General features: G+C 40.5%; 2 protein-coding genes and 1 pseudogene across 2 annotated transcripts; 1 reads left to right on the plus strand and 2 right to left on the minus strand.

Moving 5' to 3' along the window:
* Nucleotides 1-34276: 34276 nt before the first annotated feature.
* LOC131218064 (uncharacterized mitochondrial protein AtMg00810-like) lies at nt 34277-35728 on the minus strand (annotated as a pseudogene).
* A 4477-nt stretch (nt 35729-40205) lies between these two features.
* LOC131218961 (calcium-transporting ATPase 10, plasma membrane-type-like) lies at nt 40206-90320 on the plus strand. Its single transcript, XM_058213878.1, has 7 exons — nt 40206-40845; nt 43484-43538; nt 43670-45618; nt 45760-45918; nt 69298-69469; nt 69977-70275; nt 89559-90320. The coding sequence occupies exons 1-7, from the start codon at nt 40669-40671 to the stop codon at nt 89805-89807; spliced, it is 3060 nt and encodes a 1019-aa protein (XP_058069861.1). The 5' UTR covers nt 40206-40668; the 3' UTR covers nt 89808-90320.
* A 3979-nt stretch (nt 90321-94299) lies between these two features.
* On the minus strand, nt 94300-95410 carry LOC131218065 (carotenoid 9,10(9',10')-cleavage dioxygenase-like). The gene is made up of 3 exons (XM_058212749.1): nt 95328-95410; nt 95137-95224; nt 94300-94548 (listed from the first exon to the last, which is right to left on the minus strand). Exons 1-3 carry the CDS (start codon nt 95408-95410, stop codon nt 94300-94302), a joined length of 420 nt encoding a protein of 139 aa, XP_058068732.1.
* Nucleotides 95411-144179: the final 48769 nt, after the last annotated feature.

Raw genomic sequence — 144179 nt, forward strand, 5'->3', positions numbered from 1 at the left:
GCTACTTGGAAACAGAGGCCAAGCTCCATAAGAACTACCCTCAGATTTTCGAGTAGTACAAAAAGGAACTAATTTTGAGGATGAAATTTTTCTTTAAGGGGGGTTAGATTGTAACGTCTCTAAAAAATTCGTACAAAGACCCGAGTACCACCTCAGGAAGAAATCACTAAGGGTCGAATTCTGTAAAAATTAGACAAAAATTAATTAAGTACTAAACTGAATTAATCGATAAATTAGATTCAACTACTTTCTATACGAACTACAAGACCCAAAACCATTAGAATCGCTAATGCAGCATTACCTAAAAACCTAGGATCAATCTCAAAATCCAGTTGCTGTCGGGAGCACATTGAAACTCCGTATCGAGCCTAAACCGTGCGTCAAAAGTCCGATAACCGTGAAACTATATAGTTATGACCACCTTACTGGGCTTGACAACCAAGTATCCAGAAACGCACAACTTGAGCTTGGAGCGAAGTGTGTGAGAAACGAGAATATCTTTAGAATATGGACTCAACTTAAGTGATTTGGGCCGTTCACTTACAGGCCAAATTTAAGGTTTATGACCATCAGAATCTGACCCAACTACAACCTTGGATCAAGTAAATTTTCATACATAGGTCAGTGTACTTGTGGCCCTGATCGAGTGACAATGACCGTTGAACTGAAACAGGTCATCCGCGGTCCATCCATAAATCTGATCGGACCAAAATCTTAGCCTAGCATGGATCCATCGCCAGGGAACTTCTTCCAGACCGTATGCAAGTAATGGGCCTCCAGATGAGCTCTGTTGGCCTGAAACAACTGATTTTTGGCTATAACCTAAGTATACCATGGCCTTGGGGCCATTAACATCACTTATGGGCCTATAAAATGCCCTAAACCCACCCCTCTCTCATTCCATACGAATTTCCTAAAACCCTAGGAGAGAGAAGAGAGAAAAGAAGAGAAAAGTGTGAGGAGAAGAGTGAAAGTCAGGGAGATCGAGTCGGTGTTTCTCTCGTGCGTCTATACGCACTAGATCGCCTCTTTGCTACGCTACTCAATTCGTTTCGACTGTGATTTGGGTAAGGAATCATAACCCTAATCTCGTTTTGGAAGTCCAAATAGAGGAATCGACGAAATAGCTAACCTATTCCGTGATTTAGGTAGTTGTTGTAATGTAGACAAAGATGTAGTGTTCGAATTGAGTTCGATATGAGTTTACCGACGAAAGGTACAGACTATAAACGTTTAGGTTATGGTTTTCAAGGCTTTTAATGTCAGCAATGATTTATGTCTGACTTGATTGCTGCCATATGATCTTAATTACGATGTATTTGATAGATTATATATGTGTATGAACTATGTGTTTATATAATGCATTTCATGTGCTTGTTGAAATGTTTGAATGAATATGAAATTATGATTTGTGCTTGTTATGACTATTAACTGAAAATACATGTTTGTTGTAGGTATGACAACTACCTTGTGAAAGGATTTGCCATAATATATGTTATAACTAACTTAGTTCATGTTTGTAGTCTAAGTGTTTGACAAAATCTTTGAATGAGAAATTGTTTGACAAATTGTATTTAATAAGGGTCTTGAGATAGGATTCTCAACTACCTTACAAATATCTATAATTCCCTTCATGTAATCTGTATTGCTACTATGTGATTTTTGTAGAAGATGCATATGTATATTAACATGTTCTATGTGTTTGATAAAATGCTCAAATGATTATTGTATTTGTATTTATTGTTAAATTGATGTTATGATTATCACATGTGAATATCAACTACTTTTGCTTATGATCGAGACTACTACGTAGTCTAGGCAATCGGTAACAGTTTTCGATCTAGTGGCCGAATTAGTTTCACCATAACAGATACGTTCAATGAATCTGAGTTGTATGATGATTATCGATAGTGGTTAGGCCACGAAGAGTGCGTATGCGCTCCATTTCGATTAATTTAGTGTGTCTCGTACTAATCGGACTTGTCAAGTAACCCGATTGGCCTAATGTGTGTTTACCATGTATGGACCCTACTACTTGAATCTAAGGTACCATGTACCAATGCAAAGTCAGTTTAACATTGGTACCACAATCCGCTATGACTCATTAGCCGGGCATGGCGGTGTATGGGACACTGTGGTCCAGCTGTCGGCCTTCGCTGGGGTGACGAGCCTCCCCGTAGTGACCATTGAGCAATACAAACTCGTGAGCTGAATATGGTGGTGTATGGGACACCGTATTCGACCTGTCGGCCTACGCTAAGGTGACGAGCCTTTTCATAGTGACCTTGAGTTAAACTAAGGCTTACGCTGAGGTGACGAGCCTCTTCATGGTGACCTGAACTTGCTTATCCACTATTTTCAAATCAGGGGTGATGTTGCCCTATAACTTGCCTATCGTATGTGATTAACTAGGATTGACGACCCTAGATGGATCATCGTTTGGGTAAATGATATAAAGGGAGGTACCTTAGCTTCCCGAATCTGCTGTATGAATAGGTCTAATTAAGGACTCGGGTAACACGACCATGCACCGCATTGCATGTGCCTTTGGCGTGGGAGTTGAGCACAGTGGGAGTTTAACATGCGCGACAGTGAGATGATGTCGCAGAGTAGTTAGGGAATGCTTATTGTAATGCTTTATCATTACTGCTTGACTGAATTAATAACATGTTAATCTTTGCCTTATAGTACCACTGAGTTGATCACTCACTCCCACTTTGGGACGGTGTTTTAAAACACCAACCAGACCCTATTTTAGTTTCAGTTAAGGGTGAGGCTTACGAGGTGGAGCCCAAGTTTTATGATAATGAGGAGTTCTCTTACATATAACTCTCTAGCGGGTCTATGTAGACCTAGAGTTGCGTCGCCGGGGCTACAGGGATACGGATTAGATGTCATCACATCCTGTTACTTTGTAAATTTTGGAACTATACATATAATTATTTAACCTGATGACATGTTCATACTCTGGGACTTACAACCACTTATATGCTTTATATATACCTATCAAAGTCTTCCGCTTGCGTAATCCAATTACCTCTGCAGTATGATATGATGTTTTAGTATAATCCCATTCATATTTAATGCACTAATACAGACAACATTTAATCATCATTATCTATGCTGCATAAGTGATGCATTAGAACTTGAGAGCTGAGCTTCTGCTCGACCCCCAATTTTCTAAGCATTACAAGTTGGTATCAGAGCATGATTTAGATTAAACTAGACCTGAGTTATGGTAACACGATGCACACTGACGTACTTTGATTTAGGAGAGAGCGGTAAAACGTAGAAACAGTCGTAGGATTCCCAGTTTCGCCAACAGGCGAAACTAATCATGAAATATGACCCGTAAGCATCTGTGATCATGTCAGATGATCCCAACACTTTTATAGACTGTCAGTCGATGAGTGTAGATGTTGATTCGGCATATTCCACACTCAAATAACCTGGAAAGCGTTAATATACGCGAGTTGGAACCTGAAACCGCACCAAACGGGCTCGGGGGCCTAAACTACATAAAACAATGAGACCCGAGGTGGGTCCCACACATTTCTGGCACCCCAGGAGGGGGATGCCATCGACCCTGGGGCGATCCATCACCCAGAGGTCCAGCGAACCGCGATGGCATCGCCCCTACCACGTTGCATCACGGTCCACGGTCAGTGGGCCAGTCAGGCCGCAGCAGGCCGGGCGGGCCGATCAATGTACACGCGTGTGGGACCCACGAAATCATGTGGGACCCCTTAAATCTTTCCCATCTACTTCATTTCTTCCATTCTCACCCCTCCAAGCTTTCCAAACTTCTAAAAATCTCATTTTTCTCTCAAATCCCCCCTCTAATCTCATCTTCTTCTTTTTCTTGCACCCTCCTCCACCATTCTCTCAAACCCATCTTCTACAACCACCTATCTCCCTTAATCCCTCTCATTTGAGCACACCAAACCACCTTTGTGTCTCATACATCTTCAAATCTACCAACCCATTCCATCTCTCAAGCTCCCTTAGCTTCATGGCTCTTTTTGAGCTTGTGGCTGCGATCTTCTCCCTCTCCACACTTCTTTCCCTAATGGGAAAGAAGAGGGCTTCCACAGATGAAGCTGGGCCTAGCCGTCTAACCCGTCTGAGGAAGAAATTAGGTGTTGAAGCAAGTACAAGCGTCGCACGAGAGCAGGAACGAAGTGGGACCTCGATCCCCAAATTCTGCTCAAAAGGGGCCTACCACCGGGCATCACACATGATAGGTTCCAGGGTCATAGAGTTCTCTGCAAAGTTCACATGGACGAGAAGCTATTTGGGCTTTATCCAGTGATGGGCCTCCTGGTGGACGTCGGATGGGGTCCCATATTTGAGGGCAAGTCACGTGCGTATGAGAGCACTGTCCAAGCCTTCTACGCCCGTATACGGGACCCATCGCTGGAGCCTCTACAGTTCATTATTCACGTGGGAAGGCAGGAAGCCATAATTGATGTTGGTGTGTTAGCTCAGATCATGGGGATGGAACGCAGTGAGGTTCATGCTAGCGAGAAGAACCTCAGGAGTGCGCGTGAAAGAAATCGCCGCACGCAATTTCTTTGCAGCCGACTGATCCATTGGAGTCGTGACAACTACCTCTCAGTGACAAAGATGACTCCTGACTTCCGCCTACTCCACCACATATTCACATACAATGTGTATCCCAGGTGGAGCAATCACACCGAATGCACACGTTTGATGGTGGACTTCCTATACAGAGCGGGGCAAGGAGACAAGCTGTGCCTGCCTACATTTGTCCTACCCCAGATGGTTCAAACTGCACGCTCTCCTAGGACTGACATTTCACTCCCATTCGGTCGACTTATATGCAAGCTTGCTCGAGAGTTCGGTTACCGACTTGACACGAATCTTGTGCTGATTCACTTTATCAATGATTATATGCTCAACAACATGGGTATTGGGCCACGACCATACTAAGCCCATCGTGATGAGTAGGGTGATGAGATAGAGAAAGAAAGTGAAGAGGAAGAGGGAAGCGAGGAAGAGGAAGGTGAGGAAGGAATCGACAAAAAGGAAGCGCAAGAAGAGGAAGAAGAGGAGGCCCAAGACTCTGATGGGGGCTCTCCACCTGCTACACATGAGCGCCACCAATATCAGGCTACTTTAGAAGCCTGCTTGGCCTAGATCGAGGAGGGCCAAGTCGCCCTGTGACAGAAGGTTAGAGAGACCCGAGCCGAACTTAAGGAGAATAGGGCCTTCATGAAACAGAAATTTAAGAAGGTGTCTCGCACCTTGAAGGCTCTCCTGTGCTGTCTGCAGGATAAGGGTGCTCCTCCACCATCTCCAGATTCGGACGACTAGTCATCAGTTGTAGTCGTCTTTGGGTTTTCTTTGTTTTCTTACTTTCTATGTTACAGCCTTGATAGGCTTAGTAGTAGGGTAGAGTTGTTGGTGTGTTTTGGTGTTTAAAGCTTTGTTTAAATTAGCTCGCATTCATCTTCTGTCATGATCCATGTAAGACTACATCTCATGTATTGTGACAATTTTGGTTAAATGAAATGCATGAAGCTTCTTTTGTCATGAAATGTGTAGAATGCTTGACAAGTTGAGTATTGTTATGCTAATCTTACACATGTTGCACCCTATGTTGTGTATAGAGAATGCCTCTGAAAGCTGCTCGGAACACTACACGTCTAGCACTTGGTGAATTGTTTGATAGGGCACCTCCCCTAAGCGATAGCCACACGGACCCTAGCTTAGATCCTGACAGTGACATGATGCTGGATTCACAACTGACCACTGGCCCCACCAATGGGCCAACACCTTCTGCACCACCAATTCCCAAGCAAAACCGTGTGTCTACCTTGACACTACACATGCCTCAGGCGGCTTCTCCTTCTGATAGGTTGGAGCAGATGATGCTCCTTATGCAGCAGCAGCAGCAGATTTGGACCACCATAGCAAGGGCCCTTGCCCAGAACATGAATGTGGTTCCACCTGCACTACCTATGCACCCTACTAGAAATATGAGTGCCAGCGGCTTATTTGAGCGATTTCAGCGCTTTCAACCTCCTACTTTTGTGGGTACTCACAGACCCAAGGAAGCCGAGTATTGGCTTGACTGCGTCTTTAAGATGTTGAAACTGCTGCACTGCACTGAGGCAGAGCAGGTTGAGTTGGTCACCAATATATTCAAGAAGGAAGCCAGTCTCTGGTAGGATAGCATCTTTCAGACCGTTGCTCCTGGTTACGTGTGGACATGGGAGGCTTTTGAGACACGCTTCTAAGGGAAGTTTTTCACTCTCACCTACTGCAATGACAATGAGGGAGAGTTCCTTCGCCTCCGACAAGAAGGAACAGAATACAAGAATAGGTTCACGAAGCTGGCCAGGTATGCTCCCTTGATATTAGCAGACGAGCCGATGCGAATGTGGCGATTTTCTAAGGGTCTGCGACCTGAGATACGCTCGAAGATGTGTTGCGCCAGCATACCCAACTATGCTGAGCTAGTGAACATGTCTCTGCAATCTGAGTAGGACGGGGATAGGCTATCCCATACACGAGCCCATGGGTCCTAGGCCTCGACCAGATTTTTCAAGCAGACTATTCCTCGGCAAGAGGCTGCGTGCAGATTCTCCTCCTCGGCTTACGGCTCCACTGACACAACTGTATGGTGCACCTACTGCAAGAGGTCGGGCCATACAGATACTTACTACTTCACCAAGATGAGGGATAATGGCTTCTCACCACCTTAGAAGATCAATTGCCAGCTTCCTCAGGTTATCTCGGCTCCACCCCTACGTTCAGTACCACCAACACAGCCTTTCTATAGGCCTAATGTACCTCTTGTTGGCCGCCTCAACGACCTATGATACTGTAGCCGAATCGACCTCAACAAGCTCGTGTGCACTCACTTACAGCTGGAGCATCTGAGACAGCAGTTACAACACTGATGGCTTTTGAGGTCACAGCACATGTTCAAGGTACACTAGTCTTCTTATTGGTGGACATTAGGTCCACTATCTCTATAATATCATGCGCAACAGTCAAGCGACTGGGGTTGGAAACTAGTCCTATGGTCGGGTTGAGACTCCTTACCACAGGGACTTTCTCAGACACTACCAAGATGTGTAAGGGTTGTTCGATAGATTTAGGGAGCAGAAAAGTACTCGTCGACCTGATTATTGTCCCGCTATGTCATTACGATGTGATCCTCGGTATGGATTGTCTCACCGAGATGAAGGCAGAGGTCGATTGTGATACTAGGGTGGTGACAGCCCATGGACCTGAGGGCACGACCTTTACATTCCCGGTTCAGGTCAGTTGGCACTACCGCATTAGTTGTTATGCTACTTTGCTAGAGAATGTTGGTGTTCCGACACTTGGGAACACGCCAGTAGTTCAAGATTTTGCGGACGTGTTCAGGAAGATACCTGCATTACCTCCTCCACGCGAGATCAATTTTACCATCGACCTAGTGCCTGGTGCAACACCTATATCTCTATTAACGTATCGCATGCCTCCATATGAGATAGAGGAACTAAGGAGATAGATCAATGATTTGTTGGATGCAAGCTTCATACGATTGAGCGTATCTCCTTGGGGAGCGCCCGTGTTGTTCGTGAAGAAGAAGGATGGATCACTGTGATTGTATATTGATTATCGCAAGTTGAACCAATTGATGGTGAAGAACAAGTATCCTTTGCCCAGGATAGACGAACTGTTCGATCAGTTGAAAGGGGCGCAGTATTTCACTAAGATCGACTTGCAGTCAGGGTATCACCAGTTGTGCTTCAGAGATGAGGACGTGTAAAAGACAGTGTTCAGAACCAGCTTTAGGCACTACGAGTTCCTTATAATGTCATTTGGACTCACAAACGTACCGGCCGTGTTCATGGACCTGATGAACAGGGTGTTTCGGTCGTATCTATACCGATTCGTCATTGCATTTATAAATGACATCCTAATATACTCCAAGAGTCGGAAGGATCTCGAGGAGCACCTGCGAGCAGTCTTTGATATGCTCAAGGAGAACCAGTTGTTTGCCCAGTACAAGAAATGTGACTTATGGAAAGAAGAAGTCAAGTTCCTGGGACATGTGATCTCTAATGAATGAATAGTTGTAGACCTTGCTAAGGTGACCGCAGTTCAGGACTAGGAGCAACCAGGTTCAGTTACAAAAGTGAAGAGTTTTCTAGGACTTGCTGGCTACTATTGCCGATTCATTAGGGACTTTTCCAAGATAGCTAGGTCATTGTCTCAACTCACTCGGAAGGATCTTAAGTTTGCATGGAATGAGAAGGCAAAAGTAGCCTTTCAGGAATTAGTATTACCAGAGCAAGGGGTCAAGTATACCATATACACCAACGTGTCTCATATTGGTTTAGGTTGTGTTCTTATGCAGAAGGATAGGGTGATTGCCTATGCATCACGACAATTGAGGAAGCACGAGGAAAACTATCTTACGCACGACCTAGAGTTAGCGGCCGTCATCTTTACATTAAAGCTCTAGAGACATTACCGCTACGGAGAGGAGTTCGAGCTCTTTTGTGACCACAAGAACCTCATGTACATATTCACACAGAGAGACTTGAATATGAGGCAACAACGATGAATGAAAACCTTGAAAGACTTCAAGTTTGGAGTCTCCTACCATCCTGGCAAGGCCAATCTTGTGGCAAACACGTTGAGCCGCAAGAAAATGATAGCATTTGCAGCTCCGCTGATGATCGAGGAATGGAACATGGTAGAATTTTTGCGAGACTTTGAGCAAAAGCTTACAGTAGAGGAGTTGTTCAAGAGCGTCGCACACATTCGTGTGCAGCCACTTATCGATGACCGAATCATTGTGGCTTAGGGGGAGGCTGAATGGTTGCTGAAGATAAGAAAACAAGCTAGCGACGATAAAGACTCTGAATGGAGAGTTGGTACAGATAGGGGTTTATGTTATCATGACTGCCTATGCGTCCCAAATCTCCATGACTTGAGAAGGGAAGTTCTCGAAGCTGTGCATAATTCGAAGATGGCGATTCATCCTAGTAGTACGAAGATGTATCGAGATATGAAGAGCTCATACTGGTGGAACGACATGAAGGCCCACATAGTAGATTACATGTCACCTTGTCTCACGTGCCAGTAGGTCAAGACCGAGCATCGCCGACCTCCTGGTTTGCTTCAGCCCATGCCCATAGCTGAGTGGAAATGGGATTTCATCTCTATGGATTTCATTTTAGGGTTACCAAAGACGAGGAAGGGACATGACTCCATTTGGGCGATTGTGGACCGATTGACGAAATCCGCTCATTTCCTCCCTGTTAGAGTCTCAAACTCAGCAGACGATTTATCCTCCCAATTAGAGTCTCAAACTCAGCAGAGGATTTGGTCAGGTTGTACATCAAGGAGATAGTACGTTTGCATGGAGTGCCTATGGAGATTGTGTCAGATCGAGACACACGATTCACATCTATCTTCTGGACTCGCATCTATGAAGTAATGGATGTGAAACTAAAGTTCAGTACCGCGTTCCACCCACAGACGATGGGCAGACGGAACATGTGAATCAGGTGTTAGAGGATATATTGCAAGCTTATGTGCTTGATTTCAAGGACAGTTAGGATGACTGTCTTCCCTATGCTGAGTTCGCTTATAACAATAGCTTTCAGGCGAGCATTGACATGGCTCCCTACGAAGCATTGTATGGGCGTCCATGTAGAGCACCGCATTGCTGGGTAGAGGTTAGCGAGAAGAGTTTGATTGGCCCAAATCTGGTATAGGTGACCTCAGAGAAGATCGACATTATCAGGCGTCGACTACTTGCAGATCAGAGCAGACAGAAGAGTTACGCTGATACGAGACGACGACAGCTAGAGTTTGAGGTCGAGGACCATGTGTTTCTTAAAGTTTCTCCTATGAAGGGAGTCCTTTGATTTAACAAGAAGGGGAAGCTCACGTCATGATTTATTGGACCGTTCCAGATCTAGACCGAGTGGGTGTGGTAGCGTACCGCCTTGCTTTGCCCACACCACTCGTAGGCGTGCACAACGTATTTCATGTATCGATGCTGAAGAAATACATTCCTGATCCTTCCCATATTATCAAATGGGAGCAGGTACAGTTGAGTGAAGATGTTACTTATGTACTGCGACCGACACGTATTCTAGACAGGAAAGAGCAAGTGTTGCATAGTAAAGTTATCCCGCTTGTGAAGGTACTGTGGATGCATCACACTGAGGAAGAGGCTACTTGGGAAACAGAGGCCAAGGTCCGTAAGAACTACCCTCAAATTCTCGAGGAGTACGAAAAGGTACTAATTTTAAGGATGAAATTTTTCTTTAAGGATGGTAGATTGTAACGTCTCAAAACAATTCGTACATAGACCCGAGTACCACCTCAGGCAGAAATCACTAAAGGTCGAATTCTGTAAAAATTAGACAAAAATTAATTAACTACTAAACTGAATTAATTAGTAAATTAGTTTGAACTACTTTCTATACGAACTGCAAAACCCAAAACCATTAGAATCGCTAACGCAACATTACCTAGAAACCTAGGATCAATCTCAAAACCCAATTGCTCTTGGGAGCACATTGAAACTCCATATCCGGCCTGGACCATGCGTTAAAAGTCCGATAACCGTGAAACTATACGGTTATGACCACCTAGTGGGCTTGACAACCAATGCGGGAATCAAGTCCAAATAATGTCCAGAAATGCACAACTTGAGCTTGGAGCGAAGTGTGTGAGAAACGCGAATATCTTTAGAATATGGACTCAACTTAAGTGATTTGGGGCGTTCACTTACAGGCCAAATTTAAGGTTTATGATCATCAGAATCTGACCCAACTACACCCTTAGATCAGAGAAATTTTCATACACAGGTCAGTTTACTTGTGGCCTTAATCGAGTGACGATGACCGTTGAACTGAAACAGGTCCTCCGCGGTCGATCCATAAATCAGATCGAACTGAAATCTTAGCCTAGCATGGATCCATCGTCAGGGAACTTCCTCCAGATCGTAAGCAGGTAATGGGCCTCTAGATGAGCTCCGTTGGCCCGAAACAGCTGCTTTTTGGCTATAACCTAAGTATACCATGGCCCTAGGGCCATTGACATCACTTCTAGGCCTATACAATGCCCTAAACCCACCATCTCTCATTCCATACGAATTTCCTAAAACCCTAGGAGAGAGAAGGGAGAAAAGAAGAGAAAAGTGTGAGGAGAAGAGTGAAATTCAGGGAGATCGAGGCGGTGTTTCTCTCGTGCGACTACACGTACTAAATCGCCTCTTTGCTATGCTACTCAATTCGTTTCGACTGTGATTTGGGTTAGGAATCATAACCCTAATCTCGTTTTGGAAGTCCAAATAGAGGAATCGACGAAATATCTAACCTATTCCGTGATTCAGGTAGTCGTTGTGCCGTAAACAAAGACGTAGTGTTTGAACTGAGTTCGATACGAGTTTACCGACGGAAGGTGTAGACTATAAACATTTAGGTTATAGTTTTCAAGGCTTTCAATGTCAGCAATGATTTATGTCTGACTTGATTGCTGCCATATAATCTTAGTTACGATGTATTCGATAGATTATATATGTGTATGAACTGTGTTTATATAATGCATTCCATGTGTTTGTTAAAATGTTTGAATGAATATGAAATTATGATTTGTACTTGCTATGACTATTAAGTAAAAAAAAAACATGTTTGTTATAGGTATGACAACTCCCCTGTGAAAGGATTTGCCATAATATATGCTATAACTAACTTAGTTTATATATGCAGTAAAGTGTAGTCTAAGTGTTTGACAAAATGTTTGAATGAGAAATTGTTTGACAAATTACATTTAATAAGGGTGTTGAGATAGGATTCTCAACTACCTTTTGAATATCTATAGTTCCCTTCATGTAATCTATATTGCTACTACTTGATTTTTGTAGAAGATGCATATGTATATTAACATGTTCTATGTGTTTGATAAAATGCTCAAATGATTATTGTATTTGTATTTGTTATTAAATTGATGTTATGATTATCACATGTGAATATCAACTGCTTTTGAGTATGATCGAGACTACTACATAGTCCAGGTAATCGGTAACAGTTTCTGATCTAGTGGCCGAATTAGTTTCGCCACAATGGATACGTTCGATGAATCCGAGTCATACGGTGATTATCGACAATGGTTAGGCCACGAGGAGTGCGTATGCGCTCCATGTCGATTAATTTAGCGTGCGCTCGTACCAATCAGACTTGTCAATTAACCCGATTGGCCTAATGTGTGTTTACCATGTATGGACGCTACTGCTTGAATATAAGGTACCACTTACCAATGCAAAGCCCGTTTAACCTTGGTGCTACGATCCACCAAGACACATGAGCCGGGCATGGTGGTGTATGGGAGACTGTGGTCGAGCTGTCGGCCTACGCTGGGGTGACGAGCCTTCCCGTAGTGACCAGTGAGCAATACAAACTCGTGAACCGAATATGGTGGTGTATGAGTGATGTTTTATTTAAACCAACATGATTTAAATGATTTTTAAACTCGCAAGTATACGAATCAGATGTAGATACGGTACGTATTACGAGATCGTTCCCACGAGGACTGGTCGTCACAATTCAAATCTATGATTCTCCTTAACTAATCCAACAAATAATGGAATGAATTACTAAGCACAATTTTATGAAAAATAATTAATTAAGAACAGGGAAGAAAATTCAATCAGAGAGAGAGCACTAGGACTTTCGAATCCACCCCTAATTATCCTAACCCTTGTTTTGTCTGTTGATTCACCTTGATCTAGATTGATACCACTTAAATAGAGAAAGCACAATCTGTGTCCTTAATCGGGCATACAGACTGTCTAATTCCTTTAAGCAATGCCATGAATGACATATCCCATATCCTTGGTCGGGCATAAGGGATGTACAATTCATTAAAGCATCCTGTTTCTTCCTCTATAGGAAACCTGTTCCTGATCAGACACAAGCACCTATAATAAGCATCCAAACAACATCCATATATATACTTTGGTCAAGTTCATAGATGGAGAAGTATAGAATTTAAACCCATAAAGCCCACTTAAAGAAAGAAACAAATTAATTGAAATTCAAAGTAAATCAACCAATACAAGAGATAATCAAATTAGGGGCTTCATCTCAGCCCTAGCTGAGAGATTAGTGACCCATAAAATCCATGAAAAATATTAAATAAAATTCATAAAAATTAAACACCAAACCAATCGATCTCTCTCTTCTTTCTTCTCTTTCTTCTCTTCCTTGCTCCAGATCTGGAATCCCCTGGTTCTGAATGGTTCTCCCACGTCCAAAACTCCCATTTTATAGCTGCTGGATGGCTGAGGTCGGTGGCAGAGTCGTAGAAGGACTCGGAGTACAAATTTTTACAGCCGTGATCGGTGGGCCCCACAGAGGCATTTTCTGGAAAATCTACCCCGTCCATTGGATTCAGGACGAAATTTCAGTCAAGAATGGGTAGTTTTGAAGGTCCATTAGCGCGGCCCACAGAAGAAATCTCAAAAAAACAGTTTTGAACGTCACAAGACGGCCTGTTTGTGGCCTCTGTACCGCACACGTGTGTACGCATGGGCGAAGAATATCAACATGGTTTTGAAGCTCTCGAAGCCCTCTACACGATGGACGGGTCAGATCGGCCGTACGCGTGACGTACGGGGCCCACAAACCTTCGCAAAAACGGCCAGCGGAAGACGCTACGCGGACGCCAAACCGACGCTGCGATGATGGTGGGGCCCATTCCTGGACTTTTCACAGGAATCCACGTCGTCCATTGGTTTCAGCTCGAAAAATCAGTAGGAATTGACTGGTTTTGGGGTGGATTCGGTGCAACCCACGGAGTTTTGAACTCACCGTCCATTTTACGTTTTTTCAGCGATCAACGTCCGTACATATGTATGGAACCAAACGGACATCTAGGCGATGACGATATCGACCTCAGGAAGCGGATGGACGGTTTGGATTGTCCATTTGGACAATAGGTGGGCCCCACAACCGACGACAACGGTCGGCCGCCGCGGACGCTGGAAACGGAGGTTTCCTTTTCAAAGACGTAGTCGGGTCAGCGCTGCTGACCCGACGCAAGCCCGTTCGGTGCTCGGTCAGTGCACATGTGCACCATGCACATGTCACTCAATGTGGGGTCCACTGTGATGATTTCGAGAAATCCAATCCGTCCATCTTCTTTGTCATATAATTTCAACCGTCAACACCAAGTTTGAAGCAGTTCCAAATATCAGGTGGGCCCCAAATTGGAGATTAACGGGCTGATTTGTCAGTTGGCTCACTTCCCGAGATCTTTAATGGCTGAAATTTAATATGTACGGTTAATTTACGGCCCTCATCCCATGTATTAAGTTTCGAACTGATCGGATAGCGGGAACCATGTGATCTTGCATTCTGGACCCTTTTCGGGCCCCTTTGGCTTGCTTTCCTCAGATCCCAGGCATGTAAAATCTTCATTATTGGTTCTCTGGAGTCCATCCTGTGCCCTGGAGACTTTGGATCATGAAATCCAGCCTTTAACATCAATTTTCAATTAACGCTCCTCACTTCATCCTGTAACAAAAATACAATTAAAATATGGCATTAAACCTTATCATGTACGTAAAATCAGGCAATTACTGGGGTCTGATATGCAATATTTGACCCTGATCAATGAGACACCATATTCGAGCTGTCAGCCTATGCTAAGGTGACGAGCCTTTCCGTAGTGACATCGAGTATAAACTAAGGCCTACGCTGAAGTGACGAGCCTCTTCGTAGTGACCTGAACTTGCCTATCCACTGTTTTTAAATCAGGGGTGATGTTGCTCTATAACTTGTATATCGTATGTGATTAATTAGGATTTACGACCCTAGATGGATCATCATTTGGGTAAATGATATAAAGGGAGGTACCTTAGCTTCCCGAATCTGCTGTATGAATAGGTCTAATTAAGGACTTGACTAACATGACCATACACCGCATTGCATGTGTCTTTGGCGTGAGAGTTGAGCACAGTGAGAGTTTAGCATGTGCAACCGTGAGATGATGTCGCAGAGAGAGTGCAGGCGAGAGCATGCATCATCAATACATATCATCCTTGCATTAACCAAAGTAGTTAGGGAATGCTTGTTGTAATGCTTTATCATTACTGTTTGACTGAATTGATAACATGTTAACCTTTGCCTTATAGTACTACTGAGTTGATCACTCAATCTCACTCTAGGACGGTGTTTTAAAACACCAACCAGATCCTGTTTTAGTTTCAGATGAGGGCGAGGCTTAGGAGGCGGAGCCCGACTTTTATAATGATGATGAGGAGTTCTCCTACATGCAACTCTCTGGCAGGTCTATGTAGACCTGGAGTTGCGTCGCCAAGGCTACAGGGATACAGATTAGATGCAATCACATCTTGTTATTTTGTAAATTTTGGAACTATACATGTAATTATTTAACATGGTGACATGTTCATATTCTAGAGACTTACAACCACTTATATATATATATATATATATATATAGATATAGATATATATATATATATATATATATATATATATATATATATATATATATATATATATATATATATATATATATCACAGTTTTCCACTTACATAATCCAATTGCCTCTGAAATATGATATGTTATTTTAGTGTAATCTCATTCATGTTTAATACACTAATACAGACAATATTTAATCATCCTTATCTATGTTGCATAAGTGATGCATTGGAACTCGGGAGCTGAGCTTCTGCTCGACCCCCGATTTTTAGGGCGTTACAATATTCATTAATGTTAGGGCTCGTTTGGCATCTTTACTCTAATCCAATAAGAGATTTTCTAATAAGAGTTACTCTAATAAAATCTTTTTGTTCTAACTCTTGTTTTAAATAAGTTTGCTTAGTAAAATCACTTTTTCAAATTTAATCATTTTGAAATAAGCACATTTGGTAATATGTTCAAATAAGAGCTTTTTTTAGGGATAATCAATGTTATTTGTAAAGATTACAACTCTATTATAAGAGCAAACCAAACGCTTGTTTTTAAAGGTAGTTGATGTCAAGCATTAGATGTGGATTGTCCATCATATGGAACCCACCTTTTGATGTGGATCATCCATCATGTGAGCCAAACCTACAAAGTGAGTCATCCATCAAGTGAGGCCCATCTTATTTCAAAATCTTTTTGTTCTAACTCTTGTTTTAAATAAGTTTGCTTGGTAAAATCACTTTTTCAAATTTAATCATTTTGAAATAAGCACATTTGGTAATATGTTCAAATAAGAGCTTTTTTTAGGGATAATTAATATTATTTGTAAAGATTACAACTCTATTATAAGAGCAAACCAAACGCTTGTTTTTAAAGGTAGTTGATGTCAGGCATTAGATGTGGATTGTCCATCATATGGAGCCCACCTTTTGATGTGGATCATCCATCATGTGAGCCAAACCTACAAAGTGAGTCATCCATCAAGTGAGGCCCATCTTAAATGTGGACCATTCATCATTAGGGGCTGACCTTTGACGTGGACCATCCATTACATGGGGCCCACCATCAATGCTAATTGTCCTTTATGTGGGGGGCCTTAATTTCCACTACCCATCACTTGGAGTTCACATTTAATGAGTTCATCATGTTGGCCCCGCCTTTTAAGTGGGTTGTCTATCATGTGGGGCCCACTTTAGATGTCCGTTATCTATCATGTGGGGCATAACTTCTAAGTGGATCATCCATCATGCTAGGCCACTTCGAATATGGGTCGTCCATCATGTGAGACCTTGTATGTGGACCATCCATTAGGTGGGGCTCACTTGATGTGGATTGTCCATCACGAGGGACCACACTTTGATGTGGACCAACAATCATGTGAGGCACACTTTGTCCATTATGTGGGCTCACTTGATGTGGACCATTCATTATGTGGGCCCTACCTTCAATATGGGTCGTTCATCATGTAGGTCCACCTTTAATGTCAATTGTCATGCGTCCATCATGTGGGCCCACCTTCAATGTCCATCATCTATCATGTGGGTCCCACCTTTGATGTTGACCATCCATCAAGTGGGCCCACTTGATATGGATGGTCCATCATGCTGGGCCACACTTTGAAGTGGCCACATGGGGCACACCTTTGGTGTGAACTATGAATTATGTGAGCCCACCTTAATGTGAACCATTTATCATGAGGGGCCCACCTTCAATATGGGTCATTTATCATGCGGGCCCACCTTTGATGTCCACCACCCATCATGTGGGTCCCACCTTTTCTATGGATCATCCATCGTGGTGGCCCACTTGATGTGGATAGTCCATCATGTAAGGCCACATTTTGATGTGGATCATCCTTCATTTAGGACCCACATTTGATGTCCACCATCAATCATGTGGGTCCCATCTTTGATGTGAACCGTCCATTAAGTGGTGGCCGCTTGATGTGGATCATCCATCACATGGGGCCACACTTTGATGTGGTCCATCTATCATGTGGGGGCCACATTGAATATGACTATACATTATGTGGGCCCACCTTGATGTGGAACATTGGACGTGGATTAGCTACTGATAGGCTGAGTAGCAAGACTCACTACTGAAGTGATGTCACCAAGTTCTGTGGGACCCACCATGATGTATGCGTTGTATCAACACCGTCCATCCATTTGGAGATATCATTTTAGGGAATGAGACAAAGAATGAGTCAGATCTAAAGCTCGAGTGGACCCCACCACAAAAAACAGTGGAGAGAGTGACACCCACCATTAAAAATTTCTAATGGCCACAAAAGTTTTCGATCAAGCTGAAACTTGTTTTTTCCCTTATTTAATCTGTCTTAACTTATAAACAAGTTGGATCTCAGATAAGCATCATATTGGACCTTAGGAAGGTTTCAATGGTAGGCGTCACTCTACCATCCGTTTTCTATGGTGGGGTCCACTCCAGATTTGGATCTGACTCATTCTTTGTCTCATAGCCTAAAATGATCTCTTCAAATGGATGGACGGTGTAGATACAACACATATATCATGGTGGGTCCTATAGAACTTGGTGACGTCACTTAGTAGCCAATCTTGCAACTCAACCGGTCACGCCCTGGAACATTCATCATGTGGGGCACCACCTTCAATATGAGTTGTTTCATAGTGTCCACCTTAGAGAGATTATAAAGAGAATAAGAGATGGCAAGATGAGTATTATTTAACAAGTTTACGAACGGACTTGAAAAGAATAAAAATATTTAAAATTAAAATTTTGAAAAAAAAAAAAAAAAAAGCAAAAATGTCAACCGACTTAAGCCAAATAAGTAGGGATGTCAATGGGTTAGGCTCAAGCCTGCAAAATCAAAGTTTCGAACAAGGCTGGCCCGATGGCCCGGCTCAAAACAGTTCAAAATCCGCACCAAGACCAGTCCGCCTAGCCTGTTGACTACCCTACAACTAAGCTTTTAAAAATTATATATAAAAAAAAAAAAAAAAACATTAGCCACACAATTACTTTTTATAAGAGCTTTTTTACTAGCTTCTGCGAAGTTAAGTGATAAAATTAAAACTTTGATAAATAGTCTGTTTTTAAAATAAGCGCTTACTTTTTTAAAAATAAGCAAACAGGTTCTTATCATTGTAGATGCCAACGGCCCGTTGGACCCCGCCAGACCATAGGCAAGATAGCAGTGGATCACATGAGCCCACGTGGCGCTTGGTTAGCGGGCGCGGATTAGCTACTGGCAGGTTGAGTAGCGAAACTGGCTACTGAAGTGACGTCACCTAGTTCCGTTGGCCCCACCATTATGTATGTTCTGTATCCATGCCTTCGGTCCATTTGTAGAGATCATTCTAGGGCCAGAACCCCAGCATACAGAAAACAGTGGGACAGTGATGCCTACCAATAAAAACTTTTAAGAGCTATAAAAGTTTTACATCAACTGATATTTGTTTTTTCCCTTCTTTCTTATCTTTTTTAACTTTTGAACAGGTTGGATTTCAAATAAATACTATGGTGGGCCTTAGGATAGTTTCAATGGTGGGAATCACTCTCCTCACTTTTTTCTGTGGTGGGGTCGACTACAGATTTTATCTCCCTCCTTCTTTAGCTCATGCCGTAAAATGATATCTCAAAATGGATGAACAGTGTAGATACAACACATACATCATAGTGGAGCCCCCAGAACTTGGTGACGTCACTTCAATAGCGGACTCGCTACGCAACCTGTCAGTATCTAATCCGCGTCCTTGGTTAGCTGTATGCGCACGTCCAGGTCAAGCTGATGGAATCTAATTTCAAAAGTTAAAACCCATTTCCACACTGACGTAAGACCGGCCAAGAACTTCGGGCTCAAGCCATCCTATCCTAATCAAGGTTTAAAATTAGTTCATCGACTATAGTAAGCTTTACCACAAATGCCGCCCTGTATCTCCCCATGTCGCCCTCTATCTAGAGCTATGTCAGGCTGATACAGATGGATTTAGATGTATCGTTTCTAGATAATATTAGTACGCAAGGAAGGATAGATATTTGTTTCGACGATACTTGAAACCTTGTCCTGATTAAATCCTGCCAAGTTTTTTTTTTTTTTTTTTTTTTTTCCACACACTCACACGACGCACACTCACACACCCATGCCACATGCACACTTGATCTCATGATCTCAACGTTAAAACAATGTCTGTCGTACTAAGCCATCGAGCCAGAACCAAAGATGGTAGGCACCGGTCCCAAAATGAAAATCTTGTGGCAAAAAAAATCAGGCTGTTCTTCTCTATCTGTCAAACTTGAGCCTACTCGTCGGTTAGGTAGGAAATGGGCGTGATGTATATGGTAGGCACCGGCCCATCATGAAAATCATGTGGCAGAAAAATCAGGCTGGTCTTCTCTATCAGGTGGGCCATGATGTTGGAAATCAATGGAAAAAACAGGTGTGAACCACTCAATAAGCTGACCTACCTCATATTTGTAACCGCGTGATTTTCACGTAGGGATTGTGGTTTGCATAACCCAACCTCCGTACAAAAGGGACACGGATCATCGCAAGACACGGGCCAAAAAATCAGGTATATTCAAAAACTCAAGTGAGCCAGTGCCTACTGTTGAAACGTGGGAGACAAAATGCCTACCATTGAAACCTCCTTACATCAAATGCAATGTTTATATGCCACATATATATATAGAGAGAGAGAGAGTGTCCCAGTCTCCTGGGCACCATGCCGCACGGAGCTTAAATACGAGCTCATATAAGAGCCGTTAGATTCCCTTCATCGGCTGGGATTCAGCATTCCTGCACAGGAGAGAATCTCCGTAGAGATGACTCGCGCGCCAGTATTTCGGACCCACACGAGCTCCTCCTGAAGTGACGTCTCCAAGTTCTGTGGGCCACACCGTGATGTATGTTTTGTATTTACACCGTCCATCCATTTGGAGAGACCATATTAGGGCATGATCCAAAAAATGAATCAGATCCAAAGTACGAGAGGACCCCACCACAAAAAACAGAGGGGAGAGTGACGCCCACCGTTAAAAAGTTCTGAGGGTCACGACAGTTTTCGTTCGGGCAAATATTTGTGATTTAAGTTTATCTTAGTAGGAATGACATTATGAACGGTATGGATGAGATATAAACATTATGGTCGACCCATAGCATTCATTTCCCATTCAACTGTTCATAAGGTCACAAGGACCTGATCAGGGAGGGAAAGATAAGTAAATATTATATTGATTCAAAACTTTGTAACCCAAAGGGGTTCCAGTGGTAGAAGTTCAACACCACAGTTTTCTGCAATGTGGTCCACATGATAACTGGATCTGTCTCATTTCCGGTCTTGGGACGAACCAGCCATATGGATGGACGGCTAGATGCTCATTTCCGGTCTTGGGACGAACCAGCCATATGGATGGACGGCTGGATGCAGTAAATCCATCATGCAGTGGGTCCCTTATAATGGATGGACAGTAGGGATACAACTCATGTATCAGGGTAGGGACCCACGTACGTGGAGGAATCACACACGTCATAGCTGGCTCCCTCAGATGAACGGTTGGGATCTAACACATCCCTCATGATCAGGCCCACTGTGCCAAACAAATGGACGGTAGGGATATAACACAGGCATCATGGTGGGCCATACATGGCATCCATGCCGCTGGACTACTGGGCTAACAGCCCAGTGTCCAATAGATGGACGGTATGGATACTGCACATGTATCATGGTGGGGATCCACAGATCTTGGTGACGTCACTGCATCCCACCATCCAGATGGACGGTGGGGATGAAACACATAAACGACGGGGTCCACAGAGCTTGGTGACGTTAACACAACAGCTGATTAGCTGCAGTGTGTCACACCAGCCAATCCACGCCCCATTACAAATGGGTCCCACGTGAGAGGGTGGCCCACCTATCATGTATATGCCATCAAAACCATTCGTCAGGTGGGTCTCACCAGATAGGTGGACGTCGTGGATACACAATACATCTAAAAAGTTCACATGAGTTTCGTGCGAACTGGTGTGTAACTGAGCATTCTATATATATATATATATATATATATATATATATATATATATATATATATATATATATATATAAATATTTTTTTTGTAAAACAAAAAGGTCTAACGTCCAGATTGCTGCACGCTGGGCAGACGCCGGCCTTTAAACAATACACCGTCCAGGGATATGGACGATCATAGGACCATGGCATCAAGGTGGGTCCACGTGGTGTGGCCCACCCGCTCTAGATCCATCTGATATTTGTGTTTTCCTTCATTCACGTCTGTCACATGGCAGCAAGGTGCAGATACCATGCATCCAACACGGTGAATCCCACCATTTGAACAGCGTGTGGATCATTCATCAATGTGGGCATCACACACACACCTAGTGGGCCACACACCTTACCATCATCAACACCAAAAAAGAAAATGAAAGAGAGATAGAGAAGGAGAGAGGGAGAAAGAGAGATAGAGAGACGGTGATAGAGGGACCCCACCACTATGGGCCCCCTTAAGGTTACATCACATACATCAAAATGGGTCCCACCAATAAGTGGTCCCTAAAAAAATAAAGATCAATGGTAAATCACCCATTTGTATCACTCCTTCTTTAGCTCCTTGGACTTGTATGCTCCTTGCCTTCAAGTTTGATGGAGCTTGATGTTGATTGGAAGGTTGAGATGGGAGATGAGAAGGTGGGCCACACTTAGTTTTTGGGAGAAAGCTTGGTTGTTGGATATTTCTCATGGGATTTGGGAAGTTGCTAGAGAATGAGAGAGAGATAGAAATAATGGATGAAGGGATGGATGGAGTGGTGGTTGTAAGGAAAGGAGATGGAGAGGTAAGGTTTTGTTTGAAATTTGTAAAAGAGGGATAGGTAGGGGAGAGAGAGAGTTGACTTGTGGAAAAAGGAGGGATGGATGCTTGTACTTGAAGTATGGGGTGTACTTGACTTGATTGATTGATGAGACATGTTGTAGAGATTCTCTCAAAATTCATAACGCGCGGCGTTTTCCTCGAAATGAACGCTGGTCCACAACTCCTAGCCTGGGTATCGGATCGGTGCGCAAGTCGCGGCGTTCACCGCGGTCGCTAAGATACAAGTTTCGAGTCGAATCGACTTTGATATGTGGGACTCGGCTTAGGATCATGCGTAAACGTCAGATACGGGTCGAGGGTTGCCGGAATTCGACCAGAAATACCGTGGAAGCCTACGGAACGGTACGGACTAGGATACGGGTCTTACAAGCGTCCCCCTAATTCCAAGTAGTTAAACACCACCAACACTCACACTATAGTGGGATGTCACCACGTATATGGGCCCACTTGATGGATGGCATGGGTGGTCCACTGAATGGACAGCGTGGATCAAATACATATGTCAAGGATGGGCCATCAATAGGGAAAGAGAGAGATAGAGAGGAAGAGAGGAAAACGAGTGATGGAAGGCTCTGCCACTATGAGCCCTCCTAGCATTTACAATATATACATCAAGATGGGTCCCAAATGGGATCCATACCATCAATCGGTAGGCCCCCACTTGGTTCATCATAAAATTATAATCTAAACATACAAAACACCCACCTTTGATTATGGACTTCTCCTTCCACCGATGCGTTTTAGAGCTCCAAGGGATGCATTTCAAAGGTTGGGATGATCTTTAGAGGGTGGGATTGGATGGTAGGAAGGTGAGCCACACTAGCTCTCCCATGGAGCTTAGACGTTTCTCTTGGGAGCTTACTTGAAAATGGAGAAATGAGAGAGAGAGTGGATGGGATGTAAAGAGAGAGAGGGGGATGGGTGTGAGTAATGGAGTGATGGGGAGGGTGTACTTGACATGTATGGGTTGTAAGAGAGAGTTGACTTTGGGGATGGTGTTGTACTTGACATTTGATGGTTATGTGTACTTGATTAATGGGATATATTCTCTTGAGATTTGCAACACGCGGCATTTTTCTCAAACTGAACGCGGGCCCACATCTCCTGACCCGGGTATCGCCTCAACATGCCAGATGCGGCGACGGCGCGGTCGCAATGATGCAAGTCTCGAGTCGAGCCGACTCTAGAATACGGGATACGACTTGGGATCGTGCGCAAACACCAGTTACAAATCGCGGGTCGCCAAAATTTGACCGGGAGGACTGCAGAAGCCTACAAAATGGTATGGGGTAGGACACAGGTCTCACAGGGGGGCCTATGACTATGTCAATACCCACCAGGCACGTCGGTAACGGACCCATTTCGGGGGTTGGTCAAACTCAACCACATTCGCTCCAACTCTTCAGCTAAGCATGGTTAAACCTCTTCTCACCCAACCACGTTGACGGGATTCAGGCCTACTATGGTCTTCGGCACCAAGTGACCCATGACATCCGCTCGGTCTTGACGATGAGGCTCGAGGGTAGCACTTGAGGTTTAGGAAATTTCACCCAAGGGTCTGGAACTTAGTATAAGAAACCCAAATTTTCGGTGTCTATAAATACCAACCACGATGCCACTGTGGTGTTCTCATCAGTATAACAACGATGTTGCTATGGTGTTCAATCCATCTCATAAGGATGCTATGCAAAATGTAATGATAATCCACAAGCACACTATGCAGTATAATTGCACTCAAACAATGCTTTACATGTAAGCCACATATGCATACGAGGCAACCTTAATACCAATTGGGTTCCTCTACCAACCGCATCCGATCTATAATCCATGCTCATCATGGAAAGGATATACATATAATTTCAGCATCTATATAAACATAAATTACAATGTAGCATTAAGTAAGCTTCAGGGACTTCAACCCAGGGACCGTGCCCGATATATTTTCTTAGGGACTTCAACCCAGGGACCAAGCCTGCGGTCTCTCAAACTAGATAACATTCACACATACTCCATTATATGCACCTTGCACCAACATCCTCTACCACATACATATGATTATGATCTCCGTATGATCAAACTATGCACACCATGCACTCCTCATCCAAGATGCATGTACATGTATGTGTGTGTGCAGATGCAATATATACAAACATCATCAGACCAATCAATGTGCACTCTCCCCCATGATCATGGGACTATGCGAGTGTCCACATCTTCTACATCACAAGTGTGCGCCAACCACATAATAGCATAATTAGGATCAATCCATCATTCGGCACCAATCGCATGGTCGAAACCTCATACAGTGGCACCAGAACAAGTTGTATATCAAACACATGCAAGTGATGCACACATACCATAACATGTCTCAATTCCGCATGTAAAGATCCATAACTATTCAAAAGCTAGTTTATATCACCAACATACTCATTCACGGTTAAGAGTTAAGTGGTTGATCACCTCATCAGTTCCGTAGGAAGTGGGTGCTTAAGTGTCACGTTATTATACAGTACTAGGTGCACTATATATGACTCGAGGTAATACATATGATGGTTCACTTAGTCCTTACATCCAATTAAACATCATCCAAGCATATAAACATAAATTAGCATTACCATACAAAACAATCATCGCATCTAACCATACACGCATCATCATCATCACAAGTATCACATTACACAATCACCGCACATGTGCCATCACCATATTCATAATTCGATTTCAATCCAACATCTTAACAAGTCTAGCTATCATCTCAAGTGGACTAAGGCCCAGTTCATTGCCATACTTGAATGGGCCAGTTAGTAGGTCACTACATCCTAATCTTCTGGCTTATTGGGTGGTCCATTTGATTACTACAAACAGTTCATTCAAGGACTCAATCATGTCTCATTCACAAAGTCCAAATGGGACTTAGCATAAATACATCACAAGGAGTCTCATGCACTTACCAAGAAGCCCAAACATACACTCAATATGCACTTCTCATGGAGTCTTACGTTCTTAGTAAGAGAAAGTAACCTATAGGCCTGATAGGTTTACCGCTAATGGGCCCACAAGGCGTCCACTCAAGGTGGGCTTTAAGGCTAATAGGCCCACCACTCTAATGCCATTGTGAACATATTAGTTGAGTCCACAAATCAAGCCCAATACTATTAATAAGATGGGTCCAACAATCAATTTAATTCACGTCCTAAGTTCACATACCTAAGAGGTCATACCATTAGTATAGTTCACAAGTCTAACTACAGAATTCTCATATTCCCACATGGTCTTATGGCCACCTCGTTATCAGAAGTTCATATGGTTAAGAGGTCACACAAATGTCACTCTACTTATCATAATAAATGACTTAAGGTTAGATGGTTACGTACTTTCATTACATCATAGCTCACATAATGGGGCAACCGCTTTATTGAACTTTCACATGGTTAGGCGGTAAGTACCATAATATCACATAGTTTAGTATGCATACGATTACTATCATGATCTAGTATCCATGCATATTTCAAAATATCTAAACATAGTTGAACAATCACAATCGTACCCACCATTAATGGCTACACTAAGTCTTATACTACAACCACTTCACACCGCTAATAATCCGGGTTTAGTGTCACATGGTGAACGGACCAAGGGCCACATTTAATCACATCACATATAGTTTAGCAGTCCTTACTTCCGCTTTACTAATGAGTTGAATGTAGGGATCATATTTGTGTCGCATAATACCAAGTTGAGGACCACTCTATTATCAAGTTGTATAATCCAACGTATATCATAATTCTCATGACTAAGAAAATCTGCACATACGACCTGATTGTTCATGGGTTAGGTGACCATGACTATGCCCATAAGCATGTGGTCATATCATTGGGGTGGCCACCAATGCCACCCGATTTCATGTAGTTGGTTGGCCTTGTGTGCATTTCACATTTATATAGTTAGATGACTACACATACTCCACCATTGCCTATGATTAGGTAGCCAAACATACATCAAATACCCACATGATTAATGGGCTAAACAGGTATATCACACCCTCACACCACTAGAGTATACATATTTGTTATAATTGAACATGTATAAGGATTTAAACACAAGTCACACGATCCTATTACTTGGGGCTGCACTCCAACCAAAGTGCCAAGTGGGTAAGGGTTGTCCACTCATTATATAATTATCTAATCTAGGGCAGTAACCCAATCCCACATGATCTAGGGTAGCAGCCCAATCTCACATGAATTAGGGTAGATAGCACATCACATGATCATGTGGTGGTAAACCACTCATGCCGAACAATTTCATGTGGTTTAAGATATCATATACATTACAAGTTCATATGGCTTAGAGGTTGCCCGAGCATCACTGGATTTCATGATTAGGGACTGTAAGTGCACATGTTAGTGATCACCTAAGCACCACATAATCATAGGATTTGGGTTATGCATTCATCATATTTATATCAATTTCAAGCTATCCACGCACTACATAGTCACATAATTGTGCAACATCAATATATAGTAGTTTTAACAAAGATTTGGACCATTCACATATCACATTTGTAAACAATCTAATTTTACATAATTGATGGGCCAACAATCCATGGTGGGCCTAGGGCTTAAAATCAAGTCAATTTGTGGCTTGTGTGGGCCACACCACACACAAAAGTTGAGAAGGTTACCCTCCATTAAAACATTCATAATTATTTGCTAGGCCACCGGGACGTGGCTCACAAATCCAGCCCGTCCATTATGTGTGTTCCACTTGGTTAAGGGGTTAGACCAAGTTTCAAATGCATCCAAAATTCAGGTGGGCCCCAACAAGTGCTTTTATACATTATAGCCATGTCTTCACATGATTGTAGATGGTGTGGGCCACCTAAGTCCCGTGTACGGCTAATTTTTGGGGTATCCCATTTTCTAAAGGGGACCCATCAAATGCACAGTGTTGATGCTCGACATACATCACGGTGGGGCCTATGGTGGGACCCACGGTCCCTGCCCTCAACAAGCAGTAGGACATTGCTTGCTACAGTGTCCTTTGGACACTGATAGCAAGGGGTGTCCAGCCCTTTGTGTTGTATTTTTTTTGTTTCTAAGGTTTTTCATAGGTGGGGCCCACATTAGGGCGATCCACTCCATCTGCTAGGTTCTCTGACTCGTGACAGGTCCAATGAACCCAATATTTAATACATTTAGGCGTACAGAAACATCACAGTGGGCCCTAACAGATTTTTAATGGTAATTGTCACTTATCCCTATTATTTTCAATGGTGTGGCCTATCAGAGATTTGGATTGGCTTCATTTTTTAGCTCAATGCCTAAAATGATCTGGGAAATCAGATGGACGGTCTGGATCAAATACATACATCATGGGGGGGGGGGGGGGTTTCATAGCCCCTCCCTTTTCTTTCAAGCAGTAGGGACGCTGCTTGCGGACGTTGGCAGCAACAGCGTCCAGTCCTCCTCTTTTTCTTTTTTTCTTTTTTCAATGTGTGTGCACGTGTGTGCATGGGTGTGTGTGTGTGTAGGTTTACACCTTAGTGGCGTCCCAACTATGGACGATTTGGATTTTATACAAAATAACAATGGGCCCATGGTGGAGCCGACCACATTCTAATCAAGCTGATATCTGTGTGATCTCCCATCCAGTTCTTTGTGACCTTATGAACAGATTGGATGGCTGACCAACATCGTGGTAGGGCCATGATCAATGGTCCCACACAACTTCCAAATTGTGTTGTTATTTATGTTCTTAAGCCATCTATACCATTGGATGGCTCATCATCTTCACTTAGGGGTTTATTCTTTGTGGGTCCTTACACCTACACCACATGGGAAAGAAATCAAGGAAACAAGAGAAGAAAAATGTGAGAGGGTGTACTCACCTTGATGGATTAGATGGATGGTTAAGATGGATGGAAGAGATGAAATTGATGGCCTACCAAGATCACTCATCTCTCTCTCTCTCTCATGGTAGGAAAATGGTGAAAATGTTGAGGATTGAAGGGGTATTTGTAGAGAATTTACTAAAATTGTGGTTAGGTTAAATTAATGTAGTTATGATTAGCTTAGGCAAGGATTATGGTAAGTAATGCATGATTAGAACTTAATGTTGGATTAAATGAGACATGGGGTGGCATGACATGATGACATCATGCATAAGGTGTTGTATGGAGAAGGGTTGACTTTAGATATACATGAGAGAGGCGTGGTATGGGTGTGTGACATCACACACATGGGTAGATATTCTCTCACCCATATATGGTATGATGCATATGTGCATAGCATGTGTTGTACATACGTGTGGAATGGAATATATGGCGCCATGCGCACATGATACACCAACGATTCTTTGCGGCGTATCTCACTAACGGAGCGTCGTATAGATGCACGGTTGGTACCTCCACAATCGTGACGATGGAGCGGTCGATATGAAATAGGTTTCGAGGCCTTGGGTTTCCGGTCAGTCGGGTGTGCACTATGCACGGCTAGTTCAGGTCTTGCCATGGGTGTCGATCATCGTGCTCATAGGCATAGAAAATAGTACAGAATGGACGGGGTCTTACAGGAGCTAACATATGCATTTGGCCTCATACCAAAATGGGAAAGTTTTTTTTTTTCAAGTTAGCATGGAACCTTTGCAAGGAAGGGAGTACACACATGAGCTCAACTGGATGGATTTGGCATTCTAAATTACCTCTAAAAATCTCAATTTATGTGTGGAAGGCCTTGCATATGGTGATCCCAGTGAATGAAAGAGTGCAAGCGAAAGGGGTTTCCCTAGCCTCCAGATGCTCCTGCGACATAGCGGAAAATGGTGCAGCTAATAAAATTGAATCTTGGACCATATATTTGTGGCTGGAACTCTGACATCTAAGGTTTGGTCATTTTACAACAATTTGTTTGATGTAGCTTTCATTGAAAGACAAACACTCCTTACCAAAACTAATCAATGGTGGGAGTTGGCTTCCTTGAGCAACCACTTTTCACAGTTATGGGGGGCTACTTCCCTATTTCATTCTATGGGAGATCTGACGAGAAAGGAATAGAAGCCACTTTGAAGATGTTCTGGTTAAGGCAGACAAGGTTATCTGGAAAGTCCAATTTTGGTTAAGGAGGACTCCCTCATCTCTTGATCTTCCAAGGCCCCTAGATGCGGTAGTTGGTGCTTAACTCTAGAATTGTTGTGTCTTCCTATAAGACTAATTCAGTGTCAGTGATGTGAGAAACCAAAAGATCAATGGATCAAAATAAACGTGGATGGGTCGGCAAGAAGCAATCCGGGTTTATCTGGTGGAGGGGGTAGGGTCGAGAGGGGAATTCATTTTTTGCATTAGTGAGCGGCTACGAGATTGACTCTAATGTGAGGGTGGAAGCGTATGCAATTGTTGAAAGCCTTGCCCTATGTGTTGAAAAAGGCTACCATAAAATAGTGGCTGAAAGCAATTTAAAAGTTATTGTCAACATATTTAGCAACGAGAGTGACCCCTCCTGGATTGTATAGTATTGGAAGGCTTGGTTCTCCTTGATTAAGAGAAGAGCTAAAGTGAAGATCTAGTTTATCCCAAGGAAAGGTAGTAGAGTAGTTGATGGTCTCGCAAGAATGGAGACTAGTCATTAAGTGAAGCAAATTTTTTTCCTCTTCTCATACTTCTACATGGAATTAAGAGGTACGTTGCTCCTCAATAGAGTTGGGTTAGGGTGTTTTCGATTGGGCAAAAGAGGAGTCTTCTAAAACCTTGGGCTTTGCAGTTGTGAGGTTATACGATAGATGGTGCTAGGCCTATTTTAGTTGTTCCTAGGACTGTCCAAAAATTGTAAACAACTCAATTCTGTTATATGAATAAGAGGTTATGCAATGTATTCTCCAGACTACCACATTCGAGCTCATTTTGTCAACACTTAGAGGTTGTTTGGCACCATAGATTTGGGGGGATTTACGTGGATTTCAACTCTCCTTGTTGTTTGGCACGATAAAGTAATCGGGGGTTTCAAAACCCCTCAAAAAGAGGGTTTGAAATCCACAGTGAGAGCTTGGATTATGTCTAAAATACTTCAAATAGTTGCATGTGTAGTATGTGTGTCACTAGGCTATTAAACTATTGGGCACATGGCCCACTAAAAATATCCCGAAACAACTAGATTATCAATTGTATCACTATAATTACTTTAATATGATGATCAGCATTGTCCAACATTATCCATTTAAATCAATGATTAAAACTTATTGGTTAGTCACTCGGACATCCGAGACTTGGAATTTCATCATTTTTGGGCAAAGTATATATTCTAGCAGGCTTATTATAACCATTGTGTCAAACATTACATACCATCACTCATTACAGATATTAAAGTTGATTTAGTAATTAAATTCAAACCCTTGTAAATATAGCACGCATAGCTACTTTTGGATTAAAGTTGATTCCTAGTCCAGGTGCCAAACACAATAAGAGGATATCAAATTCAGGGGGTTCTGAATCCAGGTGGTTCGGAATCCAGGCTCCCAAACGAGCCCTTAGACTTTGGGAGAGTAGTAAAACTTGCCGATACTTGAAAATTAATAATGGCACATGTAGTAGATATGAGCCACTTGATGAAAGATAGGGTCCAGTTAATATGATGATGGTAGCGTGTCACATGAGGGTGATTAACGGCTTGGTAGGACAATGCCTTTCGTAAGGACCAAAATGATGGGCTTTAGTAGGTAGGCACAGCTGCTTTATGCATTATGGTACTAAGGTACTTGGCACGGATACTTACAGCTTACTTTCATTAACATGGGAAAACAACTTTACATACATGAAATCTGTACTGTCCATTATGAGCACCATCATTTTTCGGCCCTAATTTCAAAATTTAGGATGATTTAACACTAAAGTGGGCCATTGTAAAAAAATTATACCCAAAACCTCTAAATTCACATGATATGACCATCTTAAGTTTAATAATACTTTGATTTTTGGGCAATTCTTTCAGCTTGGCGAGGCACATTAGGTGAATGGTCTGGCTAATGTGTAAGCATTACATTGGATCCTTGGTTTTCAATTATTTATGGTGGTGTAGCCATCTTTGCTTTGGATGATTGTGATTTTTTAGGTTCAACACCGTACCTACTAGTGGGTTGGATGTCATGAAAAATCCATCCACATGGCTCCAGTTCCAGGGCATCTCATTCACCATCCCTAAAAAAAATTGGCACGAAGTGGAGACGGCAAATCGACAGACGTGCTTGCCCATAATGGAAACGGATCGGCTACTCACCCTGTGGGCCTCACCGTAACGTATGTGTTTCATCCATGCCGTCCAAACATTCTTTCAGATCATTTTATGGTATGATCCCAAAAATGAGGTTGATCCAAATCTCAAGTGGACCGCACAGTGTTGATTGAACGCCCATTGTTAAAAAATTCTCGGGGGACCACAAGTTTTGGATCAAGCTTATATGTATATATATTTTCCCTTCATTCAAGTCTGCATGACCTAATAAACAGGTTATATATCAAATAACTATCACAGTGGGCCCTATGAGGTTTTTAACGGTGGACATTCAATTACTACTGTTTTCCCATGGTGTGGTCCATATGAGATTTATATCTACCTCATTTTTGGATTAAGACCTAAAACTATCTTTAAAAATGGATGAACGGCGTGGATAAAACACACATCATGTTAGGGTCCACGGGTCCACGTAGCACCGGCCACTAGCCACCTGGCTGACGTCAGCATCACTAGCCAAACCGGCGTATTACTGTTTTTCGGGCCAGGACTGTAGATGCGGGACAACTGGTCATATTTCAGTAATCTAAACCGTTTGTACGATGGGAATCACCAGGGATGGGACAACGCCGAAAGGATTTTAGGGTTGGAATATGCTATCTGTGGTCCACAAAATAAGGTCAAAAGACACGGTCCATGTCCAAAGAAGACAATTTTTAATTGATGTGAAAAGTTGAAATATTCAAATATGGCGGTTTGTATCTGGACCGTCCTGCATCCAAAGGAAGATCATATTAACAGTTTGGATGACTGATACTTTACCCAGACAAGCCATAGCTCTGACCCGAGCAAAACCAGTGGGGGTTGGGTGATCCATCGAAGTGAGTGGGATCCTGACCATGGGGCCACATTGATGTATGTGTCTTATATCCACACCGTCCATCCCTTTTGAAAACTCATATTAGGGCATGATCCCAAAAAATGAAGCAGATCCACACCATAATACAGGAAACAGTGGTAGTCTACCATTAAAAACTTCTTGTGGGCTGCAAAAGTTTTTGATCAAGCCGATATTTGTGTGGTCTCTTCATCCAGGTATTTGTGACCTTATCAACAGGTTAGAGATAGAAAATAAACATTCCGGTGGCAACCATGAAGTTTTTAATGGAAGGGATTCGATCACAACGGTTTCTTATGGTATGTTCCATCTAAGAATTGGATCTACTTCATTTCTGGTTCATGTCGAAAATGAGCTTTCAAAATGATCGTCAGTGTAGATGTAAGGCATATGTATATCTCACTGTGGGCCCTCCGGTTAGGATCCACCCAAAACATGTCCGAGAAAAGCATCCCGTTAGCAAACCTCCTTTATTCCTGAGGTTTGTTACGATAATTCCTCACGTATGGTGATAACTAGGGGTGTGGACGAACGGGGCTAGCCCGGTTAACTCACTCAACTTGGCTCAAAAAAGTGTATATATATATATATATATATATATATATATATATATATATATATATATATATATATATATATATAATGGAAGCATCGGAATTTATGAAAATTTAATGGAAATTAAACTCTGCAGATAATACTAACATCTAATTAATGGAAATTTATTTATTGAATTTACTAAATCCAGTAGATGTTCATCAATATATTCAGTTATGATTATATTTCAAGGTAACTATTGATTTATAAACCATCTAAAATGGGTCCATTAATTTGGATGGTCTAATTAGTTACACGTCAGCTTCTTCTTTAGTATTTAAGTTCATTTATATGAATAGTCCTTCGCTGGCAGAGTACCAGAATTTTTTTCTTGGGCTTTTATGTTTCAGGCTTGGAACTTGGACTGTTATCGTCCATTTACACATAGAAGTGAATGCACGAGATTACCCTTTTCTTTCCTACAAAATACGATGGAACAAAGAGTGATAATTCCATACGCCCATACGCAAGCGCCAAACATAAATGCGCGCCACATGTGCCAACATGAGATGTCTGATGAGATCCGAGACGTTCATCAGATTTTCCTTTGACTAAATTTGTATTCTTCCAAAATTTAAACTGTCCATTGATTAGGTTAGTAATATCTGAGCATTAGATTCAGACCAACGGTTTTCATTTCTTAGCTATATATTTATTAACTGTGGCCCACCTGATGAGTGAATGAGATGGGCTCTTGTGGAAATCAAGTATGAACGATCCAAATCGTGAGTTCCTTTTTAAATGGAGCAGGTCCGAAACTAGCCCGAACTCACCCGATTGTTAATCGGGCCGAGTTCGGGCCGGACATGTTGGCCCTGTGACCAGTTCGGGCTGGGTTTGACAGGTGACCGAGCCGGGCCGGGTTGAGCCCAGTTCAACTTGGTTCAGCCCGATGTACACCCCTAGACTGATAACCTCCACTTTATTCTTTGTGAAGAAATAAAGAGAAAGAGAGAGATTGTCGTAGAAATTTTGTATTTCAATGTGTATTGTATTGGAGGAAGAACACCCTCTTTAGTATGATTACAACCTATTGATAGTAAATATGCATAATTGTAAGAAAGATCCTAGGTATTAAATATAGGATATTACATACCTAGAGAGAATATTACATAGCTGGAGATTTACAATCTAATATAACAAGATCACACAAAGTATGGTAACAAGATTACACAATATTCTAACATCCCCCCTCAAACTCGAGATGATGAAGTTAACTTGAGTTTAGAAACAAGATCACAAAGTCGACCAATAGGATAAGACTTCGTGAAAATATCGGCAAGTTGATCCTCAGAGGAGATGGATTGAAGATGTAGTGTATCCTGAGGTGGTGCCAAATGAAGTGACAGTCAATCTCGATATGCTTGGTCCGCTCATGAAAAACATCATTGTAAGCAATCTGAATGACGCTTCGATTATCACAATAAAGAGGGGAACTAGTCGACTGAGAAGCACCCATGTCTATCAAAAGTCATCGTAGCCACAAAAGTTCAGCTGTAGTATCAGAAAGTACAGGTACTCAGCCTCAGTACTGGATCGGGCAACAACAATCTGTTTCTTACTGTGCCAAGAAATGAGAAAAGTACCAAGTAAGAAACAATAACTTGTAGTGGAGCGACGATCGGTAGGATCACCGGCCCAGTCAACATCAGAATAAAAGCGGACCTCCAGAGATGAGTGCGATGAAAAGTGAAGACCATGAAACAAAGTCCCCTTAACATATCGCAAGATACGAAGAACGACAGCATAGTGAGTAGAGCGTGGTGTACTCATAAACTGGCTAACCAAGTGAATAGCGTAAGAAATGTCTGGGCGAGTAACTGTGAGGTAGATGAGACTAATGACCAATTGCCTATACAGAGTAGCATCTGGAAGAGATTCATCGTCAGTAGCGAGAAGCTTAACATTATATTCAAGAGGAGAAGTGCACGTTTTGTTGTTAGTCAATCTTGCTTTGGAAAGCAAGTCAGAAGCATACTTAGCCTGAGATGGATAATAACCATCTGAACCGAAAGTCACCTCAAGACTAATGAAGTAGTTAAGCTACCCTAAGTCCTTCATCTCAAAATTCTGACTCAAAAACTGTTGAAGATCTCGAATACCAGAGAGTCATTCCCTGTAATGATCATGTCATCAACATAAAGAAGGATAAGAATAGTACCAGCACCAGTAGTCTACAAAAACAATGCAGAGTCATATGCACTAGGGACAAAGCCCTGTTAAGCAACAACAAAACTAAATTTGGCAAACTAGGCTCAAGGGGCCTGTTAAAACCATAAAGAGCACGATGAAGACGGCAGACTTTGTGAGAAGGATGATCATAGCTAGGTGGAGGATGCATATAGACTTCCTCAACAAGATTGACATTCAAGAAGGCATTTTTGACATCCATCTGAAAAAGTTCCCAATGACGCACAGCAGCTATTGCAAGCAAAGATCTAACAGAGGTAAGTCGAGCAACAGGAGCAAAAGTCTCCTCATAGTCAATACCATACTCCTGAAAGAAACCCTTCGCAACAAGGCGAGCTTTGTATCGTTCTACTGATCCATCTGCCCGAGTCTTGATTTTGTAAACCCACTTACAACCAACTACAGACTTTCCAGAAGGCAAATCCACCAGGTCCCAAGTATAAGTTTTGGTAAGAGCATCTAGTTCATCAGACATAACTTTTTGCCAAAGAGGATCAGTACTAGCCTCATAATAAGTATGTGGTTCGTGAAGAGTGGCAAGGGCATAAAAACAATGATAGTCTTGAAGATGAGAAGGATGAGCTCTTACTCTAGTGGAGTGACGAAGTGCAGGTACCTAGACAGACTCAGAGGCAGTTGATGTAACAGGAGGATTAGCAAATGTGTCAGTTGGATCAAGAGCAGTCGTAGAATGAACGTCTGAGGAGCTTATCATCTCTGCAGAGGGGTAATGTACTAAAGCAATAGATGGATCAGTAAAAATAGGAGTATATATGGAAGAGGACTGTGGAAAAGGAGAAAGACTCGTAAACATCTTATGCTCCCAAAACTCCATATGACGAGAAATACGAAGACATTTGGCGATGGAATCATAGCAACGATAACCTTTCTGAGTGAGACCATAACTAGAAGGCAATAGAGTCTGGATTATGGTTCTAGTTTAGTGCGTTCATGTGTAGGAAGAGTGACAAAACAGACACAACCAAAAACTCGAAGCAAGGAATAGTTAGGGATTGTACCATGGAGAAGCTCAAAAGGAGTTTTATTATGGATGTTAGGTGAGGGAACACGATTAATAGTGTAGACAGCAGTGAGAACAGCTTCACCCTAAAAGCGTTCTGAAAGAGAAGTAGAGATGAGAAGTGCTCTTATCGTATCTAAAATATAATGATGTTTACGTTCTGCTCGACCATTCTGTTGAGAAGTGTATGGACAAGAATGATAAGAGACTGTTCCATTTTTTTGTAAAAGGGTAAGAAAAAATTTATCTTTTTATTCCATAGTATTATCCGAACGAAAAGTTTTAATGGTACAAGAAAATTGATTATGTACCATTTTGTGAAAATTATGGTAAACATTTGTGAGTTCAGACCGATGTCATAAAAGATAAATATAAGTATAACAACTGTAATCATCTACAAAGATAATAAAATACCGAGATCCCCCCTCAGTCGGAATCGAGGCGGGACTCCAAATATCAGAATGGACTAAGTCAAAAGGTGTAGAAGAAAAAGATTCACTTTTGTTAAAGGACAAATGTATCGATTTTCCAAGATGACATGAAATACAATCAAATGATTGAAAATTAACTGATCCTAGATTACCTTAAGAGGCCAAGAACTGGACACGTGGAAGCGAGGCATGACCCAATCGGGCATGCCATAAATTAGAAGTGACAGTGACAGCAGCCATGGAAGTGGTTGTTGAAGAAGGAAGCTGCAGATATGAGAGCTCAAAAAGACGTCTAACTTTACAACCTGTCCCAAGTAGTTGACCTGTCTGTGAATCCTGTACATCAACACCCTTATTAGAGAATTTCAGTTCAAGACCTAACTCACATAGTTGCCTAACGGGAAGAAGGTTTAAAGATAACTTAGGAATAAGGTAAGTATCACCAACAGATAAATTAGAGGTAGAAATAGACCCTATATGAGTAACAGACATATGGGAACCATTGACAGTATATATGACAGGATTGGGAGAGATAGTTGTTTTATGGGAGAAGATGGTGGAATCAGATGTCATGTGATTATAATAGGCAGAGTCTATAAACCACTGGGATTTACCTGGGGTGACGGACATGGCAGTTGGGAATTGGGACAAAACCTAGTGAATTAAGTCATTCACGTCAGCTGCTATAAGAGAAGTGGACTGAGGTAGAGTCTCAAGTATAGGAGGATCAGATGAAGCAATCACAGCTGTCTGTTGGGAAGCTCTTTTCTGCTTAGAATACTGGAACTTGCGGCATTCATCAATGGTATGACTAGTTCGTTTACATCACTTGCAAAAACCGGGCTTGGAGGTGGATTAAGAGGAAGAACGTCCAGCAGAAGACTGAGAAGCACTATGAGAAGCGGTGGCCATAACCATGTCAGAAGATTGCATTTGCATAGTGGAACATCGAGTTTCTTCAGATATGAGTTCAACAACTGCAGCATCTAATGTTGGAAGTGGCTGACGGTGAAGAAGAGAAGCTCGAGTAGATTCAAAATCATCTTGAAGAGCCATCATAAAGTGCATAAACTTCCATCGATCAAGCCAAGTGGCAAACGTTTGAATGTCTTTAGAACATTCCAACTTAGGGTCTGCGGCAGATAATTGTTCGCAAAGATGATTAGTTTGAGAATAAAAATCAGTAATAGACTGACCTCGGTCTTGACGCATCTGATAGAGTTTAGCTTCTAGTTAAAACTTCAATGAAGCATCATAGGTACAATTGTACCTTTTTGCTAGAAAGTCCCAAGTAACTTTAGCATTCCTAAGTCGTGGAAAAAGACTATTGATGGATGGAACGGAAGTTTTGATGAACCAAGATAGAATTTTGTAGTGAATACTGTCCCACTCTTTTAGATGAGATGCAAAGGCATCGTCTTTCTCACTGTCTCCCGGTGTAAGTTAAGGGACTGCTCCAGTCATATAACGTTATAGCCGACGTCATTTTAAAAATACTTCCATATTCTGGGCCCACAGACTATAATTGGATCCATCCAATGTAAGATCAATAGGACGGACAATTGAATCAAGACTTGAGGGAGATAGAAACATATTAAGATGACGAAAAAGAACTCCAAACAACCGCTATATAAATTTTTTTTATAGGCCACAAGAGTGTGGCTCTGATACCATGAAGAAATAAAGAGAAAGAGAGAGATTGTTGTAGAAATTCTGTATTTCAATGTGTATTGTATTGGAGGAAGAACACCCTCTTTATAGTATGATTACAACCTATTGATAATAAATACGCATAGTTGTAAGAAAGATCCTACGTGCTAAATATAAGATATTACATAGCTAGAGAGAATATTACATAGCTGGAGATTTATAATCTAATATAACAATATCACACAAAGTATGGTAACAAAATCACATAATATTCTAACACTTTTGAATTTGGGCCATCGTTCAATGATCCAAACGGTTTATCTCTTGAATGATTTCACCCCCTTGATAATTAAGTCTTTTGCTTTGAACATGAACGGTCACCAAGAACCTTCATATAATCAAGGGGATGAGATATTCCATCCGAGTGTTTTTCCTGGAATGCTCGATCAAGTGAGATATACCTTTGATTTAACTTGACACTAATAGTAAGGAAAAGTTCAAAAATTTGCAAGGCACACCATGATATATATGTGTCATATCGAAGCCATCCTTTCATTTTAATAGCTCGTTTTAATACATAAAATGAAAATTCAGACAAATCTAAAGAGCAAGTGGACCACAGCATAAGAAAAACGGGGATTAAATACCCACCATTGAAAATGTCTCATGGGGCATAGGAGTTTTGTATCAAGCTGATATTTATGTTTTCACTTCATCTGTGTCGTGTGATTATATGAACAGGTTGGATCAAAGATACATGTCAGTAGGATGGTTACACATTTCAACAATGGACGTAAATATCCCATTATTTTCTACATCGGGGTTCACTTGAGCTTATAATTTGCCTATGTTTCTGGTACAAGCCGGCATAGATTGATCACATGCGTCGTGGTGGGATCCCCAAATTTCACTCCATCCCGACCCGTTTGCATCCCCACCCGTTTTACCAAAAAGGTATATTCCGAAAATCGTTCCATTAATATTCCCTCCTCCGGACAAAGGGAATAGTTTATATACATATTTACCACAGTTCACATACGGTAAATAGGAAATCAAACACACCCAGGTCTTCTGTCTTCTTGAAGAGTTGACTTTTTGTTTTAACGGTAGGACGCTACCTGTGTGTTTTAATCACTCTATCCAAAGCTTCACCTCTCAATTTAGTACATGAGCCATGGCCATCAACATGAGCCATGTAAAGTAATCCAAAATTCAAGTCAGCCATGCAACAGGAAACAGCGTCGAGGGTAACTTCCACCGTTAAAACCTTCCTTCAACCAACCGTGATGGGACAAAGCTTTGGTGAATCCTGGATCTGTGGGCCGACTGTGATGTATGTGTATTACATCCACGCCGTCCATCCATTTCGATAGATAATTTTATGACATGATTCCGAAAATGAACCAGATCCAAATTTCAGGTGGACTATACCACAAAAAAGTGGCAATTGACCCTTAAAAATTTTTCGTAGCCCAGAAAGTTTTGGATCAAGCTTATATTTGTGTGGTCCTTTCGTCCAAGTATCTGTGACCTCACCAACAGGTTGGATGGGAAATAAAAATTCTGATGGTCTGCAAGAAGTTTTTAACGGTGCGTATCCAATCACCACTGTTTCCTGTGGTGTGGTCCACCTGAAACTTAGATCTGCTTCATTTTTTGGATATGCCCTAAAATGATCTGTAGAAACGGATGGACTGCGTGAATGTAACACATGTACATCCCGGTGGGCCCTACAGCCAGGGATCGGCTGATTCACGGAAGCCGCGTCCATCGCGATGTTTGTTTGCCTTCCAAAATGTTTATAAATTCACACAGAGAGGAAGGCAACTCCCGTGACCCCAAGCAGGTTTCAAGGATTAAGCCTTCAATTCCCCACTGGGAGTTGATTTAACACAAACACAACGGTGGGCCCCAAAGAACTTGGGGTTACAGGGATTCCCCGGTTACAGCAAGTAGCGTCCAATTTCTGGCCCCCTCCTCTCTGAAAAGTCTCGTTCAGGGCTTCTTCTCGGAGTAAAAATCCGAAGCGAATTCACCTCAAATCAAATACCAGCGTAGAGAGCCAACCCAAATTAGATTCTTTCTCCTTTCTCTCTGAAAAGTCTCGTACTCCAATGAAAACCTTGGTTGCATCTTCTTTTGAAACTGTAAAATAAGGCCCACATCTAGAAATCAAAAGAAAGGCTAGTTCTGGGTAGCTCTTAGGAGCTGTTGAACTGTCTTTTCAAATTCAAACTTGGGTCTTTTGGCCATTTTGGCGGTAATTTTGGGTATAAAGATTCCAAAATCGGTTTTTGTGTTGAATAAGGAGAGATGGAGAGCTATCTAAATGAGAATTTTGGGGGCGTGAAATCAAAGAATTCGTCGGAGGAGGCACTGCGACGATGGCGGAAGCTGTGTGGGGTTGTGAAGAACCCGAAGAGGCGGTTCCGGTTCACTGCCAATCTGTCAAAGCGGTCAGAAGCAGAGGCTATGCGACGGACAAATCAGGTTTATATAGTTTTCTTTCAAATTTTTTTTTTTTTAAAATTTTTTTTTTTAATTTTAAACCTTTTAAATATGATTTCTGTTTTCTGTTGTTGTTCTTGTTGATTTTTTCCCTCCTGATTCGATTTAATGGGAGTTTTGGGTTTGTTTGGTACTCTGATGTATAAGATCTGATATGTTGTATCCATCTAAAAAAAAAGAAAAAAAAGAAAAGAAAGATCTGATATGCTTTGTTATTTTTTTCGTTGGTTTTTATTCTTGCTATGTGTTTGGGGATTCAAATAACAACTGATGTCGTTTCATTTCGTACTGGAAATGTCATGACTAGCGATTTGTGTGGGAAAGTGCCTTTTGGTTTCAGTTTTGGAAAACGTGTGCTACCTGCAGATTCCTTATTTCAAGTTTGAATTTATAGGAGGCCCGATTTGAGCTAACATCCAAACCCGTCCCATGAATCAAAATTCTGTTGGGGTTTGAGCAAGAGAAATCACTAGGAGAGATTGAACAGATGATTTGGCACTCATGGGCCAGTAGCAAATTTGTAGAGATCCGGACCAGTCATCGCATGGGGCACTGTAAACATGCCCTAGCCCCAAAAATTATGCAGGTCTCGTCAGGTTGGTTGCATGTCTATGAGAAAATGGACGGTTAGAAAAAAGATGTATGGTGGCCGGTATACAGCATACAAAGGTTGACCTCCCAATGAGCAAAGCGTCTTGATTTTTTGGCAGTAAATGGTCATGATTGCCATTCCTAATGAACATTGCGGATCCTGCACACATGTGCCACATTGGCACATATGCTTCAAGTCTCCTGTTCAATCTTTCCTCGTGCAAATTACCCCAGCACTCTGTTTGAACAAGTACTTCAAATTCATTAAATTTTGAGAAACTGGAACCGATCTCCTTTTGAAGTATTTTCTTTCTTTCGATTGATATTGGTTAAGATTTTATTTCCACGATTGCCTATGAGTATAAGTATGATACAAGAGATCTTAAGCATTTTTTATATCATATATTTCTTACTAACACTAAAGGAGGGATATGATGTTAATACATTTCAGTGGTTGAATGCAAGGAACTTGTGTTATTGGATGCCTCTTTGCATTGAGGCATGCATGCCTTGTCCACGAATTGGGGTCTGAATGTTATCGGGCAGCAGCAGTAGTCAGGCCAATGCTTGGCCAGTGATTCATTCATCTTCATTCCGGATCAGCTTGTCAATGCAAGACATCTAGAGAGATTTTTTTTTTTTTTTCTAGATTTTTTTTTTGTCTCCTCATTTTCCCTTTCTTCTATTTAAACCATTGCGTAGAATCTGGATGTAGCTTTCACTAGCTTGGAACAATATATCATCCAATACTAATCAGATTGAATTTCCAAACAGGCAATAGGAAAAATGATTGTCCATTGCCAATATATTTTATATGATTGTTTGATCAATGTTACCTAACTTGCCAACCCCCCATGTTATTGGGCAGCAGCGATAGCCGGGCCAGTGATTCATTCATCTTCATTCTGGATCAGCTTGTCAATGCCAGAGATCTAGAGTGTCTTTTTTGTTTTTCCTTACTCCTCACTTTCCCTTTCTTCTATTTAAACCATTGCGTAGAATTTGGATGTAGCTTTCATTAGCTTGGAACAATATATCATCCAATACTAATCAGATTGAATTTCCGAACAAGCAATAAGTAAAATGATTGTCCATTGCCAATATATTTATTTGATTGTTTGATCAATGTTACCTAAATTCCCAACCCCCCTATGCCTTCCATTACAAATCTGGCTATCCAGATTACAGGTCATTTGTGATCTGGATTCGCCATTTTTACTGATCCAAAATTATGATTCTATAATCCTACTGTAGATTAACTTGCAATGTCTACTATATTCATAACATATAGATTTATACCTTGATCTCATGCAAGAACTTGCATATATGAATTATTGTGCATGGGTTCCTATAAAAGATAATATGCATCATTTCATATCTAAATTACAATGTCATTTCTCATATAAAACTACACTACATACTTATATGTATTGGAGTGATCCTCATGATACCACCCCTAATGTACCACATGATACTACCCCGGGGTACCATGCATTTGAGGAAGTAGTGCACCACATACCCATTCCTGTGCCATGTACTGGAGTGGTCCACGATCCAGGTAACCTTGGTTGAAACTCTAAATCTGGCTAAAGGGTTTTGAACTCAATACCTACCAATCATTTAGATTTATGGTCCACTGTGCCAATTGGGCCACACAGAAATATTTCGATGTGATTATGCTTACTTCTCTCCAATCCTTGTTATACCCATATCCTATAAAATTTATTATGTTGTGGTCAACCATACCTGACCCTGGCATACTTGATACCCGTAACCAGAGTCAGGTAGATATGAGGGGTTCAATGTGATTATCAATGCTATTATGGTTTGTAGGATGCCCTTAAGATTAGTGCCTTGGACAGCTTTTACTTGAGTATTTCCATGCAATAATATGCAAGAATAGCAAGATAAAAATGTATGTGAAATTGCTGATAAAAAAGAAATATATGTGAAATTTCTTTTATTATAGGCAAATTTCGCATGTGATTTATACTACTAACCCTGCTCTTCGATATTTCGTGTCTTGCAGGAGAAGTTGAGGGTTGCTGTTTTGGTTTCAAAAGCTGCTCTTCAATTTATCCATGGTAAGGTTCATGTCATTTCAATCAATGCTAAATTATGACCAAATCAAGATTCCACACCTTATGAATCAATTTGCTTAATGCTGCATTGTTTTGGTGCTAATTCCGATTTGGTCCTTTCTGAACATGTTCAGCTATTGTACCAAGTCCATACACTGTACCTGAGGAAGTCAAAGCGGCAGGCTTTGAGATTTGTGCCGATGAGTTGGGTTCCATTGTTGAAGGCCACGATGTAAAGAAGTTGAAAATACATGGGGGCATACAGGGTATCATGAATAAACTTTCCACATCAACTGTCAGCGGGATTACCAAAAATGAGGATCAGTTGAAGAGGAGGCAAGAGATCTATGGAATCAATAAATTCACTGAAAGCCAGGTGCGGAGTTATTGGGTTTTTGTATGGGAAGCGCTTCATGACATGACTCTTATCATCCTGGCAGTATGTGCTTTTGTATCTCTGATTGTAGGAATTGTCATGGAAGGATGGCCGAAAGGTGCCCATGATGGCCTTGGGATTGTTGCAAGCATTTTGTTGGTTGTGTTTGTCACTGCAACAAGTGATTACCGACAGTCTTTACAATTCAAGGATTTGGACAAGGAGAAAAAGAAGATCTCAATTCAAGTTTTGAGGAATGGGTGCCGACAGAAGATCTCGATATATGATCTACTTCCCGGTGATATCGTTTATCTAGCAATTGGAGACCAAGTCCCAACAGATGGGCTGTTTGTCTCGGGATTTTCGGTATTGATTAATGAATCCAGTTTAACGGGCGAGAGTGAGCCTGTTGTTGTGAATGCCGAAAACCCATTTCTACTGTCGGGCACTAAGGTCCAAGATGGTTCTTGCAAGATGCTGGTGACTACTGTTGGCATGAGAACCCAATGGGGGAAGCTGATGGCTATGCTCAGTGAAGGCGGAGATGACGAAACACCACTGCAGGTGAAACTGAATGGGGTGGCAACCATTATTGGAAAAATCGGTTTATTCTTTGCTGTTGTGACATTTGCAGTATTGGTCCAAGGCATGTTTAACCGTAAGCTGCTTGAGGGTTCACACTGGAGTTGGTCTGGAGATGATGCATTAGAGATGTTGGAATATTTTGCTATTGCGGTTACTATTGTTGTTGTTGCTGTTCCGGAAGGCCTGCCCTTAGCTGTGACCTTGAGTCTTGCTTTTGCCATGAAGAAGATGATGAACGATAAAGCCTTAGTCCGCCATCTTGCAGCTTGTGAAACAATGGGTTCGGCTACAACCATATGCAGTGACAAGACAGGAACTCTGACTACTAATCATATGACTGTCGTGAAAGCATGCATTTGTGGAAATATCAAGGAAGTGAGCAACACCAAGGATGCTCTTAATATGTCTTCAGAAATTCCAGATGTTGCTGTGAAAACTCTTCTGCAGTCAATATTTAATAACACTGGCGGAGAAGTTGTGATTGATGAAAACGGGAAGCGTGAAATTTTAGGAACACCAACTGAGGCTGCTTTGTTGGAGTTTGGGTTGTCCCTTGGGGGAGATTTTCAGGTAGAACACCAAGAATCCAAACTTGTAAAAGTTGAGCCTTTCAATTCTGAAAAGAAGAGAATGGGGGTGGTGCTGCAGCTTCCAGACGGAGGATTCCGCGCCCATTGTAAAGGTGCTTCCGAGATCATTTTGGCTGCTTGCGACAAGGTTATGGATCCAACAGGTCAGGTTGTTCGCCTTGATGAAGCAGCTGTCAACTGTCTTAAGGATACAATTGAACGCTTTGCTAGTGAAGCTCTTCGAACTTTGTGCCTTGCTTATCTGGAAATGGGGACTGATTTCTCTGCTGAGAATCCAATTCCAACTGGAGGATATACTTGTATTGGAATTGTGGGTATCAAAGATCCTGTCCGCCCGGGTGTCAGGGAGTCAGTTGCAATATGCAGGTCTGCTGGAATTACTGTGCGAATGGTTACAGGAGACAACATAAACACTGCTAAGGCAATAGCAAGGGAATGTGGTATCCTGACTGACGGGGGTTTAGCCATTGAGGGCCAAGTATTCCGAGAGAAGAGTCTCGATGAATTGACTGAACTAATTCCAAAAATTCAGGTTTTTTTCTCCACAATTGTTTTATTTATTTTTTAATTTTATTTTAATTTTTTTTTTTTTTTTTTATATGGTAATGAAACTGGATTTATTGGCAAAAGGTGATGGTTTCTAGCTTGCATTATTTTTCCCTTGTTGTACCAGGTGATGGCTAGATCGTCACCGTTAGATAAGCACACCTTGGTAAAACACCTGCGCACCATGTTTAATGAAGTTGTTGCCGTGACTGGTGATGGTACAAATGATGCTCCTGCCCTTCACGAGGCAGATATTGGACTCGCAATGGGAATTGCAGGAACGGAGGTAGTTATCATATCATAACTTCTTGTGTTTTCCCAACGGTTGTTTGATCTAAAAATTAAAACATCCAAGCAGACAGAAAACATAAGCACTCATTTCATTATAATTGCTTTTTCAATCCATTAATATGTCTATACCAACCTATTAGAAAGCATACTCGAAGCCCCATATTAATCTCATTTCTTGAAGCATCAACTGTAGGCTTACCTTAATCAGCTAGCATTACATGGAAGGCTAATCTATTTCTGAGACTTACATTTTGTTTAGCCTGCATCCATCCACAGTTATTTCATTTGCGCTAGCAATTAAATCTTTGACAGTTTATCACATGTTTACATATTTTGTGTTCGACGAAGAACTACAATTAAAAGCTTAGGGTATGTTTTTTTTTTTTTTTTTTGAAAGGTAACTGGATTTATATTGAAGGAAAGGAAACAAAACAAAGACAAAGGATGCTGAGGGTGCCCGCTGAGAGGGCAGGCACCGCTAAGCGCCAACAAAAACTAAAATCAAAATCCTTAAGGAAAGGAACATTTATCGCCCATTCATGATGAAATCCTTAGCCTTAGCTGAAATCGCCTCCGCAGATTTAGAAGAATTTGCAAAGCATCTCTCGTTTCTTTCAACCCAAACCAAGGTATCCTAAATCGGTTACGTATCGGTCCGTTACGGTAATGGTGGGACCCGTTACACGACACGGGGTCGAAACGGCCGTTACGGAATTTTGTGACCGTAACGGCCGTTACGGAATTTTGTGACCGTAACGGCCGTGACGGGGCCGTGATGGGCCATAATGGCCGTTATGGACCCGTAACGGCTGTTACGGGCCCTGAAAAAAAAAAAACAAAAAAAAAACCTTACCTTTTTTCCTTTCTTTTCTTCTTCTTCTTCTCTTTCTTCTTCTCTTTCTTCTTCTTCTTCTACTTCTTCTCGGGCAGCTGCGGCTGCGGCTTCTTCCTGTTCTTCTTCTTCTTCTTCCTCTCTCTCTCTCTCTCTCTCTCAATCTCTTCTTTCCCCCTTTCCCTCTTTTTTCTTTTCTCTCTTCTTTCCCTCTTTTTTTCTTTTCGGTTTCCCTCTCTCCATTTTTTTTTTTAATTTGCAGCAGCTAGCTGTTGTAGGTACGTGTCACGCAAAGACGAACACTAACACTCCTCAAGCTCCGAGTTGTACAAACGGTTCAAAGGAGATCAAAGTTATATGGGCTCCACAGTGATGTATTTATTACATCTACACCGTTCATCTATTTTCAGAGATCATTTTAGAGCACCACCCAAAAAATGAATTATATCCAGAGATCATCTAGACCACACCAAAAATAGCAGCGGAAATAATGATTTTCACAGTTAAACAATTCGTAGGGCGCACGGTAACGTTTATTTTCCATCCAATCTGATTAGACCCGAGTGGGCCCCACCATGATGTATATATTTTATCCATTTCGTCCATCCATTTTGCCACGTCATTTTAGGTCAGGATCCAAAAAATTAGTAATATCCAAATCTCAGGTGGACCACACCATAGGAAATAGTGGTTATAGAATGCTCACCATTAAAAATTTCTTAAGGTCCACTGTAATGTTTATTTTCAATCTAACCTATTAATTGGGTCACACTGACGTGGATGAAGGGAAAACACACATGTCAGCTTGATCTAAAACTTTTCTAGCCCCCAATAAATTTTTAATGGTGAACATTTAATTATTATTGTTTCTTATGGTGCAGTCCACCTGAGCTTTGGATGTGCCTCATTTTTGGGCTCATGCCCTAAAATTATTTGGCAAAATGGATGGACAATGTGGATATAACACATTCATCATGGGTGGGCCCCAAAAAACTTTGACACGTGTGCTGCACTTTACAATCCGAGTCCCTCCTAATTCAAGCCCTAAAAAATTGTACACGAGACATATATTAACTTAAAATTTGGTAATTAAATTATGTACTGCAATTGCTAACTCACAATGCCAAAATCAAATTGTTTGAATAGTTTTAATTGTTAATTTGTGGACTTTTATTTTTTAAAATAGGGCCTTTGATTTTTTTTTTTATTTTTTTATTTTTATGATTCACTATCTAATAAATGTCCACCAATTTATAAGTGGGATAATGACAATAAATGGCATGAATTTGAGGCTGATTTGGAGAATAGATTGGTCCTCCAAGTCAGCCCCAAATTGGCAATGCCATCTACCTGAATTTAATTTCATTTTTTTAAAGAACTATTGGGAGAAATGATATCAAGTTGTTAAGTATATAAATTACATATTTAGAAAATTAAATATATGAATTTTGTAGTCAAATCAAGTTACTTGGTTAAAAAATTAATCAGACAGTCCGATACAACTTCTCACCAAAGAGTGGACCATTACACCACCATAAACATGTTCCAATTTATAAATGAATGCATATTGGAATGCTTAGAATATTCCGGATTTAATTTATATTTTTTCATATCTTTTTGGCAAAAAAAATAATAATTTGTGCCGTTACGGGCCGTTATGCCCCCCGTATCCGTATTGGTTTCGGAGGGCACCGTTACGCCAACCGATACCGATATGGGACACCTTGACCCAAACTGACCACTAGATTGCAAGGATGGACATTCTCCATATGCATTTTCTTCTTTTCTCCAATCTGACCCATGCCATGCTAAAAGCAGACTATCCGTCGAATCTGCAATACACCAAGAGATACTGAACCGTAAGAAGAAATTTGTCCAAATTTTAGATATGAACGGACAGTGAAGAAGCAGGTGCTCTATTGTTTCTTCCTCCTTCATACAACAAAGGCTGCATACCCCATTTTTTCAAGTTGGCAACAGTGAGAATTCTCTTCCTATCGACCAACCAGCTGAAGCAAACTATCTTGGGGGGAGCCGAATACTTCCAGATGAAATGGGATGCCTGCTTAATAGCCGGGGTATGACTATGAGGGATAAGAGAGTGGTGATAGAGAGATTTGACAGAAAATTCTCGTCTTTTCCAATCTCCATACCAGAGAGTCTGCATTTCTTGGGTTAGGCGTGGATCGGTAGATGCATTCTAGAAGATCGATGTATTCAGAAATCTCCCAATCTTGGAGATTCCTTCTACAAACCACATTCCAAACATACTTACCCGAGGATATCGAGAAGCAGTTAGTGACAGAGGCTGATTTGTTTCGCGCCAATCTGAAGATATTCAGAAAACGCTCATTGAGAGGAGCTTCACCCTCCCAAAGGTCCTCCCAGAATTTGATATTTGTGCCGTGACCAACTTCGAATTTGATTCCTTTAAGAACAACATTCTTCGTACTTAGGATGCCCCTCCAAATATGAGAAGCCCTGTAGAGAGACGACTCTTTTGTCCACCAACCCCCTTTTGAAACTCCATATTTACTTTTAATGATAATGTTCCACAGATTGTTGCCCTCTGTCCCTAGTCTCCAAATCCATTTCCCTAGGAGAGCATGATTCATCTTCTTAAGGTCTTTCACCCCAGCTCTGCCCTCTTTGATGGGCTTGCATACTTCCTTCCAGTCTAAGAGATGGAATTTTCTTCATACCTTCTTTACCGCACTAAAAGAAATTGCGCCTGAGTTTATCTATCGAATCTAGGACCGACGAAGGACATCTGAATAAAGACATGAAGTAGAGGGGCAGAGTAGAGAGGGCCACTTTAATGAGAGTCAGATGACCTCTCATGGAGAGGTGGCGACACTTCCACCCAGAGAGATAATTCTCGAACCTGGCAATAATCTTATCCCATAGAAACTTGGGAGGCTTACCAATACATAGAGGGAGGCCGACAAAAGAAGACAGGAGAACGGCTGGAACACTGTGAAGGGATCCCGCTAATGTATCGATCTCACCTTCATCCAAGTTCACCTCGAATATCTTGGATTTTTCCAGATTCACCCTCAGCCCCGACACCGCCTCAAAACATCTGATCGTTGTGCGAAGGTTTTCGATCTTGTCCAGAGAAGCTTCTGAAAAGATGAGGGTATAGAATGTGGGAGATCGGGCTAGGCAAATCGGGGATGCTTATACCACTAAGAATGCCATCGGCTTGGCCTTTATGGAGCATTCTATACAGAGCTTCTCCCACTATGAGGAAAAGAAATGGGGATAATAGGTCACCTTGCCGCAGGCCTCTAGAACTTTTAAAGAAGCCTTTTGGAGGTCCGTTGAGTAGGACTGAGAAGTGAGCCGATCCTATACATTCGCTAATCCACCCTCTCCACCTGGAGCCAAACCCCAACCTTCTAAGCATGTACTGGAGGAAGTCCTAATTGACATGGTCGTAAGCCTTCTCGATGTCCAGCTTACATAAAATGCTCTTCGATCCCGATCGATGACAAGAGTCGAGACACTCCTTAGCAATGAGCGCACAATCGATTATTTGTCTACCCGGAAAGAAAGCGTTTTGGTTAGCTGAGATGATTTTCCCAATCACTATCTTAAGACGGGATGCTAGAACTTTTGCTAGAATTTTATATGAGGCTCCGATCAGACTGATGGGTCTGAAATCTTTGAAGGTGGCCGCACCCGCCACTTTGGGAATTTGAGCGATAAAGGAAGCTCCTAAGCCCGCAAACAGTCTGCCTCTTTCGAAGATTTCATGGAAAAAATCCCTGATATCGAGATGGATCACATCCCAGAGTTTGTGTAAAAACGATAAGGGGAAACCATTTGGACCAGGGGACTTGTCGCCACTCAACTCAACTGCTTTCCTCACTTCTTCCACCTTAAAAGGGGATTCGAGAATTCTGGAATTTGTGTCTGAAATGCTATCCATATGAAGGAGATCCAAATACGGTCTTTTCCATACTTCAGTCGATAGGAGAGAATTGAAGAATTGAATGGCCTTCTCTGCAATGATATTTTTATCTTCAATTTGCTCTTCATCGATTACAATACTGGTGATCTTGTTACATCTGGCCCGCATACTAGCGATGTTGTGGAAATAGCCCGTATTCTTGTCACCCTCCCTGATTTATTTGTCTCTTTTGTTTCCAGGAGATTTCTTTTTCCAGGACCCTTGCTGGGATGGATTGAATCAGGTCGATTCTTCTGATCTGCGTAGCATACGACATTGGCACTTGTTCTGAAGAGGAATCGATGTTTTGCAGATCTGAAAGCATGCCTTCCAATTCAACCTCTCTTGTGTAGAGCTCTGTTTTCTTCCACTGCTTTAGCCTCCCTTTGAGTAGTTTGAGTTTGGATTGAAGTCTGAAACCTGCATTCCCTTCCACCTGAAATTTAGACCACCAAACAGAAATCATCTTTGAAAAAACCGTCTATGTTAAACCAAGAAGAATCAAACCGAAAGGGTTTAGGGCCCCAATTGTCCTCCTTTGATGATAGAAAAATCGGACAATGGTCTTAATGCAGGGGCATTTTCACACCGGGATCGAGTGGGGTCGCCTGTTGGATGCAGGGGCACACTCGGGGTGGGTGACCCATGCGATTTGGGGCCCACGGGGGAGGTCTCGTGTTCGAGACTCCTTACCAGGGGTGAGTAATGCGCATTTCACACCGGGCTCGAGTGGGGTAGCCCGTGGGATGCGGGGACACACTTGGGGTGAACGACCCATGTGATTTGGGGCCACGAAGGGAGTTCGACTAAGGTCCTAACCCATGAGATGTGGGGCTTGGGTTATGAGATAAAGGGATTAATTCGCCATACTCTAACAGTTCGAGCTTTTAGAACAAGTGGTTAATTGTCCTGCATCAAATTGGTATCAGAGCGGGAGGTCTCGTGTTCGAGACTTCTCACCGAGGGTGATTAATGCAGGGGCATTTTCACACTGGGCTCAAGTGGAGTCGCCTGTTGGATGCAGGGGCACACTCGGGGTGGGTGACCCATGCGATTTGGGGCCCACGGGGGAGGTCTAGTGTTCGAGACTCCTTACCAGGGGTGAGTAATGCGCATTTCACACCGGGCTCGAGTGGGGTAGCCCGTGGGATGCGGGGACACACTCGGGGTGGACGACCCATGTGATTTGGGGCCCACGAAGGGGGTTCGACCGAGGTCCTAACCCATGAGATGTGGGGCTTGGGCTATGAGATAAAGGGATTAATTCGCCATACTCTAACAGTTCGAGCTTTTAGAGCAAGTGGTTAATTGTCCTGCATCAGGTCTGAAGTTATTCTCGGAAGAGCGGATTGATGAATCGAAGGAAAAATTTCCATCCAATCCGGAGAGATTAAGAATTTGTCCAGCCTATACATAATAGGAGAGGCTATCCCGTTAGTCCATGTGAAGTTGGCCCCTGAGAGAGGCAGGTCCATGAGCTCTTGATCTTCGATCTAATCTGAGAAAACTTTCATCGCTGGAGGAGCCTTTCTGGCTTTGTAATGCTCATCTGTTGCTTTACATGTGTTAAAATCTCCCGCAATGCAACACGGGCCCGAAAAAGACTGTCTTGAAGAAGACAGTTCCTCCCAGAATTCTGCTCTACCGGAGTCAAGAATAGGCCCATACACAGAGATGAAGAGGAACTTGTGCCTGTTAGATATCTCCTGCAGAATGATTGACACTGAGAATTGTCCTACCCAGGATTTTTGCTAAGCCCACAGAGACGATTTCCAGGCCACCAAAATACCTCCCGCACTACCCTGTGCGTCGAGAGCGATCCATTTAGCGTTTGGAACCTTCCATAAAGAGGAAATTAGCCTATCATTAAACTGGGGGATCTTAGATTCCTGGAAACAAACAATATCTGGATTCTTTCTACTGACGGAGTCTTTGATAAGTCTTCTTTTTTGCTTGGACCCCGCCCCTTTGATGTTTCAGGAGATGATCTTTATTGAGGAACTGAATTGCCCCGAGTTTCTTACCTGACTGTCTTTTCGATGCTACCGTACATCGAAATGGGAGGAGACACCAACCGAGTCAGCTCCCTGTTGCTAATTGATCTAGATATCCGCTTAGAAGGGGATCTGAGGGCTGGAAGAGGTCTTCCTTTGTCCTCGATACATTGGAAGAGCGCTATATAATCCTCCAGACAATCTCCGAATGACAGCCCTAATGATCTCCTGACATGGCCGACAGCATCCCTAATCCATTTCTTCCTCTGGATGGTTTGGATGAGGTTAGATCTGGTAGGGTCTTCAACTCGATTTTTATTTGGGACATTACCTTGATTCTGGGGGGGGATTAGCTCACATCTGCAGAGGTTCTGACTCTATGATGTCTTCTTCAGGGCCTTCTTGAAAAAGCATAATGGGGCCAAGTTGGGTCCAGTCTCAAGGGGAAGAGGCATGGTATGGAATGGGAGAGTCGGGGAGAGAAATCTGATCCGTCGAAGAGGATATGTCCTCAGACTCTTCATTTTCTGAATTTCGATCAGCGAGGTTTAGATCGATATCACCTCTCTCCGCTATATAGAAAGGAGTCGGCGCTCCTTGCTGCTTGGCGCTGAAGGAAGGAGGAATTCGACAAATCGTCTGTGTATTTTGGGTTTTTTTTATAAAGGGTCTGGGGTGGTAGCGTTGGTATGGGTTAGAAGGATGAAGTTCTGGGTCACGGGAGCAGTGGGATTTAGTTAGGGAGGGGTTTTCGGGTCCGGGTTCGGGTCCGGACCGATTTCAGAATTAGACCCGATGGGATGTTTGGATAAGCGAGGTGAGGCCACGTGTCTTCTCGCAAATTGACCTCTGCTTTCCTTATAGCTGTTCGCGTTCTGGATTAGAATGAGAGCCGCAATCAGCGTACGTGGCACCATCATAGCCCCTCTCAGAGGCATTTGCTCGTCTCGAGGGACGGAGTTGTCGAGACAGAGTAGCTGCGGGTCCACGAGGGCGACGCGTGTCCTCTGAAAAGACTGCTCCTGCAGGGGATAGCTGTATCCTAAAGGGGTAATTGCGGAGCTCGGTTGGAGCACTGAAATTGTGCTCCTTGCTCCCTGGACCCCTAAGAAGGAGGGTCCTTGGCTCTCCAGATATCACCCCACCTAGGGATGCTGACATCCTTCGCCTCTCTTTGCACCGGAAGGAGGATAAGTCTGTTATCAGCTTGGATTTGAATTGGGGGGGGCGGCGTATCCCCTTTCTTCCTTCTAACCCAGACTCTAATGACCACCACTTTCCCTCCAACTTTTGTCTTGAGATCCAGCTCAATGAGAGAGCCCAAGAGATTAGCTGTGGAGATGAAGAACTCTTCATACCATAGCTCCATTGGGATTCCCCAAATAAGAATCCATACTTCCTCCATCCCGAACATGGAGAATTCATCCCAGCTGAGAATCTTTGATACAGGACCATCGGAATGGATGGAGCCAGCCATTATCAATAATTCATAGTTTAGCCCCGGACAAACCTTCACCCGTAACTCGTTGAAACCAATCGGTTTAATATTATATTTTCCTGGTTTGATTCCGCAACAGTCATCGATCCATTCCTGGACATGCGCGATCGAAGCCCCTTAGCAATCACCACAACCGAGTCCCGCAGCTCCGCTCTTTGGCGATTCAACCTATCTGGATCAATGTTTAGGACATAGTTGCTTGATTTGCCAACAGAGTCATCGCAGTTTGATTCTGTAATCTTAGTAGGGGCTGTCTTACGGCAAAATCGAAATCTATCGACTTTGGGTATGTTTATAACATCCTTTTGAAGGTGGGGACATTATCATTCCCTGTATGTGTGTGCTGCCTGCAAGGTATTCCATAATGGTAACAGTGGCCGTAATGGCCATCGTTGTTACTGTATAACGGCCGATACATCTCTTTTTTTATTTTTTATTTTTTTAAAAGCCTTATTTTGGCTCTGTAATGTGTTGTTACAGGTCAATTTTTCTGCAGCGGTCATTACAGCTATTACAAACTTTAATGCGTAACGATTACCACCGTTACTGTTGAGTAACCATTTTGGAATACCTTGGTTGTGCTTGTGCGTGAACAATGATCCAATAGTTTCAACACTATTGTAACTCATGGTAGTGTTGAGTGTCGAGCAAAATGCATTCCAGCATGATGTGTGCATGATATCCAATTAGGTGATATCCCCCCATTTAGTCTCCGTTCCAAAAAAAATTAGCGATCAAGAACTTAGGTGGGCCACACCACAGGAAACAGTTGGTATGGGGATCAAGGTATACAAAAATGGTTACATAATGGCCATTATGTAATGGTAACGGTGGTGCTTATTACACGATACAGGGATGTAATGCTCGATTTGGGAAAAAAAAAAGGCTTGTAACAGGCCTATAACAGTTGCAAAGGCCAATATGGCACCATAAAGGGCTGATACATTTTGTTTCCTTCAAAAAGATAATAAAAAAGACTGTTGCAAGGTCATAATGGGCGTATAGTAACACCTATAAGTCTGGTCATTACAGCCACGGTTATTGTTATTGAATAGCTTGATGGGGATGGCCACCATTAAAAACTTTCGGATTGTTTTTACAGTCCACCATGGTCTTTATGTGCCATTTAGTCCGTTCATTAGACTCAACACCCTAGTGTGAAGGGACCCCCCAAAAATCCAGGCCATTCCAAAACTCAGGTGGGCCACACCTTGTGAATTTAAATGTTTTAGGAATGAACTTACACTGTTCCATTTGGTGTGGCCGAACTGAGCTTCAATCGACCTGATTTTTGGGTTCCAGGGTGAACATGAGGGGGCACACATGATCGATGGAATAAATGTCATACATACATGACAATGGGCCCCACATAAGTTAGACAATAAGTTACTGTCCAACAAATCAATAAGTTCTAACCTTTCATGTTTGCATGAAATCCAACCCTTCCAATAGGTTGGCCCCATCATGAGGATCACCTACTGCAAAAATCGACTTGATCCACTCATGAGGTGGGCCACACCATATGAAACAATAGATAACCACAGCTATAATAAGACAATAATGGTGTAGTGGTTTTGAGTGTAGTTAAAAATGGGCAGGTGTATGCCTCAGGCTTTTGGGTCAGCCACACCTCAGGCAAGGCGGTCTAGCTATGTGTGTGCCTATTGCCTAGGTGTGCTTTCATGCCATCCATAAAATGATGACCTAACACATCAAAGAAAGGTATTTTGGGTATCTAGACACCCGTTAAGGGTGGGAAGACTTAGGGTGTGGCTTACGGGGTTTCATACAACACATTTTCCTGTTTCCCATTAGATCAAAGATCTGATTATGAAAATATCTCCTCCCAAATATCTTTGATTTTTCATAAACTCATCATTGTCATCTAAGCCTTATCCCAACTAATTGGGCTTGGCTGCATGAATCCTTTTCCGCCACAGATTCATGTTGGAAGTTATGGCATTAGTTTGACGCCAGCTGCAAACTCGTCGCAACCCTCCTTTATCTGGGCTGGGGACCAACAATTAGATCATAAAACTCCCACAAGCGCATTGTATAGATTATTACATACATTGATTACAAGCACCATCTTATATAATCCATTACATAGGTTGATTAAAATCAACGAGTTATTTTTCATAAACTCACGGGACCCTGATTTCTTTCTTCTATTAGTGTTTTAAGATCACCATAGTAGACTTTCTGAAAGCAATTGGAGCTTTCATCTATGCCATACAAGAGATTGAAGATTGAATTGGTTGATTTGAGCTTTCATCCCTACAATGTGGACGTGGATTGCTGTAATGATTACCTTTTGCTTACCATTTCCAGTGGATTCCAAAGAAAAAAAGGGGCGTTGTTTGGATATCAAGCAGAAACCTAGATTCAAAAGACCACCGTCACCTCATGTCTTGTGCCAGAAATCTTGATCATACATAGGGCTAATGATTACTTTGTGGAATCCATTGTTTCTGTTGACCCAAGCAACCATTATGGCTAATTGATGGGATCCAGTTTCTTTCCCCTTGGATTCCTTATATCCAAATATGAAGCAACTTTTAAGACATTAGTAGCGTTAACTTTTTCATTAGTGATTACTAGTTTAGTAATTTGATTGATGGTTTGAATGATGATTATTTTGGTTGCTAGTTTAATAAATAGACGACTTGATTCATAACTTGATTTTTCTTAATTACCAGAGGTTTTATTTCTAGTTTTCCTTGGAATGATTTTGTTGAATTTGATTGGTTTAATTCGAGCAATTTATGAATTTAGTGAAGCTCTTGAGTAGATGTAAGTTTTTGGAAGCGATGTCTAATAATTTATCTACAAATCTCAAGAAAAAAGGTCTTATCATGTTTCTAAGAGCTAATAACTTTTCGACTACTTTCTTTTTCACTTTGTTAAAATTACTTTTAGAGCTTAAACTATCTAAAAAAATAAATAGGCACCTTTATGTAATGTGTATGATATAAAATAATTTAAACTTGAATTCTCCAAGCACACGCTTAAGTGTCTCGTGCATCCCAGGTTGACTTGCACTTGCCATGTGCTTGGCACCTTTAATTGCACTGGTGGTTTCTAGAGTTGGTGCATGGTTTTAAGACACGGAGACTCAGATGAGACTAATTTAGTTCCAAGTCGACTGTAACTCGCCCAAGTTGGGGAGTGACTTGTCTAAGTCAGGCTTATTTTCACTATTGATTCATGGTGTTGAACAGGATCAGACTCGACTGAGTCTGAGTCCATCGAATGAGACGGAAATCCATGTGACAAAGGTTGTAGCACATCAAATTTGTAGGACTCTCTTCTGTACTCTAAGCTGAGTGAAATGAACTGATTCACTGTTCATCACTGATTGATTTTCCATATGCCATGACTATAGAGTATCTAATTGATTAATTAATGAATTTCCATGGCCCTACTTCATTTCTTAATCCCCCTAAATTTGCTATTCTTATTCTTGTATGTTTGTCAAAATCCATGAATGCTCAACCTTGAAGTTCTCCCAAAATTCAGAGCCTGCTACATGTGAAGAAAATTTCAGTTGAGAAGATTTGAAAAGAAAGAAAGAAAGAAAGAAAGAAACGAAGATGTATAGTAAAGATTGAGGTGCCCAAACTAATAAAGAAAATGGCACAACAAACTCACTTGCTGATTGCGTGCGAGGAAAATTAGTACTTATGGAAATTTTCTTTTCATGGAAACTCAAAACTTTTTATGGTTTGGATTTCTTAAAAGGGATAGAAACTATTTCCCATGGAACCTATTTCAAATAAAATCATATGAATATCCACCTCCCTAAGCACTATTATTCCAAATTCTATGGAAGTTCTCTCTCTTTTTGTGTCCTAAGAGAGATTATATCACATGGAAGCTATTTCCAATCATCATCATCATCCTCCTCATCATCATAATTTAAGTATTATCACAACTAATAGGGTTGGCGACATGAATCTTGTTTTGCCATTCCACTCCATCAAGGACCACATCCTTAGACCATAGGTCAAATCAAATCTTTCCTTACTACCTCTGCCCACATCTTTTTGGGTCTTCCCCTTTCCCTTATTGTGCCTTTAACATGAACCAACCCACTCCTAATTGGTGCAGTTCTTGGTCTCTGTTGCACACGGCAGAACCATCTATTTTTACTTTCCCTCATCTTATTACCTATTGGTGCTATTCTTGTAAAATCATATAAAATCCCCCTCCATAAAATACATGTATTCCAAATTCCATGGATTCACACTCTCTCTCTCTCTCTCTGTCTCTCTCTCTCTCTCTCTCTCTCTCTAATGGCCTCATTCATTACTTCCATGGAATCTTCTGTCGTCCTCCAAACCAGAGAATCTGATTCTTGGAATTCTCCTTCAATTGAAAAAATACCATGCAATTAAATTTTGCTGACCCCAATTAGTTGGGATAATGCTTTAGATGATGGCGAATTAAAATTTCTTGAGAATTCCAATTCCTTACATCCAAACAATCCCCTAAACAAATTGACTTTACTTACAAATCCATGAATTAATGATGCAGGACTAGTAAATTGACTTTAACTTACCAACCTATGAATTTTTGTTCGGGACTTTTTAGTTATCCAATGGAAGTCCATGAGCAAGGTGTGCAAAATCGGTTATGCATTGGTCATAATGGTTGATACGTAATGGCAACAACGATTATCGTTATGCGATATGGGGCTAAAACGGGGAGGTCTAGAAAAAATGAATCGCAACCGCCATTGTAAGGCATAACAACTGTTACGGTCCTCGTAATAGTCATTGCACACAGTAACCCTAAAAGAAAACGGGAAAAGGGAAAAAAAAAACCCTAAAAGAACATACTTGATTCTTCTTTTCTTCGATTGCTGTGGCGTTATGCGGCAGTTGTAGCAACCGTTGCTACTACTTCTTCCTATCCCCTCCGGTGCAACTCCCCCTCTCTGATGCAGGACATGAAAAACCTAAGCTTTGATACCAAATTTGATGCAGGATATGAAAATTAAATATGATATGCAAGATTTTAGGCTTTAGATCACACTAATTTTAAAACAATCATAAAAAATTCCACATCCCACATAAAAGTCAAGCATTCAACAAGGGGAATCTATGTGGGTCCAAGCCTACACATGTTAGGGTTAGATCAATTAAAAATTATAGTCTAAACAATGCTCAAAGGAGAGTAAATTCATCCACACGTGCAAAGGATTACTTCCTAATCCAAGGGATTCACATGTTTTAAATCGGGAAAACCTAGGTTTTGCAAAAGTGGAATATGACTTGGGATTTAGGATTATCTAGGGTTAGGGAAATAAGGCGAGGGAGGAGTGAAATAGAAGAGAGAAACGAACCCAAGATGATCTACATGTGCGGACAGCGGCCCGGGCCTGACGCACGTGCGTGGGATCCTGCCCACATGTGTGTGGGGCCCACGAATCTGAAATCAGCCAGCTAGGTGCTAGTCGGCCAGGGGAGTTCCACCTTCACGCCAAGTTTCATGCCAATCGGATATCTGGTTTGTGCACGGTGCTCCGTCGAAGTTTCAGCCATCCGGAAGGGCCAGATTCTGAAAATTTGCTGTAGGGGAAAGATTAGCTGCAAACGTGGGTGGATTTGATGAGGGGATGACTGTAAGAGATGAGGAATATGGATGGTAGGAGATGGGGGTGATTTGGGATGGATGTGGCTTCGCACCACGGTAGTTAGCCTTTCAAAGAAAGGAGGGTTTTGCACCCAATTAGGCTTTACAACTCAAAGAGGAGCAAGAAAACACAGAAATTTTATTCAATCTTCAATGGAAAAACCCTACAAGGGGTTGCCTATTTATAAGAAAAACCTATACCCCAAAAGCCGCACCATGTGCGCTGATATTACTTAAAGACGAAGTAATAAAAAATAACATCTAATCAATGCAGTCTAAACCGTTCATGATGTTCCTAATAACGGTAATAAGCAAAACTCAAAGTCCTAAGTCACCTAGGGTAGTAGGCCATGATCATGAGATCTAATGATGGGATCTACATGATGATCGGGTCCACCCAAAGAACCAAAACACAGTCCTCTAAATAAGAGGCCCTCCATGGATGTCGTTATTGATCCAGATCGAAGGCGAAGCCCTCTTCCTCACGTACTTGCATAAGGGGGGCGTGCGTGTGCGCGAGATGTCCCTATCAACTCTCTCCGGATACGAAGATTTCGCCACCGGCGAAACAAAACTCCCAAACCGCTTCAAGATGTCCGGATCAAGTCTCTAAAGCTCCTCCTCAGTGAGCCATGTACTGTCTGAAGCTGGGCGTGACTTTCACTTGACTAGGAACTTTTGAAATCCACCATCTGACGTTGATATTATCTAATGGTCCAGAATATCCTCTATCTCCTATCTGGGTGTGGGTATGGGAGGTAGAGGCTGGGAAGATGGGTCGGGAGGGGGCCATGGATCAAGGGAAAGGTCTGAAGAATCAAAATGTTTAGGTAACAGGCTGGACAATGTATCGTGGTCCCCTAAAATGCAACTAGATCTTCCACATTCAATGTGGAACTAATTCCCATGGAAGGTGGAAGATCTACGACATACGCATTGAGACCGTTTCGTTTTATAATTTTGAATGGTCCAGCGCTACGCGCGTGTAATTTACGAATGGCTCCCTGGGGGTACCGCTCTGGCCTGATACAGACCATCACAAAGTCCCCTATATTGAATTCCTTCAATCGTTTATGTTGATCAGCAGAAATTTTGTAATGTTTATTACTAGTATTGATCTTTCGCCTGATTTCTTGATGCAATGAATGAATGTGATGTGTAGAGGACTCTGCAGACTCTGATGGCCTATGGGACAGGGACATAGGGACAAGATCAATAGGCTTCCTAGGTTTATAACCAGTAACGACTTCAAAAGGACTTACACCTGTGGATCTATTGACAAAACTATTAAATCCAAACTCGGTGATAGGTAGTGCAGTGTCCCACGTCCTAGTGTGCTCCTCCCACTAAACACTTGAGTAAATTTTCCAGACTCCTATTGACCACCTCAGATAGGTTTGGTAGAGTCGCCCTAGATCATCGGGAAAGACATTACGAAACTCATCCACTACTGAAATGGCCTTAATGGGTAACTTTGCACTAGCCTCAGGGGCACTTTCCCTAGCCACAAGGGCGTACACCATCGAGTCCGACTCAGTTTCTCGCTCAAAGTTTTTGGTATTTAGAATATGGAGAGGTTTAGACTTGGACTTTGATTTCTCAACCAACCTCAAGTGATAAGAGAAAGGGAAGTATTTTTCCTTAAGAGTTTCTTTCATTTCTCCCTAATGGACTATTGGGGGTTCCCTCAACCTCTCTTTCTTTCGCTCCACAGTAGCCCAAAACCTCTTTGCTTGGCCCACAAGCTTCATCTTGGCAAATCGGACTCGACGAGCATCCGACATGTCGTACCACTCAAAATAGTGGTCCATATCCGCCAGCCAATCTAGAAAAGCTTTAGGGCTCAAGTGGCCATTAAACGTAGGGGCTTCTACTCTAACTCCCTTAAGGAATTGTGCATCTGGGTCATAATGATCATGATGCCCCTCGTGGGGTAAGTGCATTGGTGCGCGTCCATGTCTATTTCTTTCGCCACCCCTATTCCCTTGTCTATCCTTCCGACCACCTGCCTGAGATTGGGCCTCTTCTCCAATGGCGGGGTTTGCGCAAGCGGAGGTCTCTAGTTGGGTAACGTGCACATTAAGCTGATCCCAGCATTGGTTAATACGTTGTTCCAATCGCCTACCCAAATACTCAAATTGCCGGGTTATGTTGTCCATTGACTCTTGTAATTGCTCCATGTTTAGTGCAGGGTGCAACCCAAAACCGCGACCAGTACTGGGCATAAAATACCCACTTAACTCAAAGGTCCTCTAATGCAACTTATGAATCTAAATGGGACTAAATGCTCCCGTAGGACTCTATATGAGGGAAACTACGCAACGCTCCTAAAATTCCAGCAACATAACTATCCAAATAGTTTGTTAATAAAAAATTCAGCAATGAAAATTGGGGAATTTTTGACAATAGAAAATTCAGTAGTCTATGTTGTGAATGATGGGTTCTAAATTGCCCTATATGATAAAGTTTAATGCAAAATAAACGCAAGTGGACTAAACCCTAAACATGCAATGCAATCCCCTATGAAAAACCTAAGCTCTGATACCAAATTTGATGCAGGACATGAAAATTAAATATGATATGCAAGATTTTAGGCTTTAGATCACATTAATTTTAAAACAATCATAAAAAATTCCACATCCCACATAAAAGTCAAGCATTCAACAAGGGGAATCTATGTGGGTCCAAGCCTACACATGTTAGGGTTAGATCAATTAAAAATTATAGACTAAACAATGCTCAAAGGAGAGTAAATTCATCCACACGTGCAAAGGATTACTTCCTAATCCAAGGGATTCACATGTTTCAAATCGGGAAAACCTAAGGTTTGCAAAAGTGGAATATGACTTGGGATTTAGGATTATCTAGGGTTAAGGTTAGGGAAATAAGGCGAGAGAGGAGTGAAATAGAAGAGAGAAACGAACCCAAGATGATCTACACGTGCGGACAGCGGCCCGGGCCTGACGCACGTTCGTGGGATCCTGCCCGCATGTGTGTGGGGCCTACGAATCTGAAATCAGCCAGCTAGGTGCTAGTCGGCCAGGGGAGTTCCACCTTCACGCCAAGTTTCGCGCCGATCGGATATCTGGTTTGTGCACGGTGCTTCGTCAAAGTTTTAGCCCTCCTGAAGGGCCAGATTCTGAAAATTTGTTGTAGGAGAAAGATTAGCTGCAAACGTGGGTGGATTTGACGAGGGGATGACTGTAAGAGATAAGGAATATGGATGTTAGGAGATAGGGGCGATTTGGGATGGAAACGGCTTCGCACCACGGTAGTTAGCCCTTCGAAGAAGAAGGGAGGGTTTCGCACCCAATTAGGCTTCGCAACTCAGAGATAAGCATGAAAATGCAGAAATTTTATTCAATCTTCAATGAAAAAAACTCTATAAGGAGTTGTCTATTTATAAGAAAAACCTATACCCCAAAAGTCACGCAATGTGCGCATACTATTACTTAAAGACGAAGTAATAAAAAATAACAACTAATCAATGCAATCTAAACCGTTCATGATGTTCCTAATAATGGTAATAAGCAAAACTCAAAGTCCTAGGTCACCTACGGTAGTGGGCCACGATCATGAGATCCAATGATGGGATCCACATGATGATCGGGTCCACCCCAAGGAACCAAAACAGTCCTCTAATTAGGAGGCCCTCCATGGATGTCATCATTGATCCAGATCGAAGGTGGGGCCCTCCTCCTTGTGTAGGTATGTAAGGGGGGCGTGCGTGTGCGCGAGATGTCCCCATCACTCTCTTTGCCCTTTCTTTCTTTCTCTCTCTCTCTCTTTCTCTCAAAATGAATTATACTCTGCGGCATATGCTGCTCAGAGCACTTGGCACTGTTTTGGTGCATGGGGCCCACCTGGATTTATGTGTTGTATATCTCTGACGTCCATCAGTTTTTCTAGTTCATTTTAGGGCATGGTCCCTAAAATGAAGCAAATCCAAATCTCAAGTGGACAACACAGTAGGGTTTGAATGTGCACTATTGAAAACTTCTTAGGGCCCACTGTAATGTTTATTTGCCATCGAACTTGTTGATAAGGTCACATAGATTCAGATGAAGGGAGAAAACAAATAACTCCTTGATTTAAAATTTATTTTTGGTCCCAAGAAGTTTTTAATGGTGGGAATTTAATCCTTATTATGTGGTCCACCTAAGATTTGGATCTGTCTCATTTTTTGGACTATGCCCTGAAATGAGTTGGCAAAAAGGATGGATGACATGGATATACAACAAATGCTTGAGGTGGGCCCCACATTCAAGTCGTCACTCACTAGTGGTCCACGTGAGATTTAGATGTCTGATTTTTGGGACCATGCCCTAAAATGAGTTAGCAAAACAGATTGACGGCATGGATATATAAATATGTTGAGGTGGGCCCCACATTTAGGGCCTCACCCACTAGTGGTCCACCTAATATTTGCATTTGCCTCATTTTTGGAGCATGCCTTAAAATGAGTTGGCAAAACAGATGAACAACATGGATATACAATACATACATCAAGGTGGGCCCCACACACATGGCCCTAAAAATTTGTACATGTGGCATACATTAACTCAAAATTCATTAATTAAATTATGGGACTGTTGTTTCTAAGTCACAATCCCAAAATTAAATTATTTTAATGATTTTCACCGTTAATTTGCAGACACTTGTTTTTTGAAATAGGATCATTTGATATTTTTGTTCTTCACTGTCTGATAAATGTCTACCAATCTATTAGTGGGATAAGTGCCAATTGATTGCATGAATTTGAGGCTAATTTGGGGCATCTAATTGTCCACTAAATAAGCCCAAAATTGGCAACACTATCACCCGTATCTAATTTCAATTTTTTCTTAAGATCTATTGGGGAAAATGATATTAAATTGTTAGGTATATGAATTACATAATAATAGGATACAGAAGTGCATAGACTCTATGTTGAAATGAAATGTACACCAGTCTTGAGGTATGTAATACACCAATACTATAAATAATAGTAAAACCTACAAATTTGATATGTTTTAGTATCACATTCATTCTAATAAATTTATATTGATATTATATAGTTAGATAATTAAATATAAAATGTTTGCAGTAAATTTCAGGTTGTCAGGTTCATAAATTCATCATACAACCAGATACAATATTCTCACCAAAGGCTGAACTGTTACACTACCTTGAAGATGTTCAAAATTATAAATGAATGCATATTTGGAATATTTTCAATTTTTAGAATTTTCTGGATGTTTTTTCAAATTTTTTGGAGCAAAAAAAAGAAGACCGATACAGGGGCCTATTGGCTGTTATGCCTCCCCGTATTTGCTGTTACGCCGATGTAGTGTATCCATAACGGTGGGCGCCATTACACCCACCGTTACCACTACGGAACACCTTGTCCATGAGTGGTCTCATTGGTGATTGAGTGAATATCAAACCTCAAAAATTAAATTAGGTCCAAAACCAAACTTCAATCCTACCTACTTGGACAAATCCTAACCATAGGCCCTTTCTCATATCACAGCCACAAACCAACAACCTTATACACCCAACTGTTCAACCATTGCACCTGTTTGGGCCAAATATCCAAATCCTAGCCTTACTTACCACCTTGGACCCAAACAACAATCGCATATATCCAAAATCCTGAACCAGTAGTCTATCCAAACCCTAGCCACACCCCTTATTCATCTAGTCTCCTGACTGCAACCCTTCGATATCCTCCTTCCATAACTTTAAGCCCTCTAAACAACCATTATACCTAACCACAACCCGTATTTCATCCAAAATTTGCAAAACACCAAATCAAAACTTAGTTTTAGTTTTAGGTTCATCCCACAATCCAAACCTTCCCTGCAAATTGCCTATAAACCCCAACCATACGCTCTTACTTGTTCTTAGTCTACCAAAACCCAACCCCAAACAACAACAATCTGTCCCTAAATCCTAACCTAAGTTTATCCCAACTACTACCCTAACCAACTTAAAAATTAGTTCCCAAACAACCCTCAATACAATCCTCATACAACTCCAAAACTTCAAGCCCATAATTGCATATAGATCTCTAACTTAATCCTCAAGTTCAGCTACAGTTACAACTAACATCCCAATTTCCACTTGAAACGAAGGTTTGCCATAACGGTAATGGTGGCCGGTCGTTACTGTTACCGTTACATGTAATGGCTAATATGACTGAAATAGGTGCGTAACGATTGTAACGCACCCCATAATGGTCATACTTTTTTGTTATTATATTATTATTATTATTTTTTGGAAAAATCCTTGAAAAATACAAGATACTTAGAATATTCCAAATATGTAATTTTTTAAATTTGACCATATTTATGATGGCGTAACGGTCCACTCTTTTGTCCTTTGGTTTTCCATATGGGTCTAGAGGTAGCCATGTATGCCTTCACATCTCAAAACTTCACTTCTTTCAATTTCTCCTTAATATCCTTAACCCCATGTGCCTTAATTTCTTCACCTGCTTTTGCCCGATGCATCGATTACCACTTGCTAGTACTGAGAGTTGCCACCATCTGTGGGTATGTTGCCATGTATGAATAGCTTAGTTGTTGCCCTACCTAGCTTCTCAATGGTATTTCTAGTCCTTAGTTGTTTAATCTTTTGATTTGTTGTTTCCTTAGCAAACAAAATTAGATCACATGAGGGTCTTTCGAGCACCACCACATCATCAGCCACGAGAGGAACACGTGATATCTTGTTGGCCATTGAAGATATATCATAATCCACTAAACCCACCCCCACTCGCCGTTCCACTCACACTCCTAGTCATGCTCTCACTCCCACTCCCAATGTGCTCCCTGCTTCACGTATGGACCCCCTCTTAAACATACGTCGACGCTCTTCTTCATGAGCAGTGCGTACGCTCTCCCTTCCAGCTATCATCATCTCCCAATCTGAATCTTCATCATATTCAACGTTCTCTTCATCACTAATGCCTATATAATCAGGATCAAACACCTCCTGTTGGGCCACATCAAGAGCATCCTGCTTCTTTTTCTGCACAACGACTCTTTTCCCCTTTGTCTCTCCCAAATTTTGTTGCATCATGTGCATTATCTCTCTTGGCATTTTGTTGCACCTTACTTGGCCCTTTTGATGTGCCAAATGTTGTTTAAGTCACATGATTCCACCAGTTATCAATCTACCACAATAGTTACATTTCATCATTTGGTGCCTAGTACTACACACCCCTGACAATATTGCCATACAATGTTCTCACTTCCTTGTTCGCAAGTCATTTTCTTACTACTGAAGTCTAATGTAAAGTCTAAAGTCTAATGTGTAAAGTACAAACGGGAGTCTAAAGTGCTTAACTGAAGTCTAAAGTAAACCCTAATCAAGAATGAATCACGCTCCTCACCTGCCCCAAATAACAAACTATAAACATATATTGTTCATCCAAAAATAGGAAAATAAAAATAAAAAATAGGAACTCATATCACTAATCTAAAATCATGACATGGTTATGTTCATTGACTAGTAATACATCAAATGGAACCATTTATACCCAACATTAGTTAATAATTTTTTTTTTTTCATTTATCAAAAATAGGAAAATATCACTTGAAAAAAAAAGGGAAATCATGGAAAAAATCAGCTGAAAAAAGAAGAAGAAGGAAATCATGTTGCTAATCCAAGATCATGACATGGTTATTTTTATCAACTAATAATACATCAAATGGAACCATTCATACGCAACATCAGTTAATAAAACAAAAAATTTCCCATTTTTCATAAATATGAAAATATCAGTTGAAAATAGAAAAAAGGGAAATCACATGACTAATCTAAAATCATGACATGGTTATATTCATCAACTAATAATACATCAAATGGAACCATTTATACCCAACATTAGTTAATGAAATTATTATTATTATTTTTTTTTTCCCATTTTTCATAAATAAGAAAAATTAGCCAAAAATAGAAAAAAATAAAAAGGGGAAATCATGTTACTAATCCAAAATCATGACATGGTAATGTCACCAACTAATAATACATCAAATGGAACCATTCATACATAACATCAAATGGGTCCTTACTCTTGCTCGGGTGGTAGACTCTCTGGAGTTTCAACTCCCGGTCAAGGGTTTGAGTACCCATAGGTGGTGAAATTCCACTAGCGTGAGTGTGTGGGGTGTGTGTACGCGTGTACAAAAAAAAAAAGAAAGAAAAAGAAAAAACATCGATGAAAGTAAAATTTTGGCATTTTTAAATCAAAACAGCAATATTCATTAAAAAAAAAAAAACAAAATATCACCAAATCAACCATAAACTACCAAGATGTGGTTGATTTGATGATGGAATCTCCACACAATTCATTTCCAATAGTGGAAACAATGCCATAAATCTGATTTAAATAGAAAAGGAGCCACCCACCCCGGTCAACTGTTACTCCTTGCAATGGCTGTTATGGCAACGTTTCCTGGTTATGGCCGTTATAGAGATGTCTTTGGTCTTTGTTGCACTTGCACATGACTAAACCATCTCAACTTGCACTTTTTAGGAGTTTTGGAATACTCCTAGGCTGCATATGACTGAACCATCTCATCCCTTCTCACCACCTCATTCATACTCCTAGTCTCTTTCATTGTTGTCCTCATTCTTATTTTTATCATTCCTAATCTTCCATTACATCCATGTCAATGTTCTTAATTCTAATTTTCCTCATTTTCATTGGTGGAGCTTTCTTTTATAATTCAGTTGATAAATGAATGGCCACTTTGTGCAGTCTTTTTTTTTTTTTTTTTTGGAAGTTCAATGAAGATTTTACTGAACCACAAAACAGCAAAACAAATACAACAAGCCCTCCAAAGAGGCGCAACAAGCAACAAATGGACTCTGAAAATCAAAAGCACAACTGCCCAGCCAGAGCCTCAACCCAGAAATAGAAAACTACACAATCACTCACCCTCAAAGTGTGTTAACAAATGTAAGGAAGAAAATAAACGACTCTGGAACAGCCCCCTCTCTCTGTCTGAAAGTTAGCTTTTTTGGTTTGCTTCTCTGGAAATGAGCTCATAGGTGATGGGAACAATTGTTGGACAGGTCGAGAGCTTCCTTATAATGTCACAAGTTTTCCATGTATACAGAACGTTAGCCCAAGCTGTAGTGCTCTTGGACTCTCCTTCCACCATGGACGGATACAATTTTGTGAGGTTGTATGCTGTTTGTAATGTATGTGGTATATTGATTGATAGGTTGATCATGTTTCTTGTTTGCAATGATTCAAAAATTCCATTTCTTTCTTTGCCAGTCTATGGTTTGCAGCTAGTGAGTCCCGTCTTTAATTATTGGTTGTTGTCATCGGAAAAGAAATGATATTACTAACATGTCAAATTCTGTTCCATTTTTCCAAAGCATTCAAATGAAAGAGGTTATCTACCTTACATTACCTCGTTAAAACATGTGTTTTGATTACCCTTGCATGTCTTATTCAGGTGGCGAAAGAGAGTGCTGATGTCATAATTCTGGATGATAATTTTTCAACAATTGTTACCGTGGCTAAATGGGGACGCTCAGTATACGTAAACATTCAAAAATTCGTACAGTTTCAACTGACCGTTAATGTGGTTGCCTTAGTTGTGAACTTTTCTTCAGCATGCTTAACAGGTAATCCTCAATGCATTGGTTAGTTAAAATGTAGGCAGTGGTATGGTGGTCTGGAGCGTTGATCTAATGGGCCCAACCATGGATGCAGGATGCCCCAAAAATCTCCCAGGTGACTAGGTCCTAAACCTTTAATCAAGTAGCTGCCTACAAGAAAGTGGTTAAAGAAATTCAGCAATGTTTAGGAAAAAGGCTGAAAAATGGATGACTAGGATCTTCATGGAAGATTTTTGGGTTTTCACCCTTCAAAAAGAAAGAAAAGATAGATAAATAGTTTTTGGGTTTTCCTCCATCCATGGTGGAGCCCATCTGCTTAGCAGCTGGATCTCTGAATGATGAGCCCCTCTGGTATGGACTGGCGCATCAGGACACTACTTGTCTTCATGCATCAGGATCCTTATAACTCAGACACAGAATGTTGTTGCCCATGGCAGTTTCATTTACTGTGATTGATTCAAAATACAAATTCTATATGTTAATTTTCATCTTTTGTGATGTACATGCTTACAGGGAATGCTCCACTCACGGCTGTTCAGCTACTTTGGGTCAACATGATAATGGATACATTAGGGGCACTTGCATTAGCCACTGAGCCGCCGCAGGAAGAGTTAATGAAGAGGACACCAGTCGGAAGGAAAGGGAATTTTATTAGCAATGTTATGTGGAGAAATATCTTGGGGCAATCCTTTTATCAGTTTATCGTAATATGGTACCTCCAGACACGAGGCAAAGGGACGTTTCAGCTTGGTGGCCCTGATGCAGATCTAACATTAAACACGCTGATTTTTAATACTTTCGTTTTCTGTCAGGTACTTCTTGATCTTGAACTTCTTTTGTTCAAACCATGTTTCTAAGCTGTCTAGTTCATATGATTGGCTGTAGTGGTAATGGTATGCGGATGTTGGAGATGGTGGCTTGCTAATTGCTAACTCCATATAAGAGAACCGATCATCTACAGGCAGGGTACAACTTGTGGTACTGTACCATGTTTTCCACCAACATGCAACTTCTACAAGACATCAGTACCATGAAAACAGTAGTCCCCCACTTTCCCACTCCTAGCTGAATATCACTTGGCATATGGCACAAAAATTAGGCTTGTCCTCTCATTAGGTGTGCCAAATTTGTTAGAGAAGAAAAGAATTTGAGAGGGAGAAAAAGCTCACTAGGGTTGGACGTCCAACCCTTATTTATATAATACGAGAAGATGTACATTTACAAATATGCCCTAGTACTAAAGAGAGGTCAAAGGAGGAAAAATAAATAACTTAAAAGAAATAACCGAGGATCAAAGGCCCAAAGCCCATATGTCTAGCAGGGCCACACAAAGGCCCATTTGCACACACCTACACTCCCCTTCAAGCATAGATATTAGTCATGCCTAGCTTGTCAAGAGTACGTTGTCCAACTTCCATAGCAAGAGCCTTAGTAAAGATATCCGCCAATTGAGTAGAAGACAAAACAAGCGAAGTGGGAATAACACTTACACCAAGCGTCTCACGAATAAAGTGACGATTAGCTTCAATATGTTTTGCTCGCTCATGAAAAATAAGAGTTGAAGCTATAACACAGAGGCATAAAAGTCTTCACAAGAATTTCTAATTTAGTAACAAAACTTTTCAACCACATAATTCACATATAATATTTGCCATAGCATGGTTAGAATCAACACTGGACTGAGCAACAATTGTTTGCTTTTTAGTCTTCCAGGTAACTAAATTACAACAGTGCGACCGTTATGGGTCGATAAAGGCCGTTATGTAAAGGTAATGATGGCATGATGAGGACATCTTGTGTACACGCACGCCCATCTTATGCACGTACGCAAGGAGGGCCCCACCTTCGATCTGGATCAATGACAATATCCATGGAGGACTTCCTAATTAGAGGACTATGTTTTTGTTCCTTGGGGTGGACCCGATCATCATGTGGATTCCATCATTGGATCTCATGATCGTGGCCCACTACCCTAGGTGACCTTGGACTTTGATTTTTGCTTATTACTGTTATTAGGAACATTATGAACGGTTTAGATTGCATTGATTAATTGTTAGTTTTTTTTAGTTCGTCTTTAAGTAGTAGTATGCGCACATGGCGTGGTTTTAGGGGTATAAGTTTTTCTTATAAATAGGCAACCCCTTGTAAGGTTTTTTTCATTGAAGATGATTAATAAAATTCTGCATTTTCCTGCATCTTTAATTCTCTGAGTTGTGGAAACCTAATTGGGTGCGAAACCCTCCATTCTTTGAAGGGCTAACTACCGTGGTGCGAAGCCACACCCATCTCAAATCGCCCCCATCTCCTACCCTTCATATTCTTCATCTCCTACAGTCATCCCCTCATCAAATCCACCCACGTTTGTAGTTAATCTTTCCCCTACAGCAGATTTCCAGAATCTGGCCCTGCAGGAGGGCTGAAACTTCGGCAGATCACCGTGTTTAAACCGATCATCCGTTTGACCTGAAATTTAGAGGGAAGGTTGCCCATCCTTGACCGACCAGGCCCTAGCTGGCCGATTTCAGATTCGCGGGCCCCACACACGTGCGGGCCACCATCCACGCATGTGCGTCAGGCCGGTTTGCTATTCACACGTGCGGGCTGATCACAGGTTTCCTCTTGTCTCTATTTTACTCCTCTTTTGCTTTGTTTTCATAACTTTAACCCTAAATCATCTCAAATCCCCAAGTTCTATTCCACTTTTGAAACCCTAGGTTTTTCCGAATTGAAACTTGTGAATCCCTTGGATTGGGGAAATTATTCCTGTGAATGTGTGGCTGAATCTACTCTCCTTTGAGTATTATTTGGTCTATAATTTTAATTGGTCAAGGCCTGGCATGTATAGGCCTGGACCCGCATAGATTTCCGTTGATTGAGTGCTTGACTTTATGTGGGATGTGGAATTTTGTGTGATTGTTTTGAACTAGTATGATCTAAAGCCTGGAATATAGCATATCATGTTTAAAATTTCATGTCCTGCATCAAATTTGGTATCAGAGCACAAGGTTTTTATAGGGGAATGCATTGCATGTTTAGGGTTTAGTTTATTTGTGTCCATTCTGCATCAAATATCATCATATAGAGTTGTTTAGAGGTCCATAATTCCTGATATAAGTTGTTGAATTTTCTGCTATCAGAAAATCCCCTTATCTCTTTGTTGGATTTTCTGTTGACAGATTCTTTGGGAAGATAGGTTGCTGGAAATTGAGTAGTATTGTGTCGTTTCCCCCATATAGTCCTATAGGTGCATTTAGTCTCATCTAGGCGCATATAGTCGTATTAGAAGGTCCTTAAGTTGAGTTAGTAGTTGTATGCCCACACATACGAGTTGTGGTTTTGGCTTGCACCTTACACTAAACATGGAGCAATTGCAAGAGTCAATGAATAAACTGACCCAACAGTTTGAGTCTTTGGGTAGGTGCTTGGAACAACATATGGACCAATGCTTTGAGCAACTTAATGTGCGCGTTATCCAACTAGAGACCTCCGCCCAGGTAAACCCCACCATTGGGGAAGATGCTCAATCTCAGACATGTGATTAGGAGGTTAAAACCAAGGAATGAAGGTGGCCAAGGAATTGGTCATGGGCACACACCTGTGCACCCACCTCGCGAGGGACATTATGATCAATATGACGCAGATGCGTAACTCCTCAAGGGAGTTAGAGTAGATGCCCCTACGTTTGATGGCCACTTGGACCCTAAAGCCTTTCTAGATTGGCTGGCGGATATGGATCACTATTTTGAGTGGTATGACATGTCGGATACTCGTCAGGTCCGATTCGCCAGGATGAAGCTTGTGGGCCAAGCAAAGGAGTTTTGGGCTACTGTCGAGCAAAAGAAAGAGAGGACGGGGGAGCCCCCAATAGTCCATTAGGGAGAAATGAAAGAAACTCTTAAGGAGAAGTACCTCCCTTTCTCTTATCGCTTACGGTTGATTGAGGAATGATAGTCTCTTCGACAAGGTTCCATGAGTGTGGCGGAATACATTGAAAAGTTCTAAGAGTACTTGACCCGTTGTGAAGTTGATGAGGATCCCGTAGTCACTCTTGCTCAATTTAAAACAGGCCTCTGTTCTGACATTAGAAGAGAGTTGCTCGCCAAGGATATAGACACCCTTGAATAGATGTATCAAGTAGTGTTGGAGGTCGAGCAATACCTCAAAGCATCTATGGGAAGGCGGTTTGATTTTCACGATTCTAGTACTAAGGCCAACCCTTCTGGGGCTAAGCCTAACACTGGATACCAAGACAAACCTTCTAGTAGTTTTTAGTCCAGGTCCAATGATGATAAGTGTAAAGAGGTTGTCGGGTCTAGCTCGCGTAGAAGCGAGACAACTAAGTGTTTTAGGTGTCCGGGGTTTGGTCACTTTGCCCACCAGTGTGGCACGAGAGCAGGCACTAAGGTGTTCCTTATTGATGGGCAAGTAGAAGTAGTGCACTCAGAAAGTGACGGTGAGGAGGAAAAATATGAACCAGTAGAAGCCCCTAGTAATGAGGAAGGAGCGTGAGAGTTTGCGACCCTTGCAATTGTGCGTCGCGCCTTTACACAAGCAAATAATATCGATGATTGGCGCCGTTGTGTTGTTCCTATTCAGTTTGGGTCATATAAAGCCACGATTTGGTGTGATGTTGTTCTTAGGAAGCCCATCGATCTTGTCCCTATGTCAATATCCCATAGGCCATCAGAGTCTGCAAAGTCTTTTGCGCATCACATTTATTCATTGCATTAAGAAATCAGGCAGAAGATCACGACTAGTAATGAACATTACACACTTTCTGCAGACCAACATAATCGTTGAACTCAATGCAAGGGATTCTGTGATGGTCCGGATCAGGTCGGAGCAGTATCCTCAGGGAGTCGTTCGTAAAATACACACGAGTAGTGCTGGACCATTCAAAATTATAAAACAAAACGGTCTCAATGTGTTGGTGGTAGATTTTTCACCCTCCATGAGAATTAGTTTCACATTCAATGTGGAGGATCTGGTTGCATTTTAGGAGGCCACTGATGCATTGTCCAGCCTTTCGCTTAACCACCCTGATTCTCCAAACTTTTCTCTTGATCCATGCCCATTTCCCGACCTATCTTCCCAGCCTCTATGTCCCATACCTACCCTTCCCGACCCATTTTCCTAGCCTATACCTCCCATACCTACCCGTCTTAACCCATCTTCCAAGCTATTACGTCCCATACCTACCCTTTCCGACCCATTTTCCCAGCCTCTACCTCCCATACCTACCCGTTACGACACATCTTTTCAGCTTGTACCTCCTATACTTACCCTTTCGGACCCATTTTCCGAGCCTCTACCTCCCATACTTACTCGTCCCGACCCATCTTCCCATCTTCTACCTCCCATACCTAGCTTTCCCAAACCCAGAGAGGAGATAAAGGATATCCTGGACCATCAGATAATATCGACGTCAGACGGCGGATTTCAAAAGTTCTTGGTCAAGTGGAAGTCACGCCCAACTTCAAACAGTACGTGGCTCACTGAGGAGGAGCTTCAAAGACTTGATCTTGATATCTTAGAGTGGTTCAAGAGTTTTGTTTCGCCAGTGGCGAAATCTTCGCAGCTGGGGAGAGTTGATGGGGACATCTCGCATACACGCATGCCTCCCTTACGCACGTACGCAAGGAGGAGGGCCTCACCTTTGATCTAGATCGATGACGATATTCATGGAGGACCTCCTAATTAGAGGACTGTGTATTGGTTCCTTGGGGTAGACCCCATCATCATTTGGATCCCATCATTGGATCTCATAATCGTGGCCCACTACCCTAGGTGACCTATGACTTTGAGTTTTGCTTATTACTGTTATTAGGAATATCATGGACAATTTAGATTGCATTGATTAGTTGTTATTTTTTATTACTTCGTCGTTAAGTAATAGTATGCGCACATGGCGCGGCTTTAGGGGTATAGGTTTTTCTTATAAATAGGCAACCCCTTGTAGGGTTTTTTCATTGAAGATGATTAATAAAATTCTACGTTTTCCTGCTTGTCTAATTCTCCGAGTTGTGGAAACCTAATTGGGTGCGAAACCCTCCCTTCTTCGAAGGGCTAACTACCGTAGTGTGAAGCCACACTCATCCCAAATCGCCTCCATCTCCTACCCTCCATATTCCTCATCTTTTACAGCTATCCCCTTATTAAATCCACCCACATTTGCAGCTAATCTTTCCCATACAGCAGATTTTCAGAATTTGGCCTTACAGGAGGGTTGAAACTTCGGCGGATCACTGTGTTCAAACCGATCATCCGTTTGACTTGAAATTTAGAGGGAAGGTGGCTCATCCTTGACCGACCAGGCCCTAGCTGGCCGATTCTAGATTCGCGGGCCCCACACTTGTGCGGGCTGCCATTCACGCACGTGCGTTAGACCGGTTTGCTGTCCACACGTGCGGGCCAATCACAGGTTCCCTCTCGTATCCATTTCACTCCTCTTTCACCTTGTTTTCATAACCCTAATCCTAGATTATCTCAAATCCCCAAGTTTTATTCCACTTTTGAAACCCTAGGTTTTCCCGAATTGAAACTTGTGAATCTCTTGGATTAAGTGTGCATGTGTGGCTGAATCTACTCTCCTTTAAGTATTGTTTGGTCTATAATTTTAATTTATCCAGCCCCAGCATGTGTAGGCCTGGACCCGCATAGATTCCCCTTAATTGAGTGCTTGACTTTATGTAGGATGTGGAATTTTGTGTGAATGTTTTGAAGTAGTATGATCTAAAGTCTGGAATCTCACATATCATGTTTAAAATTTCATGTCCTGCATCATGGCAACCATAACACATTACGGGGTTGTAAAGGCCGTAACAATCATTACGGAAAAATGACCTATAAAGGCCGTTACAGGTTATTTTTAATGGTCATTCACCACATTGTTATTCCGTCGTGCGTGAATTGGGTACTACCCCCACCATGACGGACACAAATTGCCTATTAACATTGCCAGCAACACCTCGCTATTGGACGACGCTTTATGGGCCCCATCCATGCCATTAATCTATTTTTAAAAGATTATTTTAGGGCATGATCCTAAAAATGAGGCAAATCCAAATCTCAAGTGGGCCACACAACAAGAAAACAATTGTGATTGAACGGCTACCATTAAAATTTTCCTGGGGCCCGCTGTAATGTTTATTTTCCATCTAACCTGTTGATTTAGTCACAAAGACTTGGATGAAGTGAAAACACAAATATCAGCTTCTTCCAAAACTTTTGTGGCCTCGAGAAGTTTTTAATGGTAGGCATTCAATTACCATTGTTTCCTGTGGTGTGGTTCACATGAGATTTAAATCTGCCTAATTTTTGGGATTATGGTCTAAAATAATATGGGAAAATGAATGAACGGAGTGGATAATAAACATACATTATGGTGGGGCTCACAGAGCACCATCTAGGCAATTCGTGTCCCGTCTGGACCTAGTTAAAGACAAACGATCCTGTGGCGCTCACACCATGATGTTTGTGAGAAATCTACTTCGTCCATCCATTTTTCCTGAGCATATTAGGGCATGAGCCAAAAAATCAGGCAAATCCAAAGCTCAACTGGGCCGCAAGACATGAAGCGGTGACGATTAAATATCCATCATGCCCATTGTTTCTTATGGTGTGGTCCACCTGAGAATTGGATCTGCTTCATTTTTTGGGCCCATCCCCTAAAATGAGTTGGCACGAAGGATGAACGGCACAGATATACAACGCATACATTAAGGTGGGGCCCACAATATTAATTGTGTCCAGGTTTTTTGAATTTATCTACCAAAAACCAGGTAGATTAATTTTTACTTCTTCTTTTGCTTTGGATGAATTGGTTGTGTTTTCATACATTTTGATATTTTTATAAATGTTATGCATTCAATTTGAATCATAGTGTGCCGTAAAGGTCGTTACGGGGCCGTAAAAGCCATTACGTAAAGGTAACGGTGGCAACCGTTACACGTTACAGGGTCGTAATGGCCATAACAGCCGTTATGGAAAAAAATGACTCGTAATTGCCGTTAACGGCACGTTACGTCCCCTATAAAGTCCATAACAAATTGTTTGTTATGGGGCAGATACAGGTTTTCCATACTTTTTAATCAACATTCCAGGGCAAATATACTTTTTAATCAACATTACGGGTCGTAACGGCCATAACAGCCGTTATGGAAAAAAAATGACTCGTAATTGCCGTTAATGGCATGTTACGTCCCCTATAAAGTCCATAACAAATTGTCTGTTATGGGGCAGATACAGGTTTTCCATACTTTTTAATCAACATTACGGGGCAAATATAGGTTTCTCAGTATTTTTTTTTTTCAATAAAAAAAGAGACTGTAACGGCCGTTATGGAGGCCGTAATGGCCGTTATGACCCGTATCATAAAGGTAACGGTGGTGGCCGTTACGGCCACCGTTACCATTACAGAACGCCTTGATTTGAATATAGTTGCATTAGTTCAATCAGACAATGCATAGCTTTGGACCCTATACAAAGGAAGCCTATTATGTGTGCTTTTTTTAGAAATACCACTAACATCATCACCTTTAACAAGTATATCATCCACGTAGACACTCACAATAATGATACCTTGCACATGCCTCTTAACAAGCACAAAATGATATGAGGAAGTACGAGTAAAAATCCAAACGAATCGAGGCCCCACTAAATTTCTCAATCCATATATAGCCTTCTTAAGACAATATCCCTTCATTTCCTTTCCCGTTTTTTACAAATCTAGGAGGAGGTGGCATATCGATCTCATCAGTCAAATAACATTCAAAAAAGTATTCTTAACATCTAACCAATGCAGAGGCCAATGGAAATTGGCAACTAGAGAACTAATCACCCGTACAAAATTCATCTTAGCAACATGAGCAAATGTCTTAGAGTAACCCTCATCGAAGGTTTGTGTTAAATCCTTTAGCTACAAGATGAGCTTTATGTCAAGCGATACTATCATCAGGGCTGTACTTGAGAGCATACACCCAACGGCGACCTACTAGATTATTTCCAGTTGGTAACTCAATCAGTTCTCATGTATGATTCCTTTCAATTGCAACCATCTCCTCCTCCATAGCTTGTCGCCATAGAGGAGAATTAAGATTCTCCTTACGGTTTGTAAGAATGGTGGAGGGAGAACATTTAAGAGTAGAAACAAAGGGCCTGTGTGTTGGAGACAATGACCGATAGGAAACAAAATGTTGAATGGGATGAGAAGTATACTGTCTTTTCATTTTTCTAATAGTGACAGGCAAGGAAGAGTCTAAATATGGATTAATATAAATAGGCGAACTAGTACGAACAATTTCAATACTTGTCGTTAAAGGAGCACACTTCATGGTATCCTGTGGGAGAATTTAAGTATGAACATTCCTCCTTTCATATACCTTCAAGTTTGATTTAATGGAATCGTCAACAATCTTATCTCTATCATTATTAGGTTTAAAAGGGACAAACACTATCCGACCAGACTCAAGGATAGAAATTGGAAGAACCATAGATTCTTGCTCCCCCTGTCCAATAAAAAAGTATGAAGCATCTTTCAAAATTTTAATATCTTAGAAAATGGTTTTTAGTGACCGGATCAGAACACTTATGCCCCTTTTGTGAAGACAAATATCTCAAGAAAATACATTTGACAACCTGATTTGACAATTTGTTTCTGTAAGGATTAGTGTTATAAACATAAGAGGCACACCTAAAGGCCCACAATGGAATTTCAAAAGCAGTATAGAATGCCAAAGAGTATCGAATGGGTGACTACCCGGTAAGAACCTTGGTAGACAAATAACAAGCAGTAAGAACAACATCTGATAGAAAAAGATTTAAGAACAAGCATACCAATAAGAAGAGCACAGGTAAGTTATAGGAGATGTCTATTCTTTCTTTTAACAATTCCATTATGGTGCGGGGTATATGCACAAGTGATTTGGGAATTGATATCATGCTCCTAAAGATAAGATGAGTTTCAACCATTGGATTTAGCTCTTTGGGTGTGGTATTCTACATGGAAAAGATGGCGTGGTATGAGTTTCAACCACTGGCTTTAACATGAGGTGGTATGGATTTCAACCGCAGTCTTTTAGCCCTTTAGGGTACAACGCACGAACTGGAAAAGATGTGGCACAAAGCCCTTTGAGTGTACGATGCATTGCTTGGAAAAAGATGTGGCATAAGGCCCTTCGAGTGTGGTTTTCTATCTAGTAAGGGGATGATGTTTAAGCCCTTCGGATGTGGTGTTTTACCTAGAGATATAACTTTAGTCCTCCGGCGGTATTTTACTTGGAGATGACTCTAGTCTTGGATCTCAACCATATGGTGCCTGGCTATATGAGTGACCAGACTTAGCCTTTACGCTGTGGTCTAAGTTTCAACCGCTAGAGAACGGCTATGCGATTTGAGTTTCAACTGTTGGAGGATGGTGATGCGGTCAGAGTTAACTGTTGGAGAACGATGATCGAGTTTGATTTTCAACTGCTAGCGTTTGATTTTTATGTTGATTTTATCATAGCGTTATAACGAAGGAAATAGTCATGCTGAAAAGAGCTAACCAATTATAGTGAAAGGTGGTATAAATTGTCGCTTTCCATTGAGACGAGCCATTTTTTGGTCATGCTGATGATGCTAGAACCGTGTGCTCGTAGACATGTCGACATACCGAATGTCTAAGATGTCATCTCCTTTGCTATCACATAAGGAGTTTTTGATGTCAAGTATGTCATTACCTCAAAGGCATAGGGTTCTCTGACCACAATTATTCATGAGTTTTGGTCTTTGGTCTTTAGCTTTTGACCTCTCAAAATGTGAATATTTGACACATTTTCAGAGATGTATGAAGTATATTCATTTGACCAATTTCCCAATGTTTCCCCCAGTGTTGTAAATAGTAGTAACATGTTGCATAACTCTCAGCCTTCCATAGCGTGTAGCGTAAATAGCGTAGCATGTAGCGTAAGCTACACAATGCTTTCATTTTTTTAATTTAAAAATAGGAAAAATATGATAAAATAGTAAAGAAAGGAAAAAAAATGCCTAAAAGATAATTTATTTTTTCAAGATAAACATGTTCAAACAAATTATTAATTATCATTTATCAAAAGCCAATCCACATATATAAACCAAATTAATTAATTATTACATCAACAAGTTTCTAAGGAAACCAATTTAATTAATAATGTCTAATTGAAACCACAAGTCACAAGTATGAAAAGAAATAAAAATCCCATGGGTTAAGTATTAAGTAATACGAGTGTCACAAATCTCAACTATACATAAAAAGAAAACATAAAAAATGCTATTTAGTATGCTACGTACAAGGTATTCTGTATCAGTAACGGTGGCCGTAACGGTCACCACCATTACCGCTATGGGTATCGGCCATAACGGCTGATACAGGGACGTAACGATCGTTACGACCCTCGTAACGGTTGAAAATTTTCTTTTGCCAGAAAAATTCTGAAAAAATATCTAGAAAATCAAGAATAATGTAAATATTTCAAATATTTATTCATTTTTTGTTTTGAACATGTTTATGGTAGTGTAACAGTCCACTCTTTGGTGAGAGTGTTGTATTGAGCTGTCTAGTGAATTATTTAATGTGATTACGTCTCTAATGTTTACACATCACAATCAAGTATTAGAACTAGAAATCAGAAAAAGGCATAAATACTGCTTTTTCAAATTTTTTTTTTTAAAGAAAAAGGCCCTTAGAGATTCTGTTCTCTCAAATCACTTCAATTTATAGTTTTAATCTTAAAAGCTATGGTAAGAGTGGTCGAAATCTGTTGTAAAATGATATAGGAGAGTTTTGGAATGAGAAAAGTGAAGAAGAGGAGAAAAATGAATTTGAATAGGAAAAAAAAAAAGTGATCATTTTTCGACCGTTACTGGAGTAACGGTCGTTATGCCCCGTAACGGCCTTTACGGGCACCGTAACAGCTGATACGGTCTAAAAAATCTAACTGCCCTTTTTCACCCCGTATCGCGTAACGGTCATGGCCATTATCTATAGGTATCGGCCTTTACGGGCATATAGTAACGGATATAGAACACCTTGACTACGTAGCGCTACGACTACGCTACGAATGCTATTTGAAACATTGGTTTCCCCATGTTTGCCAACAATAGTGATAAATTACGCAATACAACCGATATATCTCGTGCGATAACCGATATGCATCCATATCCCAAGGTTGCGATACATTACGCGATAATGATACAAAAAACATTGGATATACCTAACATATGGTCGGTAGCCCTCGAATCAATTATGCAAGGACTGGATGCAAAAGTAATGTGAAGAGTAGTGATAATATTACCTATCTGAGCCAAGGACGTAGACGAGGAGACCTTTTCTAAGTCGCATCCCTTAATAAGGCATCATATTCGCTTTTTGAGAGATGGACTACATCGCCAACTAATGGAACCAAAAGTGAAGTTGTATAAGGTATCATGTCCCCAATAGTAGTTTGAGAATCTCTATCATCTTGTGCTACTGTATTGAGTCTATTGACTAGTCAGCCCTGAGGTCGACTGTGAAAGATATGTTACTTATAGAAATTCAAAACTTATTTTGATGGAATAAATATAAAAGAAAATGACATCAGAAATAGGAATATTATTGCACAACAGTAGAATGAATTGCAAAATATAAAAAAGAAGAAAAAAACCAAAATAAATAGAAATAATATGAAGTTCGAAGAGCCGAGGCACATTATAGAAATGTTGTCTTAAAGACAGATAAGCCCCCATTATAGATCGGAATGAATCGAAGATAAATTGGGTCACAACTCTCTGCATCTAGGATACAACAATGCTTCAGAGAATGATCAACTCAGATTTGGTGCACACATGATCTAAACCCCACGAATATGGCTCGGGAATTGTGATGCCCAAAAGAAAAGAAAATTCTGAAAAACAGTTGTTGTTTTCTCATTGAAAGTTTGAAAAGTAAGAACTCTTGGTAGGGTTATTTTTGGAGTCTAGATAGGAGGGAGATTTAAGCTTCAAACTTCAATTCGAAATTTAAAAATTTGAGAGGCAATAGTTAGAAGACTTGGTCCAACGATGACATGGGTTGCAAGGAGACTAGTTGCATGGGCAAGAGACTTTCCTCAAGACGCGTCAAAATTGACCAATTAACATGAATTGAAATTCTGAATTAAAATCCAAATTTAAAAATTTTGAGCCAAAAAATTATATGTAGGCTTGAGCCCACACCCACATGCCATGTCCACAGCTTGGCCCAGCCCGACGCGCGTGCGTGTGGCAAATAATGCAACCCAAACCCCAACTCATAGTTCCCTCTAGTAGGTTTGCTTCACAAACTTAAGAGACAATGATATCTTATAAGGGCTTTTATTCCCACGCTCCCATTTGATGTGGAACAAATGAATAGGACAAAGATGAAAGACTAAGTCGCATAGGACAAAATACATAAAAGACAAAAAGCAATTAAAATTTATTATTATTTTTTATTTTTTATTTTAAAATTTCTTATTTTTTGCTAACACAATCCGACAATAATCAATAGTATATCAATGTCTACCACGAAGAGTACAAACTGATCCATGCCATGACCACAACCTTGACCACCATCATAGCCTCCTCTTCTTGGACCTTTACCATGGCCAACACTTGACATTATCAAAATTTCTGAATCCTGACACTATGATAGATTTTTCAATCACACATGATCCCACAGCAGTTAGATGCTTTCATCACGTAACAATAAGGCAAATATGCTATTAAGTGATGGTAAAGAGGGTGAGCCAAGAATTTGAGCACGAATAGGTTCAAATGCAGTATTAAGACCTGCGAATAATTAAGAAATCTTTTATTCTTAATGCTTCTTTGATATACCTCTGCATATGTGGAATATACAAATTGAAAATCATACAGGAAAGACAATTCCTGCCACATATTATGCATCTTGGTATAATAATCAGACACTGATCTCTCCCCCCATCTGAAATGACTAATCTCTTCATAAAGATTATAAATGCGGGCCATAGGGTTCTGATCAACATACAATTCACAGGCTATCAACCAAATCTTAGGTGCAATGGATATTAAAAAAAGATTTTTACTAATCTCTAGTTCCATAGAATTTAAGACCCATGACATAACGAACGAATTGTTTGATTTCCATTCACCATATGAGGGATCAGTCCTAGGGGGTTTTGATATACTGCCATCTATAAATGCCACTTCTGTTTTCCTCCAACAACTATCTCAATAGCTTTTGACACTGAATATAATTACCAAACTTGAGTTTATGTGTTGTAATATGCAATCTGGGATTTCTCCGAATGAATAATTAGCCTCTAAAATTTGGAGTTGATGGGATTGACAGTCTCAAATGTGTTAGATAAAGCCACAGTAAATCTCAAACAAATAAAAAAATAATAACTAGCAAGGCTTCCCACCAACCAATACCTGCTATAATCACCTATAGATAAAGCATGACGGACGAGCAAACTTCTCACATAAAAAAGAAATAAAGAAAAAGAAAAATCAAGAGAGCTCCAAACCAGACCACAAAAGAAGAGAAAGGGATCTTACGACTAATAATTCTTCATGGTCTTCACAAATCTTAATGATTTTCAAGAAAAAAACAAGACTTAATTGCCTGATTGCTAGCTTCAAATGGATTTTTTTTTTTTTTTTGTTTTGGTAAGGTAACACTAAAAGGGATTGAATGTTGGATCACTCACACACACCACTGTTTCTACCAGCTCACTAATGAGTGGAAGACTCAAATGAATTGCTGAAAATTAGAGCGAACAGAACCAAAAAACTCTGCCCTAGTAGGAAATTCTAGAAAACCCTAGACAATGCAAACTAGTTTTTGAGAAAACTGGAAGAAAAACATAAAGAAAAACTGTCCAAACCTAAATATCCAGCAAACCTTACCTGCCCCAATCAGTTTTCTAAGAAAACTGGCAGGAAAATGCCGGGAAAAATCTGATAAAAAACCCAAAATAGCAGCAAGCCGTCACAAAATCTGAGGTAGCTACAAGATCCCTCTAAAAAATAAATCACATTGCCAAATAGGAAGCAACGACTCTCAAACCATACTCCAAGGAGAGAAAAGAAGAAGAGGAGGAATGGTTTGTCAACATATAGCTGTGGCTTGCTTAGCTATCATATCAACTTGACTGGCGATGGGACAAGAAGGTGTAGGTGATTAGTTCTCATGTTAAGATATTACTCTTGTCTAATCAGTGTGGGTTTAGTCATCTTACCAACCTTGTCGATTTAAAACTCTGCTAAATCAACTTGACGCAGTTGAGCTTTGATTTTAGTCACATTTTTTAGTTGAACCACTTTGCAAACTCAGTTTACTAAATTTAAACAGTATGACGAGTTTTATTCCAGAAATCTTTTAAGATATTATCGTTTTTGTTTTTGTTTTTTGTTTGTTTTTGGTTATGCATTGTTTTAATCCTGCCTTCCCGCTCATCGTGGTTCAACAAATGGAGCTTCACGAAGGAACGTGTTGATGTCACTCCCATTTGACTCATTGTCATCATTTTCTTGAGTCAGTGGTTCGTTCTTTGCTAATAGTGTAGTGAGTTGTCGGGAGATGGTCTGCATTTGCCTCTTTAACATTGCAAATCTCTCTTCTGTCGCATCTGTCTTCCTCGCCCATTCCTACCTCTACGTGACATCATCATGAGAGAAGAAGCTCATGCAAGAACAAAATAATGGCAGAAATGGAGGCCCTGATACCAAATCCAATGTAGCAAATGGAAGAAAATCGGCAACCACATGCATTTGTATCAAACCCTAGGACCAAATCATGCCCCCAACACCCATTCCAAAATATAGATTCTTCTACTACCAACGAAAGGAAAAAATATGAAAAAACCAGCGAATAATCGAAGCTCTCACCAATTTTGATAGCCTAGATCACATGTCCCACGTGTGCAAATATGCAATTACACAAACCCTAGCCCAAGACTTGTAGAAAAGATAAGAAAATGTCCCAAAAGCCGCTGGACAATTTTTGTTATTGAGTTTTGTATGAAAGAACACAAAAGAAAAGCCCTAGACCTATAATATGGGCCTTAATCAAATCATAATTATGGGTTGGATGTTATAATGTCAACCCTACAATTTTATTTTATAGGGAAAAGTCTAAACTACCCTCATCTACTTAACAAAGGCATACGCAAAGCAAAAAAATAAATTAAAACTCGTCCAAAAATAAAGTAAAAATCGTAGCTTAATAAAAATGCCACCAAAAGACACTTTTGCGGACCCAAAAGTGTACCACGGGTACCATAATGCGTGGTCTATTGATAGGTCTATGAGTTTGACCCCTTATGGAAGATATTTGGGCCTTTTCCATGCTCGACTTCATGCCAAAACTCATCGGCAAGTAAATCGACCTGATCCATCAATATTATGTCGTCCATGTCCTCATCACACTGTGATGTTAATATGCCATCCGTACCGTTCATAATGTCATTCTTACCGAGAAGAACTGGAAACACAAAAATAGTCTACTTTTGATCCAAAACTCCTGTGTGTCCACATGTTTCAATGGTGGATGTTCAATCGTCACTGCTTCCTGTCATGCGGCCCACTTGAGTTTTGGATTTGCCTCATTTTTGGGCCCATGTCCGAAAATGATCTAGTGAAATGGATGGACAGGGTGAATTTTCTCACAAGCATGATGGTGGGCCCCACCTAGCTTTCCATTGCAGGAAGTTCCTGTGAATTTCGAACATGGATTGGGTACTACCCCCATCAGGACCTAGCTAGAGACGAACGGTCCTGTCAAGGCTCTGTGGGGCTCACTGTGATGTATATGTTTTATCCACACCGTCCATCTATTTTGAAAGATCATTTTAGGGTCTGACCCCAAAAAGGAGGCAGATCGAAGGCTAAGTGGACCACAACATAGGAAGCAATGAGGATTGAACTCCTACCATTAAAAACTTCCCGGGGCTCATCGTAATGTTTATTTGCCATCCTACCTGTTCATTAGGTCACATAGACCTGGATGAAGGGAAAACATAAATATCATCTTGATCCAAAACTTCCATGGCCCCCAAGAAGTTTCAGAAGGTAGGCTTTCAATCCCCATTGCTTCCTTGGTGTGGTCCACTTGAGCCTTCAATTTGCCTCCTTTTTGGGCTCATGCCCTAAAATGATCTGTCAAAATTAATGGACGGTGTGGATAAAACATATACATCACGATGGGCCCCACAGAGCCCCTTATTGGACCATCTGTCTCTAGCTAGGTCTTGTTGCGGGTAGTACCGAATCCGCGTCCGTGAATTTGCAGGCAATCTGCTCTTCAGCGTCCGTACACAAGTTAGCTTTCGATGTGGGTTGGAGTGGGACCCTGATCGTGGGGCCACCTCAATGTATGCATTCTATATCTACGTTGTCTATCCATTTTGCTAGATCATTTCATGGCATTGACCCAAAAATGAACTAGATCAAAATCTTAGGACCACACCACGAGAAACAGTGGCCACTAAATGGTGGGCGTTAAACATTGTTTCTAGTGGTGTGTTCCACTTGGGATTTGGATCTTCTTCATTTTTGGGCCCATGCTGTAAAATGATCTGTAAAAACGGATGGACGGCATAGATATACAATGCATACATTGTTTCCTTTGTGGCCCCCAATAAGTTTTTAATGGTTGGTGTTCAATCACCACTGTTTCATGTGGTGTGGTCCACCTCAGATTTGGATTTGCCTCCTAAACTGAGCTTGGAAAATGGATGGATGGCATAGATAAAACACATCCATCATTGCAGGCCCACAACACCGACCAAAGTGTGATGGATCATACACATGCACTCAATAATTACTTAAATTGCATGTGGCATGTAATTAATTTCAATTCAACTGTCCACATTGTGGGTTTCAGTTTAGATGTCTCATTAAATAAGAATTAGGTATATATGATTATCTGACCATCAGATTGGTGGGCATTTTATTGAATGGTTAAAAATGAATGATATCAGATGGTTCTATTCAATAAGAAAGTGACCACAGATAAGAGGTTATGATAATTCAATCATTGGGACTGTAAGTGACCATGGGTTCCACAATCCCGTCATTGTAATTGAGTTAATTGAGGCCACAGCCCACACATACAATTTTTAATTGCTAGAGTATCAACCATCAGCCTCTGGTGAGTATGAAATGACTCCCAATTCAAAATGGGCTATGATGGGATTGAATGTGGACGGCCCATACACCATTATCCCGAAGATTACATGATCCTAGCCATCAAATATTTTCCATTTTCTGGTTGAACATGGCCGTATTTGGTGGCTGCCAGTTGAATGGATGTGATTTTTCCACACGGGAGATTTTTATTGCATGGGTCACCCATTTGTTGTCCATGGTAACTGCATTTGTATTATATAAATTCATTTTGGTTACTATTGGAGTGATTTCTTACAGCAGCATGTTAAATGAAAACTTATTATGTATGCATTTATTTTATTTTATTATTTTTTTTTAATTCCTAAATATGCCAATATGTGTATTTAGGCATCTCCTGAAGTTTCACTGAAAAATTCCACTGTTTTTCCCACATGTTCCCCCCTGTTTCCCTCGCATTTCCGGTTATCGGGGATATCATCGGCGATAACGATATTGTTTCTTTATCTCCAGCCAGCAAAGCTTGTAGCGATATCGACAACTTGAACACTGACTATACTACTTTGGATGATATAGATGGATTCACAAGTTGCTAGTCCCCGCTGAAATTTAGTCAAGAAGGCCCTCAGGAATATGGCTGTAAATAGTTCAGGCTGGGTCTGGGATGTCTGGACCTGGCTTTTGAACTGGTCTGGCAGGGGTTATTCAAAATTTAAATTTTTGCATGACCCAGGCCTGGCCCATTGACAGTCCTAGTCCAGTGAACTTCTGATGGAGAGACCAGTCCGCTCCTACGATGTCTGATCAGTAAAATATTTATAACTTCGAAGGATGGTCAAGGTAGCTTGCTTCCAAGCCACTGCACTGGATGGCATGTAGTCATAGTACTCAGCCGAGAATGCCCCTGTTCTATACTATACTACTTCGGATGATATAGATGAATTCCCAAGTTGCTAGTTCCTGCTGAAATTTAGTCAACAAGGCCCTCAGGAATAGGGCACTAAATAGTTCAGGCTGGGTATGGGACCTCTGGACCTAGCTTTTGAACTGGTCAGCCAGGGTTTATTCAAATTTTAATTTTTGCATGGCCTGGCCTGGCCGATTGTCAGACCTACTCTAGGGCATTTGTAATAGACACCTAAAATTCAAAAATCTCTGAACCGTCTCATAATCTGGTATGATCGGTTGCTTGTATTGGGTACCTTACGTTTCTAATTCGCGCTGAAGTTTGTCATTCCTGGGTGGATGCAATTTGGGCATTGTTTGGAACTTAATGAATTTTCAATTACACATGAAGTAATGATCAGGTGGAACTAGTTCTGCAAATATAGAATTGTGCGCTTGGAAGTTACTATATTTGAATTGAGTGGAATTGGCTATTTTCAATAATTTTGAGCCAGTTTGATTAACTTTCTCCATTCTGCTCAGTGCAAAATGGGGATTCAACACTTTCCATACAAGCGTCTTTTCAATTTAAAGTGGGCGCTGTTTAAACACAAGCTGTTTTATTTCATGAGCCATATGGTGTGCCAGATTTACTCATTATGTGTGTGTGTGTGTGTGTATATAGTTGGGAGTATTCGAGACATAAGTTGCATAATCATTTCAAGGAACAATTTCTTACATGTTCTCGCTCTTATCACTCTTACATGTAGATTTCACTTTTCCAATTTTGTGGTATCTTATCCATGCTTTCAAAGTACAGTGGTTCTTGTTATGAGTAGTTAAAGGGCCATTTGGATATTATCCGAATCATGTTGGATTGACATGTCTAGGATATCTCCCCAAAATCTGTTCCCATATAACATCAAGTGGATTCTGAAGTTATGGATTGGTGGAACACATCACATTCACCTCAAAAGGCAGAAAGCCAAATCATATAACTGGAACAGATTTCTTTCTGATTGGTTTACCCTAAAGCTGACAAAAAGAGTCCGACTTTCACTGACCTTTACTTAAATTTCTCCAGGTTTTCAATGAGATAAGCTCTAGAGAGATGGAGAAGATAGATGTATTTGCAGGCATCCTGAAGAACTACGTGTTCGTGAGCGTTCTTAGTTGCACTGTTGTCTTCCAAATCATTATCATTGAATTTCTTGGTGATTTTGCGAATACAACTCCTCTCAGTTTGTCACAGTGGTTTGTTAGTCTTCTCATCGGATTCCTTAGCATGCCAGTCGCTGCAGCCATCAAGTTGATTCCAGTGGGTTCCAGATGAAAACCTAGAGACAGATCCCATCACCTGTTCTGATTCTTTGAAGGCCTCAATATGCGGCCACCCTTCAAGGTTTTCCAGTTTGCAACTTTAGGCTGCGTTTGGATGCACAAGTGAATTGAATTGCGAACATCTGTGTAGTCAAAGAGGAAATGACAGATGGTAATGATGTTTCCAGTAGCATTCATGATGAAGAAGTGGCCCTAGCCTTCGAATTGCAGATATGTTTCTTCCATATTCAAACTTGAATGTAATTGCAATTTGGACCTGAGACCCGCAAGAAGTATGCTACAGGATTACAATCTGGTTACTTCCACTTCATTGGACTAATGATTGTGGTACAATTTAATAGTTCATCCAAACACACCATTAACTTTGCTTGAACTAATTTTCACCTTAGGGTTACACCTGAAAAGATTTTTGTGATTTTCAAACTTGGTGGGAAAATGCTACCTACTGGGTGCACGGTATTCTTAAACTTGTAAGCATTTTAAATGAAACAAAGTTGCGATCTAACCAGCTTTCATCTATGTTGGAACTGCAAACATTGTGTCCCAATCTGATATTTTTACAACACAAACTTGCCATATGATCTGCGTATATCTTTTTGATGATGGGTTCATTTATTTTCTCTATGACACTGCTTCTGTTGTATATATGTGGCCACATCTTTGCACAGATACATGAGGTTTTCAGTTCAGAGATGGTTGTCAGATCATGAGTCTGTTGAAAACCCCTAAAATCTCATAGATCTGAATATCTCAGTGACCAATTTTAGGATCCTTTCCCATTGATTGTCAGACTGCTGTAAAACTTCTCTTAACCATCTGTTTGTTGGTTGCATATTGAAAGGTTGAGATTGTCTCATGGATTGAGTCGGTGCAAGTTGAAGACTCTACAAGGGCAAGGCTCAAAAAGCATTGTGGGGATGGTAAAAGAAAGATATGATGACATTTGGTCTAGCTGAAGTTGCGGCCATTCAGCCAACTCCAATTAGTTGGGTTAAGGGTTAGATGATGAAGATTGTCTAACCAAGGAGATTTTGAGGCGGAGTCCATTGGTGTGATGCAACAGCAATAATATGGATTGCTGATCCATGGAAAATTGGAAACCCACCTGTTGGAATTGAAAATCATCTGGATTGCTGATCCATGGAACCCCACCTGTTGGAATTGAAAGACCATGTATACTGTCCAAAGATGTGGGCCACATTGTCATCTAATTCTGCTCGGAAAATGTGGAACCCCACCTCTTGGGTCTAAGCCTGTTGTTGCAATTTTCTATCGAGCTTGGCTTGGAAAATAAGAACTGATCACACCTACAGCTAAAATGATTTAACCTTGAAAATAAAATATTTTTAGGGGCAAATTTGGAAACAAAAACCCTGATAAAGGCACAAAAAAAATTTGTACCAGACAACAAGTAGGCAATCATTCATCTGGGAATGGTAGTGCTATTGAGCATTTTGTCCAAATGACTATCAGCAATCTGTTAGTTTTTGCAATGAACTAAAAAAATACAAAAGCCACTGAAAACAATACCATTTAAATTGCACGATCATGATTTAAATCATCCTTAACGACCCACTTGGAGAATGGAGTCGCTTAAGCCACCATTGATGGTGGGTCCCATATGACTAGGGTTAGCTGCCTATGTGACCAATAAAAACTACTTGTGGACGTGTCCACCTCCCATGCACTGGTGAGGAGCATTGTTGGCCTTTTCCTAGTGTCAGGAGAGAAAAAAAGCTCACTTGTCACTCTCGAAGTAAACGAAGAGGACGTTTCATCTCTTGAACTCTACAGCACGTCTCAAGTGTCAGAAATCGCAGGTAAACAGGACTTTCCAAAAGTCCCTGGTGACGGCAGTCACTAATTTAGGAGTCTTCTTTAACAAGTAGTTCTACCTACGCTTCCAGTGTGTAGGCTATTTTTGTTTGGATTCTTTGGAGCAGTGCTATGTCATCAAGGTGGTAGTAGTTTTTGATATATAGCACTCAATGGCAGACGTTTGCAATGAAAGCCTATAGAAGCACATGAAATTTTCTCCATGGTTGAAAACGCCATTCATCTCTTTGAAGGTAAGATTTCTGTTGTCATGGTTCCGTGATTTGCTGAAGTGGCCCGTTAAATGATCCAAGCATGGGTCTAATGGGCTAATAAGTGATATCAAAGACTGCATAGGAAGCTATGGTTCTGTGATTTTCTGAAGTGGCCCATCAAATGGTCCATGCATGGGTCTAATGAGCTAATAAGTGATATCATAGACTGCATAAGAAGCTCTCTTTTTTCCTCTCTCTTTTCTAATTCCCTTTTGGTCTGACCAATTTGAGTGGTGTTACATTGACATGAATCATGAACATGAATAGGATGATAACTCCCAAGGTTTTGTGGGATGAACTAATGATAATTGTAATATCCATATGAAAGTTCTCTTTCAATCCCCAGAGTCGTGAGATTTGAGCGGAGAGTGGCTTCAATGATGTAGCCGACAAGCAGGTGTTTGAAGTACTTTCGCAACCAAGAAAAAAACAAAATGCTTCAAGGTAGTCAAAAGAACCAAAAGGCATTCTTTTTCATTTTCCAAGTGGTAAATCGAACCATATTCAATAGAATCTCAAGAGCGAATGATGAAAGAGGCATGGGAGCTTTTGGAGAAAAGTTACAATGGTGCAAATTAAATGAAGAAAATATGAATGCAAACATTCAAAAGTAAATTTGAAGCATTAAAGATGGCAGATAGTAGCAAGATTGCTGATTATCCTGGCAAAGCAATTTTCGTTGCAAATCGATCATGTGCAAATGTTAAAATAATAACAATAATAAAAAATAAAAAATGCTGATGATGTAGAGTCACGGAGAAAATTTTACCAACATTTATACAAAAATGTAAGCATGTGGTGTGTTGGGTCCTTACTCTTACCCGGGTGGTAGACTCCCGGGAGTTTCAACACCGAGTCAAGGGTTCGAGTACCCACTAGTGGTGAAATCCCACGGCGTGCGTGTGTGGGGTGTGTAAGCATGTGCTGTGTAAAAAAAAAAGAAAAAAAAAAGAAAGCATGTGGTGTGCTATTGAAGAAGTAAAAGATTTTTCCTTTATATCCATCAAAGAACTCATGGGTTTACTAAAATCCCACGTATATCTAACAAAATAGAGTCACTTCATCACTTGAGCCACTACACCAAAATTACTTGGCTGGAACAGTTAAAATGGTTTAGGAACGGTTTTCAACCGTGGCTGAATAGGGCATCGCAAAAATATAGGGACGGTTGAAAACCGTTCCTGAAAGAAACGTAGCAGGAAATTAGGGACGGTTGAAAACCGTCGCAAATATTCAATTTCCCACCGACCAACAAATTCTTCATGAATTTTGGGGACAGTATTTTTTTTTCTCATTTGGGAATGGTTTTAAACAAAAAAAAAAAGAAGAAGAGGGGGGGTGGCTAAGTCCCTAGAATAGCCTTTTGGGATTGTCCAATCCGCAATAAATGGCTCAAGAAAGGGGAACATGTATCCTTATTCTCATTGCAAGTACTAAAAATTTGACTCCGGTTCTCAAGTATTTTTTTTTCTTTTTCTTTTTTGAATGATTCAAGCAGCATAGAGTAAAGCAAGTGCAAATGTAGATGAAAGAAGCAACAAAAGTAGGTTGCATAGACAACATAACTAATCATTATTGATTCATCCTCAATCCACTAACTATTAATTTGAACATAATCAATTTGCACAAACTTGGCATCAACCAATGAGTACAAGATACAGAAAAGAGAGTACCTCAATCTTTAGAATTTCCTTGTTTCTTTCAAATTTGGAAAACAAAGTCAATCATTGTGAATTCAGTGTGAGAATGTGGATAAGTCCAAAATGACTTGTAATAAGCTACTTGAATGATATTAACATTTGAGAGAATCTCAATTGCATTAGACCAAAAAATTATCATCAGGTTCAACTTCTAGTGTCCATGGACAAACACGTGGTAGAACTAAAAAATAAAATTAGAAAAAGAAAATTCTCAATTGCTGGTTGATCATGACTGCATATCTTATTTAGCCATAGACTGCCAATGCTATAGCAAACAATATTTCGTGCGGAATAGATCAAAACATGAAGATGCAGCGCCAATTTTTGACAAAGTAGTTCTCAATAAATTAGCTAAAGTACTAGTTTCTTGTGTCAACAATCTAAATCTAAATTATGAAAAAGTTAAATGGGTGATATGTGGTAAGTTGGAATAATTCCAAAGGAAAAATGTTTTACAACATGGACCATCCATATTGGCAACACTCGATGAATGCTTTGCATCACCAAAAGGTAGCCCCTCCTATGTAGTTAATTGGCTGAGCATAAACAAATATTTGCTCCACCAAGAAGAATATAATTCCTCTTTTTCGCATGGTTTCACCTAAAAACAGAACAAAGACTAAGCACACCATTCGGGATTTAGCATCATCCAAGTGAAGTCCCATCCAATGGTGGTGAAAAGAAGAATTAATAGTTACCCGGTGTTCTCATCATGTCTGAAGAATATCAAGTAGACATCATTCTCTTCTGAAGTAAGACCAGGCTTACGAGGAACAAATATCGCCTCTAAACCAAATCTTCCAGCTCCCAACTTAAAGATGCCTGGAATGTTTCCTCCAACTTGAAGCTTTGATTTCCCAACCTCTGGTTCCGCATGCAAATCAAACTTGATGATGCCTTGGACCTTCGTAATGTTGTCAAGAAATATGGTTCCATAGACAAACTATTGTTTCGTGAATTTACAAAAGATAACTAAATACATAGGAAGATTAAAATAACTTGGGTCTACAATGAAGTTAGTGAACACCCAAAAGATAACAAAGACACCATTGATTTGAAAAGAAGGATTCTTTTGAAACATTTTTAAAATGGCTAGATACCCCAGAATCTTGACGGTGTATCTTACTAGAAAAAAAAAGAAGAAGAAGAAGAAAAGAAAAGAAAAGAAAAGAAAGAAAAAAAAAAAGAAAAGAAAAGAAAAGAAGAAAGAAAAAGAAAAGAAAAGAAAAGAAGAAAGATACAACTATATCAAAATGGTGCACTAATTGACAAACCAATCCCCACAGAAAAGAAAAATGTCACTGCAAAATATACCCACTATTGGGTACATCTAGAAACACAAAATGAACTTTCCCATTCAAAGATGTTTTCGTAATTAGATGTGAATTGTACATTATAAAAGCATTTGAATCCAAAGTATTGGCCACATCGTGTGAAAACAAATAAACTACCCCATTAAAAGGATGAATTCATGAATTTCCTATTATCAGCAATGGTGGTGATAAAAGAGTGCAATATACAATTGCAGGACTGCTTGTTCATCTAGAAGACCGGTGGAACTAGTATAGAAATTGAAGTTAATTGGTCCTTGGGTATCAAGTTTCTTTTCCAACAGTCTTCTAGAAATAAGAAATGAGTTCTCTCATTATCCCCTTCAAAGGGTTTCAAAATCTAAGCTCCACCGCATTGCCAACATCAAAGGGGTAAGGAATGAAGACATACCTGCCAGTGTAACTCTCATTAATCTGAGGAAAATCTACAGCAGATGCTGATAGCTGCTTTTGTGAAGCAACACCAGTTTTCATGTTGAATCACGTTTCATATCTGGCTAAAAAAGAAAACAAAGAAAAAAAAAAAAAGTTAGAAACACCGGCGAACTAGATTTTCAATGATAGTTAACCGATGGTCAGAATTGCATACAACTCATTTATGAATTTTTTAAGCTTCTCTTTCACAGGTCTGTTGACCATGTCCAGTTCAGGATTCTCAATTCGACAAGTGACCAAAAAAATTTCATCCTCCTCCCAAGCATTGGCTAGTACAAGAAAGAGCTTCATAGCACTATCTTTAGGGTGCATTTGGTTGCACCAAATATTTGAAATTTCATGATTAATCGGTCTAATTTGGAACAAATATCATGTTGCTTGCGATAGTTGCACATCAAGAATGTCATTCTTGCAAACACAGTTTTCTTGTGTGAGAATCTGCAAATATAGAAGGAAAAAAAAAAGTGGGATCCTGTATCCCTTGATTAAACTTATGAGAATCTGCAAATACAAACGGGATAAAAAGTGGGATATGCAAATGTCTTGAATGATGTTGATATTTGATAGTGGTGGTGCAACTAAGGTGAATTCAGTATCATTTCATATTTTTAATTCATGTCCATTTAGTTTGCTTTGGGTACTAGTTCAGGTACCACCAATGGTTACAAAAGCAGATGCGATGGAGTCTAAAGTACTTGAATCCAAGGCCACAACCTAATCGATTTCCATACAATGGATCAATCAACTATGAATCTCATTTTATAGATGACCTGGAAGTTGAAAGAATGTAAGTGCCTGTTGTAGTTCTCCACTCCAAGGGTTGAGAAACCTTTGACAAGGAAGTGGTCACAGATTCAACAAAGGCAGCTAATTTTAGCTTGAATTGAAAATCTAGCCAAATTGATGATCGACAGGACCCGTTGATTTTTACAAGAAAAATTGAAGGAGAACACTGTAGTTTCCCCTCTTTCTTGTATTGTTATTTTTTTTTTTTTAATTTTTTTTATTTATTTATTTAAAATCTGGGTGAATTTTAGGAACTAAGAGATTCTTTTGCACCCTTTATCCCATCTAATATACCTAATGTTAATGATCAAGAAAATGTAACACTGTAACTTCATTGTTTTCTACCTTTTTGGCCTTAACCTTTCTTCCTTTCAAGTTCTTCTTCATATGGAATTTCTATATTTTACCCATCTTTCCTACTATTCCTCTTCCTACTTGCTTTCCTCTTTTGCATTCATTCCCATTGAGTCAAACCTGAGAGCACAATTGCTGAAAAACCAAACAGCAAAGCCTGAAAGCAGCAGAGCAAGGAAACGAACAACAACAAAGCATGTGATTGCCAAGAAATCTTGCCTAACCTGCAAAAATAAAAAGGAAAAGCATAATGATAATCACGTTTGCATATACCCACCTAACACATGTATTTAATCATTAGATTGAAGCTACATGTCCCTAGTGTCTTTTTTCGCTATTTTCCTCAATTTTTTTTTTCATGGTTTCCTTGCATCTCTTTACAATCAGATTGGTGCTTTTAACCAATTTCTCAAACGCTAGGCTGAGTCAAAGAGTTCTATGAAACTCAGCTAAGTCGGGCATGGAAACCAGAAGACAGATTTCCAACTCAGCTAATGAATTGAATTATGAATTTTCTGTTTATCCATGAAACACAATGAACATGATCAAGCATTGGGAACAAGGAAGCATCCTCAAACACTGTAATTACATTCCTATAAACTACTACTAGAAAGTAACATAATCAAAATTTGAAGACCAAACATTCATATGAATGCTTAGGAATGAAATTAGTTCAGCTTTTGTACACTGATCAAGATTAACATTGCAATTCAATTCAAAGTTTCAAAGTTCGTCCAAACAATTATAGAAAAAATAATAATAATAAGACTAGTATCGAAACTATAGAGCCACTTGCCATCGAGTCCTCAACCAATATATAGGGACATGATCCCAATTGCATCTCGAGCAACAATGAAGCTATTGTCATGAGTCGCCAATGACGAGGGCAGATGCAGAGTAGCCTGGAACACCTCACTTCAATTGAAACAGAATACCACCCAATCCAAAGGTTTATATAAATGTAGAGACATGAAGTGTGTTGGGTTTTCTAAGCTTGCAATGTTCAACCTCTCAAATCCATGTCTAACAGCAACCTAGTTTATATGTCCAAGTTGTATAAATTATATTTGTTAAAGTAGAAGATACGTTGAGGATTTTTCAATTTCAACATGAATACAAAATGTAAATAAAGAACCAAGTGCATCAAATCAATGAAAATGTTAAGAAATAGATTCCTTTAAAATCTTCAATTAGCAAGGATGGTTACTGAGAAAGAGGAATTTGCAGAAGGACAAGAAAAGTTGTCCACAAGTCATCCATGATGTGGGCTGCCAGAACATGGCTCGGATCATTGCTGAGAAACTGGCTTGCATGTGTTTAGAGGTTGAGCCCATGAAATCCATCAAAAAAGAAAAAGAAAAAATAAAATAAAAGTGAATTTGAATGAGTAAAGGAAGTAAGTCTAGTCATCTCCATGAATGTGAGAGCAAGGATGAAAAGAAAAAAAGAATGCATGCTTTCTATAGTCACCTCAACATAACAGATGCCTTGTGGGTCGGAAGTACCAATTGAAACAAGATCACAAGGAACTTCATCGTTCTCCAGGAGCCAGACTATGTTGTCAACATGGATGTCTTGTGCTTGAATCTAAAAAAAGAGAACATCAATTTAGGAAAGGGAGGCTTCAATAAATCAATTGAAGAATCTAGTCAGTGAAAGAAAGCATGGCAAAAAAGAAGACCCAACAACGGGATCTAGAGCAAAGAGATGACTTAAATAACAATTGTTGTGAGATGCAATCCTTGGCATCAAAATCTGAAAAACAAAAAATAACATTAGGGAGCCACATATTCTAGGAGGGTTGATCAAGGATCTTAAACATTGTACAAGTCCATATGAACAAAACCAGAATTAATAAAGATGCATATTCATATACATGATTTTGCAGCAAAGCAAGCCGATATTTAGACAAAGGAAGACTTGATGATCTCACCTGCAACGTTGGGATTGAGACCTGTAGAAGCCACGACACAAGAAACTCTTGGGAACCGAAATACACCAGCATGATTGTAAAGTTCATGTTTATTAACATCTGGTAGGGTAAACTGCCGCACTACCTTTATGACATCTGGTGGGTCAAGGACTGTAACTTCTGGATGTTTTTTCAGAAGAAGTACAAAAGGAAACGGGACGAATCAAATGGCAACGCACCAAAGGATCTCAGTCCAATCTCAATCGGACCGTCTGAGAGATGAAACCACAAAAGCCAAATCCTCTACTGCAAATCTGCACCGTTAAATTGCATGAAAGAGGGAAAAAAGCTCTAAAATCAAAGTCGGACCCTCAAAACCCTAACGAAAACAAAAGGAAACCCCTAAAACCCTAAAAACCCCATCCAACCATCCACGAAAACAAAAAGCCCTACGAGAAAAAAACAACCTGCATTCAACGCGGCCAAAACCAAACCTTCCATTTCATTAATCAAGAACCTTCGACCCGATCTCAAACACAAGAAATGCCTTGAAACAAGCCCTCTTGACCTGATTGTCATCCATTTCCAAGTAATCCCATTAGGAACACCCAACCATGAGCTACGACTTTGACATGTCCAGGAACCTCAGCCTGAGTAAAGCCGAGGCCAGCTCCTCAAGCCTGCACCCCTTCAAATCACCCTTCAACATCTTCTTATCGACCTTCAGCAGTTTCCTCTCAACGATCAGCTGCAGCTCTATCACATTGTCGACATAGAGCAGAGGGCAATCCTTCATGAGCTTCTTCGAGTCTCTAACGATATCAACGCTTACGAACACGATATTCGGATCCTTGAGGAAGTTGATTAGGACCTTGTGGATGTGGAAGCGGCTGTAGGACATACTAAACCCGAACTTGTAGATTAGGAGGGATGCACCAACACAGAGGATGATGATGGAGAACGGGTTGTCGTCAAGGTTGTGCTTTATGTAGTTGAGGTGACAGTAGAGGCGGAGGCCAACGACAAGGTGGACGCGGTGCTTCCAGTAGAGCCGATGGACATCGCGCACCCACATCTGGGTATCAATGTCACTTTCGGCGATAGTGGTGACGATTTGACAATCACCGATCTGGACCATGTAGTCCATCTCAGATTGCCTTGGGCGGGGGCGGATCGAGACCACCATGGCCATCACTTCTTCAACACACACACACACACACACACAGAGAGAGAGAGAGAGAGAGAGAGAGAGAGAGAGAGAGAGAGAGAGAGATTTCTTAGCTATATGGAGGATTGAAAAAGGAAAGAAGGGGAGAAAGATCGATAAAGATTGGGGATTTTGGGGAATTCTCCAAAATGCAAGTTATAAGTAATGTCATTTTCTAGAGTTGGCTAGAGAGAGGGAGAAGGGGGAATGACATTTCTTAGGGTTTGCTAGAAAGAGAATGAAAAAGGACTCTTCAAAACAATTTGTGGGTAGCACCGTTTTGCGTGAGGTCAGGGTCTCACCTAAGTAAATCCAAATTTGAAACGGTTTAAAACCGATCCAAATTTGAAACGGCCTTTAGCCGTTCCTGAACCAAGGATGTAGGCATTCCAAAATTGCAATTTTGGTGTAGTGAGCATGCACTCAAAACTAAATTGTTAATGTTTGACAATTTCAACTGGAGAAGGGGAAGGGGTAGATATGGACATGGTTGTGACAGAGGATTATCTAACAATGAAGGAAGCGAAAATTAAAGTTCGAACTTGTTAATAAGGGAAGAGGAATAGAAGAGTTGTAAAAATAATGATAAAAAAGACTAATGATACAGGAATCCCCAATCAATAGACTTTAAATTCAATTCGTTTTCTCGAGTTGATAACTCAACTAGAACTAGATTCCAATCTATTTTAATTGGAAGATAACACATTAAAATTAATTAAAAAAATACAACATAGATTTGAATTATGATAGGTTTGATATCTCATTAAAATCTAGGTGATCACATCATAGGAAATTGAAAGCATCTAATGTACCCGGAAGTAACAATAGATCAAACAACTTTACAGATTAATTCCTTCCCCAATCTAGAAATTTAATCCAACCCAGTCACAATTCAATGTAAAAACCTTAACTTTCATTGAAGAAACGAATTAAACATCAAATACCCATTAAAAGGTTCATCCCCTTAGCCTTAGCTAAAAGATTAGGCAAGCATGACTAATATCTTAAACAAAACATAAAGAAAAACTAAAAAAACAAACTAGAACAGAAGGATTGAGAATGAATGATGATTCCGAAGAAACTCCATAACTCCTAGGTCTCTTTCCTCTAACCTAATTCATACTTATGAAGGCTTAAAACACCCCTTTAAATAGTTAAAATTCGCACCGACTTGGAACCGCTTCAATTTTCATACTTTTGTTATGCTTTAGTTGCATTGACTGTAACCTTCGATCACACGGAACATCACTTCAGTCACACTAAATTAGTTTCTTGCTTACAGATGAATTTTTTTAAATTTCTTGTGAAGTCTCTACCTCCCTTAGGTCGTATCGAACTATCCTTCAACAACACCAAACTATCCTTTGGTGGCACCAAACCCAGCTTTAGTCGAACCTAAGTATCGAGCCGAATTAAATCTAAAAATCATAGTTTGTTGCTGAATTGTTCTGTGCACATTCAGTCGGACCGAACAAACCTCAGGTGGGACCGAACAATATGTTATTTCCATTATTGAATTGTGTGATTTTTCAGTCCTTCATCTTTTGTACTTGATTTTCTTAGATCTTTGGCATGTGAATTCTTCATTAATGTCTCTTAAATATCTAAGTCTTCTTTTGATTAATCTTTTGAGCTTTAATCATTCTTCTAAAGTATGATTTCATCTTTATTTTTCAAATTACCTCGCATGTATAAAATAGATGTTAGTTAATCAATTAAGTACTTTGAATGCATAAAAACTAGTGCAATTGAGAAGATAAATATGCAATATTTAAATATTATCAGTGATTAGATTAACTATATGTTATTCACATATTGTGAACTTCTTAGATTTAAAGAAGCAATTAAAGAAGAAAAGTAGGTGCAAGCCATGGACAAAGAAATAAAAGAGATCCAGAAAAGAAACGTGAGAGTTAAGTTCTAGAAGGTCATAAAGCAATTGACAACAAGTGGGTCTATAAGACTAACTAAAAGGAAAATGGATCTGTTGATGGGCACAAAGTAAGGCTAGTAGTGAAAGGATACAAACAGAAATCTAGTATCAACTATTATGAGATATTTTTTTCTCGTTGCTTGAATTGAATTGGTTAGATTATTGATTGCTTTGGTGACATAAACTCAATAAAAAATCCACCGGATTGATATATATTTGAACTTCTTAAATGACATTCTCAATAAAAATTTTATATTAAGGAACCCATTAGTTACATAAAAAAGGACAAAAACACTTGGTGTACCAACTCAAAAGGGTAGTTTATGGCCTTAGGCAAGCTCCAAGAGAATAGTACAATTTGTATTTACTTATACTTTGTGATGATGAATTTCACGTGTTCTAATAAGCATGTTATTTATGTCAAGTGTAATGACCATGGTGATGTACTATCGATATCTTGTACGTTAATGTAGATGTTCGGCATGCACGCATGTATTGGCTTGCAAGGTAGATCTGGGCTTAAGATGTGACGTGGTTGACTTAGAGTCGCTACTAGCCAATGAAGCTTAGAAATGTATAGCCAGCTAAACATTGTAGAACCATTATAAGTTGGGGTTTTGATTCCCCAACCCGAGTGACTCCCATGGTTGGTTTTGACTGGGGATTTTGAGTAGGGGCCTCAATAATGAAGAAGGGGTTAGGCGCCCTTCTTCGTCCTCACACTTATGTAGTCTTTACTTTTTAGGATTTTGGTATTTTTAAGAATTTACTGAGCTCTACATAATTATTGCAATTGATGCTAGGGTTGCAAAGATGGAGTGCTCAATGTCTACTTAGGCCTCGAAGATAGTAAAGAGAAAGCTTAAATAAAAGGACCATGACTATGATTGCAGAGATAAGGTACTCAACGTCAATTTTAATCATGATCTAAGCAAATAAATAAAGATAATCGGATATCCTCGATTCTAACCTTGCTCTTGCTAAAGATAGGTCGATGCAAGCATTTACTTTCTCTATTTTTTCTCCTCTTCTTTTTCTTTTTCTTTTTGACTTATGTCTCTCTTACCCTCCCCCCTTTTTGACTCAATCAATCTCCTCTACCAAGTGAAGATGATATACTTATATAGGAAAAGTCTAAGGGAATTAGATTCCTGTCGGCTGTGAGTGCCGGTGGGAATCTAATTCTTATCATGGTATAAAGATCACTTTTTGAGGCACATTTTCCATATAACAACATAGGGTGTTTGCATGGAAAGCTCTAATTTGTGAATGGTGGCAAGTAGGAATCAAATTCTTGATGACACCATCACCCTTGATTTTTCATGAGCCTTAATTCTAAAGGCTATGATGGAGCTCTCCGATAACTAGTTTAGGTTTTCAACTGTCCTCTTGAATAAACCTTGTCACTTGTTTCAAAGCTCAACCCAACTCTTGCAAAGTATTTTCTCTAATCTTGGGTGGGGTGTCTGCAAATGCCCCTCTTTGGTAGAGGTTAGGTGCAACCGAATGTTAAAGCAAATAGACACCTCACTATCCTGATCAAGTATGGATTGAGTCTATTCAAACTGAAGTGTCAATGTTGATAGATAGTTTGGTAGAAAAAGAACTTTAGTGTGTTTAAGGGTGATAAGAATGTTGTGATTGTCCTTGCACTTTGTAGGCTTATGAGAATCTGTTCGCAACCTTCCCATTGTGATCGATACTTACATCTAGATTGTCTACAAATCTAGATTTTTGGTGAGGTAGTTAGCCCTTCACTTCGTGGCCTTATAGGGATTTGACTACTACACTTTGATCAAGAAATGTAATTTTTCTTGCTACACGGTTGCCTTAGGATTACCTGCAATCTGGTTTTCGAGATGAGTAGTTGCCCTGCACTTCGTGACCTAATGGGATCCAACTACTGTATTGTGATTGTTAGGCTTGACGGGTATCCCTAATTGGAGATGTAAGACCCATAACTTGATTAACCTTCCGCACGCTTTGTTTTTAGTGCCAACATATTCAGAATGGATCAAATTGACGAGCATCGATCGATCACCCTGTTTTACTATTGCAACCCCCAAAACCTATACCCTGACTACTGTGCAGGCATTGCAACTCCAACGCCACATGACATGCCCTGTTACGATACCTGGTTTGGAAGTTGCTATCGTTGGCACAATCCAAGGTCAGCTGCATAACGCACTCGTGGTGCGGCCTCACCTGCACAAATTCTTAAAAATCTTGTCAATCCCCATCAATCCATCACCTATCGACCCCCATCACCTTTTTCCCATCATCCCATCATCAATCACCTTTTCTCCATCAACACGTCACCCATCATGACAATTACCCAATTACCCATGCTAAAGTGGCACCTACACCCTACGAAGCCCCAAAATAACTTTACTAAACTGTAACTTTACAAAACTCTCTCTCTCTCTCTCTCTCTCTCTCTCTCTCTCTCTCTCTCTCTCTCTCCCCCCTGATATAGAGCAGGTCGTGGGCAGTTTCATGGTCAAGATGGATTAGAAAAGGCCTGGTCGATGACAAAAGTGATCCAAACCGTCAGACCTTAAATCAAGCATATCTCGCAATCCAGAATGAGCTATCGGAGCCACCCAACCCCAGTAAGTCAGGTTGCCCACGCCGAATTTGTGAAATACCATCAGTTGATGGATGTTTCCCTATTTTATTTATGTTTTTACTATAAATAGTGAGTTTTAGTTTGATTATAACTTCATCCGTTGGGCTTTAGGAGTTACACCCAACGTGAAAAGTTGTTAGAATAATTAGGAGAATAGCGTGGTGAAGCCAAATAGGACACTTACTATTTTTGGCTGAAAACCTTGCGCACTAGTGGAAATCACGACCGTCTATAAATAGTAAGTTTACTATTTATAATAAGTTGTGAATTCTAGGAGTTTTAGTTATAGTTTGATTCTGAAACTTCTCACATGGCTTAGTATCCCTATTAAAAGGGTTGTGAACTCGTTTATTTCATTCATCAATTAAATTATGAAATTTATAGAATTTCTTTATATTTTTCTTGCTTTTTTCTTCGTGGATTAGAGAAGTCTCTATGAGGAGTCTAGAGAAGCTTTGTGGATTTGGAGTAGTTATCCTTGAGGAAGACGGTGATCAACCTCATCATGTTCATCCCTGTGTCAATTGGTATCAGAGTGAGGACTCCCCTCGGGCCAATAACAAACAATGAAGGTATGAACCAAAATCCTGTGAACGGTGATCCAGGGATTCATTATCTTTCGGAAAGAATGGAAGCTTTCCATCGGGAGAGTCAGTTGACCATGTAAGAGCTGTAAGAGCTGAAGGCAACACTTGATTGTCTGGCAGATGTGCTACTTCCCCCCAAGTCCTAGATGATGCTCAACTGCTTGTGGTTGTTGTATGCATAATCCCGATTTTCATAAAGCACTCACTACTAGTGGTAAATCGTATGGCTACACCAGATGATTTGAGCTCTAGCGACGAGGACCGTCATGAAGGCTTTGTCTAACTATCAATTCATGGAGGTGATCATCTAGATCGTACTGAAAGAGACTATCAAGGTAAGGCCGAACTTTCTAGTTTTAATGGTTTATTACGCATAAAAGATTTCCTTGATTGGTTAGCTGAAGTAGAAAGATATTTTGATTACATGGACATGTCAGATCATAAAAAGGTCAAATTAGTATCATTTAAATTAAAATCCGATGCTTTTGCATGGTGGGAGCAATTACAACTTTCACATGCCTGACAGAACAAGACGCCCATCTCATCATGACCAGGGATGAACCCCTTCTTCGATCATGATTCATCCTTAGTGATTACGAGCAGATATTATTCCAATAATACCAAAATTGTCGATAGGGAAATCGAACTGTCACAGATTACATTGAAAAATTCCAGCGATTGGCAACCCAAAACGATCTGTTAGAACCTGAATCACGGAAGGTAGCACGATTTATAGATGGGTTACGATCAACAATTAAGGATCGAGTACAGATGCACCTAGTCGGGATCGTGGATGAAGCAGTTCAGTTGGCAGGAAGGGCAGAAATGTAGCTTGCAAGATTCTCTAATTGACCTTATCCTTCAACTCGACCCCCATGATGGGTCCCACACAGGATCCAATACTGGCACAAGGAAAAGAACTAGTAGGAGGACGTTCTCAACCTCCTACCACTGCAAACCTTAATACGGAGAGCGATTCATCTAGGCCTCAACATGTAGCACCCACAATAGTGGGCCGAAGTAGGATTCTAAATCCTTACATTTGGCCAAGGTCGAATAATTGTTATCGTTGTGGCCAATAAGCCACTTATCAAACATCTGTCCTTAATGTACCGTAACACACTTGACCATAAACGAGAGGGCCACTGAAGGTGAGGCTGCAGAAGAAGACCCTAATTTTGATGAACATGAACAAGCCACTGAGGAAGGAGCAGATGGTGATGAATGGATGAGCGAGGATCACAGTGAATCTCTAGTTGTGTGGTGATTACTGTAAACCCCAAGGAATGAATTACATCCACAACGATATAATATATTCCGTATGTGGTGCACCATCAATGGAAAAGTCTGTGATGTAATCATAGATAGTAGCAGTAGTGAGAACATCGTCTCAAGAGTGATAGTGGACAAGTTGCAGCTACTAACAATAAAACATTCTTCCTCATACTCAATTGGCTAGATAAAAAAAGTGAACGAGACTAAGGTAACTGAACAATGCACTGTTTTGTTTTCAATTAGTAAAATTTACAAGGATCAAATACTTTATGATGTGGTCGACATGGAAGCATGCCACATATTACTCGGTCGACCATGACAGTTTGATCGTGATGCGACCCACCGAGGATGAGACAATGTTTATGTCTTTTTTAAGGATAGTTGAAAAATAATCCTTGCCCCTATGGCACCAGAAAACCATCCTGAAGCCTCTAAAGTAGAGGGGAGTTCTTTCTTGACCATTTAAAATTTCATGTATGAATCCAAGAAAACCGGCGAGGTATATGCAGTAGTGGTGAAGGGCGAGAAATCGGAGCCCTCAAACATTCCTCCAAATTTAAGGCTATTGCTAAATAAATTCAAAGAAGTCTGGCCTGAATATTTATCCGATAGATTGCCCCCCATGATGGACATCTAACATTACATGAACCTTGTCCTTAGGGCTAGCCTGCCCGACCGCCCTCATTATCGGATGAGTCCGAATGAGTGTGAGATACTTTACGGGTAAGTGGATGAATTGATCCGTAAGGGGCTTTTAAGAGAGAGTATGAGCCCATGTGCCGTACTAGCGTTATTGATGCCAAAAAAATATGGGAGTTGGCACGTGTGTCAACAATTGGACAATTAACAAAATTATCATCAAATATCAATTCCCAATACCACGGTTGGACTACATGCTCGATATGCTAGAAGGGGCTAAGGTTTTCTCTAAGCCAGACTTGAGGAGTGGGTACATCAGATTCGTATCCGACTTAATGATGAGTAAAAAAATGACATTCAAGACTAAAGAAGGGTTGTATAAGTGGCTGGTCGTGCCCTTCGGTCTATCGAATGCACCAAGCACTTCTATGCGTTTAATGAATCAAGTGCTAAAATCATTCACTGACCGATTTATGGTAGTATATTTTGATAACATCCTAATATATACCCAGGATGAGACAGAACACAAGGAACATCTCAAGTAGGTGCTGCAGGTCCTACAAGTTAACAAGTTGTACCTCAACTTAAAGAAGTGTATCTTTTTTACAGACAACTAGTTGTTCTTAGGATTTATTGTAACGTTTGCAAGCATTCGCAGGCATTCGTGTGGACGATGAAATGTGCGAGCCATTAAGGAATGGTTGATTCCGACAAACATTTATGAAGTGAGGAATTTCCATGGTTTGACGACCTTCTATCGTTGATTCATGTGAAATTTTAGTACGATAGTCGCACCTATTATATATTGCCTGAAAAAGGGACCGTTTCAGTGGACCGATGAGGCTGACAAAAGCTTTGACGAGATCAAACATCAGTTGTCCACAACACTGGTCTTAGTTCTTCCTAATTTTGACAAGCTACTTGAGGTTGAGTGTGACTCTTCATATGTCAGAATAGGAGGAGTATTATCATAGGAAGGCAGGCCGATAACCTTCTACAGCGAGAAGCTCAGCGAAGCCCGGAAGAAGTGGTCGACGTATGAGCTTGAGTTATACACAGTTGTTCAGGTGCTGCGACATTGGCACATCATTATCTGATTCAAAGAGAGTTTGTTATGTACACTGACCATCAAACATTGAAGTTTATTAATAGTCAGACTAACATGAATCCTGTGCATGCTAAATAGGTTGCATTTTTGTAAGAATTTACGTTCATTTTGAAGCATAAATCAAGGCAGCAAAACAAGGTGGCTGATGCACTTAGCCGTCATGCATCACTACTTGTTACAACGAGCAATGAGGTGGTCAGCTTCGACTGTCTCAAGGATTTGTATGCCAAGGACAGGGACTTCAAAGATTCTTGGATGAAGTGCTAAGAAGGTCATTCCAATTACATACATATACAGGATGGTTTCCTCTTCAAAGGGAATTGATTGTGCATCCCCCAAAGTTCTCTGAAGGAGCAAATTATTCAGGAGGTACATAGAGGTGGCCATGGTGGACATTTTGGGTGAGATAAGACGCGAGCTCATGTGGAAGAGCAGTATTACTGGCCGCAATTGGTATGCGATGTAGGAAAAGCAGTACAACGTTGTCATGTTTATCAGACCTCCAAGGGGCAATCTCAGAATATGGGCCTTTACACCTTGTTACTTGTGCCTGACAGCCCTTGAGAGGATTTATTTATAGACTTTGTGCTTAGTCTCCTACAAATACAATGCAACATGGATTTGGTATTCATGGTGGTTGATCATTTTTTCAAAATGACACACTTTATCCCATGCAAGAAGACCCTCGATGCAACACATGTGGCGAATCTATTCTTAAGAGAGGTCGTGCGGTTACACGGGGCCCCCAAGACCATTACTTCTAACTGTGACACGAAGTTCATTAGCCACTTTCGGCGGACTTTGTGGACTCGATTTGATACACGACTTCAGTTCAACAGCGCCTACCACCCATATACTGATGGGTAGATCGAAGTTGTGAATTGCACGTTGGGAAATCTCTTTCAATATATTTTAGGAGAAAAACCGAAGTAGTGAGATTTAACTTTATCTCAAGTGGAGTTTGCATTCAACAACACGATGAACCATTCGACAGGGAAATCCCCGTTCCAGATTATTTATGGATAAGTGCCTCGCCACATACTTGACTTAGTCCCTCTGCCCAATCTCCTAAACGTGAGCATTGCAGCAGAACATATGACAGACAAGATCATGGGTATTCATGCGGAGGTATAGACCAAGGTATATGCTTCGAAGCAAGCAAATAAGCATCAGCGACAAAAAATGTTCGAGGTGGGCGACCACGTTATGGTCCATCTGAGCAACGAGAGATTTTCAACCGGACGTACAAAAAATTGAAGAATAAGAAGATTGGACCGGTACCAATCATCCGAAAGATCAACGACAACGCTTACGTTGTTAATATTCCAGATGACATGACGATCTCACGGACTTTCAACGTCGCGGACCTAATTGAGTATTATAAACCAAAGCAGGACGAGAACTCGAGGAAAAGTTCTTTTAAAGTGGACAAGATTGATGTAGAGCGGGTCGTGGATAGTTTCATGGCTAAGATGGATCAGAAAAGGCCCAGTCGACAATAGAAGTGATCCGGACCGTTAGACCTTAAATCGGGCGTATCTCGCAATCCAGAATGAACTATTAGACGTACCATATATGATTTTGGGGTAGGATGAGCTACTTTAGCCACCCAACCCTACTAAACTAGGTTACTTATGCTGAATTTGTGAAATACTATCAGATCAACGATCGTTTCTCTATTTTTTTTCCATTTTTACTATAAATAGTAAGTTTTAGTTTAATTATAACTCTTTATCCGTTGGGCTCTAGGAGTTGCGCCCAACGTGAAAAGTTCTTAGAATAAGTAGGAGAACATCATGGTGAAGCCAAATAGGACACTCACTATTTTTGGCCGTAAATGTTGTGCACTATTGGAAATCATGACCCTCTATAAATAGTAAGTTTACTATTTATAGTAAGTTGCAAATTCTAAGAGTTTTAGTTGTAGTTTGATTCTGAAACTTCTTCCATGGCCTAATATCCCTATTTAAAGGGTTGCGAACTCGTTTATTCATTCATTAATCAAATTACGAATTTTATAGAATTTATTTATATTTTTCTTGCTTTTTTCCTCGTGGATTCAAGAAGTATCTGTGAGGAGTTTAGAGAAGCTTCTTGAATTCGGAGTAGTTATCCTTGCGGAAGACGGTGATCAAACTCATCACGTTCATCCCTGCGTCACTCCCCAAAAGCCAAAAAACCTACACCCCCTACCTAGCAAAACATCATTTCTCTCCCTCTTCTCTTTCCTTCCTACCCCTCTCCCTCTATAATATCTTCCGTATCCCAAGGATTTCCCCAACAAAACTCCATACGCATGGGTCTCTCTCATTTCTAGCTAGCATTTGTGTGTGAGAGAGAGAGAGGGGAAAAAGAAAAGATTAAAGAAAAAGTGTGAAAGAAGAGAGAAGATTAGAGGGTTAGAGAGAAGATCAAGAGAGATTAGGGAAAGAGAGAGGAGAACTTGTAGGATGGATTAGAAGGTGGAGATTGAAGCTTGGAGGACCCCAATCACCATCCAAACCATTCAATCAGTCGTAGAGTGAGTGCATAGGTCGCCTAGCCTGTTTTCTTGATGTCGGGCCTGCCATGTGGGACCCATTTTAATTTATTTGTTATAAATACATGCCGTCCTATTTTTTAGGAGGTTGGACCCACCTGTCCATGGACATCTTGTGGTCCACCTTGATGTCTGTGGTTCATCATGGCTGTGGGCCCATAGTGGCGGGGGACCCACTTTGTTGCGCATCTTTTCTTTCCTTTTTCCCTTTCCTTTTGGTAGTCCAGCCACACTGTCCAAACAACGTGGGCACCTTGCGTGGCCTACCTTGATTTTTAATCGCCATTCAACATGTTGATAAGGTTACACAGATCTAGATGAAGGTAAAACTTAAAGATTAGCCTAAGCCAAAATTTCTTGGGCCCACCTTAAGCTGGCCAATACAATGGACGGCGCGGATCTCTGAGGCAGACTCCAATTGTACAAGAAAATTAAAAAAGAGAGAAACCCAAAAAAAAAAAAAAAAAAAAAAAAAAAAGTAGAGAGAAGAAGGAATGCAACCATGTTGCTCATGCTACAACAGAACGTCCAGGGACGCTGGCGCTGTTGAAGAGAGAGAGAGAGAGAGAGAGAGAGAGAGAGAGAGGAAACGAAGTGGGGCCCACGGGCCCCACCGGAATGTATGTGCTTCATCCACACAGTCCATCCATTATGCCATATCATTTTAGGCCAAAGATTCAAAAAAGTGAGACAGGTCTAGATCTCAGGTGATCCACACCATAGAAAACAATTTAAAAATGACGTCCACCATTAAAACCTTTCTAAAGCCCACCCGTGATATTTATCTACCATCTAACCTGTTCATAAGTTACACAAACATGGGCGAAGGGAAAGAACAAATATCAGCTTTGACCCAAAGCTTTTGGGGGCCACAAGGTGGCCACGCTGCAGGCAGCGTGACTTTGCAAGTTGCCAAGATGTGGGTCACTTCGTGGGACCCACCCTAATGTATCTGTTTCATCCACGCCGACCATCTGTTTTACCAGATCATTTTCGGCCACGATCCAAAAATGAGTCAGATCCGAATCTCATATGGCCAAAACCAGAGGAAACAGTGAGGAGTGATGCTAACCATTGAAACCTCTCCTTTTGGCTCGCTGTAATGTTTATTTTCCAGGCCAATGTGGTTCCGTGGGGACCATTGTGATGTCCAACTGTGGTGCATTAGTGATCCCCCAGAGGGCTCACCGTTTTGATCGTTACAAAGGACAACGGGCCTTAGTGGGCCAAGCTAGGCCCTGTATTCTTACCAGGTTCGCTTTTCGGGCTGCATGCAAATCACTTTTGTTGGCCTTTCGTAGGCCTTAAGGCCCACCATGGACACCCACCAATGTGCAGATGAGGTCCCTAGGTGGACTCCCCAATCTGACCATCGCAATAGCTAATGGGCCTTAGTGTACAATGAGATCTGCACATGAATAGTGCCCTGTCTGGCGCTTGCTGAACAGCAATGCTGTCCAGCCCGTTTTTGCGTAATTGTGGGGCCTGCCTGGGGTCCCACCTTGCCCATTGTGCGAGGCACGCTCTCCCTATCTAGGGTAGGAAGTGGGGCCCAATATGAGGTGGACCCACGCCGGAAAATAGTGAAATTGGAAACCTACCATGGAATACTTTCAAGGGTCCATGGTGATGTTTGTTCGCCACCCATACTTGACAGTGGGCCCGCTGTGAACCCTCTGGTGAGGGCGTGTCGTCCAGCCCCTGCTGGATAGCTGTGGGGCCCCAAAATCCAGGGTGGACCCACCACAAGAAACTATGTTTGATTGAATTCCCAACTTTGCAAGCTTCAAAGGGGGCGCGCCTTGGTGTTCGCATGCCACCCACCTTGTTAGAGGGCTCCACCCTGCTGGGCTGGTCCCACTGCCAGCATGGCAGGGGCGTGGAACCCATCAGATTGTGGGCCATACCATTCGAACAGTGGTGGTTGCATGCCAACCATTGAAACCTTTCTATAGCCCGCCATGATGTCTATGCTCCACGTAAGCCTAAATTGGGAGCCCACCTTGATGTATATGTGAAATCCATGTCGATCATCTGTTTTTCCACCCTAACCTAGGACATGGGGTAGTCCCCACCTTGATGAATGTATGATACATCCAGCCCGTTCATTCTAATAGCCACCTATGGGGCATGTTTGCGACCTAATTGGCACGCCTTGCGGGTCTGGCTTTAGGGCATTGTAGGCCCACCTTGATGCCCTTCTGAGGTCTACCATGATCACGTGTAGACCCTACCTATAGCTCCATGCTTATGCCCTGCTAGAAATATAACTAGGTTCGCCTGATGTACACTTATTGAGTAGGCCCATTGTTGTGAAAGCCCATTCAAGTGTAGCCTTGTAGGCCCTGTTAAACTTGGATTCCAAGTGGGCCTCACCTCTTGTGGATGATCTGTTTATCTTAACATGATGGTGTGATGTTTATATTTATGATTGATGGGCACTCCCCTTATGCTTCACGTTGCATGCACAAGGGGAAATGACCTCAGTGCAAGCGTAAAGGCAATAACTCCTAAAAGAACAACAAGAAAGGAGAAAGGAGAAAGGAGAAGCGCATATTAAAAAGTGTATTGGTGGAAAGTGTAACCAAGTAAAAAGAGATAGAAGAAATGACAAGTAGAAATTAAAATGCCACAATTGTGAAAATCTTGGTCACTACGCTCAAGAATACTTTGAGTCGAAGAAGGTACGAACTGACGCTCATCCTTTTGCTTGTGATTTATATGCACTTCGGCTCTGGCTGTTCATGTTACTAATCATAACTAGGTTGTGGATTCAAGAGCAATGCATCACATAGATTGGGATCAAGCGTAGTTTGTGGAGTATCGACAGTGCCTAGTCGGAAGCCAGAGGATCTATACGGGAAATAGTTTCTTAGATGACATACTATGAGCTGGCTCTATCCAGCTTCACTCGCAGATGGGATGCACTTTACTCTTCCATAATGTACTCCATGCACCCATTATTAGGCACAATTTAATTTTATGTGCTTTTGTTAGTAGGACTTGGTTTTTCTTTTATTTTTCAATTAGTTTCTCTGGACATGGTATGGTTGATAATGGTTTATTTGTGCTTTGTGATTATTCATGAGATTGTGTTACACAATTATTTTTTATTTTTTATTTTTTGACCATGACAGATACTGACCCATACATTTGACATGTAAGATTATGTCATATAAATCAGGATAAAATGCACAGACTTGTTAGAGAAGGCCTCTTAGGTCCACTCGCAAACGTAGTTCTTTCTACATGTGAACATTGTTTAACTGGAAAGTTGTAAGTGCTTATACTTAAAGCACATTTAGGATTGTCAAATTTTGTAGTCCCGAATGGATCACAAGCACTCATGAAGATTCTTCGATGACTCATGAAGACTACATAAAAGAGTGGATCAACATCTCAAGGAAAACTCATCATCGCAATCTCTAAATTGTCTTGGTTCAAAGTTTGAAGCATCTGTATGTGTCAACCATCAAGTCGTATAACCTTAGAATGACCCTAGGTTATGTGTATTTCACATGGAATCATAATGAACATAATTCTAAGTAAAATACACTGAAGTTAGGCTAACCTGATTTTTAGTTCGATCAGACCGAGTGTCTTTGGTCAAGTTTCTAGCAACTTTAAATCTTTGGATCTCAGGGAGATTTGGCCAGCCGAACCCTGTATTCGGCCAACCGAACTGAGGGTTTGGCCAACCGAATTTTGGCTTGGGCCAATCAAATCTTTGAAAAATCTTATCCCACGAAATTTAAGTGTCATTGGATCGATATCATTGATCAAGCTACATTTATGTCTTCAACTTGACATCTGAAGATAAGTATTGTGTTTTGTTTCATTTCATTTTGGGTTTTTCTGACATAGCTCGGAAATCTCAGTGGGTTGTTTTGTGGTGTGCCCATGAAAATCACAAAGTTAGTTTGTTGTGATAGCCCGTGAAAATCACAAGAAATGTATCAGGTTATTAAGGTGACCCTATGAAAACCTTAAAACAGTGAAAGCTAAAATTACGAGGGTAGTAATTTTGGAAGTTGAGTAGGTGTGAAGTGTAAGCATTGAACCACTATAACTCCTTATGCATTGTAGTGATTGTTTACTTTTTTATATGCTTACCTTGTGATGAATTTTCTCTTGCTAAGTTTGATATTTTGATTTCAAAGACGTAATGAAATAAGGTTGTCTTGCCCAAATCTTTTACATGAAGGTTGTCCTACGAACAATTTGAAATCAAGATTTCAATACTCTAAGCAATTGATAGTATTTGCTTTATTATTCTGCATTATATCGAAATATTTTTTATTGTCCTATTCATCCCCCTTTAGGACATCTATAGCTCATCCTTTCAAGTCGTATTAGAAAGAGGTTGCTCTTTTTGGGATTAACATCCTAGAGTAAGATCCAGAGCTATTAGAATGTCAAATTTCGATAGTCTATCCATTACCAGATCACCTCCCTTTAATGGCTAAAATTATTCATGTTGGAAAGCCAGAATGATGATTTTTCTAAAATCTATTGATAAAAGTGTATGGTAAGCCATCTTAACTAAATGGACTCCTCCAATGATGGAAGTATTATCTAAGGATGTAACCACATTTAAGAAAGAAACCGCTTATACTTTTTGGACTACCATTCAAAAAAGTGAAAGCAGTGCTAATGCAAAAGCCTTAAATGCTATTACTTGTGCTTTATCACCAGATGAATTCAAAAGAATCATTTCTTGTAATACAACAAAACAAGTATGAGATATTTAAGAAATGACACATGAAGGAACTAACATTGTCAAAAAGTCTAAAATTCATATCCTCACAACAAAGTTTAAGGAAATTCATATGAAAGAAAGTGAGTCATTCATGGACTTCTATACAAAACTAAATGACATTGTTAATTCGATATGGGGTCTTGGAGAAAAAGTCCTTAAAAGCAAGGTTTGTGCTAAGATACTGCGATCACTTCTTGACAGGTTCAATTCCAAACTCACTTCTATATAGGAATTGAGAGATACCGATGTTATGAAGGTTGAAGAATTAGTTGAATCTTTATAAACCTACGAGCTGAATTTCAAAGCTCTTAAAAACAAGTCCATATTTCTTAAATCTTCTAAATCTAAATCTAAGGATACAAATGTAAATTCTGAGGACGATATGGCAATGTTGGCTAAATTTTTTTATAGAATTTTTTAAAATAAAAATATATTATATTTAAAAAAATCATTTAACAAAAGAAAAGGAAATTTAAATTTTTGAAAATCTAAATCTAAAGACACCCAATGCTTCAATTGTTCTGAATATGGGTATCTAGCTTCAAAATGTTTTAAAAAGGATAAGTCTATAAGATTAGGAATGATTGCCACTTGGGATGAAGCATTAGAATCTGAACTAATTTAGAAATTGATAAATCAGACTGAGAAATTGAGAAAGATCAAAAAGCTTTCATAACCATAGGTTTAATCACTTTCTCAGATGAATGTGAAACTTTTGACTATGAAACTCCTGGAAGTGATTATGAAAATAAAGATGATCTTCAAATCGCTTATGATGCTCTATAAAAAGAAAGTTGTAAGATTGCGGCTAAACTGAAAATTCAAAATGAAAACTTTGTTAAACTTCAATTAGAACTTGAAAAATCAGTTTTGAAAAAAATCTCATTTTTCTGATTGTTTTGAAAAAACCAAACTAGATTTTAGTTTGAAAATTTCTGAAATTCAAAATCTCAAAACTGAAAATGAGAATTTAAAATTAAAAGTTACTTCCTTTAAAACTTTAAAAAATACTTGGATATATACCCAAGGAAACCAGAAACTTGAAAAATTATTAACTGCATCTTGCTGAAGTAGTGATAAATTTGGCTTGGGATACATCAAAAGTCGCACAGAAAAATCTAAAAATTCTGCTCCTATACTTGTAAAAGGAGAAACTTCAAAGTCTAAAGAAAAAACTATAAAGAAAATAAAGAAAAATGAAAAACCTAACAAAAAACTTCTAATCCAAAAATTAATGCCAATTACTATAAATATCAAAGGAGAAATAATAATCCTCCTCTTGCAGATAAGATAGTAGATTTGCTTATAGATCTCTTGAAATCCAACTTTAGGAATAACAGAGTAAGTAGAAATAAGAAAAACTCTTACTCTCAAACACAACAAATAGTAAGAGATCCTCTTAAACCTAAAACTATAATGAAATGGGTTTCAAAGATTAAGTGTCTTATGATCCACACAACTTTCAAAGCAAGTAGCTATTCAAGATGGTACCTAGATAGTGGATGTTATAGGCACATGACAGGTGACAAGGCGATTCTATCAGACATTAATCAAATCAATGGTGGCTCAATTACTTTTGTAAATGGTAGCAACTACAAAATCATCGGAAGAGGTAATGTAAAACTTCTCAATCTACCTATCTTTAAAGATGTACTATATGTTGAAGGATTAAAACATAATTTGCTGAGCATATCTCAAATTTGTGATAACAATCATACTATAAAATTTTCAAACCATGGATGTGAGATAATTAACAATCAATGCCATATAATATTAAATGGTCGAAGAACCTCTGAAAATTGCTATATCATTGATGAATCTTACTCAACAAATCATTCATGTTACATAGTCTAAACAAACGAAACTGAACTTTGGCATCAACGTCTTGGACATGTAAACTATAGAGACTTATATAAATTGAGCAAGAGAGATCATATTCGTGGTCTACCCAAACTGAAAAAGATAGAAAATAAAGTATGTGGTGCCTGTCAAATAGGCAAACAAATCAGGAGTAGTTACAAAAAAGTGATTCCTTAGCCACTACAAGACCTCTTGAACTACTCCATATGGACTTAATTGGACCAACTCGAGCAGAGAGTAGAGGCGAAAAGAAATACTTTCTAGTTGTAGTAGATGATTACACTAGATATTCATGGGTAACTTTCTTAAGAGAAAAGTTAGATGATTTTGAAGAAGTCAAAAAGTTAATTAAATGCATACAGACCGATTAAGAACTTTCTGTAATCGGAATAAGAAGTGACCATGAGACTGAATTTGAGAATAACAATTTTGAGAAGTACTGTAATAACCATGGAATATTACATGAATTTTCTGCTCCTAAAACCCCTCAGTAAAATGAAGTTGCTGAGAGGAAAAACAGAGTTCTAAAGAAATGTGAAGCGTTATGTTTAACAGTCTGAAATTAGCTAAAAATCTATGGGCCGAAGCTGTTAACACCGCTTGCTATATTATTAACCATGTTTATATAAGAGTAGGTAAAAATAAAAAAACTTATATAGACTTTGGTTTAATAAAAAACCTTTTGTGAAATATTTTCGTACCTTCGAAAGCAAGTGCTTCATTTTATGAGATCAGGAACATTTGAGAAGGTTTGAAGCTAAAAGCGATGAGGATATATTTTTAAGATACGCTTTAAATAGTAGCATATCATGTTCTAAATAAAAGAACTAGGATGATACAAAAATCTATAAATGTTGTTATCGATTATCAAACTGTCACACCTAAACTTGATCAAAATGATGAAATTACTGTTATCAATCAATCTGAAACATCATCAAATCAGATTTAACTGAGATTAGATTAGTCAAGGATCATCCGACTAATCAAATACTTGGTAACCCTCACACTGGTATTCAAATTAGAAGACAGTTAGAAAACTTATATAATCATGTTTGCTTTACTTCCCAGATATAACTGACTATTGTAAATGAAGCCCCAGTTAATGAAAGTTGGATTTTGACTATGCAAGATGAATTAAATCAATTTATTAGAAACGATGTTTGGTATCTGGTGCCTAGACCTTCTGACAAGCATGTGATTGGAACTAAATGAATTTTCAAAAATAAATCAAATAAATTATGTAATATTATAAGAAATAAAGCACGATTGGTTGTACACGGTTACACTCAAATTGAAAGAGTTGACTATGATGAGACCTTTGCACCAGTTATGCATCTTGAATCTATCAGATTATTTATTTCCATTGCATGCAATAAAATTTTCAAAACATACCAAATGGATGTGAAAAGTTTATTTTTAAACGACGATTTAAACGAGGAAGTTTATATAGAACAACCTAAGGGCTTTGAATATCTCAAACTACCTAATAATGTATACCATCTTAAAAAGGCTCTATATGGTTTAAAACAAGCCCTAAGAGCATGGTATGATAAACTGACTAAATTTCTACTTAGTCAAACTTTTAAAATGGGGAGTGTTGATAAAACCTTATTTATTAAAAAAATGTAATGAAGATGTGTTGATTGTACAAATATATGCAGATGTTATTATTCATGGATCAACTTGTGCTGACCTCTCCCCTAAGTTTGTAGAATCGATGAAGTCAGAATTTGAAATGAGTATGGTTGGTGAGCTAAATTATTTCCTTGGTCTCTAAGTGAAATAACTTAAAGATGAGATATTTATCTCTCAAATCAAATATTCGATGAATCTAGTGAATGAATTTGGTTTTGACAATGGTAAAAACCTTCAAACACCTATGGCTATAACATTCAAACTATCTAAAGATGAATCAGGTAAAAGTGTTGATTCTCTTCTTTACCGTATCATGATTAATAGTATGTTGTACTTAATAGCCAGCAAACCTGATATTTCCTTCAGTGTTGGACTATGTGCTAGATATCAATCTAACCTTATAGAATCTCATTTGTCTGCGGGTAAAAGAATAATCATATATGTTGTAAGCACGACTAACTTAGGATTATGGTATCGTCATGATACATCATTACAAATTGCTGGATATACTGATGCAGATTGGGCAGGTAATGTCACTGACAGAAAATCTACTACTGGTGGATGCTTTTATATTGGAAATTACCTTATTTCTTGGATAAGTAAGAAGCAAAATTCAGTATCATTATCCACTGCAAAAACTGAATATATTGCAGTAGGGAATTCTTGCACACAACTTATGTGGATGAAATGCATGTTAGTAGACTATGGTATTAATCAGGACACTATAAATCTATATTGTGATAATACTAATGCAATAAACATGTCTAAAAATCTTAATCAATTCTCTCACAAAACACATCGACATTCGATATCATTATATTTAAGAATTAGTTTAAGATAAGACTGTTATGCTTGAATACATTCACACTGAGAAACGACTTGCAGATATTTTGACAAAACCCTTAGACAGTTACAGATTCACTAATTTAAAACATGACATTGGATTATGTTGCATTAATTAATTATGTTGTCTTTAAATAATCTTTCTTTATTGCATGTTTATTAATTCTTGCTTTTATTAAAATTTGCATATAAGAAAAATTGTAAAATTGTAAAATTTTTAGGCTATTCGGCCAGCTCATAGTTGACCGACCGATTTGTCCAGCTAAACATGTGCTTGGGCTAGCCAAATTGCGCTTGGAATGGGTTAAAACAGGGAAAAATCCTAACTTACCTCATTTTCACTTCTTCTTCCTAAGCTAACCGGTCTTCCTTCGGCCAACCCATTACCTTAGCTTCCTTGTAAGTGGTTTATTTACATTTTCCTTCTAGATTTAAGTTTTTTGTTATATTTTATTTAAGTATTTTGCATTTATCTTGAATTTAGATTCTTACTTTTTTGTTGGCTTTACTCTAAACTCTGATATACTCAAACCCATCTCCCATTTTTTATTCCTTGCATGTTTTCTTCTATGGAACCAAGATACAAACGCACCGTTTGTAGACCTCATTCTGGTTCCTCTTCCCGCTTTGCTCCTCGGGTTGTGTGGACCGCACACCGGAGGATAATCTGAAGAATATACGGGAATTCTGCTCTTGGAGCATTATTATTGAGCAATCAGTTAATGTTGATCACATCGCTCAATATGGTCTAGTTGAATTACTCTCCGAGGTAGGATGGGAGAAGATTTTGATATGGAGAGGGGCAACTTACCGGTCCATCATACATGGGATACATGCATCTATTAATGAAATTTATTCTAATAACTTAACTTTTAATATTTAATTTATGGAAGAAACTATCACAGTAACACTATCATATCGTCCGTTATGGATTTTGAGATGGCGGATGATGGGCTACCAATTTCTACTATTTCTAAAGATATGAACAATTTGGAAAGAAAGTCACTTACTCGGGTATTATGTGGTTTTAACGGCCAATGGCAATCCGGTAACTCTCTCTCCACTTATAATTTACTTCCAAAATACCACGTTCTTTATTGCATCTTCACGTCTAATGTTTATCCTAGGGCAGGGAATAAGATCGATCTTACTCCCTTCATGATTCATTTTATAGATGTTGTTGCATCCAGTATTCGTATTTGTCTTCCATCTTTGATTTCCTTCTTGATTATTCAATATCGCCTCCATCCATGTCATGGCTCTATTCTTTTTGCATTCCTCATGACTTCCGTTTCTTTACACATTAATGTCCAAATTCCTGTGATTAAAGCACTGAAATCTGAACTTCCCTTTGGTAATGCAAACTTAAACATGATGAAGTTAGATCTGAGGCCTGAGCACCAAGGCAATCAGGAACAGAATCCTGAAGCTGACGTCAACATATATGACATTTTTGCTGATTTAGAAGAGTCAGGAGAGATGAATGATTCTGATTTCTAGCCTTTTCAATTTAGTAATAGATTGGAGAGTTTAGAGAAGAAGGTGGATGCTTTATAAGTATCCCAGGATTTATTCCATCAAACTCAAAAACAACACATGAAGTACTTCAAAAAGTACTTTCATCGCTTCAATAGGAGTTTGAGGATTAATGATCCTGAGATGCCTGTATCGTCCTCCTCTGAATCAGAATGATTAAACACTTGTGGTCTGTAATAACTCTTTATTACTCTTTGGATTTGTTGCACTTGTACTGGATTTCTCTCTAGATTACTTGGATAATTGTTTTTATACATTTAAATGATCTTATCATTATGACATTATCTTTGCTATTTATGACTTTTATTATGCATCTTTTGATTTATTTCTTCCTTTATCAACTTCTGACAAAAAGGGGGAGAAATTATGATCCAGGGATATAGTTTATTTTTTGATGCATGATATGGAGATGAATGATATGATATGGGATTATATTTGTTTGCATTGGATTGCATGTGGTGAAAAAATGGATATATATATTTCCTATATCAAGTACTCAGGGAAGCTTCTAATGCATATTTTAAGGGGGAGCATCAAGTAAGAACTTAAAGATATAATACTACAAGTGGTGTACAGATGATCTTTTGAAACAGAGCATGTTTCATTATGATGAGTTTTTAAGATGTTGCAATGTTGTATGTTGAGTCATGTATGATTGTGTCTTGTCATCAAATTGATAAAGGGGGAGATTGTAAGTGCTTATACTTAAAGTACATAGGATTGTCAAATTTTGAAGTCCCAAATGAATCACAAGCACTCATGAAGATGCAGAAGACTCATCATCGCAATCTCTAAATTGTCTTGGTTTAAAGTTTGAAGCATCTGTAGGTGTCAACCATCAGGTGGTATTGTAGCGTCCCGATTTCATATAGCCAATTATATGCACACCTAGATGTATATATCTACCTCACAAGTAATATTGTGAAAACTTAAGAAAAATGAATTAGTGTAAACAATAGGAGTAATTAAATTTTGAGGACGAAATTTTATTTAAGGGGGGTAGATTGTAACATCTCGAACTTTTCAATACTCGAGTATTGAAAATTCTCAAGTGTTACCATGAAGTTTAACTTAGTGTGTACATGTGTACGATACCAATTTAGCTATCATAACCTTACATCTATTCTCCAACATGAATATGACCGTTGAGAATAATCTTCATCCACAGATCAAGCCATCCGACCATTGATTTTAAGACAGGACCATCATATATCTAAGTATCCTCACTTGTCCATCATAACCAACCGCTCAGTCAAATATTCACTACTAGATAGAGACAGTTGACCATCCACTTTGATTTTGGACCACCGATCGTAGCAAACTAGCTACTTGATCTCTACATAAATTGAGATTCTGAACCATTCATCTTGTTCACCACCTATGAATATGCTTAACCTACCATCAAAACTATAATACGAGAATCTTACACATGTGAACACATCACTTGAATCTAACGATATGCATGTTCTACCTCTTAATCACTCCAAAAACCCACTTATGATCATCTATTTACAAAATTGACCGTACACCCACTTACATACATGATCAGAATACTAACCATCAAGTTTTTCTATTTTTAACATGTCATGTAACCGTCCATTATATTGGTTAATATATGTACATTCTCTTAATTAATTTAGTAAATAATTCTTCATTCATAAAAATTTAGATAGAATTCCTTTGTAAGAATTACTTAGAAATGTGCTTATAACCATGTAGAACCATTAGATTTTTCAAAACTCTCATATCAGCAATAATTATGAAAATGCCATTAACCTAGACCCTTGAATTCTAGATCACATGGTTCTCACAATCCGTTTGATATGAAATTTTATACTATGCCTATGTATCATAAATTAACCATACATGTCAAATTTCAGTACTTAGATCATTATAAAAGTGACCCAATTGATAAATCAACCCATTAACCATTAATTTTAGTGTCCATCAAATGAAGAAACCCCATGGGTAGTTATAGTAGGATATTTTCCTTTATATGAACGACCTGGATTGCCCATCATATGGAACAAGTATGAAATATAAAAACCCCACTTTCATAGCTTTTACTTAGGCGCAAAGTTATCATTTTGAGGCTTATCAACTATGTATGAATCTAGATCTTCAGATTTAACTACTTCCTGCTATCCATCGAAATGAAAACTTGGACCATACCTTGGCCTCACATGACTACGATATCATACAAAATTTAGACCCCAATCTATAATCCTACACCATTGAATGCTAAAGCCAGTTCCTTCATTTTGGTGCAAAAGGTGAGGTTTCAGATTTTGGCTTTTTCCACCATCGATCAATCATCAAATTTTGTCCAATTATCTGCCTCTCCTGGTTACACATTTCCTTTAAAAATGAGCCCTGATTAGATCAAGTCCATTTTGGCACTTGGTAGGAAAATTTTTAAGATAAGCTTACCTAAGCCTTAGATCAACTCCATATTTAGTCCCATGGTCCAAAACAACCTGCTCAGATTGATGAAGGGAGTGGATTCCTTATAAAAATTATGATGGACCCCACATTATACTTGTAGAAAATAGACAAGCTAGCCTCACATAAAGAGACATGTTTGAAGGAAACTTCCTTCCCTAAATTTCTAATCCCGGTATAAGCACTTCAAACGTACAAGAGTGAGCATCTTAAACTAATTCAAACTGTGTGGCCCATCTAGAACTCAGATCAGCTTCATATTTCACCTCTTGGGCCAACATGATATGAGGGAACTGATAAAGGGAATGGATTTCCTGAAAGGACACCATAAGTGGACCCACGTATTAAGAAAAATAGTCTAAAAAATACTAAAAACATCCGCATGCTATGTTGGCATCCGAAGGAACTCCAACCGCGAGAAATCCTCCACCGAACCTCTTACACAGCTCCTCTTCCAAATCTAAACCATTCAAACTCCATCTAAGAGATTTTCAACTCCAACTTAGAATTTCAGAGGAATCAGGAATGCTCTGTGACGCAAGGGAGCTGAGTTTCGCGAGCTTGGGAGAAGAGGATGACGTGCAGAAAACGATAATTGCAGCAATTCACGGAAACCACCAGAAAATCAATCTGGATCTTTAATATGGTGGCCCGGCAACATCACAGGATTAATCTGGACCACCCGGGAATAACGAAACAAAAGAAAATAGGCCAGGGCAAGATTTGCCATTAAAGTGGATGTTATCTTCCTCACTAGAAGATCCAACACCCGCTTCTCATGGATCATCTGATCTAGCATCCGAAGTAGTCAATTAGACGACCATCAGAAGCCTCACAGATCCAAATAAACTTCCACAAATCTCTGCCTTATCCATCTTAGAATACACAGCCAAAACAAGTCCGAATTCAACATTAATAAGTCATGCACAACTAAACCATGCGCAAGCTGCAAATACAGCAAGTCGAAAGGTTCCCTCCTCATGTTAGAATCGGTGAAATCCTTATAAAAACCCACCAATATAGAGAGCTAAGATTCAGATAAACTAGGAGAGAAATTACAGGGAAGTTATAAGAGAGAAAAAGGGAGAGAGAGAGAGAGAGAGTGAGTTCGGACGTTGAACCAAACTAACTCGTTTGGGATCAGACAGATTAAAATTCTATCCATCCAAACACTCAGTTTGACCTTTAAGAAGAAGAAGAAGAAGAAGAAGAAAAAGAGTAGAGAGAGAGAGAGAGGGAGAGAGAGAGAAATCTAGCGTTAGCTCGTGGCTGAACAACAACTAAGTGAATCGCCAGGCTGAGTTCAGATCTAGATCTGGATTATGTTTCTCAACATTAGAGGTAAGTTGTTATATCAAGCTTCTTTTAAAAAAATAATCTTCATTAGCTGAGGTTAGGTTTAGACTCATGAATAATCCTATGTAGGATGTTTGGAATCGAGTCAGCTCAGCGAAGGAAATCACTGATAAAGGGTTTGGTTGGCTAAGAAGAGTTGCTGATTAAGGTAAGAGAGTAGTTATGTTCCATTTTGCTTAAAATCCCTAATTGGATTGGAAAATTACTTTAATCATAACCCTAAATCTACATTTATACTAAAATCTAGCCTAAGTTTTGATCATAACCATACAATCTATGTAATATGATGACCTAACCATATGAATCATGTTTATTATACTAGATTTGGGTACTACAATGTATAAATTTAAATCTAGCAATGTTAGAGTGTGATCGAGTGCAAGAGGTGAGGGTTCTTTCTTTAAATTTTACAATGACTTTAATTTGATTGTAATAATAGTACATGTTTCAAGTTTCTTGTTTCTCATCTTTACTATATGAATTCTTATTAATTTCACTCTCTTTATTACTACCTTGCACGTAAGTACGATGTTGGAAACCCCACTTCCAGTGATCACTATAATAACATAGACGTAATGCGTTTCAGGTATCGGCCCTCTTGGTCAGCATGTAATCCCGTGGGTTGGTGAGTGGTGCACAATTGATGTAAGTAAATCGTCATGCATGTTACATCACTTCTCAAGATTGGATGTTGCAAATAGTCGCTCCATGAACACTAAATCTCTCAATCGTATTATTGTGTCGCATTGAGATGTTCACATAAATCCACGTTGACATTGGACACGTCGACGAATCTCCATAGTATGGGATGCGGGGCGAGCCGGTTATCTTTAAACTACCTTCCACATTGTGATCATGATCGCTGAGTGCGATGGACCACACATATACTTTGCTAGGCATGCATTTCATGTAGAATGTTGTGCATACCGATACCACTTATATTTGTGGAGTATGAGATATATCGAGACCCTTTTGTTATTCTTATGAATCACTTGAATAATTATAAACTTTAAAGAACAACCACCACTATGAGCAGAGCGTTGACCCTCTCTAACCATACAGATATTGCAGGTGTTACAAGTTGATGATGCAGACGATAATAATTCTATGGAAGATTCTTTCATATAAAGAAGAAGGATATCACCAAGAATTGTTTTTATTTATTTTCCACTGCAAAATTTAATAATATGATAAGCTCCCATTAAGAGGGCATTAGAGAAATATTTTTATGCTTTTTAATCTAATGAAATAATAAATATAATTGATTTTATTCTCGTGACCTTCGTGAATGTAAGTAGATGCGATCTAAATGAAAAAAAATAAGGTATGATTTTGAAGCATCTAATTTTTACATTATTAAAACCTGGAATTCTCAGGTACGAGTATGTACTCGGTCGTGAAAATTCAGGATGTTACAGGCATAACTTTAGAATAACCTTAGGTTTAGGTGTATTTCACATGGTATCATAATGAACATAATTCTGAGTAAAATACACTGAAGTTAGGCCAGCCTAACTACATTCGGGTAACCCAACATATTTTGGGCAAGTATACAGTAAGATAAAGATCTTTTTGCATAAAGTTCGGCTAGCATAACCTTGGGTTCGGCCAGCCGAGCCCGTCAGTTTGGCCAACCCAAGTGTGTTCGGTCAAGTTTCTAGTAACTTTTAAATCTTCAAATCTCGGGGAGATTCGACTAGCCGAACTGAGGATTCGGCCAACGGAATTTTGACTTGGGCCAACCGAATTTTTAAAAAATCTTATCCCTGCGAAATCTGAGTACTGTTGGATCGATATCATTGGAATTTGGCCAGTCGAATATTCAAGACCTTTAGCTATAAATAGAGGCCTTCTCTCATTCATTTTAACAAAAAAAATTGTGAGCAATATATTCAAGCAAAGAGAGAAAGTTGGGGCCAAGAAAGAATATCGCTACAATGAAGTTACAGTTACGTCTTCGACTCGACATCTAAAGATAAGTACTGTGTTTTATTTCATTTCATTTTGAGTTTTTCTGAGGTAGCCTGAAAATCTCAGCGGATTGTTTATGGTGAGCCCGTGAAAATCACAAAGTGGGTTTGTTGTGATAGCCTGTGAAAATCACAAGAACTGTATTAGGTTGTTAAGGTGACCCTGTGAAAACCTTGAAATAGTGAAAGCCAAAATTACGAGGGAGTAGGTGTGGAGTTTAAGCATTGAACCACCATAACTCCTTATGCATTCTGGTGATTATTTAATTCTTTATATGGTTTTCTTGTGATTAATTTTCTCTTGCCAAGTTTGATATATTGATCTTAAAGACGTCGTGAAATAAGGTTGTCTTACCTAAATTTTTTAGGTGAAGGTTGTCCTACGAACTATTTGAAATCAAGATTTCAATGCTCTAAGCAATTCAGAGTATTTGCTTTATTATTCCATATTATATTGAAATATTTTGTATTGTCCTATTCACCCCCCCTCTAGGACATCTATAGCTCGTCCTTTTAGAAATCGATTAAGAAACCATTTGTTAAAGTAGTACGCACTTAAGATGCTTTAGAGCTGATCCACTGACATCTGTAGACCCCTAAATGTCGGTACCCACTATGGACTATTTCATCACATTTATAGACTATTACACGTGGTACAGTCACATGTACTTGATATTACATAGATATGATGCATTAAAAAGTATATGCTTGAAGTTGACAACCAGTCTGATAAAAGAATGAAGACTTTATGAAAAGATCGTGCATGCGAATATTTTTCTAAGCACTTTAAAAAAAAGGATATCCATAGGCATCTAATTGTTCCTTACATTTCACAATAAAATGGTACTACAGAGAGAAGGAATAGAGCGTTACTCGACACGGTGAGATTGATGATCGCGTAAGATAACCTTTTCCTTAATTTTTGAGGGGATGCACTGTTGACTGTCAGCAGTGATTCTGTAAAAAGCACTCTAAGCATCATTGGAGATCTTTATCCTGCAATATCTTTCCATTACTATAACATATGTTCTTTTCAATTGGGTTTTCCAAGAATGGTTTGGAGTATGGTACAACAACTGTATTTCATGGTATGAGTACTTCTTATGTAGTTTGAGTTTTGGTCATTAGTTGGATTGATGCCCGACTTGTCCAAGTGGGAGATGTAGCTGTAGCACATGTTGTCTAAGTGGGTCCCACCCACTAGGAGATAGAGAGATGGGTCATGGCGGTTACAGGATAACTGACTGCACATTACTCTTACAATTTCCAAACTACATGAGTAGTTTTCTCTTACAACTTTGATAACCATCGTGGCTATATTTCTATAAAATGCACCAAGGATTCATTTGCCAAAATGAGAGAAAGATTGATTTTTGAGCACTAATTCGAGAGCGCAGAGAAATCAACTATGAGAAGAAGATGGGTTCCATCATTAGACCTCTTCTTACACTAATGAAAACAGTGTAACCTTCTTCCTGTGACGTGAGATGCATCCAAGAAGATCCAACATTCAAGCCTCTATCTTCCATTGCCTTTAGATAAAGGAATCACTTCTAGGTGGATGATTTCTAACAATATCCAACCAACTCTTAACAACATGTAAGAGAGAAAAATATATATTGAGCAATTGAACAAAATATAGAAACAAATATGGATTACATATGGTATGGATATAACATGTACATCGGAGATATTATCATAATATTGGGGATTTTATCATAATCTTGGGAATACACTAAACAATGAATAGTATATTTGTAAGATATAACCCATATACATATAAATTTGGGCTGGGATGGGCTAAAATAACTAAAGCCCAAGCCCGACCTCAAAATTGATTAAACCATGTATATATCACACCCAAAACCAAGGCACTCGAGTAATAAGACCCAGATCTCGAGTTTGGGGTGTGAACTGAATAAAAGCCTCACGTGGGAGAAATTTTCCTATACTTGCATAGTCATTTTAGCATTTGAATAACAATTAGAAATTAGAGTCATGAATATTAACATTGTAGTAGTAAAAGACGGGCATAAATAACTAAAATAGAGAGTTCTACGGTAAGACTAAAATGTACACATGTCCAAATTCCTCAGCTATACAACCACAATAAACAAAATGTATGGAACATAAACTAAAAAGATAGAGAAAAAATCTTTAGCCCTCGGCTCCCAGTTAGGCTCCACACTGCGCCCCTAAAAACCTTGCCCTACTCTTAAGACCCTTGCATATGTTAAATGGAAGGTGTCAGAGGCTTACATAGTGAATAAATACCCCTAAGATTAGAACACGATATAATAACCAAGCATTGGTTATGATTAAAGCAATAATTCTTAACATATAATTCCTACATATTATTGACAGACGTTATGCAATATAATCACATAGTAGGTAAATTTCAAAAGGGTAAGTTTATCTAGTGCGTAAAGATGCAAGAGTTAGACTCAAGGTTGGGGATCTGCATCTAGTTGGCCTGTGAAGGCCCACAATGGCTAACCCATCAGTAAAATACAAAAAGGCACACCCTGACTGACTAGCCACCTGGTAAAATCCATAGTAGAAAAGGGATGCCCATAGTAAACTAGCCAGCTAATAAAATACCCAAAAGTATGCTCATATAGGTTAGGCACCCTGTAAATTTTGAAATTGTGCCTATGGTGTAATGGGATTACCACGGCTGCATGTGTGGAAGCTTGGCAGAGCTAATGAATGAAGGATATGTCCTGAGGGGGGGTGATTAGGACCTATTTAAAATTTCTCATTTTAAAAACTAATTGCCTAACTTAAACTAATATATAATTAAACTAAGGAAATTTAAATATAAGGTTTCCAAGCCAATAGATGGTCCAATCACATAGACTATAAATGATTTGCAAATAAGCAACTAGTCTATATCAAAATAGTGTATATGTGTGTGTAGGATGTGCTAATTATCAATCATTAAGCATTCATCCAATCATGCATACATAATTTAAACATTTAAACTCACAAACATAATTAAATAAATGCCTAAATGACAATCCCAAATGCGATCATATATAATGGTTCGGCTGCCTACTCCACTCCCGGTGGATACACTTAACCCATGAGTGTAACAGATTTTACTATCAAAGGTTTTAAATCAGGTTAACCTTTAAACTTTTATAGCTCTACATAAGAACTCTAGACTTTAGGCTCTACACAAGAGCCAAGGTCTTACACAAGAAACCTGGTTTTTAGGCCCTACGCAAGAGCCAAGGTCCTTGTAACACCCCGCACCTCTAGTGCACAGGTGTTACCACTTAAACCTACATCAGTGGAAATCCAGAGTCAATTAACCAAATAACTTATACTTAATGTGTGCAGGATAGGGCTTCTAGTCATCGTTAAAGCCACCCATCAGAGGCCGTAGGAGCTGAATTGCGCTCCACATTAGTCACGAAGGTAACCTTGATTAATCATCCTGAGTTAAAACAATTTTTAAGTCAACTGATAGTAAAGAAACGAAACGACGCTCTAGTAATCGACCTTCGAGGGCTAGTGGATAACAAACAACCACCCACCACGTCTCAAATTCATATTTAGCAGTTTAAACCAAGTGTCGAATCCATCCGGCCATTGGATCGACTGTATTGGCCGTAAAGTGGCCTAAGACGTGTGATACAGCCCACCTGGGCCTCTGCTCCGCCCCAAACTGGGCCAGGACCCCTAAGTGGGGCCCCCAAGTTGATTGGATGGAATGGATATGTCATAAATATCACTGTGGACCCCATGTAAAGTGCATGTGCACCCCATGCACCTGTGCACGACGTGCAGTGTACGTATCAAGTCTGTCAAACCGGCTTTGATCGAACCAAAATGCAAAAAGAAGAAGTTCTTCCCGCCAACATGCTATTTGAAACTGACGATCTGTAGCCTCCTAAGTGGCCCACTCTGGGCACTATCCAAATGATTGGAACCATTCATCAAACTTGTGGAGTTCGTCCGACCAAAACCCTATAAAGTTTAGGGCCCATGCATAGAAATGAGAAATTGGGGTCGGAACTGATCAAAACGGTATGAGTGGTTGAGATCACCTGATGGTGGGCCAACGTGTGCTCACATGAGTGATCCAGCATCGATTTGGCCCAACTATCTCAGTCGTCCACTCGCCCATGTTAGAGAGTGTCCTCTCATTGCCAAAAATGGTCGGGCAAAGGAAAAAGCAAAAAGGAGTCCTTCCTTTTCGGGAAATGGATGCTGGCACGCTCCTGGCCATCCCCAGGGCCATGTGGAGTGATCCTAGCCTTCCCTCTGAGTCGGTATGAGATAATCGAGAGAAATGCTCCATCTCTTGAGAAAATGATGAGAATAAAAAAATCTCGTGAGATGATTTGAAACTCACATTTGAGGTCCAAAAAGTGGGCCCCACATTGATCAGAGACCCCATCTGGTCTATTCAAACGGACCAGATCATGCCAAAGTACCTCAGGGAGTGTTTTTCTATTGACGACCGCTCTATCTTCCCCGTTAAACCGCGTGACCCATGATCGCAAGATGGGCCCCACTATAGCTAAAATTGTACTTTTTTGGTGGGCCATTGCAGTGGGAATCCATCCCTAGGATCAGATGGACTCCATGCATTGTCGTTTTTCAAAGAGGGCCCACGAAAGTGCACTTTCTCTCTTAGCTGTTGTGGCCTCTCTCCCATGACTATAAAAAGGGCACTATTGCCCTCAAGATTTGCACCAAAGAGGGAGAGAGAAGAAAAGAGGGAAGGAAAGGAAACAAATAGAGAGAGAGAGAGAGAAAGAGAGAAGAAAGTGAGTTGTGTGATCGAGTCCGAGCTACCTAACTCGACTCGGCCCGTCTCTAGCTTGACTCGACCGAGAGAAGGTGCTACCTCACTGCATCTTGAGACTAGGAACCCACTAGGTAAGGGTTTGAAATTGGTCTTGGTCGTGTCCTTCTAACTCAGCCATAGGTTGCTAATCCGATGCATATTTGCAGGCATCCGTCGTTGTGACCACAACTGAGTTGAACCAACTTAGCCGGTAATGAAATAGGCTAGGTAACGGCCTCCTTCATCTAGTTATTTTTCTTCTTCTAGCTGCACGTAATTGATGGAGTTGCAGTTAGTATAGGTCAGAGCCCGGTTCCGGCTGAACTTAGTTGCAGTATCTGGATCTTGACTTTAAGCAGGGGACCAGGCTGTCATCGGGGCCGGGAACGACTTTTAGTTGGGCCATTACCAAAGCTGAAAATGGCCTTTGGATGGGCCATGATATGGGTTTCAGCTGTTGCAATAGTGGGCCGAAACTAGCCCATGGTTTGAGCTAAAACCGGTCCAGAGAATGGGCCGAAATCGGTCTTTCAATGGGCCAAGGATTGGACTGAATCCAAATTGAAAATAGGCTTTTAGTAGGCCATGAATGGGAGATGGAAACAAGCCCTTAGCTGGGCCGTGATCTAGGCTGAAAACAGCGTTCAACCAACCCACGTTCTGGGCCAAGTTCGGCCTCAGATTTGGACAGGAAAAGAAGCAGAGTTTTGGGCTGTGCAAGGGGCCTAGTGCAGCCTTTTAGCTGGGCTGAAAACTAAGTGAAACCAATGCCATTAGTGGGCTGCAAATGGGATTGTAACAAGCCTTTAAATGGGCCTTAGAAACCTCCATCTGCTGGCCCACAATTAGGCCTTGAATCCAGCTGAGGGCAGGCTGAAACTTGAGCTGAAATCAGACCTCAACTGGGCCCTAAACCAAGCTGAAGATAGGCCTTAGTTGGGCCTTCGATCTCAGCCCAAGATCACCTTAGGTGGGCCGTGGAGATGGCCTGCATGCTGGCCACAAGCCCTGAAATGGGCCACGTTCAAACTCAGTGGGTCGCATCATCCTCAGATAGTGGGCCGCACTTGAGTTCCAAACTCAGTGGGCCACACCATCCTCAGATAGTGGGCTACACCATTTTTGAACAGTAGGTGGGCCGCACCCTATGAGAAATGCTTTGGGCTGCACCTAGCAGAAGTGCTATAGGCCACACTATACCAGGCAGGCGAGCTGGGTCGAGCAGGGCCCAAGTCTAGCTTAAATCCTGGGACACCTAAGGCCAGGCCAGCAACATAGGGTCGTGATCAAGCCTAGTTTGGGCTTTAGATAGGGGCAACTTTAGGCCCAGCCTCGTCCACCTTGCTTGGACAAAGCTTGGTGGGCCTGGTCATATCAATGCAGGCCCAATTTCTGTAATATGGGACTTTGCAAACCCCCACATACTTCCGATGTTCTAGATATTTAAAGCCTAGGGAAGGCTTGTCTGATACAAACCCTGACTCTAGGAAAGCTCTTGCGTGACTTTGCGCCACTAACTACACGTAGAAATTCGGATTAAGGGCAGGACTACAACAACTCAGGTGATGATTTTCTTCCCCTTGGGCTTTCCATCCCTAATCTAGGCTAAGGGTAGCCTTTAGGATAATTATGAATGATAACCCAGAGATGGTAAATCATTCGGCTAGTTACTTGGACATATGCCTTATAAGCGGGTTGATGTTTTGGTTAGTTCACTTAAACTCATGATTTAGAATTTATTTGAATACTTGGATAATCGAACTCATGCCCTAAAATTGATTAGAAGATTTGATTAGTTAACTCATCACATGTCTTAGAGATGATTAAACTACTTGATTAGTTTACTTAACAATTAGTAACATGGTTAATTAACTTACTTAATCAAATGTCCTAAAATTAATTGAAAATACTTGACTTGTTTAACTTAAAAGTATGCCTTGGATTTATCAAAACACTCGTTTAGTTTACTTGAGATACATGCCTTAGAATTTGATAAGTTATGATATGTGACTCTTGAATTGTTTGTATATGTGAGTTTTAATTCGAATATCAAAGCATGCCTGAATCTCTATAAGATTGGATCGGTTGTAAGTCACGCATTATTTGAAATCACTCTATGGAAACTCCTATTTAAAGAGAGTCCGTGCTTAGGGTGTAACAGAACTGTTGTGAGAAGATTAGACCCTCAACATGGAGGTTATGATTAGTGGCATTGAGTCATGGGGTCTTACCATCTATGGAGTGATTCTACTCACTGGACTCTGGAATGACCTTTTCGATGTTTGTCATTATCGTTGTTTACTCACATTTGAATCATACATATTGTCTCATTTTACTGGCTGCATTTAATGATTTCAGTACTCCATTCCTAGTCAATATACAGTGGTAGTTCCCTTATAATGAGAGTTGATTAGCAACGTGTTGATGAGTTCTATACACACCCTAAGACGGTAGACTCATGGGCCAGGGATGGTGGTCATGGGACACTCTGCCCGAGCCGTCAGCCTACGCTGGTGACGAGCCCCTGTAGTGACCTTGAGTCTAATTAAATTGGCTGATTGTAACTGGACTAATAATGGTTTGGCTAATAATGCATACATAGCATAAACCAGCGTCTATCGCTCACATATGTGATGTACGATAGATTGTCATTATGCGGTACGTGATGTACACATGTGATTTGCTTCGCTAACGGCCAACCTTTGCATGGGTGATAAGCCCAAGTCTGACTGGATAAGCATTCCCAGATCAATGATTGCATGGGTAACGAGCCTAACTTCTGAACGGATGAGCATCCTCGGGTCGATGATGCATTCATACATCCATGCATATAATAAGACTGCATTTACTATGTTTTGGTTGCCTGGATGTTTTTATGCTATTTCTTGTCTAGGGTGGCGGTGTGTAATCTTGAGGGAAAATCATACTAAGCTGGCCACTCATTCATCAATGTTCAATCATATAGATGATGTAGGTACAGGGGAAGACGGATACGCAGCAGACCTGGAGACGGGTGCAGTTGAGGAAGATTTATAAGATGAGGAGTCGCACCAGGAAGCGACTGCATATTATGGCTTGAACCAGTAAATGCAGTTGTGATTGTATGTTTTAGACATTTTACATTTGAGGTTTTTGTATTTGGCCCTTAGCTGAGTGGGCCAGGATAATATTCCCATCTTAATTATATTTATACTATGCTTGATTCCCACTAATTACACTTTGATCTTATTTGATTGCCATTAATATTCTATTAACTCATGGGTTTTGGGGATGCGAGTCATATACTCAGGTCCTAAAAACCGGGGTGTTACAAGTTGGTATCAAAGCGGAGTATGAGATAACCTGGCTGTGGGATCAATATACAAAATCTTAAGGGATTAACTTGGATGAAACTTAAAATTTTTTTACTTAGAAAGTAGCTAGGATGAGTAAACATAGAAACGGAATACGTAGTTTTTTCCTTAGATATTAATAAGATGAACAATTGAACCTATATAGAAACTTCCACTGGCTATAAGAAATTTAGAGTACAAATTGAATTCCTAGGTCCCCTAGGAAAGGACTTAGGATCCCTTAGAAATAGTGAATTAAGTCATCTGAATCTAGAAATAGAAACCTTGTTCCCTTAAATTACAACCAGAAGTATCAGTTAGACTTAATGGCTACAGTCGTATGCTTTGAAAAGGGCAAATGCCCATCATGACGCGAATATGGCAAGTAATATAACAGACCCTTGTATTATTTCACTATTTGACTACAACCACCTTTTCGTAATACCTGGACCGGTTCGTGATCATATTCATCGACGATATCTTGGTTTACTCGAAAAGCCGAGAAGTGCATGAATAGCACCTGCGCACAGTCTTAAATACTTTGAAGGAGAATCAATTGTACGCCAAGCTAAGCAAATGCTAGTTCTGGGAAAAGGAAGTGAAGTTCCTAGGACATGTAGTGAAAGCACAAGGAATTGCTGTTGATCCGGCTAAGGTGGAAGCGGTATCTAAGTGGGAGCAGCCACTATAGTTACTGAGGTTCGGAGTTTTCAAGGCATGACAGGGTACCACAGGCGCTTTATCATGGAATTCTCTAGGATCGTGCGACCACTCACCCAAATGACAAAGAAGAACAACCGATTTACATGGGATGAGAACACAGAAGCAGCCTTCCAAGAGCTGAAGATGAGACTGACTTCCGCGCTAGTACTCACTCTTCCACAACAAGGAGAGATGTTCATGTGATACAGTGATGTGTCGAAGTTGGGATTGGGATGCGTGTTGATGCAAAACAATAAAGTGATTGCTTACACCTCAAGGCAATTGAAGAAGCATGAAGAAAATTATCCGACACATGACTTGGAATTGACAACAGTCGTCTTCACTCTAAAGATATGGAGACACTATCTCTATGGGGAAGAATTCCAGCTGTTCTGCGACCACAAGAGCCTAAAGTACATATTCACGTAGAAAGATTTGAACATGCGCCAACGTCGATGGATGGAGATGCTCAAGGACTTCCACTTCGATATATCTTACCATCTGGGTAAGGCGTACTCTGTGGCTGACACACTAAGCCGAAAGAAGAAGCATGAGTTAATAGCCACATTAATGATTAAGGAATGGGAGATGATGGAGTTCGTGCAGGACTTCAATATTTAGCTTACCCTCAACGAGCCTGATATGATTTTGTGGCTCTATTGATTGCAAAGTCAACCCTGGTTCGACACATAATCTCCCCCCAAGACTAGGATGAGTGGCTTGTCAAGATAAAAGGAAGGTGTGGGAGCGAAGAAATGCCCGATTGGAGGATTGGTGGTGACAGCGGTCTTCGGTATCAGGGGCGAGTATGCGTACCCAACAACACCGACTTGAGGAAAGAAGTCATGGTTGAAGCTCATCACTCTAAGTTGGCTATCCACTCGGGTAGCACTAAGATGTATAATAATGTTAAGAGGTAGTATTGGTGGGGTAACATGAAGAGAGATATAGCAGACTTCGTGGCAAAGTGTGTGGTGTGTCAGAAGATCAAGGTCGAGCATCGCAAGCCCGCTGGCCTCCTTCAGCTGTTACCGCTGGCTGAATGGAAGTGGGACAACATCTCCGTAGACTTCATATCCAGCCTTCTAAAGACACAAGGAAGCACGACTCGATCTGGGTCATCATTGATAGCTTGACAAAGGCTGCCTGATTCCTTTCGATTCGTATGACCGACTTTACTGATAGTTTGGTGAAGCTATCCATTCAGGAAGTCATACGATCTTACGTTATTCCCCAGGAGATCATATCGGATCGAGACTCCAGGTTTACTTCCGCCTTTTAGAAGAGGTTGCAGGAAGAGATGGGCATAGAACTCAAGTTTAGCACGAAATTTCACCCTCAAACAGATGGACAGACCGAGAGGGTGAATCAATTCTTGGAGGATATGTTGAGGGTGTGTGTTCTGGACTTCCAAGGTAACTGGGACGATCACTTGGCACTGGCAGAGTTTGCGTACAACAACAACCAGCATAGTCATGACACCATACGAGGCTCTCTATGGTCACCCTTGCCGAGCCCCTCAGTGCTTAGCAGAAGTCAGAGAGAGAAGGTTGTTAGGGCTCGAGCTCGTTCAAGCTACTACCCAAGTCATTGACGTTGTTCAGAAGCAACTACGCACTGCTTAGAGCAGATAGAAGAGCTATGCCGATAATCCACGTCGTAACTTGGAATTTGCGGTGGATGATCATATATGCTTGAAGATCTCACCTATGAAGGGCTTGATGAGGTTTGGGCAGAAGGGAAAGTTGGCACTATAATTTATTGGACTGTTCGAGATCTTGGATCATGTGGGAACCATGGCGTACCGCTTGGCACTGCCTACTGCATTGGCTAAAATTCAAAACACCTTCCACATATCCATGCTGAAGAAGTATACACTAGATGAGTCACATATTGTCAGTTGGGAGTAGGTCGAGCTCACTAAGGATGCTTTTTACACCAAGGAACCTATCCACATCATAGATCACAAAGAGCAGGTCTTGCGGAGGAAGACTATACCGCTTGTTAAGGTCCTCTGGTTGCACCATGGTGAGGAGGAAGCGATTGGGAACGAGAAACAGAGGTCATGGAGAAGTACCCTCACTTGTTCAACAACACACCACAGGTAATTTCTTTTTAAAGGGGGGTAGACTGTAACACCCCGCACCTCTGGTGCACAGGTGTTACCACTTAAACTTACATCAATGGAAATCTAGAGTCAATTAACCAAACAACTTATACTCAACGTGTGCAGGATGGGGCTTCCAGTCATCGTTAAAGCCACCCATCAGAGGCCCTAGGAGCTGAATTGCGCCCCACATCAGTCAAGAAGGTAACCTTGATTAATCATCTTGAGTTAAAACAGTTTTAAAGTCAACTGATTGTAAAGAAATGAAACGACGCTCCAGTAATCGACCTTCAAGGGCTAGTGGATAACAAACCAAGCACCCACCACGTCTCAAATTCATATTTAGCCATTGAAACCAAGTATCGAATCAATTCAGCCATTGGATCAACTGTTTTGGCCGTAAAGTGGCCTAAGACGTGTGATACGGCCCACCTGGGCCTCGACTTCGCCCCAAACTGGGCCAGGACCCCTAAGTGGGGTCCCCGAGCCAATTGGATGGAATGGATATGTCACAAACATCACTGTGGACCCCACACGAAGTGCGTGTACACCCCATACACGACGTGCATTGGACGTATCAAGTTGGTCAAACTGGCTTTGACTAAACCAAAACGCAAAAAGCAGAAGTTCTTCTCGCCAACGTGCTACTTGAAACTAACGATCTATAGCCTCCTAAGTGGCCCACCCTAGGCACTATCCAAATGATCGGAACCGTTCATCAAACTCATGGGGTCTGTCCGACCAAAATCCTATAGGGTTTCGGGCCCAAACATAGAAACGAGAAATCGGGGTCGGAACTGATTAGAACAGTATGAGTGGATGAGATCACCTGATGGTGGGCCAACATGTGCTCACACAAGTGATCTAGGGTCGATTTGGCCCAGCTATCTCAACCGTCCACTCGCCCATGTGAGAGAGTGTCCTCTCGTTGCCAAAAATGACCAGGTAAAGGAAAAAGCAAAAAGGAGTCCTTTTTCAGGAAAGGGATGTTGACGCGCTCCTGGCTGTCCCTTGGGCCACGTGGAGTGATCCTAGCCTTCCCTCCAAGTTGGTACGAGATAATGGAGAGAAATGCTCAATCTCTTAAGAAAATGATGAGAATAGGAAAATCTCGTGATATAATTTGAAACTCATGTTTGAGGTCCAAAAAGTGGGCCCCACGCTGATCAGAGACCCCATCTGGTCTGCTCAAATGGACCAGATCATGCCAAAGTACCGCAGGGAGTGTTTTCATTGACGGCCACTCTATCTTCCCCGTTAAACCACACGACCCATGATCACGAGATGGGCCCCGCCAGGGCTAAAATTGTACTTTTTTAGTGGGCCATTTCATGTGAATCCATCCCCAGGATCAGATGGACCCCATGCATTTCTGTTTTTCAAAGAGGGCCCACGAAAGTGCAGTTTCTCTCCTAGCTATTAGTGGCCTCTCTCCCACAACTATAGATAGGGCGCTGTTACCCTCGGGATTCTCACCAGAGAGGGAGAGAAGAAAAGAGAGAAGGAAAGGGGGGAGAGAGAGAGAGAGAGAGAGAGAGAGAAAGAGAGAAGAAAGTGAGTTGTGTGATCGAGTCGGAGCTACCCAGCTCGACTCGACCTGTCTCTAGCTCAACTCGGTCGAGAGAAGGTGCTGCCTCACTGCGTCCTGAGACCAGGAACCCACCACGTAGTGGTTTGAAACTGGTCTTGGTTGTGTGCTTCCATTTCAGCCATAGGTTGTTTATCCACAAATTTGTAGGTATCCGTCGCTGTGACCGCAACTGAGTCGAACCAACTCAGCCGGCGGTGAAATAGGCTAGGTAACGGCCTCCTTCATCTAGTTATTTTTCTTCTTCCAGTAGCACATAGCTGATGGAGTTGTAGTTAGTATAGGTCAAAGCCTGATTCCGGACGGACTTGGTTACAGTATCTGAGTCTTGACTTGAAGCCGGGGACCAGGTTGCAATCGGGGCCGGGAATGGCTTTCAATTGGGCCATTACTAGAGCTGAAAATGACCTTTGGATGGGCCATGAATATGGGTTTCAGCTGCTGCCTATAGTGGGCCGAAACTAGCCCATGCTCTGATTTGAAACCAGTCCAGAGAATGGGCCGAAATCAGTCTTTCTATAGGCCTAGGAATGGACTGAATCCAAACTGAAAATAGGCCTTTATTAGGTTGTGAATGGGAGATGGAAACAAGCCCTTAGTTGGGCCGTGATCTAGGATGAAATCAGCCTTCAACGACCCATGTTCTGGGCCAAGTTCGGCCTCAGATTTGGACAGGAAAAGAAGCAGAGTTTTAGGCCGTGCAAGGGGCCCAGTGCAGCCTTTCAGCTGGGCCGAAAACTGAGTGAAACCAGGGCCATTATCTTGCCACAAATGGGATTGTAATAGGCCTTTAAATGTGCCTTGGAAACCTCCTTTGGCTGGCCCACAATCAGGCCTTGAATCAAGCTGAGGGCAAGCTGAAACTTGAGTTGAAATCAGACCTCAACTGGGTCCTAAACCAAGCTGAAGATAGGCCTTAGTTGGGCCTTTGATCTAAGCCTGAGATCACCTTAGGTGGGCCGTGGAGATGGCCTGCATGCTAGCCACAAGCCCTGAAATGGGCCACGTTCAAACTCAGTGGGTCGCATTATCCTCATATAGTGGGCCGCACTTGAGTTTTAAACTCAGTGGGCCGCACCATCCTCATATAGTGGGCTGCACCATTTTTGAACATTAGGTGGGCCACATGCTCCACAGGTGGGCTGCACCCTATGAGAAATACTGTGGGCCGCACCTAGGAGAAGTGATGTGGGCCACACCGTAGCAGCAGGAGAGCTGGGCCGAGCAAGGCCCAAGTCCAACTCAAATTTTGGGCCACTTAAGGCCAGGCCAGCAACATAGGGCCACAATTAGGCCTAGTTCGGGCTTTGGATAGGGGCAACTTCAGGCCTAGCCTAGCCCACCTTGCTTGGACAAAGCCTGATGGGCCTGGTCATCTCAATGCATGCCCAATTTCTATAATAATGGGACTTTGCAAACCCCCACATACTTCCGATGTTCTAGATATTTAAAGCCTAGGGAAGGCTTGTCTGATACAAACCCTGACTCTAGGAAATCTCTTGCGTGACTTTGGGCCACTAACTACACGAGGGAATTCAGATTAAGGGCAGGACTACAACAACTTAGGTGATGATTTTCTTCCCCTTGGGCTTTCCATCCCTAAGCTAGGCTAAGGGTAGCCTTTAGGATAATTATGAATGATTACCCAGAGATGGTAAATCATTCGGCTAGTAACTTGGACTTATGCCTTATAGGTGGGTTGATGTTTTGGTTAGTTCACTCAAACTCATGATTTAGAATTTATTTGAATACTTGGATAGTCCAACTCATGCCTTAGAATTGATTAGAATATTTGATTAGTTAACTCATCACATGTCTTAGAGATGATTAAACTACTTGATTAGTTTACTTAGCAATTAGTAGCATGGTTGATTAACTTAATTGAATGTCCTAAAATTAATTGGAAACACTTGAGTATTTTAACTTAAAAGCATGCCTTGGATTTATTAAAACACTCATTTACTTTACTTGAGATTCATGCTTTAGAATTTAATAAGTTATGAATATGTGACTCTTGAATTGTTTGTATACGTGAGTTTTACTTCGAATATCAAAGCATGCTTGAATCTCCATAAGATTGGATCGGTTGTAAGTCATGCATTATTTGAAATCTCTCTATGGAAACTCTTATTTAAAGAGAGTCTGTGCTTAGGGTGTAATGGAATTATTGTGAGAAGATTAGACCTTCAAAGTGGAGGTTATGATTAGTGGCATTGAGTCATGGGGTCTTACCATCTATAGAGTAATTCTATTCACCTGACTATGGAATGACATTTTTGACGTTTGCCATTATCGTTGTTTACTCGCATTTGAATCATACATACCATCTCATTTTAGTCACTGCATTTAATGATTTCAATACTCCGTTCTTAGTCAGCATACAATGGTAATTCCCTTATAATAACAGTTAATTGGCCACGTTTTGATGGGTTCTATACACACCTTAAGGTGGTAGACTCATGGGGCAGGGATGGTGGTCATGGGACATTATGCCCGAGCCGTTGGCCTACGCTAGTGATGAGCCCTCGTAGTGACCTTGACTTTATTTGAATTGGCTGATTGTAACTGAACTAATAATGGTTTGGCTAATAATGCATACATGGCACAGACCAGCGTTTGTCGCTCACGTACATGATGTACGATAGGTGGTCGTTATGCGATACGTGATGTACGCACGTGATGTGCTTCGCTAATGGACAACCTTTGCATGGGTGACGAGCCCAAGTTCGATTAGATGAGCATTCTCAGGTCGATGATTGCATGGGTGACGAGCCCAACTTCCGAACGGATGAGAATCCCTAGGTCGATGATGCATTCATGCATCCATGCATATACTAAGACTGCATTTACTATACTTTGGTTGCTTAGATGCTTTTATGTTATTTATTATCTAGGGCGGCCGATGTGTAATCTTTAGGAGAAATTACACTGGGTTGGCTACTCATTCATCAATGTTCAACTGTACAGAGGATGTAGGTACAGGAGCAGACGGATACACAGTGGACCCGGAGACAGCTGCAGTCGAGGAAGAGTTATACGCCGCACTAGGAAGCGACTGTATATTATGGCTTGAACCAGTAGATATAGTTGTAATAGTTTGTTCTAAACATTTTACATTTGAGGTTTTTGTATTTGGCCCCCAGCTGAGTGGGCCAGGATAATATTCCCATCTTGATTATATTTATGCTATGCTTGATTCCTGCTAATTGCACTTTGATCTTATTTGATTGTCATTAATATTTTGTTAACTCATGGGTTTTTGGGATGCGAGTCGTATACTCGGGTCCTGAAAACTGGGGTGTTACAGTCCTATACAAGAACCCAGAGATTTAGGCCCTACATAAGAGCCAAGGTCCTACAAAAGAACCCAGAGATTTAGGCCCTACACAAGAGCCAAGGTTTTACAAAAGAACATAGAGATTTAGGCCCTACACAAGAGCCAAGGTCCTACACAAGAACCTGAAGATTTAGACCCCTACACAAGAGTTAAGGTCCTACACAAGAACCTATGAGTTTAGGCTCTACACAAGAGCCAAGGTCCTACATAAGAACCTAGTTCGAGTTTAGATCACAAACTCTTACCCTCAATCTTACATAAAGAAAGTGAGTAAAAATGGACTACTAAATATTGAAAGTTCCCTTGTTTGTCGATATACGTGTATGTTGAGTCTTAGAGTCCAGTGAGCCCCACGTGAAGACTACATGACCAAAGACTCGCCAATTTGAAGAGCTTTATCATGCCCCAAACTCGGAAAACGGGCTCACAAAATTCTCGAACGCCGAACCTGGTGCCGACAGCCTCCGTAGTACCCCATTCTCGGCTCCAAGCATCCATACGTCAGGTTCCGATCCTAGGATCCTACAAGGAGGATTTTCCAACGTACATTTGTTTCGTAAGAAGCATAACCACAAGTATACCCAAATCATAAAGGCAACATCATAATCACATATCCACTAATATTAAAAACTTTAAGTATAATGTGGAAAGGGAAATACAGAGTGATCAAAAACTCCAAAATAATCTAATCTGTGCTCTTGCCTCAACACTACTGCGATTCAAGGCCACCTGCATGCAATGGTTGTGCATAAGCTTACAAACGCTTAGAGGGTGGTGTAAGTGTGTGCGCAAGGCAAGCGCCAAGTGTACAATATCAGAGTAATGCAGAAATATGCGGGTAAATCCATGAATGCTATCAGCTGTACCGAAGCTATGTGATGTAAGGCATGAATGCTATCGGTCGTACCAAGGCCATGCGATGCGAGGCTTATGTAGCCAAATGTCATATGCGAGATGCAAAGTAAGCTTGCCAATACTCATCAAGTGCACATATCAGTACAGTTCCTCTATGGGATATTACCGGGGTCTAGTACACTTCACATTGACTGCCGCCTCCCTAGTCGCCCAGCCCAGCGAGCGGAATAGACCTCACTATCCGCTTGACCAGTAGTCTGCCAATACCTACCCAGCTCATCGATAGCGGACTCATTTGTAAGCTGTTCAAACTCAGCCTAGCTTATAGCCCCCTCACTCGGGTGGATAAGGCCACACCCCCTTCCAACCGACCACGACACAGTGGGAGACGCGGCCTACTGGTATTCGGTACTCGGGCGCTCGTGTATCCATTCGGTTTAGATGTTGGAGCAGCTCTTGGTACCAAAAAGGTTCTGAGATTTTCACCCAAGGATATCCTAAGTGCCCACAGTGCTAGAACCAAGTATTTTCGGTATCTAATACGGCCATCCACGATGTACCTGTGGAGCCACGACCTTGATGTCGCTAGGGCGTACAATGATCAAGTCATACATATGCGAGATGCATGAGTCACACCGTCAAATCATGCAGCAATCCCGCGCGTACCGTGCTTTCATGTGGGGCACTCCGTTTTATAAGGAGTCCCATAAATGTCT

Source organism: Magnolia sinica, chromosome 11 (genome assembly GCF_029962835.1).
Source record: "Magnolia sinica isolate HGM2019 chromosome 11, MsV1, whole genome shotgun sequence".
Lineage (NCBI taxonomy): Eukaryota > Viridiplantae > Streptophyta > Magnoliopsida > Magnoliales > Magnoliaceae > Magnolia > Magnolia sinica.

What these genes read in the sequence shown, in the direction of transcription:
- LOC131218961 (XM_058213878.1), top strand. Translation starts at nt 40,669, where the DNA reads ATGGAGAGCTATCTAAATGAGAATTTTGGGGGCGTGAAATCAAAGAAT. An exon ending in CTATGCGACGGACAAATCAG is followed by an intron (nt 40,846 to 43,483) that starts GTTTATATAGTT and finishes CGTGTCTTGCAG; the next exon opens with GAGAAGTTGAGGGTTGCTGT. An exon ending in ATACTTTCGTTTTCTGTCAG is followed by an intron (nt 70,276 to 89,558) that starts GTACTTCTTGAT and finishes AAATTTCTCCAG; the next exon opens with GTTTTCAATGAGATAAGCTC.
- LOC131218065 (XM_058212749.1), bottom strand. Translation starts at nt 95,410, where the DNA reads ATGAAAACTGGTGTTGCTTCACAAAAGCAGCTATCAGCATCTGCTGTA. An exon ending in AATGAGAGTTACACTGGCAG is followed by an intron (nt 95,225 to 95,327) that starts GTATGTCTTCAT and finishes TCTTATTTCTAG; the next exon opens with AAGACTGTTGGAAAAGAAAC. An exon ending in GTCTTCTAGATGAACAAGCA is followed by an intron (nt 94,549 to 95,136) that starts GTCCTGCAATTG and finishes ACGAAACAATAG; the next exon opens with TTTGTCTATGGAACCATATT.